General features: G+C 37.3%; 1 protein-coding gene across 1 annotated transcript; it reads right to left on the bottom strand.

The window, feature by feature from the left end:
- Window positions 1-1066: 1066 nt before the first annotated feature.
- LOC125241786 (glucose transporter type 1) lies at window positions 1067-85141 on the bottom strand. The gene is made up of 14 exons (XM_048150412.1): window positions 85076-85141; window positions 66487-66583; window positions 30596-30761; window positions 27060-27197; window positions 18517-18612; window positions 15578-15738; window positions 14511-14635; window positions 13478-13648; window positions 10867-11003; window positions 10121-10279; window positions 9122-9261; window positions 6216-6288; window positions 1578-1781; window positions 1067-1210 (listed from the first exon to the last, which is right to left on the bottom strand). Exons 1-14 carry the CDS (start codon window positions 85119-85121, stop codon window positions 1067-1069), a joined length of 1857 nt encoding a protein of 618 aa, XP_048006369.1. The 5' UTR covers window positions 85122-85141.
- Between the last annotated feature and the right edge of the window lie 59038 nt (window positions 85142-144179).

Raw genomic sequence — 144179 nt, forward strand, 5'->3', positions numbered from 1 at the left:
GACATGAATTGCTTTTTCGGAACCGTTTAATACTCACGCAAGTCGCAAAGTTACTATAGCAATAAATATTCTAACTGATTCATTGACTGATTGATCTCTATTGTTTTTTCGAAATCAATTAGCGGTTCATATTGTACTCACGCGAGTCATGTTTCTCGTCCACAGGCGCCGGCGGCGGGGGCGGTAGCTGCTGCTCCAGCGCGTTCACGCAGTTCATCATGCTGCCGTATAGCCGGCTATCGCGGAAACTGTCCCTGTCCGTCCCACATATTATAGTCCACCAGTAGGGAATTTAACTTCACAAAACAATTGTCTAAACATTTTTTTTTTAATTTGTGTCCGAGTGTCCCATGAATAGTCCAGAGAATCACATTTATTTACCCAAATAATCTGAAGAGATATTTTTTAAGAAATGTCATAGTCTTTGAAGTCGAACAAAAAAAACTATCTGTTTTGGGGAACAGGACTCTACTGTTCAAATGTTTCAAACTTCTGCGCACAGTAATTATGTATAGTGTGATATAGATAAAATATATTGCAGTTTCACAGAAGTCGTGTGAATAATCCTTAGTGCAACGCGTGCCTATGGAGTATGAGGTTTCAACTAATTTTTAATTTATATATGCATGATGGAGTTCATTATTAACAACCTTTAACTAACGTTTTGAAAGATTAAGGGCCAGTTGCATCAACCACATTTGACAGACACATCATCATCACATCAGCTGAATTCTATGGAACTTCCCATACAATAAAATTTAACAAACGCTTTAACAGTGACAGACGGTAAGAGAATTGAAAAACAGTGACAGGGATATGAACTTATGAAGTTCACTGTTAATACTTACAACAAAAAGTACCCCTAGAGAAACCAAAAGTGTAATATTATAAGGCCGTCTAACCATTATTGAGTCACCAAATCTGTGGTTTTTATCAATCACTATCATACATAGCAAAGTTTATATAACGACTGTAACGATGTAGTTAGTAATAGCTTCCATCATACAACAGTGCGGTGTAGTGTCCAGAAAAAACATTTTGAACTGAAATAAAAATTGTGCCAAACTCACCTCCCGTTGGAGTTTCTAAAGAGGGCCAAAATTTCTTCAAACGTCTTATTTTTCGTCTCAGGAACTTTTTTATACGTAAATATCCAAAAAATTGCAAGGAATACACTAAAAGGCAGGAATGTATAGTTTTCCAGTAGAGCCTGAAAAGGAAACAATTAACATGTTAATGCCACTTTTAGAACTATTAGAGATGCCAGATATGTTTATCGTTTAAAATCAGTATCATATTTAATTGCAATTCAATAATGACCTCACAATTTTCCGAAGAGTAAAATACATTTTCTGATTTGAGTAAGTCCTCTTCAGACTAACTTTACGAATAGGGGTGGTGTTGCATCACGTCTTTTAGAATTACTCACCGCCCCACGAAGGAATTACCCATACCCACCGCTACTCAACACATGAGATCATGACTCTTGGGTCTGTATTACGTGCAACAACTTAGCAACACACCTATCTCCACAGAATTCTTATAACACTCTAATGTTAAGTAAATAAGTGACTAACCTTCATGCTAGGGAACCCGATGCCGACAACAAAGTTGGCCATCCAATTGACCAACACAGCGATAGCCATAGCACTCGGCCGCGGTCCCTGAGAGAATAGCTCCGCGGTGATGAGCCACGGAATAGACCCTGGCCCCACCGCAAAGAACACCACGAAACTCAGCGTAGACACCACCGACAGGTAACTCATCCAGTCAATCATTTCCTGAACATAACCAAAGAACTCCTATCAGTGCGTAGAATCGAATTCTTTCCTGCACCGACCGGCTGATCAAGATATACATCACGCACGATGTTTATGTGCATTATCCAGGTTGTTACGGGGGATGGGAAGGGTGGTAGAATGTATTTGATTTTTCATTTTTTTCTACTAAGTTGATAATGCTGCTGATCCTTTAATAATTAGTATCCTTCTTTTGAGTCATTAATAGTGTAAAGATTGCCATATATGATAACGTGTACATAACTTGCTTTCTATGTATACATCTTCTACGCACTGATATATCAGTACGACCGAAAAACATGGAAAGTGAGTTACTTAGATGTTAGCGTATACATCAGTGCAGACACGTCTACTGTCTCTTGGTAAAGGTACTTATCTCAACAAAACAAATCCGTTCCCCTTAAACTTTAAAATATAGTCTGGCCTAATCTAACTTTGCATCGACTTTGACGTAATGATGTGTCGTAGGACCATTATAGCCGCAATAATTTCATGTTAAAATCACGATTATAGTGGCACTTCCTCACTCGGTCTGTGCATGGTTAGGTTAGACTGCATTCATACCTACAAAAGTCACGACAATCATGACGTACCTTGATTGTTTGATTTGAAGGACTTTCTACAAAAATGTTACAGAGAAGACAATCTAACTATCGTAAATTGGGATTGGATTTAGGATGGCACTGTGTTCGGAGCATTATTCAGTGTCGAAAATAATACTTTAGCCGTCGAGGAAGTAAAGTATCTTCGGCCACTGAATAAAATTTGTCAAAAACTATCAAATGGTAGTCCTAATTATGTAGGAAAAGACTTTTTAAACCAGAAAATTTGAAAAAGTATCACATTTATTTCGGAAGTCTACACAAACTATTCTGATCGGAATACTCGTACGTACAGGAAAGTATTTTTATAGACCTTCCCTATTATTTACTGTTGTGGACACAGTGACCTGATTGCTATGTTTCGAATAAATTGTCTTTTTAACCGATTTCAACATTGAATAAAGATTCCAAATGTTGTAGACAAGTTTAGTATAGGTATTCATTACTTTTATACCAAACCAATTCTCATTTAAATTCCGTAAGAATTGAGGATTATATTTAAATCTAATAAGAATCCTCTTCAATTTATGTCTTCTTCATTAATCAAATTCCAATGAGAAAAAAACAGTATTTTTAAATGTATTCCCAGTGAATAAAAAAATTCAAAAATCAAGATTACCATTAGACAGCAAACGACAATAAAGGCCAGGGACACCATAACAACCCTTGTTGTATTACAGTGAAGTAACTCGCCATCGCTAGCTTGTGAAGGTGGTATCTGCTTGTAAGCAGTGTTGTGTATTTAAGTATCTGCCGGCCATCTTGAATGCTGAGCTGTGGGGTGCAACAAGCGCGTAGTGTGTTTTTGTTGAAGTATTTTTTAGGACAAGATCGAAATGTGATGAATCAGAGAATATTCAAGAGAGAATAATGAAGCCCCCACCCGAGGAAATATATTGAACCAAAAATTAACTAAGTAACTCGGAACTCGTTATTGAACTTGACCTAAAATTGCCCCGTTAAATGAGAGTGTTCATTTAAATAGAAGCTTAGTCTCAGTAAAGTGTCACCTGACACTGTTAGCTTAATTTGGAAAAACAATCTAAATCATCACAGCGATAATAAACGATCTTCAGAGTCAAAAGTATCGTTCTGGTTGAGAAAACCTATATTTTGATTCTGACGAATCGGTATTGTTCCTCTATGATGTCTTAGAAGCATTGTTTAATACAGGGTGTAAACCTAATACGGGCGAACCTCTTAACGGTGGTGAGTATAGGACATAAAAAATTGAATTAGATAACTTTTACTTAAAATTGAAATAATTTTTTTTATCCATACAAATTAATTCGGCCCTCAATGTAATGCAAACACACTCGCGTTAAGCGCTCGTTGACAGTTGTCATTGATTGTCATCGCAACCACGTTTACAGTACATTGCTGCTGGGATTTTTTTTCAAAAATTAATTATGGGCTGAAAATTAAGAGTAACTCAAAAACACCTCTTAATTAGTGATAACAATATTGAATTATATGCCTGGTTTCATTTATCGCCCTTATTACTATCTCGAATTCTGCTGCTGCTGTCGAACAAAGCTTTGATTTGACACTAACAATATAAGAATGCGTATGGTTTCTTCATTCCGATCTTGTCCAACAAAACCTACACGCTTGTCCTCAGCATTCACGATCAGTTACGCGTGCTAGAGCGTCCAATTCTTTCTCAATCCTTGTGGCGTGTGGAGTGCAGTGTGTGATGTTTATTTGATCAATTTTCCTTTCCTACCGAGACGCCTGCTCCGGTGCTAGGAAAGTCGCAGATTGGGGGGACTGGCGAAGCAGAAGCAAATAAAGGTGAGAAAAGAGGGGCGTGCATGCGGTGAATGATCAAAAGCGTGTACTCCTTTGTACGGTTATCGCCATTTTTAATGCGGCTACCTTGATTATAACTCTTCAATATATAAAATCTGATGAAGTATTAGGGCAGTCGTAAAAATAATGGAAGTGGAACAGAAAAACCGATAAAATATTGATGATCTTTTCCTATAAAGTTCATTTCCATGATTATTTTATTCTTAGCTAAACAGATATAGGTAGGTACACACTTTTGATGCGCTTATTCTCAGATCAATATGAATAATCAAATAAGCTCTTTCCATTACATTTTCGTGAGTTGGTGCAATTTTTTACTAATTATTTTTAGTTACATCTTTTAACAGGTTATTTCCGGTTTGGGTTTATTATGTAAGATCTTATTTGATTATTTATATCAGAATTTAAAAAATGCGTGTTTCTAGTTATGAAGATTAATCTGATAAGAAAACAATTGCAGAATAACCTTAAATAACCACAAGTATTCTCTATTCCATCAACACATTAAAAGTACGTAAATAAATCAAAAGACGTGACTAAGTAAATCCGTCAATGAAATAAATAAATATAGCATCTGTAGAATTCTATCATTGGCTGAGTAAAAGTACGATATACCTACTATGTAAAGGGATACAAGTTGAGTGCAGTTTAAAAGAAGATTGGAAAGAAGTAAAAGTCTTGAATGGAAACTTAAGCATTTCGTGTACCTACGTTCTTGTAAGATCTTAATGAAATAGAGTATAGACATAATAATGATGAAGGAAATGGTATTGAAGCCACATAAAAGCGTGCTAAAGCACTTTATATTATACTAAGTAATACTAAGTAATGCATTCAGGGGTCAAGCGTTCCGCAAAGTCCAGAATTATCAATTACCTAATAGTTATTTGCGCTATAGAGCAACGTTTTATTTTGACTGCACAGGTTATTTTAACTGCACAAATAATTATTAGGCATAACAGACAACGGATTCAACGGAACGCTATTAAAACAATATGGTGATTTTTTAATCCAGTGCTTTCAGTTGAGGTAGTCAGTCGCTAATGAGTTTAAGCACTGCTATATATAAATATAATAGAAAGGGATCAAAATAAAGTTGTAACATTACTTTGTTAAAAAGCTACTGCTGAGAGACTGACTATAGTTATTTATGTCCATTGACTAAACAATAAGAATTTGATGAATATAATTATGTTCAAAGCACCGGACTATGTCTTACATAATATACTTAATTACTTAATCTAACTTAAATTACGTAAACAGAAGAATGATAATTATATTGTCATGTAAATAATTCGCAAATGCACGAGACTGAGCAAATGAATTCACGGCGTTTAAAATTACTATCCAAAAAACATTAACTTTTTAAGTACCTACGTAAAATGACTAGTGTATAATTAATTCTTCCACGTACATATACTTAATTAAATGCAACGAATGCAAGATCTTATATTAAAATACAGTTTAAATACTCCAGTGAATTGGGTACCTAGAATCCAACTAGGTAACCTAGTTAAGATCTAAAACTTTTCTCATTCCGTTGACTCAAAAGAGTGGTATTCATCTTATTAAAAACTTTTCTGCAAGTTAGTCCTACTTGTAGCTCTCATATCTACTTTATCGGTTACGGTTTTAAAGGAACTAACTTCAGTCATTGGAGAAGATTATGGTCGGTTGCTATATTTTTAACGAAAAGTGATTTTCTTGGTTAAAATTGTATATTTATACTATTTATATTGTATATTTAACCCGGTTTAAACAGTTAACTTCAAGGCTAACCCTACACTAGAAAACCGTATACACGCCAGTTTCATTAATTCACCCGATTACCCGTTAGATAATGGATCGTTTTTTTAATTCACGTTTTATCAAGTAACCGGTTTTTTAGCGCGAATAACTTTATTTCAATACCGGATCGAGCCCGAACACTCAATGCATTTCGTAGGGAAGACGTTTGAAGAATTTCCCCACCGAGTCGAAACCTTAATATTATAGAACACACCTTTATTAAAAATGAAATTGTAATGAAGATTGAAAAGATGAACATGCCGCCGAGCCCGTACAAGTGGAGGGTCCTGGAAGCAAAACAATTGTATGATCAGTATGGTAAGTAGTTGACTTTATTCATTTTTGGTAGTAATCTACTGGCCACTTGCACCGCCCGCTTAACTCAAGGTTAGTGGGCTGCCAACTATCAAATTCCATATAGCAGGTAGTTCAAGTTTAGTGGCCCTAAGACAAGTTGTGAAGATAAAGAGTCATAAATGTCAAATCTGGCAATCGAAATTTTTTGTCGAAAAGCTAATGAATGTAGAAAATCTAATTGGAAAATCAAGGAGATTTATTCGCAATGGATCGACTGAGTTTTTGATTTTTAAGGAACAATAACATAAAATTCACACCGCGTCATAAATTCTTTGCCGATGGTTTACCTTCTTCCAGTGAAATAGTATATTGTGCAACAAGGGAGGTAAGCATTGAGGTATAATGTACTAGAGAGGACACGGCGAACAAAAAGTTTGCGCCACAAACATAAGTCCAGTGGACTTATGTTGCCTCAGTCAGTCTAATGCCTTCCTGTGCTATAAGATACTGTTGAAGCCATACGAGAAAATCTAACAAAAGTGACGGTGTCACAATTCATCGGTTAGTAGACAAGCTATTTTGATCTAACTTAATTTAAGTAATTATTATAATGAAGGGACGGTCTCCTTAAACGCGATGCTATGGCCGCCATTTTGACAACTGGAATCATAGATGAATCGCGCAGACATGGGTAATAAGGTATAATAATTGTGATCATATTCTGTTTTCAATATATAATATAAAAATATTTATTTCAATTTATAGTTTTGAATATTACACGGTTCTAATACGAATTTTAGTCGATAATATTATACAATAAGCATGATTTTGAATTATTTCTGAATTATAATTCTCATTATTGACGAAAAATAGTGACACCAAAACTGAAATAGTATTAAAGTATTTAATGCAACCGGTGTTTAAGGGAGGTAAAACAAGGTGAATGGCGCGATTATTATTCTGAGCGACAGAAACTTACAAAACTAATTTTATTCAAAGGAAATTAAAATTTATGAAAAAAACAATTACTTATTTTTATTTCACTGAGTAGAAATTAAATATAACACAATGTACAATAGTGCTAAAAATAAACTACTTAGTATTTCACACACAAAGTATAAAACAAAGGTCTACACTAAAAGTGTCGCGTCTAGGTGGTCAAGTCTTACTCTATCACACGGTTCGCTTGACGCGCATGCGCCTCGCGCTGCCGCCGCTGCCGATCGGCGCACAGAATATGTTCGAGTTGTCATTTCTAGTACGTAGTACATAGTAGTTCAATGGAGGTAAGGGGGATTTTGTCGACAAGTGTTTTAACTCGCGACAGCCGCAGGCTGGAGAGAGTTATAGACACGAGTTTACAAAATCCTTACCTCCTGAGTTACACACAATATTTTTCATCACATTTGAGAGGAAAACACAGAGAAAAAAAAATCATAAGGCAAAATCTTCAATGAATGGCGGTGTTGTACTGCTCGTTGCTATGGCAACGCGGTCAAGCGCAATCAAGATGGCCGTCACAATTTCCTGCCAGATTGCAAATTATAACGATTTATCTACGTGAAATTTACAAAATAAATGTAAAACACACTGAAATAATAGTAAAACATAAATAAAATGCATTTTTCATACCGTATAATATTTATTTATAGCTTAATAGTCAAATTTCAGTTGTGCAAAAAAATCCTTGGCTGATTGAAACATCCTTTGCCTGAAGTATTGTACGGATTGTATTAATTTTTAAAACTAAATCCATTATTCCCTTGGGAATAAAACGGTACATTACTCTTCAGTACACGTAGACGCAATGAGACATTTAAACAGCAAATGTGATGAAAAATATTTATCGATGCTTTACCTTCTTCCAGTGCGATCCATAAGTGGCAGTGATACAATACAATACTCATGCGGAACACGAGGACGCCAATGTTTGGTGTCATAACAAAAAATAAAACCGCCTTCAAAAATAAGCGCGTTACAAAACACGGAGAAACTAAAAAGCCAAAAATAATAAACCTTTCAATTCAGATTTCTTATCGTATTGCAATAAGCTAAACATCCAAATTATAAACAAATCAATTATTTTTGTAGTCGGTACCAGACCTGTTCGTCGCCTTCCTATTGCCTGTTTGCCCCACCCAACCATACACAGGCTGGTACCGACTCCAAAAATAATTGATTTGTTTATAATTTGGATGTTTAGCTTATTGCAATACGATAAGAAATCTGAATTGAAAGGTTTATTATTTTTGGCTTTTTAGTTTCTCCGTGTTTTGTAACGCGCTTATTTTTGAAGGCGGTTTTATTTTTTGTTAAAAAGTTAATTTATTTGTTGATTTTTAGTGGTTCCTAGTGATATTATATGTATCAGTCCGAATACATGTACAGTAGTGAAAGAATTATCCTTTAACTCCTAACCATTGAGGAGTTGACCTTCCATCAGCAGCTCAGCCACATAAAATTATTACCATCAGACGTAAATACTGGTGTACCTTTGAAAAATAGACTAAAAACATTACATGTGCCTATAACATTTGAAGAGTTCCCTCGATTTCTCCAGGATCCCATCATCAGACCCTGACTTGGTGCCAATGGGACCATCTCGGGGTTATACCGGTTCGATCAAAAAAAAAATTTTGAAAATCGGTCCACGATTCTCGGAGATATCGAGTAACATACATACAAAAAAAAAATAAAAAAAAAAATAAAAAAAAAAACATTCAGTCGAATTGAGAACCTCCTCCTTTTTTGAAGTCGGTTAAAAATTGGCCACTTCTTGTGTGGTTTTCAGATCATCTCAAAAATAATTTATCAATGGTTTACCTTCTTCCAGTGCGATCCATAAGTGGCAGTGATACAAGGGTCATGCCGACCATAATAGCGCCGATGCCCATGGTGGCGAATTTGGCCGCCTCTTCCGTGAGTCCCGAGGAGGTGAACAGCGACGTTGAGTAGTAGAACACCTGGGAAAGACATTTATTTAAGCTTCGTCTAAAAACAGAACAATTGTAAATCCACAACATGCAGTGAATAAACTATTTAAACAAGTACCTACAAAAAAATCCTACAGCTCAAAAACACGCTGCAAGTCGCCACCAACACGCAGCGTATCCAAAAGGCTGGCCGCATTGCGTCGCTGAATGAAACACTGGCCAGCCCTTTTGCCACCCGTTTATTTAAGTACTATGTCCTAAATAGTGCTGCCCTAAATAGTGTAAATAGCAGCTTGTACGCGCTTCTCGTAAGCTTCAGTAGCTTAGATAGGATGGATTAGACAGGTATTTTGAAAGGTATCTGTATTGTAAGGTATGTTTCGGTCAGTAACTACGACGTGAAGTTCGGGAGCCCTATTGTCCTCTTTCCTTTGATTTCTTCTGTTACTTAATACATATTGCATGAAAATGATCGTCAATTTTGTTTGGTGCAATACAGTAATATAGTCTCTTACCGCGTTGATATTCCACATTCACTCTTCTTTTCTTCACTGTCTAGTGCTATCTGAATGTACATAAGATTGTCCAGCATATTACCCCTGGAAAGTACTCTGTCTCTTACCGCGTTGATACCACTCAGCTGCTGCGACAGTTGCATCGCCACACCAAAGAACAGAGGCTCCAAAGAATTGGAGAACACGACTCATGAATATGGAACCCTCACTCACTCTCCTTTCCTTCGCTGTCTACTGCCATCTGAATGTACTATCAGCTTCAAAATTGCATGGCAAATTTATCAATAAATTCATAATTTCTCCATGCACTTTTGCAACTGATAGTACATAAGATTGTCCAGCATATTCCCCCGGGAAAGTAATCTATCTCTTACCGCGTTGATACCACTCAGCTGCTGAGACAGCTGCATCACCACGCCAATGAGCAAGGGCGCCCGAAGAGTTGGAGAGCACAGTAGCTCCCGCATCGAAATGGAAGCCTCCGCCTGCTGCGCTCGCTCTTCGGCCCTCATTTCTTCGATGTCTTCTTCTACCTGAATACGTAAAAAGGTCGAAACTTAAAGACACAGTGTAGTAGTACTATGATACACTAATTTTCTAGTCTTAACCCAAAAACTTTGACAGAATTTGAATTAAATAGGTAAACCTTATTTGGTACAAATGACATTTTTTTATTATATTCTAATAAAGACCTTGGAGGTTTTGGTGCCGTGACCAGGATTTTAGTGGTTTTCAACTGTTAGATGTTCATCGGCTTTGAAATATAGGTAGTCTTTGCTACCAGTAAAACTTGAATCATTATTTTGTAATTATTGGACACGAAGTTTATTTTAAGTGCACCTGGTGGAAACTCGCAACCACCAGGAATGGCGGTCTTCCTCCCATTTTCTCCTGATGAACACATATTTCAGTTAGGCATGCATGGCCAGTTGGAAAATGGTGGGGCATATTGCCAGACATGTTGGGTATAGAGTGTAACCTAGAGAGCCTCTTCTTCCTATTGTCTCGTGATGAGCAGGTATCTCGGTGACTCAGAGCACGCCTACAAAATCAGCAGTTGAAATATGGCAGGGCATATTGCCTGACTTGTAGGCAGTGACAGTTTAAGCTCCATGCGTACCTGGTTGCTAGCCCGCAACCGCCTCAAGGCGCGACGGGCCTCCTCTTCCCATTGTCTCGTGATGAGCAGGTATCTCGGTGACTCAGGGCAGGCCGGCAGAAGCAGTAGTTGGAGTATGGCAGGGCATATTGCGAGACCTGTAGGACCATAAAAATAATAAATAAAATATTATTTATGTCAGGGCATATTCGCGAGAACAAACTCCAAAAATATTTTTTCTAAGGTAGGTAAATTTTATGTTTTTCCTACTCAGAATCACGAGACTGACGAGACCTTTCGATCTAGGACAAACAATAAGGGACAAAAAATGGTTCCAAAATGTTCTATTATTTTGCATAATACGATTTGCCTTCGTATTGTTACGGAAACGTACGAACGTGTTGTGCTCATTGTTTGGAGAATCATCTTCTTAACTATATAATAACATTTAATAACTAATAAAAAAATAGACTAATAATAAATAGGGGTGCAAATTAAAGGGCAGCCTTTTACAGTGGCAATTGTAAAGAATGAGTATTACAACCGGTGAAAGCAATGTAACTGTAAGCAGAAACTTAAAAAATCCATCGCCTATAAAAATATCCAGCGATGTAAACGAAATCCAATACGTCTATTCCAAACCGTACAAAAATAAGAGTCGCGTCACGATTAATTAAAATTCAATAACCTGAAATAAATCGGCTTGTTCCGAAGGTTGACAAGACGTTTAACTACGAGACCGCTATATTTTAAAAGTTATACTTCTGCAAACTTAACTTTGCAGTCATATAATAAGAGACTCGTTGGAGTTGGTATGCAATGGGGATTTGTCGAGTGGTAAGCGTAAGTTGGCGGAGTCCAGAATAGGGTATTCGATTAAACAACACACTGGCATCGATGTGGGTCGGATTGGTCGGATTGAAAGCCTCGAGGCGTATTAGCGATTTTTAAATTTAAATACTGCTTTTATTATACTTGCTGCTTCTTGCTTGGTCCGACTACCAATCAAGCTATAAACAGTCAACCAAATCTTGACTTTTAAGGAGATAAATTTGAAAAATGTACGGCCAATTGTATTCATAAAACGTGTGCCTTCCTAAACCTTGACGTTGGCGGAATCATCGACAAGCCATAACATAACACTTAATAATTTATTGAAAATGTAGAGGCGAAGGATACATTTTTATATTGTTAGCTTCAAGGACTCGCTACTCATTCACATAATCAAAGACTCATTCACATAGTCAATACCAAATTGCAATGTGGTGTTTAACATCTGAATGTGCTTCCCGCGGTTTTAATGGAAGGGTACGTGACTCGGTGTTCCGAAGTGGAAGTCGTGACTAGCTATTTCTAGAACTTAAAAGTAGTTTTAACTTTACCTGCACTGGTTTTAAATTTTCCTTATTCGTTCACTAGAGAAGACTATGCCGTTTTGAATAAGATGTTAAATTATAAAATGGCTGAGATAAAAGCGTGATAAATCTCTTTTTCTCAAACATGCAATGAAATATTGTCTTTACGTTCCTTAAAATGGGCTGGGAAGTATCGCTTTTTGGGCGCAACAACTCGAGAGGACTGTAAAGGGATTTCATATTATTTTTTAGGCCTAGGCCTGCAAAGTAACTTTTTTTTTAATTTCGACAACATTTTTTATTTCATTGTATGTTTGAGAAAAGCCCTATACATGCCTCGGCTTGAAAACGGATTTCCGGCCTCGTATCCCTATCCGGCCTCGCTCGCACGCTCGCTCGGCCGTATATACCCACTTGGCCGGAAATCCTCATTTTCCCGGCCTCTGATGTAATGTACTATACTAATGCTGAAATTACCTGACTGCCGTTCCGAAGTTCTTCTAAGATGTAAGTGAGATGTTACTACGATATCATATCATACAGATCTATCAGACAGTATCTAAATCGGTAGTGACATTTCTTCGAAAGAAATCATCGTTTTTGACACTAACATGTAGACTTATCCAGATATAGGCCACAGGAAGAAATATAAGTCTGCTCAACTGAACCACCATCGCCATCGTCCGTGCCAAGGATTTGCTCGGTGCCAAGCACTTAGGAGAACATTAGACCGACGGTTTTTTCCAGCTGGTTCACGGTAAAGAGACAGCAATAGACATCACGGATTAGGACAACTTATCAAGGTGGATAGGCCCCTTGTCGTTCGCACTACTCACCCAAACATGTAGAGGACAATAGACTGATCAAAGAGGCTCATTATTAGCACTTACTAAGGATAGGCCAGCCATCGTCCGTGCCAAGGATCTGCTCGATGCCCAGCACCTGGAAGAGCAGCAGGCTGACGGTCACGGCGAGCTGGTTCCCGGTGCCGAAACCACCTCGTAGATTCAGGGCAGCGATCTCGAATAGCCATCGACAACTGTATGCCTAGGTGAGGATACGGCAATATTAGATAAACTCACCAAGGAGAATAGGCCAGCCATCGTCCGTGCCAAGGATCTGCTCGATGCCCAGCACCTGGGAGAGCAGCAGGCCGACGGTCACGGCAAGCTGGTTCACGGTGCCGAGGCCACCTCGCAGATTCAGGGGAGCGATCTCGAATAGCCATCGACAACTGTATGCCTAGGTGAGGATACGGCAATATTAGATAAACTCACCAAGGAGAATAGGCCAGCCATCGTCCGTGCCAAGGATCTGCTCGATGCCCAGCACCTGGGAGAGCAGCAGGCCGACGGTCACGGCGAGCTGGTTCACGGTGCCGAGGCCACCTCGCAGATTCAGGGGAGCGATCTCGGATATGTACATTGGCACAAGGGAAGTGTTTAGTCCTGTTGAGAGATTAGAGTTTTGAATGAATTCTTGGTTAGGTTAGAAAAAAAATTACTGACGGTGATGTCAAAAAAGTGATTATGAACTTAAATCCCGGTAAACATAAGTCAGCAGTTCTTCAGACGTTCTTCAATCAACACGTAATTTACCGATCCATCTGTTCTTGAGCAAGTAACTTGTAAATTTATTAGACTACAGGCACAGTATAATAAAGAGTACTATCGTACTGCCACAGGTCAGCATGACTTGGGATCTCATTAGTAAATCCATACCTGAAGTCACGTTAGATGCATGGAGTCAAACTAGACTGAAACTTGTCAGTAGAAAAGGGTGGAAATTCAAAGTTTCCGTAGGCAGTCCACTCTTCGCGTCTTTATATTTTATATATGTCGCACTTCATGACTGACGAAATATGTGCTAAAATAAGGCTGGTTTTAGTATCACGCGGACTGACCGCGCGGAGCTATCCACAACTACTACTACACTGACTAACATGTATTAAGTTCAGGAAGCGTTTTAGAATAAAGCGGACGGGTCCGCGCGGACGACAATTTCAACTTAATATAAATTGGTCGCGCGGTTCGGTCCACGTGACACAAAAACCAGCTAAAGGGACACTAGCGATCAAATATGTGTATGAAAGAGGCGCGTCCTAGCATACAGTCTAATCTCGTGTAGGTGAACGCGTACCATGCTTGTATTGAGTGAAATATAACAGGTCGACTCTTCGCGTTTTTGACAGGCGGTAACTGTGAGGTAACACACCCTCTTGTGTGGGCAGCACTTTCAGCGGGGAGCGGGAGTGGCCATACTGTACGATAGTACTCTTTATTATACTGTGCTAAAGGGCAGAGAACTGACCACAGTTGACTCCGATGATGAACCTTCCGAAGAAAAGCATCTCGTAGCAGTGTGAGATCTTGGTGAAGCCCATGAGACTGGCGCCGCTGATGCCTAGGATGTTGTTGAGGAGCAGGCCGCCCTTCCTGTGAAAATATATTTTATGTCAGAACTTAATAGCGATGATGCTGCAGTAAATACCTTGAGCGTCACTGAAATGTCTTAAGCCACAACTGGATGAGATTAGCCCGGGGCCGGGAGAAGTGGCGTAATAGAAGAGAGCCTTATGTTCAGCAGTGGGCGATATAGGGCTGATATGATGATTATGATGATGAAATGTCTTAGAGGATCAACATATGGCTTGGCAAAAAAAGAGTAGAATTGAAACTTTTTTTTTTATCATAGCAACACTTACGATGTGTCAAAATAGTAGCCACATGCAAAGCGGTTTACATAGACAGTGATGCCCATATTATTGTCTAGTCTTTTTTGCCAGGATGTCATGATAATGACCACACCGATAAAAATTGCAACTCTCCATAAGTCCATACAAACTTCCACCCCCCATTTTAGAGAAGTGGGGGTTAGAAAGACACAAAAAGTAGCCTATGTCACTCTCCAACTTTTCAACTATCTCCACTTAAATCAAATCACGTCAATTCGTCGCTCCGTTTTCCCGTGAAAAACGGACAAACAAACAGACACACACACTTTCCAATTTATAATATTAGTATGGATATGCTGACAGCGATGTGGGTTTTGACCATTTTTCTAAAAGTGTGTGTACTGAACAATCTACCTTCCACAGCGATTCACAAACCATGCCGGCCGAAAATCCACCTTAAAACGCTGACCGCGAAGTAGTATTCATAACCGCCTGTCAGTCACTGACTATTGCTTAACCCTATGTCGATATTTACAAGAATGTGCCAAAAGACCGACGTACCTTCTATAGCGTTTAGCGTCCATGCTGGGCGATAAACCCCCTAGCATGCCGTTGCTGACATTGCTGACCGCCATATAGTAGACCAGAGATTTGACCGACTCGTGCAATATCTGTAAGAAACATTCTAAATTGAACAACATACCGTCCAAAGCGATTCGCAATCATGCCACCAGAGAACCCGCCTAGCATGCCGCCGATGGCGAAAATGCTGACCGCTATAGAGTAGAGCCGCTTGACCGTCTCCTCGGTGATGTCTCGCCCGTAGCGATCTTTGTAAACGTCTTTCATGAAGTTTTCGATATTCTGGAACAAAATAAACGCTGATATAAATTATATTTAAAACATAGAGAGAAAGATCAAGTTGTATTTTAACGCCGAATGTGGAATTGAAAAATTTCGAGCAAGTGAAAGGATGATATAGTTGAACTACGAGTAAGCGAGTGGTTCGGTAAGTACGAATTGAACTTGCGACTTTTTTAGCACTTGTAAATTGAAATAGATTTTACAAGAGTGTAACACAAAACTTTTCCGGCACTTTATCGACAAAACAGGCAAAAAATGCGTTTATCACTGCTTCTTCAGTAGTTCCAACAGGTGGTAAATCATTTTTTTACTGATTCACCTATCAATTTATCAATTTTAAAACATTAATGTGTCTTTATTCAAGGTCAAAATAAATTATTCACTAGTGGATAAAATGCGAACCGCTGGTATTAAAGGACAAAACACGTGTTTCCGAGCTAGTGAGGGGAAAACTATATTTTAAACATAGAGAGAAAGAGTCAGATACATAGGAGCAAGTTTCTCCTGGTCAGTCATGAAGACATTAATGAAAAAAACTTTGATAATGATGATATCCTGTCCACCGATTTCAGTCACAGACACTGTGTTAAGGATATCACAGACAATTTTAACGAAGGCGGATAGAGTATCCTGCTGTGTACTTTTATGTAAGCACTAGCTTTTGCCCGCGGCTTCGTTCGCGTTAGAAAGAGACAAAAGTAGTCTATATCACTCTCCATTCCTTCAACTACCTCCACTTAAAAAATCACGTCAATTCGTCGCTCCGTTTTGCCGTGAAAGACGGACAAACAGACACACGCACTTTCCCATTTATAAAATTAGTATGGATTTAAAAAACGTTAGCAAATAATTTGTACATTTTCGGGTAGTTACAACATTTTTCGGTTAACCAAGCAAACACAAAAACTAAGGGGGTCTGTCACTGACTTACCTGTCTTCAACCTTCTTATTTGGTCGTGTAATGTTTTTATTTATACTCAACTAGCATAAGAAAATTTTAGAGGGTAGATTTTCTTAACATTGATTTAAATATGTGGCTCATAACTTCAAACTCGGGTAAATCCATTCTGCTTTATGGTTAATTCTTTTTCAGATTATTTATATTTTTAATATTTTTATACATCAATAAAAATAAAGCAAAATGGATTTACCCGAGTTTTAAGTTAAGCGCATAGATTTATATATTATTAAGCTAGATTAAGTTGTTAGGCCAAAAAGTGTGTCCACATGAGAGGGTAAAGTTGGGGCTGGTGTCCCTCTCGCACTTATTGGTCATGACTTTTAGAAAATAAATTATAATTTTCTCATTCAATATCCACGCTGGTGTCCCTCTCGCACTTATTGCCACTGTCAAAATTATTTGAATGACGTCATCACTGTCATTCTTTGGGGATACCAGTCAATATTCAAAGTTACTACCAAATCTACTAATACCGAATTAAAAGTTTTTTTTTAATTGCGCAAATATTTGGTTTCATGGCTTCATAATAATGACTTACCAATTCGTTATAAGGTATTAATATCCTTGCCTCGATATAATACAAAAATAATTTAAGAAGTTTATAAACTTAGTTATCATACAGGTAAAAATACTACTACTATAGTAATCTCTTTAACACTGGTCACACTTGCGAGAGGGACACCAGCCCCAACTTTGACCCTTTCATGTGGACACACTTTTACTAGTTAAGTCTGATAAGAACGCCTTTCTGCACCGGTGATAAAGTTCAATTTAGTGTGGCAAAAAAGTGTGAGCTCAGTCCCTATTGAAAGTCCATGGTTAAGCGACACATATCTAAAGATACAGATTATAGCTTGGCTGTTTCACTCTTTGACGTGCCTTTATTGTTCAGGGGCCCATTTCTCAAAACTGAAAGTTACAAGTTACAAGCGGAAGTCTCTTTCCAACTTGTCATATTAGACATTGACAACCACTTGAGGAATGTCCCCTCGTCTGCCTGCTCATTATACGCGATTTAATCCGTTTCCATAGTTTTATTTCATGAGTAACTATCGCGGTAACCGAAGACATAGACATAGACATAGAAAATTTTTATTCAACATCACATGAAAATGTTACAAACAATGAAGTGTTTTACATTTGGATTTGATAAAGTAAAAAAAACTTAAATCTAGATTAAGCATCTAAGAAAATGAGTTATACAGGTGAGATTAAAATATTCATGTGCGTTAAATAGGAGCTTGCCTCAGCATAATGTTGCAGCATGCTAACTACAACGCTGGTTTTCAGGCAGACCCTTGATATATTGTCACCTTACAGCTGTTAGTCGAAAACCGATTGGCTTGAAAATTGTGCTGAATGTGGAGTTGTGTGTAAATAAAGAAATAGTAGAATGGCATTTTGGAGTAGTGTTCGCAATAATATAATATATATAGTCACAAGATCGGAGTACGTGTAGGAAATAAATATAAAAGACAATATAACCTCTGTTGACTTAGAAATAAGTCCTTTTGAAAAGACACTCCTCACTTGTAAATTGTAGCTTGTAGCTTCGAGAAATGGGCCCCAGTGGAAATGGGACAGTTCGCGCACTTGTAATACAAGGCTTGTACCTTTCGAGAAACGGGCCCCTGGAGCCCCTTCTCGAAAGGTACAATTATAGTACAATCCTTGTATTACAAGTGCGCGAAGTGTCAAATCGTATGGGTTGTCATGGAAACACACTTGTAATACAAGGCTTGTACCTTTCGAGAAACGGGCCACAGGTCGCCGTCATTGACATCGAAAATGAGGATAATATTTTCAACGTGACTTACCCGGCCAGGAGCGTTGATGACGCCAGTGTTGTATCCGAACTGGAGCATGCCGAGCACGGCGGCCAAGATGGCGTAGGAAAGGAAGAAAGTCAAACCCTGCAACAAAAGTATCAAATCAAATCAAGAGTGAACTGGGTGCGTAGCCGAATGGCACAAACGCTCACGAAACGAAACGCTTGTAGATATCTATCCCTATCGCTCTTGCGTATTGGTACGACAGAGCCGGACTACGTTTCGTTTTCGTTTGGCGTCGGAGAAATGCCATTCGGCTACGGGGCCAGGCATCTTCTGGGCGAGTTCACTCCATCGTGCCGCATCGCATCGTAAGGAAAGTAATATTTAAAAAAAAAACTTATAGAAAAAAAATGGCAGACGGCCCGAACTAGGTAATATGCAGACATTAAACGTCGATACGAACTTATCCCAAAGTTTCATCTTTGAAAATTTGAGGAAGGTCGGGCGGCTCTGGGTTAGTCCATATTGTGTATGATTTAACAATCACATAATATGTAAATAATGTTAGAACGTGCACGTGTTTATATGTATAACATGTTTGACGATGAAAACGCAACTGGGCCATTTTTTCAAAGTTGTCCCCACCACTTTTTTTGGATTTGGAAATTTTTATGCGGTTTCCACTCAGAATCGCGAGCTCTTTCAATCCTTATAGGAGAAAAAAAGTGTCCCGAGGTTTTTTCCCATTCCGTTACCATTTTTGAAAACATTTTGTATGGCGGTAACGGAAGGGGAGGTTTTAAAAATGTATGAAAATCTATGGACATTTTTTTTCTCCTATCAGGATCGAAAGACCTCGCGATTCTGAGTATGAATCGTGTTAAAAATACTCATGTTATGAAAAAAGTGGGGTGGACAACTTTGAAAAAAAAATGGCCCAACTAAGTTATTAAAATAGTTGTAGATATATTGTGAGTTATAAATTCGCACTTAAAAGTTTTTGTAAAAAACTCGTACACTAAACTAGTCAATATACTTAGGAAAGCTCGTAAATGCCAATTTTGCTGACAAAGAAATAAGGAAAACGGTAAACAATTACAGTCACAGACACCTACAAAAGGAGATGCGTTATTGGCTTTATATCGAGATGCTCAAGATAAGAAAGAAAATTTGGAAGTCGTATCGCGGTATTCTCGAGCGATCGTTTATGCGACAGAGTTTAGCTATGAGACTAAAATAGGCTACTTGACCCTTTTTTAAAGTCTGTCTTATACGATTAAGTACTGTCCAATCAACCGAAATAAAATATGACCATATTTTATTATGTCTTAAAAACAGCAAAAAATTTTTTTAAAGTATACTTTTACGTAATCAGGCGAAAACAACACAGTCATGTTAATTTATAGATTATGTAATTCTATTCGAAAACAACATTTTCTGACTTTTTAAGTATGAAGGCATAAAGTTCAATATGTCAGTGATTGTTTTGACATGCAGTAAGGTTCGAATTCGATAACGTCACTACATCGCTGACAGCGTTTTCAATGGCCAAAATAAATAAAAAATTACACACATTTTTAATCGAAAATACGTAGTCATCATACACTTTTAATACTTAATATCTATAAATATTGTTTTTTTATGTCAAATACTACAGAAGACAATCATTTATTGGGCCAAATTCGATATGAGTCTAGTAGCTTATATGAACCTAAAAAACGCGCAGTCAAATACGAGTACTCTCAACCATATTAAGTGGTGGATAAAACTAATGGTTGAAACACAGGTCGTTCTTTAAAGCCTTGGTTACGTACACAAACATTTACTGTGCGTACCGTGGTGACCATGTGCAGATGACCATAGAGTTATTACATACTTTTTGACGATTCTTTTTCTCCTTTTGAACAGACCCGGTCGAAGGCTAGAAAATAAGGAAAAACTAATAAGTCTAAATAGGGATAACGACTACATAAAAAATGGCATTCTGTTTAGTCCGTCAGTTAGATCGTCCAAAAATACTGAACAACATATTTATCGCTTTTTCTAATTGATGAAAAAATACAAAGATATAGAACATCAAAGTTCCGGAGTGGGGGCTTGTGACGTCACTTCTAAGTAAAAATTGTACCTAGGCGTGACGTCGCGCGAAACTTCAACGCACTGTACCGTCGTAATTTTTCGTTTACGAGAAAAAAGAAAAAATACGTGTCTAAAATTCTTTGATAATCTAACTGACGGACTAATTAGCTTTTTTTAGTCGTCTCGCCTATTGTGGCTGAAAAGCTGGCGATTTTCTCGCACAACGTTGCATTGCGATACAGCGAGGAAATATCACTAGGATTCTTGGAGGCTCAAGGGCCAATTTTAGATTTAAGAAAGTTATTTGAATAAATAAATAAATATTATAGGACATTCTTAGGTCGTTAGTCCACTATCATATGTTTATCATAGAAATATGATCAGGCAAAACCTAAAAGGATTTTTCAAAATTCACCTAAGGGGGTGAAATGGGGGTCAAAAGTTTGTATGGGGAAACAAGATTAGATTAGCACGCGGGCGAAGCCGCGGGAAAAGCTAGCCTTAATATAAATAATAAGAAAGAGGACATTGTAACGTTCCAGAACGAAATATTAACATTACGTCTTATTGGGAAAGTGCATTTTAATCTTGTCTATAAAAGCATCTTAGATATTCAAATTGAATTTCTTTTAGCAAAACCACGAGGAATAAATATTATTTAAAAGAACGGCTTTAAAGGAAATGATATTAAATAGTTGTGCTTGCTCTAAACTAAATATGCTTTAATGTCAAATACTGAGATCTCTGAAGTATCTTCCCGGCATCTCAAAGAAGAGATATTTGCCTATGTTTATGAAAATATTTACTTATCAAATTATTATTATTATATGTATAGGTATAGCAAAACTATGAAGCAATCATCATTCCCTTGCCCTTTTCCCATTATTTGGGGTCGGCGCAGCAGATCATCTTCCTCCATTTCTCTCTATCAGCCGTCATTTCCATACTAATACCTTTCACTCTCATATCGTTGTTCACACATTCCATCCATCTTTTCTTAGGCCTTCCACTACCATTGTATCCATCCACTTTCATATTTACTACTCGTTTTATAACATTGCTTTCATCCCTCCGCATTACATGCCCATACCATGCTAATTTACTTCCTCTCAATTTCTCTGTCACTGGCGCTACTTTCAGGCTTCCTCTTATATACTCATTCCGAATCCTATCCAGTCTTGTCACACCACACATCCATCGCAACATTCTCATTTCATTCACATGCAGTCTTCTCTCATCATTCGTCTTGGTGGCCCAGCACTCACTACCATACAGGACGACAGGTCGGATAACTGATTTATAAATTTTCCCCTTCAGCCTGAGAGGCATTCGGGGATCGCAGGTTGTGCCTGTAACCTGTCGCCATTTCATCCATCCTGCGTTAATCCTGTGCTGAACTGCTCTGTCGATCTCGCCATCTCCCTGAATGAGGAAACTATGAAGCAAGAGATAAATATTTTATCTACATCCACATCATAAGTCCTATACACTTACTTGTGTATACAAAATATGCATTTAATTATTTTAGTGGTTGTACATTTTTCAATTTGTCATTCATCGTTAATTCGCTTCTACTCATTTCCTCAAAGGTTGACTGGAAGAGATCCCATTAAGGGATAAGTCCGCCTACATTGTATATTACTGACTCTGTAACTGTGTCTCTTTTGTTTCCTTTGTGTACAATAAAGCTTATACTTACCAGCAGCGGCTGGTCCATACAAGCCGATTCCCGCCGGCTTGCCTAAAATTGATTACTATTAAAGTCTAGCAGAAATTTTCACCAGCCGCCACTGATACTTACATACATGCATACATACACTTAATAGGAGCGTTAAGCAAATAGCCTATATGCCTCTTAACACTTTCGAAACCGGGCTCTACGCGGCGCTACGACATTTTCACTACATACTGGGAAACCCATATAATCGGCTACGCTTCTACGAGCGGTGTGCCCGACAGTCGGGTTCTTGGTAGCGAAAGTGTTAACATCATCGTAATTTTCATTACTCTAAAAATGAAAATAAGGTACAGCGGGGAAAATCTCGACTGGGGAGCAAATGCAACTGATTCATTTTCTAAATGTTTTACAATGTTTGCATTATCAAATTGAGTGTCCGATGGTTATATGGCACGCGAGCTCAGTAGATACATGTGGAACTCAACTTAATAGTGTAATAATGGAAAAAATGGATCAGTTATAATTGTCCGTCAGTCGATATTTGCCCCGCTGTACCTTAATTTATATAGGTAAAAGTAGCTGAACTACTGTTGATCATTTTGATGAGTACAAGCTACAGTTTAATTTTTTTATTTTTTTTTTTTGTTTTACACCCGGGTAGAACCAAATAGAACGCTATCCGAGCTTTAATATTAAAGGATTATAAGAGCTTTGGAATACCTAACATCATGTTAGGCTACAGCAAATCCATATACAGTGTGCACGCTTAGGCCTGATTTACGCCGTGTCTTGCGTGGGCGACGGTCGCGCGATGGTCGCGCGACGGCGATGCGACGCATACGAAATCAAACCTTATCGATATGGAAGTATGAGACGCGACGGCGACGGTCGCGCGACGATCGCCCACGCAAGAGTCGCAAGACACGGCGTTAGACGGGATGCGAACTCGCATGCAATTTTAGTTACATTGCGGGCTGTTGAGGTTGCATACAATTTTGCACAGCCATCAAATACCGTAATGTAATAAAACTCGTATGCGAGTTCTTGTACCGTCTAAATGGGCCATAAGCCACTGGTCCCGCCGAGAGCTAGTAGACTATGAACTATCGGCTACAAAAACGAACAAAAAATAGTCGCTCCCGTATAAATAAAATAAATTCCATTACATAGTTAGTTACATACACGACGACCTAATAAAAGCGTGTTAAAAAGAGACGCGATGATAGCGCGGGCGAGTTATAGTTCGTAGCCGAGCTATGAGGTACAAATCGCTCGCTCATAATTTACTCGCTTTTGGTGCTAAGACCAAGGTTTTAGTGCTAAGAACCCATACTGTACAATGTCAGTCTGACTCCTTTTGAGTCCAGCCAGGCAAATATGGTCGCGCGATAAATGATAAAACATCAGGCCGTCACTGTCGAACTTACAAATAGTGCGACCAAACGACCATGCTTGCCTGCCTGGTTTTGTGCGATTTGGATCTCTGAGCCAAAATAGTATTAGTAAAAGTTATTAATTTTTTTTATGTCCTATTACCAATGGTGGATAAAGCACATCCCTCGGGCCATGTCTAGTCCGCGAAAGGATTGTTTCCGGCCCGCCGCTGGTCCTTGAAAATTGTGTGTGATATGGCCAGCACGGTAGTTAACATGCATTTTTGGTGTAAATCTGGTCCGCCTCTAAAATTCCTTTATATATTGGCTCCCAATGAAAAAGTTTGCCCACCAATGTCCTGTACTAACCACCTTTAACACCGTGTGAAACGTGTGATAAGTATACATGCACTAAGGTCGAGTAAGCGATAAACTATCTGGGGACACGTCGAGCAAAAAAGGGCACGGCCGTACCATCCTTTTCTCGAAGCATTTCAGGTCGACTATTTTCTACCTCACATACAAACAGAAATGTCGAAACATCGTCAGTAAAGTATCAGATATTTCGAGCCTTTCCCAGCAAAAATCCCCAATAAATTGTGAGGACGCTTTGACAGGTGATTCGTATATTCAAAACTCGTTTACATGGTATGCGACAAAGGGACACCTTTTGACTAAACTTCGGCACATTTTATAGTTACGGTTCCCCCAAACATATCGACGTGGAATCAGCTGTCAGCGACAAAACTCGCTCGGTAGTATCTATGAACATGCGTACGGATGCGTTCAGTAAAATAAACAAGACAGAACGGAATATTAAATAAATATAATAATTGATTAATGGGCCAAGGTAGCGACCGAATGGGCGCCACAAATTACCAGAGGCCGAGGTAGACCAAAGATGAGATGGCGGAAAGACCTGGGCTCATTTTGTGGCGGCTGGCGAGAGCATGCACAGAGCCGTGACGAGTGGCGGAAAACAGGGGAGGCCTTTGCCCAGCAGTGGATGTTAGTGGATCAGAATTGGATTTAGATACAAGAAATAAGTTCATCTATTTGTATGTCAGCCGAGCGTGTCAGATTTTGTACTGATTGTTACTTACCTGTGATTTTAAATATGTCTCAGGCACTTGAGTGTTCATAATTTTTGTGTTGTTGCAATTAAATATCACGTAACGATACATATTTAATGTTTTTGTTGACTTCAACTTACAAAAATTGACGCCCGAGAACTGCAACCTGTGATTACAGACGGACAACTCAGTGGATTTACCACGGATTTACTTGAGTTCATTTGACACGCTAAGTAGCTACTTTGCTTGATCTATGGTATACAGGTATATGAATATGACATCTGTGGCCAGAACCTATCTGCACTAGTATTGACGAGCATTGCGCCCGGAAATGAATGAGAAATTCCAAAATCCCTACATCAAAGGTTTCAATTTCGTTGTACGCTTCCTTTGGACCTGCATATGGACTTGAATTTCGAAATGAAACTTGGAACAGAACCGCATCCCTTTGATGGATGGAATACGAAACGTTGTATTTTGTACGAGTTCCGCTGAGTGAAGACCAGTGGCTGCGATGATTTTAATACGTTGGAGCCGCCTGGTGGAGGAAATTGAAAGTAATTTTTGATTCTATGAAATGTTTTATAAATAAATAAAATAAATATTTATAAAGAAATATTATAGGACATTCTTACACAGATTGACTGAGTCCCACGGTAAGCTCAAGAAGGCTTGTGTTGTGGGTACTCAGACAACGATATACATAATATACAAATATTATATACATAGAAAACATCCATGACTCAGGAACAAATATCTGTGCTCATCACACAAATAAATGCCCTTAGCGGGATTCGAACCCGGGACCGCGGCTTAGCAGGCAGGGTCACTACGCGCTAGGCCAGACCGGTCGTCAAATGATGTTTGGGCACTGCTGACTTTTTTCATACAGCATACCTATTTGTACGTACATGTTATAGTCTACTAAAGTCTACGTAAGGCTTGCTTGAGTGAAGACATGTTGCCTGATGGAGTAAACGGAAAATGCATGTAATTTTTGATGCTAGGAAATGTTTAGGGACACTGTTGGCTTTTTTCATGCAACATACATAAGTGTGTGCAATTATAAGATCTACTATAATTAAAAAATTGGACATTCTTACACAGATTGACTGGGTCTCACGGTAAACTCAAGTAGGCCTGTGTTTCGGGTACTTGGACAACGATATACATTCATCTCCAACATTATTTTGCCTATATGACATTCATCCCTCCTCATTACATGACCGAACCACGCCAACCTGCCACTCCTCATCTTTTCCGTTATAGGCGCAACTTTCAAACTTCCCCTAATATACTCATTCCTGATCCGATCCATTCTGGTCACTCCACACATCCATCTCAACATTCTCATTTCCGATACGTGCACTCTCCTTTCATCCTCCACCTTTGTCGCCCAGCATTCAGATCCATACAATACAACAGGCCTACAGACAGGACAACGACATACATAATTATATGTATACTTAGGTACATATAAACTGAGAGGTTCACTTTATTAGCGAAAGGTTGCCTATAGGCTACTTGACCTTTTTTTAAAGTCTGTCTTATAGGATTAAGTACTGTCCAATTAACCGAAATAAAATATCATCATATTTTATTATGACATTTATGACTTAAAAACAGCAAAAAATATTTTTAAAGTATATACTTTTACGTAATCAGGCGAAAACAACACAGTCATGTTAATCTATAGATGATCTGTGTATCAGGTCATTCTATTCGAAAACAACATTTTCTGACTTTTTAAGTATGAAGGCATAAAGTTCAATAATGTCAGTGATTGTTTTGACATGCATTAAGGTTCGAATTCGATGACGTCACTACATTGCTGACAGCGTTTTCGGTGACCAAAATAAATAAAAAATTACACTTTTTTTAATCGAAAATACTTACGTAGTCATCATACACGTTTAATACGCAAAATCTATAAATATTGTTATTTTATGTCAAATACTACAGAAGACAATCATTTATTGGGCCAAATTCGATATGAGTCCAGTAGCCTATTCTGGGATACACTGGGACCGGATGCGCTTTGATTATCCTAGTAAAGGAATAACGAAACAAAGAATTTCAGACTATAGCCTTTGGAAAGAAAGCATTTCTAACGGAAAAAGTAAGTGCCTGTTGCAATGCAATCTTAATACGACAAAAAGAAATAACGAAAATAAAACGCTCACGAAACGAAGCGCTAGTAGATATCTATCTCTATCGCGCTTGCGTATTGGCGTATTGGCGCGACAGAGCCAGCGGCGTATCGCTTTCGTTTGGCGTCGGAGAAATGCCATTCGGCTACGGGGCCTGTTCCGCTTCAAAAAATACCGGTTCCAAAAATAAAGTACCTGTTCCATACATCAAGTACCTGTTCCAAGGTCCACGTACCTGTTCCAGCAGCCGCAGCTTCCGCCTCTGCGAGTGTTCCTCCAGCCGGTCCACGTACTCGCGCAACTCCTCGATCTCCTCCTTCACCTGCTGCACTGTGTCCAGCTCTTGCTTTATGGCGACCATGTCACGTTTCACCTGGGAGAGGAGACTGGTTAATACCACAATAGTATTTTATACAATCGTGATATATGTAATACAAAGCTTTTCAGTCGAGTACCATGTTTAGGCCACGAAGCTTGCTGAGTGGCCTAATAGTACGGTACGAGAGTGAAAAGCTTAATTATATCACTATTGTATACAATACTTTTTCTACGAGTCATCATCTTCATCATCAATGGACGGATTCATGCAAGTTAAAATTAATGTTAATAGCGTCGTTCACCGTTGTATCAACATCGAATTACCTAGCAACCAATTGTTTGTAATAACCGTCTCTGATTGGCCGATAACGCGACAGATAAAAAAAAATGTGTTTCAGATGCAGGAAAATTTACCAGGTATCGCAAATTAGTATAGAAATTGTATGAAGTTCTATTTTTGAAATTATTACAGTTAACTAAAGTCAAATATAATGAGCTTATTATAATTGAGTCGGAACTGCCATAGAGTATCCAACACTGAAAAGTTAGCACTTATAGTTTAGTCTGTGGTGTCCTAATTGACAGATTACAGTCGACAAGTAGAAAAATGTCTTTTATGTCAGTTTGTACTTTTTTTATATTATGTGTAGTTTTAGTTGTAATTCGACTTGAAGAGTATTACCTTATACATCTCTAATAAATTGTAGTAGCTTTATACATTAGGTAAAATTAATATTGTATCAATTGTGTAATTTAAATTTAAATATAAAAATTATGTTAAAATGTATATGTGACGTGTAAAAGTGCCCCTGTGGCCTATTTGCTGAATAAATAGTTTGATTTTGATTTTGATTTTGAAATTAAATTTAAGAAGATCATACCATCCCATACATTAAAATGCGACCGCCCTTAGAGCATACACTACACCACACATAGATGGCGCCACAAAAAAAATGTCTTGTAGCTTTCGATTATACTTGTAGGTGGCGTTGTACTGTCACTTTTGACATAGATTTATGGCTCTAAAGTGACAATCTACAAATAATCGATGGCAACAAGGCATTTTTTGTGGCGCCATCTATGAGTGGTGTAGTGTATGCGCATTCTTAGGCGGTCGCATTTTAATGTATGGGATGGATCCATCTACTATATCGATTATCTTTGTACCAGGATAAGTGTGTGTATTTGTTTATTTATCTTATCTTTAATACGGACAGAAGGTAACTTACAAAAAAAACCGGTCAAGAGCGTGTCGGGCCACGCTCAGTGAAGGGTTCTGTAGTTTTCCGTATTTTTCTCAAAAACTACTGAATTTTCCTAGAAAGTCTTTACAAAGTTCTCTTTTTGTAATTTTTTTCATTTATTTTTTATTAAACATATGGTTCAAAAGTTAGAGGGGGGGACACACTTTTTTTTTCCTTTAGCAGCGATTATTTCCGAAAATATGAATATTATCAAAAAACGATTTTAGTAAACCCTTATTCATTTTTAAATACCTATCCAACAGTATATCACACGTTGGGGTTAGAATAAAAAAAAATCAGTCCCCACTTTACATGTAGGGGACCCCCTAACAAAACATTTTTTTCCACTTTTTATTTTTGCACTTTGTCGGCGTGATTGATATACATATTGGTTCCAAATTTCAGCTTTCTAATGGTAACGATCACTGAGATTATCCGCGAACGGACGTACGGACGGACAGACATGGCGAAACTATAAGGATTCCTAGTTGACTACGGAACCCTAAAAACGTAAATAAATAATTTTTAAATTTTCGGCTAGTTACAACAGAGTAATATAATTATGCTGTAAATATTGTACATATATTGTATACCTTAGTTTAATGATAAGTTAAGTAATTAAGTTAATTTTTAATGTAGTTTTAGTTATTGTATAATTTGCATGCTGCCAAAACACAGCTAAAAAGTTGGTACACACAATTTATGTAAGACAATTTATGATAATGTTAACACTTTTTTAATGCGAATAAAGAATTATGAATTATTATGAATTAGCCTACCAAAAATCGCTCGTAATCTATTGCGTGCACTATTTGAAAGTTAAACCCCCTTATAACGTAAACTAAAGTTATCAAGCCGATAAAGTTCGTTTGTCCCTTTCTATCACACTAATACGTCGGAAAGGGGCAAACGAACTTTATCGGCTTGATAACTTTAGTGTAAGTACAAGTACCTACGTTTATGATTAAGGGGGAAAGGCTATGAGAACTTTGAGTTACTAACGTCTGAAAGTCAGTTTCCATTTCATAGTATACTTAGTTACTTTAGAGTATAAGTAATTACTTGTACAAGCATAATCCTCTTAACTGTGCACAAGCGACTTTGTGAGCGGAAAACCTTACGTTTCCCAACCAAGCATTTCTAAAGTCAAATGGAAAGGATAAATCGACAAAAAATCCTAGTTGATTATTTTTCACAAATCTGCTCGCAAAAATTCACATGAATAATTTCGGATATTCGACCTAGCTTTACCATCCTCTAGTTTGATTCTGACAATATTTGGTAACTCGTGTAACTTTTTTTTTATTACTTTCTATTCGCAGCTTTATGCGGAACCACTATACGATACGACTATACGATGGTAAGTATAGTCGTAGGTAGAATAGTTAGTTTTATTTATGTAATAACTTTCTTTAATTATTTATTTTAACATATGTACCTATACATGTAGGCGCTCACTACATTTGTAAAATATCTTTACTCATTAAGTGAAATGTAATTATTTCTTTTGAGTTAATAAATGTCTTTAACCAGAAGTATTCTGGTATAAAGGAAACAACAATGGTCTCCAGCTCTCGAAGGCCCATTTCTTGAAGCTACAGGTTACAATTTACAAGCGGTTGTCAATGACTAATATGACAAGTTGGAAAGAGACCTTTGCTTGTAACTTGTAACATTCAGTTTTGAGAAATGGGCCCCGTCTCGAAAGGTACAAGCCTTGTATTACAAGAAAAGAACTGTCAAATCGGGGTTGTCATGGAAACACACTTGTAATTGTACCTTTCGAGAAATGGGCCACTGGTCTGTAGAAAAGAGACGGGACTATTACCTCGGAAACCTCGCTCTGACATGACTCCACCTCCTTGTAAGCTCCTCTGATGAGGATCAGAGGGTCGTTTTGTCAGCTGCGTATGACATTAGAAAGAGATGGAGCTTATTACCTCCGCCTTGTAAGCTCCTCTGATGAGTCTCTGATCTCACAGAGGGCCAAAGTCATCTCCAGTTGGTCTGATCATCACATCATCATTTCAGCCGTTAATCGCCCACTGCTGAGCATAGGCATAGCTTCGTACACGCCACTTATCCCGGTCCTAGGCTGGTCTCATCCAGAGGTGCCCCGCAGTTTTTCGAATGTCGGATGTCTGTTGAATGTCGGGTGTCTGTCGAATGTCGTCAGCTTGTCTACACTAGATAAAAATGTGGCTATTACCTCGGAGACCTCGCTCTGGCATGACTCCACGCTCTTGGTGAGCTCCTGCAGCTGAGTTCTGATCTCGCAGAGGGCCACCGTGGTCTCCAGCTGCCGGTCGCCTCGCTGCAGGTCGTCCAGCTTTTGTGAGAGGTTCATGCTCATCACGCTGACCTGACGTTGCAGGCTGTGAACAAAATGGCGGTCAAAAACGCGTAGTAACATCGCCTAGATTGTAACGATCTCGGAAAAAAATCAAAGATTAAATAATATAATATTAAGTAGCGTATTCTTAAGTGAACTAATTTGAACATACATACAATTATACTCGTGCATGTATTCCCATAAAGGGTAGACAGAGCATATGAAACTGCTCAAGTTTCAGTGCCACTCTTAGCAATGAAGGGGTTGAAAGAAAAAGAAATTGTGTCATTGCAGTGAGCGGTTACCAGCATCTCGTCTACGTCCGTTTGAGCCCATATCCCACAGTCGACTTCTACGGCATCCACGAGAGGAAAGTGGGTGGTGAAATTTTAACCCATCACATCACCACATAGACAAATATTTTGGACGTGTTCAATGAATATGTAGACTTTTATGAAAATATTCTTAAAGTCAAAAGCAATTTATAATGGTTATTTGTAAAGTACAGGATTCTTATATATCACAGAAACCTAAATAAACTGTAAGACGGTTTTTAATAAACGTGCAGAAAAATACTGAGAATAATTTAATGAAGTCTTTGCTATTCGTAAACAATGTCTTTGGCGCAGTATTAACTTACTCTTAAGTAGAACCGGACATCGTGAATGTTCTAGCATTCACTACAGCATTTTCGCGTTCAAGGCATATTTATGTCCAATTCTAGCTAATTATGATTAATAAAATAAAATAAACCTTAGAGAGGTGCGTTGTACCAGAAATGAGTTGTGATTTCGTCGATTTTTAGGGTTCCGTAGTCAACTAGGAACAGTAGGAACCCTTATAGTTTCGCTATGTCTGTCTGTCCGTCCGTCCGCGGATAATCTCAGTAACCGTTAGCACTATAAAGCTGAAATTTGGTACAAATGTGTATATCAATCACGCCAACAAAGTGCAAAAATAAAAAATGGAAAAAAATGTTTTATGAGGGTATCCCCCCTACATGTAAAGTGGGGACTGATTTTATTTTTCTTTCCAACCCCAATGTGTGATATATTATTGGATAGATATTTAAAAATGAATAAGGGTTTACTTATATCGTTTTTTGATAATATTAAAATTTTCGGAAATAATCGCTCTTAAAGGAAAAAAAAGTGTGTTCCCCCCCCCTCTAACTTTTGAACCATATTTTAAAAAAATATGAAAAAAATCACAAAAGTAGAACTTTATAAAGACTTTCTAGGAAAATTGTTTTAAACTTGATAGGTTTAGTAGTTTTTGAGAAAACTACGGAACCCTACACTGAGCGTGGCCCGACACGCTCTTGGCCGGTTTTTAGGTACTTAATTAAACTTTAACTGACAGCAAGTTCGCAATAGTGAGCTTGCTAATCGGTAAATAGTTCCCAAAAATCGACGCTGTCACAACTTTCATTTGTCTCCCCTACTTAGTCATCTATCATTGTAGGTACATATAATCTATTTTGTACGTTGTCGAATGCTTGTCGAATTGCGTGGTTGAATGTCTCACCCAAGGCGGAGACGGAATTCGTTGGTGGTCTCAGACGGTAGTCCTAGACTGGTTAGTCCGCCATCGCCCCTGGTTCCCCCGGACTGAGTGGTATGCGTAAAAGCATTTTCCCAGCGTTAAAAAAAGGTATAATCTCTTTTACTTCTCCCATGCAGCATCAAAACTGCTAGAAATTTAACGAAACAGGCATCAGAGTGAACAGGCATCTTCTTCGCGAGCTCACTCCATCGTAAGCCACGTTTTTGCCTTTGGCTAGTCTGTGGCCAAGCCCCTTTATAATAAAAAAAACACTCAACACACGGGTATGTGTAGGAAGTACTCGTCTAAAGAGAAAAATCATTATATAGAATAAACATTTGGTTAGAAACGTGAAAGTAATAAATGGAAGCTCGCAACTGCATATCGTGAAAGCCAATCAAATTCGTTTTTTCGAAGAATTATTTACCATAGCTTGGAAATCGTTTTAGTTTTTTGTGCACCCCCAGTTTTTGCAGAGGTAAAAATACATTTTAAGAGCGTTGCGGGATGGTTTACCTCGAATTCCCTTTTTCATTTGATATAGAAAGAGGTCCATATCAATAATTACAATTTGCACTATTTGCAGAAAAGTAAGTTTATAGTAAACCTAGAAATACTTTTTGCGGATGTAATTGAATTGATGTATTTTAATTAAAGTATATCGGAAGCTTAAGGTTTTGTTTACAATAAACGTGATAGTGATCTTGACCGAAGTTTTAATAAGAGTTTTGAATCATTCACGGTTATTTTTGTTAGACTTATATTGACCGGGATGTACATAATTACGTATGTAGAGATGATATGGATATAGAGTGGCGTTCCGTCGAAATTACCTTAGGACTATGCAACTCGATCCAATGATTTGCAGCCGACTCAACGCGCGAAGGCTAGCAGATCGCGCGCTGTCTACACAACCTTGACATCCACCCGCCTTCTTCAGTTTTCCGTGATCATGATGCATGCAACTGCGTCGAAAATGTCGAAATATCGGGAGCTCGACAAAAATCAAAAATATAATCACGGTCTATATCGAAGTTTTAGTACCTATCATACAGATTTTAATGATTATTCTGCTCTAAAGGTACAGTGCCTATACATAGATCGTGACGACTGTCGCCGAGCGTTTAAGACGAGTGTTTGTATTATAATTTTGGCCGAATTATTTTCTATGGTTAAAATTTTAATTTCAATTCTAACCGATACCAACCAAAATTAAGAGATTTGTCCGTATTAGATTTACACTCTGTATATTTAGGTGCCTTGAAATGAAAGTCGTAGCTAACTGGGTTATTTTGATTTATTTTATTTGATGTTAAAAACTGTGTGTTTTATAGAGGTAATACATGTACACAAAGCTAGTAACACCTTTTATATCGCAAAAAATATCCGCATAAAATTTACTAAATAAATACGATTCAAAATACGAATACACCAGAACTGTAACATTTTCATTGTAATCTCAGCGTACTTCAAATGGAAAATACAAAACAAAACACGGAAAAGAGAGAATATATACCGAACTTCTGTCTAGTGTTTTTAATAAAAACGAATAATGTAACGTCCAATACCCGTCATGTGTATTTGTTGAAAACGACGGATTTTTTTTGTTTACCTATGTTGTACTGGGTTTTCGGAATCGTTTAGAAAGTAAAGGCCACAGACAAACTATTCAAAATGGGCCGGTTTTTTTTTCAAAGTTATCCATCCCACGTTTTTTGGATTTGGAATTTTTTATAACCACATAAAAAATTCCAAATCCAAAAACTCACTCGGAATCGCGAGCTCCTTCAATTCTAATACGAGAAAAAAAGCGTTCCAAGGTTTTTTCCCATTCCGTTTCCATTTTTAACCGTCGCCTCATATCTCTCAAGAAGGACGGTTATCAAGTCGTCTGTATGTTTTTTAACCGTCGCCTCATATCTCAAGAAGGACGGTTATCAAGTCGTCTGTATATTTTTTTTTTTTTTTTTTTTTTTTTTTTTTTTTTTTATGTTTGTTCCTCGATATCTCCGTCGTTCCTGGACCGATTTTGAAAATTTTTTTTTTGATTGAATGTATATGCATACAGATTGGTCCCATTTTTCTCAGAACCCAGTTCTGATGATGGGATCCTGGAGAAATCGAGGGAACTCCTCAAATCTGAAAGGCATACATATGGTGATTTTTGTGTTTTTAAAGGAACAGCATGCATTTAGGTACGGAACAGTGACATTTGGTGCAGTGGAACTGCTGATGATGGCCAGAACGGAACTCTTCAAATCTGAACGGCACGCTTATAGTGACTTTGGTATTTTTATACGAACAGCATGCACTTTCGTCCAGAACAGTGACATTTGGTGCAGTGGAATTTCTGATGATGGTCAGAACCGAACTCCTCAAATCTGAACGGCACGCTTATAGTGACTTTGGTATTTTTATAAGAACAGCATGCACTTTCGTCCAGAACAGTGACATTTGGTGCAGTGGAACTGCTGATGATGGCCAGAACCAAACTCCTCAAATCTGAACGGCACGCTTATAGTGACTTTGCCATTTTTATAAGAACAGCATGCACTTTCGTCCAGAACAGTGACATTTGGTGCAGTGGAATTTCTGATGATGGTCAGAACCGAACTCCTCAAATCTGAACGGCACGCTTATAGTGACTTTGGTATTTTTATAAGAACAGTATGCACTTTCGTCCAGAACAGTGACATTTGGTGCAGTGGAACTGCTGATGATGGCCAGAACCAAACTCCTCAAACCTGAACGGCACACTCATAGTGACTTTGGTATTTTTGTAAGAAAAGCATGCATTTAAGTTCAGAACAGTGACATTTATTTAGTTATGTTTGTTAAGCATAAGTTTTGAAGTCAAAGTTTGTCAAGCTTCGATTTCTTATAATATAATCGGATTCATGAGGAATTGAGGAAACTCCTCAAACCTTAACGTTATACGTATATTCATTTGTGTTGCCATCTAATAATTAAAGCATTAAAAGCAGTTTTAAAAAATACTTACACATTTCTACATAATCCAACATTCGCAAGTAGCTTTCACCAGAACCCGAAAGGCGACGGTTTTTTTTTCTTAAAAATTATTTTTTTTTTGTTTTTGTTTTTTATTTTTATTTTTTATGTTTGTTCCTCGATATCTCCGTCGTTACTGGACCGATTTTGAAAATTTTTTTTTTGATTGAATGTATATGCATACAGATTGGTCCCATTTTTCTCAGAACCCAGTTCTGATGATGGGATCCTGGAGAAATCGAGGGAACTCCTCGAATCTGAAAGGCATACATATGGTGATTTTTGTGTTTTTAAAGGAACAGCATGCATTTAGGTACTGAACAGTGACATTTGGTGCAGTGGAACTGCTGATGATGGCCAGAACGGAACTCTTCAAATCTGAACGGCACGCTTATAGTGACTTTGGTATTTTTATAAGAACAGCATGCACTTTCGTCCAGAACAGTGACATTTGGTGCAGTGAAATTGCTGATGATGGTCAGCAGGACCGAACTCCTCAAATCTGAACGGCACGCTTATAGTGACTTTGGTATTTTTATAAGAACAGCATGCACTTTCGTCCAGAACAGTGACATTTGGTGCAGTGGAACTGCTGATGATGGCCAGAACCAAACTCATCAAATCTGAACGGCACGCTTATAGTGACTTTTCCATTTTTATAAGAACTGCATGCGCTTACGTCTAGAACAGTGACATTTGGTACAGTGGAACTGCTGATGATGGTCAGAACCGAACTCCTCAAATCTGAACGGCACACTCATAGTGACTTTGGTATTTTTGTAAGAACAGCATGCAAGAACAGTGACATTTGGTGCAAAGCATGCATTTAAGTTCAGAACAGTGATATTTATTTAGTTATGTTTGTTAAGCATATTGAGTTTTCATGTTTTATTTGCTTATTTATTCAATAAAAACGGCAAATTAAAAGTTTTCATGTCAAAGTTTGTCAAGCTTCTATTTCTTATAATATAATCGGATTCATGAGGAATTGAGGAAACTCCTCAAACCTTAACGTTATACGTACTCGTATATTCATTTGTGTTGTCATCTAATAATTAAAGCATTAAAAGCAGTTTTAAAAATTACTTACACATTTCTACATAATCCAACATTCGCAAGTAGCTTTCACCAGAACCCGAAAGGCGACGGTTTTTTTTTCTTAAAAATTATTTCATACATTTTGTATGGCGGTAATGGAATGGAACGTTCGAAAAAATGTATGGAAATCTTGGGACATTCGTTTTCTCCTATCAGCATCGAAAGACCTTGCGATACTGAGTAATAAACGCGTAAAAAAATACACATGTACCAAAAAGTGGGGGGACAACTTTGAACGTTACACATTTCCACAGATTCTCAATTTGACGGACGATATTTATTTTGTCTGTGCAAGGCCTGAGTGTGCGATCATATTGGGCGTTGAGCGGGGCGGGGCGTGCGGCGTGCATGTCAAACAATTGAAGCTCATACAAGTGTCCTGAGTCGACGCTGCATAGGGTGGCCGCACGTTCGCCCGCCCCGCTGCACGCTCCGCCAAACGCTCCGCTCCGAGCGTCCACTTACACCAACAAAAGAGAGCAAAAAGGACCACAGATAAGGGCATTTTCAGAAATTGGGACCCAAAATTAGTGACAGTTGTTAACAAAAATTAACTCGATGTTAGTTTTGTGACTACAATTAAGAATAAAATTTGTCTAAAAACCAACTTTTTTCATGTTATAAATGTAGATTGTTGCTTAATAGTTTATGTAATTAACACAAAAGTAATATTTTTACTGAAATTTCATGCTTAATTGTCGTCACAAAACTGACATCGAGTTAATTTTTGTTAACAACTTTCACTAATTTTGGGTCCCAATTTTTGAAAATGCCCATAAATACTTCTAGATCCAAAATTGGTACACATTTTCACAGATTCCCAATTCGACGAACAATATCCTCTCTGTTAGATACGAATATGGTGTTACCTTTGCGAGTAACTGGCGAATATTACTGGCCGACTGCTATTCCAGCGATTTCGGCCCTAGTGTGAATTTCATTTCAACACCTTTTACACCGAAAATTAAACCGTGTTTCCAAAATCTCCTGCACAATAAAGCTTAAGGAAACGTTTATGTTACATGGGCGGATTTTTATTTTGAGTGTTTTACTTTTTTTTTCAAATATGGGATTTTTGCACTTTTTCTGCTCAGAATCATGAGCTCTATGGACATAAATGTTGCTGCTTCGTGCTGTTGAATTTAAGATTTTATCATTAGTAAGTCAGTGACTGGCAAGAGGCTGCGCAGGATCGGGCCAAGATTCACTTTGGATCACTGAGCCAAAATAGTTAGTTAGTTAGAGTACCTAACCGTTTGGCGCCCTATTCATTTTCTCCACAAAATGAATGTCAATTTCCATAACGTTTACGCTATTAAACAACTTATTTAAACGTCAAAAACTCACAGTTACCTGTGAACGTGTATTTAACGTTATCAGCATGGTAATGGGTCCACGAAATATCAATTTCAGCCCGATCACCAATTTCGCGACACGGCGCCGTTACCGCGGCTCGTTTGACAATTTTAAAGTTATTAATATGAATATTGCTAAATATCGATCAAACATTTAAGGGCATTTTCAGAAATTGGGACCCAAAATTAGTGACAGTTGTTAACAAAAATTAACTCGATGCCAGTTTTGCGACGACAATTAAGAATAAAATTTGTCTAAAAACCAACTTTTTTCATGTTGTAAATGTAGATTATTGCTTACAGTTTATGTAATTAACACAAAAGCAATATTTTTATTGAAATTTCATGCTTAATTGCCATCACAAAACTGACATCGAGTTCATTTTTGTTAACAACTTTCACTATTCTTGGGTCCCAATTTTCGAAAATGCCCTTAAGTAACATAACGGGAAATTAATTTATTTTCAGGGTTTTTAAATATCTCAAGCTCCTTGTATATCAAGCCAGTGTGCGTAGCCGAATTCACAAACACTCACGATAATCTCTTTCGTAACTATCTATCTCTATCGCTCTTGCGACTACGCGCCATGTTTCGGCAAACAGACACACACAATTTCCCATTTATTTATTTATTTATTTTTTTTTTTTTTTTTATTATGGACTGATCGGCGATTGACCCTAGTCACACCTGATGGGAAGTGAAGACAGAGTCTAAGATGGAGCTCACCGATTCAGTAATAGCCTATTCACTCTACGTTTAAAGAGACCGAGGTCGTATTTCTCTGGGAACACCGATGCTGGGAGCGCATTCCACTCCTTTGCAGTCCGCATTACAAAGGATGAGGCAAATCGCTTTGTGCGGATAAATGGAACACTAACCACATACGGGTGCATTCGTTCCCCTCGCCTGGACGTCCGAAGATGGAAAGGAGAAGGAGGAATTAGGTCGTGCAGTTCTTGAGCGCACTCCCCAGAATGTATCCGGTAGAATATCGACAGACAAGCGACTCGACGGCGATGTTCTAGGGTCTGCAATTTTGCCTTAATAGTAGGGTCATCGCCGAAGAGCCTATGTGCCCGACGCTCTATCGCATCCAGGGCCGCCAGCTGATACTTGGCGGAACCATCCCAAAGGTGACAGCAGTATTCCACGCACGATCGGACCTGTGCTTGGTACAGGGAGATAAGCTGATTTATAATATTAATATATAATATAAGTAATAAGTACGGATAATAATAGGCCTTTACATCTGTGACAGATGATTTAAGCAGCACCCGAACTATATCGAACGACACTTGCGTTCGTGGACTATTCGAGAGAGAATCCCGCGTCCACATACGCGGCAAGTTTATGAATCAAGTGGGCGGGGGTTGGAGGCCTGCTCGTGACGCCTCATGCGTTTATCTTTCATATAGGAAAACCAAGCATTGTCGTGCTTGGATTGACCGTCATGGACAACACGACCGGCCATTTGCTGCCACTGGTTGCATGGGATATCAAAGGCAACCATGTCACGCTTCACGCAATATTTAAATAATAATAATAATGGCATAGGCATTATATTGAGCGGCTCTACTCTAACGCGATATATGATAATACACATTATCCATACTAATATTATAAATGGGAAAGTGTGTGTGTCTGTTTGTTTGTCCGTCTTTCACGGCAAAACGGAGCAACGAATTGACGTGATTTGTTAAGTGGAGATAGTTCAAGGGATGAAGAGTGACATAGGCTACTTTTTGTCTCTTTCTAACGCGAGCGAAGCCGCGGGCAAAAGCTAGTAATATATAAATTACGCTAAGTATTATATACACTTTAAAAAACGAAAACAAGCATATACTCTCATTGAACACTAAAAATCGAATAAAAAGTGTTTTTAACACTAATCGGTGACTATCGTGCGAAACACTTAATGACGAATTATTTTAGCTAAAAACTTGCCACAAGTAACATATCACTAGGGGAAGCAATGAAATGGAAATTAATAAATTTAAAAGTGCAAAATGTATGCCTTGGGTGTCACTAAGTTCTACGAGTACAAAGGATCTTATTTCCACGGATTCGAATTTTGATTGGACCTACTGCAAAACTGCTATTACTCAGGAGTAAACCAGGTACAATCAAAATGATTTTAGCCCAAATGGGCCATTTTTTTCAAAGTTGTCCACTCCATTTTTTTTGGACTTGGATTTTTTTATGGGGTTTCCACTCAGAATCGCGAGCTCTTTCAATCCTTATAGGAGAAAACAAGTGTCCCAAGGTTTCTTCCCATTCCGTTACCATTTTTTCATACTTACCTATATTTTGTATAGCCGTAACGGAATTGAAGGTTTGAAATATTTATGGAAATCTTGGAACATTTTTTTTCTCCTATCAGGATCGAAAGACCTCGCGATTCTGGGTATGAATCGCGTAAAAAATAACCATGTTACAAAAAAAGTGGGGTGGACAACTTTTGAAAAAAATGACCCAAATATAACAAAACAAAAAAAAAGGTTTTTTACGAATAGTAAACGCACGATAGTTGCCAATTCAAATTTGAAATAAAAAGCGTCTAACCTGAGAAACTGAGAGTAAGGGCAGTTAATGTTTTCGGTACTGTGCGAGAGCTGATGGTACTCCATCGCTCCCGGGGTCCCGGCGCGGGCGCGACGCAGCGGGCTCTGGCGAACGATATGGGTAACTTTAGCCATCCGTCAAACTAGCGCCTCTGAGCGTCGGCGTATGTTTGTGTACAGTGAATTCACCTTAGCTTGTCTAATCATGTAAACAAAGGAAATGTCAAATAGGGTCAAAGACAACTAGAGGTTCTAGTGTTATTTTCAATTTTAACGTCACACAATATCTATGTACAAAGCAAAATTTGGGACCATCTTGGATATGACTTCATTCTAACAAAAAAAATATGATCAGGATCACGGATCTCGGAGTCATCGGTGAACATACTAAAAAAACACAAACCTGCCAGCCAAGTATGTCACTATTTGTAAGTGGGATTTCGACTGCCAGTTTATCATTTATCGCGCGACCATGCTCGCCTGTCGAATACAGAACCTACCTACGTAAAGTAGTCGGTTAAAAAATCTGATAAATTATTGGAGTATGATGCTCAAATGTTAATATCGATCGTTAAGGTGAATTCACTGTATGGTACCATAAGTTTTTAGAGAGTCAAACCAAGATATTATGTTGGTAAAGATTATGGCAGCCTCACCTGCGCTATAATTATTTTATTTTTTTATTATTAAGAGGCCCGCCGCGCGGGACGGTCTGTGAAGACTGTGAGTGATGTGCTGTTCTCAGTAATTTTCCCGATTTGTATAGGGAAACCGGGAAACGTATTATCCAGGAAATATTCGGCAAATAACCGTAAGTTGACGAGAACTGCACATCACTAACTGTCAGTCAGAAGCAAAAAGTAACAGCGCCGAAAAACTCATCATAATCAAGTCTATTGCTGCCACGCAGTGGAGGGCAAACTTCTTTTCATCACAGAATTTTAGAGAAGGGCCAGATTTACACCAAAAATGCATTTCAACTACAGTGATGGCCATATCATATCACATACTATTTTGAAGGACCGGTGAGGAGGGGGGGGAGGCGATGAAAGCCTTTGAAGTGCGCACTTTGCCCACCACTGCACTAACTAGATATTAACGCTCAAAAGATGCTTGGCATGGCTTGTAGGGCCGGATTCGTTAAAAGAAAAAATTTACATACGAAGCGATATTTTATTTGTTAAAAATTTCAGTCACGAAAAGTATCGGAAATAATGCCGTAATTCGTAAATGTTTATAAGAAATTCCAAGTACTGTATTTCATATAGACGATATGATGATTACTCGTATAACACTGAAACTGAGATTGAAACTGAACAGCGTGCGTAGCCGAATGGCATTTCTCCGACGCCAAACGAAAACGAAACGCCGCGCCAGTTCGTCCGGCTCTGTCGCGCCAATACGCACGAGCGATAAAGATAGATATCTACTAGCGTTTCGTTTCGTGAGCGTTTCGTGAGCGTTAGTGCCATTCGGCTACGCACCCTGAACTGTTACTGAGACTGAACTGTTATTCGTCATTTACAGGGTCGTTTATAGATCTTTAAAACCCTACATAAAAGTCAATACCCCAAAGCCAGTCCGGCTTTCCGCGCATGCGCGCAGTATCGAAAAAACTGAAAACGCATTGTTTGGTTCTATAACCATGGCAACGCATTGTTATAACGATACTGCGCGCGTGCGCGGGAAGTCTTTGGGCAGCTAAGCTGACAGTGCAAACCTTTGCGACAAAATACAGGAACCATTGTGAATTTCACGAAAGTTATTCAAGTAAACTATTAAAAACTAAGTGCATGGTCGTAGAAAAAGTATTGTATGCAACAGTGTTTAACTGAGTCAAAAAATACTCGTAGCGTCTTATTAATTATTTATTATATTTTATTATATTGTTACCCACGCCACTCGTCTTTTTTGACCTCCTTTAAACGCCTCTTGCATAAAATACTATTTTAATTGATCATTTTAAATCATAACATATTATTATCCATTTGCATCTGGCTTGCAAAATAAATCTAGATGCAACATTTGAATAAAAAGTAAAATCCAAACTAAGGGCGGATCTACATTTCAACAACAATTGAAAAACATACAGGAACTGGAACATAGTATCTACACTTCGAACTTTTAATTATGACGGACAACGGCGGGGAAACTAAAACAAAAAAAAACGAGAGGAAAAACTTGTTTCAATTTCGCTCAGCAAAAAACATAGTAAAAAAGAGATGCACTGAAAGTAAGCAACTCACAAGTTAGAATATGTGCTAGGTATAAAACACCTGCGGGCGTAGCACACTAGTTGGATAAACTTTATCACTATCGCACTTACAAATAGTGCGAAAAGGACGGCCTGGCCCCGTAGCCGAATGGCATTTCTGCGACGCCAATACGCTACGAATGAGATATTATTGTTAGCGTTTGTGCATTCGGCTACGCACACTGACGTTAAGTATATCGTTTATCATGCGACCATGCTTGCCTGCCTGGTAAGGTTATACCTGTTTGCCACCGACGTGGTATAAAAAATATATATACATATATAATAGTAGAAAGCGAACATGTCGCAGTTGTTAGCTCATTGAGCATACAGTTGTTGTTGTGTGCGTGCGTGATGACACGACTCGCTGGCCGTTCGCATGTACACAGACATGGAAATGATGCGCGTGTATTGCGCAATACACTGAGAGAAATTTGCATTGTGAATTTAACAAGTTCGACTTGTTGCGGTTTATCCGTTTGAATCAGCCAAACGTATGTTTAAAACAATATGTGTCAGGTTGTTTTTATAAAATCGACTTGTTGATTCAAATATATTGCCGATTCAAATGACAAGTAGCTTGTTGTTTGAACCAAAGAGCACGTAGGCGCTATTTTAACCAAAAAACTTGTTGAACGAACATGAAAACTGGTTGTATTTTCTCTCAGTGTAGGAGCGTTCCTCTACAAGTGTGTGTGCTTTGTGTGGGTTCAAGAACTTGCGATAGGCGAGTAGATATTAAAGGGCATTTTCAAAAATTGGGACCCAAAATGAGTAAAAGTTGTTAGCAAAAATTAACTCGATGTCAGTTTTGTGACGACAACTAAGCATGAAATTTCAGTAAAAATATTACTTTTATGTTTAATTACATAAACTATAAGCATTAATCTACATTTTCCCCTCACTAGCTCGGAAACACGTGTTTTGTCCTTTAATACCAGCGGGTAAAACGCATTTTATCCACTAGTGGGTAAAGTAATTTAACCTTGAATAAAGTCAAATTAACTGCTCTAAAATTGATAAAAGTAGGTGAAGATAGTAATAAAGATGATTTACCACCTGTGGAACCACTGGAAGCAGTGATAAACGCATTTTTTGCGTTGTAGTTTTCTCGCTATAGTGAGAAAAGTTTTGTGTTACACTCGGGTGCAAATGTATTTTACTTCTCGTGTGTTAAAAAACTCGCAAGTTCAGGATTCTATTCTCGAACCACTCGCTTCGCTCGTGGTTCAACTATAGAATCCTTTCACTTCCTCGTTTTTCAATTCCACACTCGGCGTTAAAATACAACTTTGCCCCCTTGTATAACAAATAACTATTACAACATGAAAAAAGTTGGTTTATAGACACATTTTATTCTTAGTTGTCGTCACAAAACTGACATCGAGTTAATTTTTATGAACAACTGTCACTAATTTTGGGTCCCGATTTCTAAAATGCCCTAAAAATCGCCCGACTTCATGTCACCTTCTTTCCTTTAACTGTGGTCTGTGGTGCAGTGCCAATGCCAAATATCTTCGAGTACATTTCTCCTAGATTTTCCGATATCAGTTTTTGTATATTTTGCTGTTACAGATGACGCGGACCATGCTCTTGTTCTAACTGGCCTAGATTTAGAAAATAAGGATAAAGCTCCTCTTGCAAAAGGTTAACTTTTAACCGGCCGTGTTAGTTTCTATCTCCACTGCTTACAAAAGCCCAGGTATGAAAGTTGGAGCTCATTATCAAGAGATTACAAAGATGAAGTTGAGTTAGATGTAAAATTAAATAGTCCTCATATTTTAGTTTCAAAGCCAGGATTTTCAGAGGATAAATTGGCATTGACCGATATATTTTTTAACCAATGTGGTGATGGAGAATTTCGCCTCTTCTTTTCCCGTGAGCGTCCTAGTAGTTGACTGTGTGATATAGATTCAATTGTGATGATGTGGTTCAAAAAAATGTATTTCCAAACATGTGGAAGGCTTTTCAAAATTTTATACAAAATGGGACTCTCATACTTGATACGTAATTTGACTACACGTTTTAAACCTATAGTTTGCTAAAATATCTGGGTCTACAAAAAGTCGGGGATGGTATTTATATGTATCTTTTACAGATAACTTACTACCTATCACCATTTTTAGGGTTCCGTCACAGTCGTACAGTAGGCCACTCCGCTCACCCCCTCTCGGTTACCTCACAGTTACCACCTAGCGAACAGTCGACCTGTCATATCTCACTCATACAAGCAGAGTACGCGTTGCTAGGAACGCGCCTTTCATATATTTGATCGCCAGTGTCTGTCCGTGTCAACGTCCCATGTCCTGTCGTCCGTCCGCGGATAATCTCAGTAACCGTTAGCACTAGAAAGCTGAAATTTGGTACCAATATGTATATCAATCACAATAAAAAGTGGAAAAAAATGTTTTGTTAGGGTAGGGTATTCCCCCTACATATAAAGTGGGGACTGATTTTTTTTTCATTCCAACGTGTGATATATTGTTGGATAGGTATTTAAAAATGAATAAGGGTTTACTAAAATCGTTTTTTGATAATATAAATATTTTTGGAAATAATCGCTCCTACAGGAAAAAAAAGTGTCTCCCCCCCCCTCTAACTTTTAACCATATGTTTAAAAAATATGAAAAAAATCACAAAAGTAGAACTTTATAAAGACTTTCTAGGAAAACTGTTTTGAACTTGATAAGTTCAGAAGTTTTGAGAAAAATACGGAAAACTACGGAACCCTACACTGAGCGTGGCCCGACACGCTCTTGGCCGGTTTTATGATTTAATCTCCCTGTGAAGCCGGGCGGGTGTTACTCTCCAATATGAACCTGGCCTCGTAGCCGAATTTCATTTCTGCGACGCCAAACAGCAGCAGCGCCGCAGAAATGCAATCTAGCTCTGTCGCGTCAATCCGCAAGAGCGATAGAGATAGATTGTATTTCTGCGGCGTTTGGCGCTGGCCACCGTCGCTTTTTACGCTATAACGATATTATCGTATCGTAAGCGTTTGTGCATTTGATGGCACAAACGCTCACGAACCGAAACGCTCGTAGATATCTATCTGTATCGCTCTTGCGTATTGGCGCGACAGAGCCAGACTACCTTTTGCGGCGTTTCGTTTTCGTTTCGCGTTGGAGAAATGCCATTCGGCTACGGCACCTGGGTGGCTAGCCGAATGGCACAATCGCTCACGAAACGCTCACGAAACGAAGCGCTAGTAGATATCTATCTCTATCGCGCTTGCGTATTGGCGCGACAGAGCCAGCGGCGTATCGCTTTCGTTTGGCGTCGGAGAAATGCCATTCGGCTACGGGGCCTGGCTAGACGCGGCTACACGTTACATAAGGGTGGGCGCACACTACCGAATTAGGTCAGCTTTTTGCACGTGTTATTATTGCCTCCGTGTAGAGAACGAGAATCGATAACCGTCTTTAGATAGAAAACAGATGTCTGGTGCTCTACAATGACGTTTTAACACGTATAGGGTAGATTTTACGAAATAGCACATTATCACAGTATAATACCTACACTGAGAGAAAAAACAACCAGTTTGGTAAACGCAATTATATACATTGGTGAAAGAATAACAATATAAAACTTAAAAAAATACTTAGAAATAACTAAACAAAACTAAATTACAACTAAATATAACTATTTCAAAATAAACCCAATTATAAAAAGAAAATTCCATCCAAAAGTTTTTTGGTTAAAATATCACCTACTACGTGCTGTTTGGTTCAAACAACAAAAGTTGCATTTTGTTATGTGTAACTAGTACATTCTACAAGTTACTCGTCATTTGAATCAAAAATATATTTGAATCAACAAGTTGATTTTATAAAAGCAACATGTCACGTATTGTTTTAAACATATGTGAGTGTTAAGGTTAAGGGTAAGTTAAGGCGAGATTTACTTGCATCTTTATATGAATAAACTGATAAAGCGGCTTTAAAGCAATAGACAAAGTGGGACGTTTTCTCGTGCACACTCACATATGTTTGGCTGATTCAATCAAATATTTTTTAACAAGTTTGACCTTGTTATTCGGACAAATTCGACTTGTATCATCAATATTGCGATTAAGTAATTCCGTTTACTAAAATACTTTTGTTTCAAACGGTTAAACTCGCAACAAGTCGAAATCGTTAAATTCACAATGCAAATTTCTCTCATAGTAGGGCCATTTTTTTTTTCAATGTTGTACACCACACTTTTTTTATAACATGAGTATTTTTACGCGATTCATACTCAGAATCGAGAGCTCTTTCGATCCTGATAGGAGAAAAAAAATGTCCCAAGATTTCCATACATTTTTTCGCACGTTCCATTCCGTTACCGCCATACAAAATGTATGAAAAAGTGGTAACGGAATGGGAAAAAAACCTTGGGACACTTTTTTTCTCCTATTAGGATTGAAAGAACTCGCGATTCTGAGTGGAAAACACATAAAAATTTCCAAATCCAAAAAAAAAGTGGGGTGGACAACTTTGAAAAAAATGGCCCAGTACTATCTTAACAGTATGGCCATTCTCGCTCCCCGCTGAAAGTGCCGCTCACCCGCTCTCCGCTACCTCACAGTTACCGCCTGTCAATGAGAACGCCGCCAGTCGACCTGTCTTATCTCACTCATACAAACATGGTACGTTCACCTACACAAGCTTAGACACGGTATTTTCAGTCAAGGGGAATAGTAAATCCGATGTACTAAGGATATGTTTAGAGAAGTTAAATTAATTTAACGCAAACTGACGCGTACAAATATAGTAGTGCAAGTTGTCCCTAGATGTCACTATTACCACTGCAAACTGGCTAACGACTTGGCGTCGTAAAATGTATAAGTATTTTTTGATGACCAAATTTTTCGCTAGATGTCGCTGTACTACCTGCAAACTGGCGAACGACATTATATGATTAATTATATGTAATCAAATTGTAAATGGTGTTAATTATGGAATTTGGAAAATAAGTTCCTTTTTTGCTCAGATTCATGATGAAAAATATCATACCTATTTAGAAATCCCGCCATAAATATGTGGCGTTCCATGTCTAAAGGGTCCAAATGTTTTATGTGCTATAAGGAACCTTTAGGCATGGAAAGTCACATGAAAAGTCGAAAATCTTGATTGATAACTCTATACCATTTACTCTATGCGCGCCTCTTTCATATATTCGATCGCCATGTATGATATTAGTGAGCTCCGCCTGCAGGTTTAGGCACCTTTAAACTCTATTGTGAGCCAAACTAGTTTTGTCTAGTCCAAACTGGATTTCCGAGCGCGTTGGGATTTGCTTTGGCAAAATCTAGTTTAGCCTAGGACAGTCCAAATACCTACCCCACAGAACTATACCACATCTCGGACACGCGATCAAATATATTAAAAGAGGCGCGTTCCTAGCACACATTCTAAGTTCGTGTAGGTGAACGCGTACCATGCTTGTATGAGTGAGATATGACAGGTTGACTATTCGCGTTTTTGACAGGCGGTAACCGAGAGGGGATGAGCGGCGCTTTCAGCGGGCAGCGGGAGTGGCCATACTGTACGATAGTACTCTTTATTATACTGTGACTATACACCGTGTTTATTTTGTTTTCCGTTAAATTCGACACGTAGTTAGGTTCTTAGGTTGATTGTCAGGAACCACACGGTACCACACTGTAACACTTTTGTTATTTTCGAAAAAAAAAATATTTATCGTTTTCATACACAGTCATAATCTTCCTTGCCTTATGTATAAAACTAGCTTTTTCCCGCGACTTCGCACGCGTTAAATCCTAAACTGTGCTCCATACAAACGTCCACCCCCCATTTTAGGGAAATGGGGATTAGAAAGAGACAAAAAGTAGCCTAACTGTCACTCGCTTCAATTATCTCCACAAAATCACGTCAATTCATAGCTCCATTTTGCCATGAAAGACGGACAAACAGACACACACACTTTCCCATTTCAAATCCATACTAATATTATAAATGGGAAAGTGTGTGAGTCGGTTTGTTTGTCCGTCTTTCACGGCAAGACGGAGCGACGAATTGTCGTAATTTTTTAAGTGGAGATAGTTGAAGGGATGGAGAGTGACATAGGCTACTTTTTGTCTCTTTCTAACGCGAGCGAAGCCGCGGGCAAAAGCTAGTACACACATATATGTCAGACAAAGAGGATCGAGTATTATAGAGAGTTACTGTCAAAGTAAAATGTGTAATCACAATAAACACACTGCCATCTCTCAATACAAGCTTAAAACTTTTGAACCTCAGTTTTGACAATTTGGCTCATATTCTTATCTTGATATGTGTTAAAATGTCAAATATTAATATTAGCGCCATCTAGCCGAGCGTTCCCCAAAGGCGTAACGCCATCTAGGCCACCGTACCTTTTTCTCTATGGCTTTGAGGTACGTTTTTTCTTAGACTTTATCCGTCTATACGGAGTTACATACACCGTGTTTTTTTTGTTTTCCGTTAAATTCGACAAATCGTTAAGTTCGTTATCAGGAACCACCCTTTCCATCAGGTGCGACTAAGGTCAATCACTGGCCAGTTTATAATAATAATAAAAAAAAAACACTTTTAGTTAAATTCGCCACAAAATTTTTTTCATAGTTTTCATACATAATAAATTAATGACTTAGTGTGAGAGACTCTTAAGAATAATATTCAAGTTAGCGTCAAGTGATTGACGGCACATGTCAAAACAAATAACATTAGGAAGTGGTAAAGGCCGTCACACACGTGTTCATTAATTATTTTATTTTTTTAATAACTCAATAACCGTAAGAGTTAAGACGCTAGTTTCTTAGGGCCACTTGCACCAATGAAAATGGAAGGTTAACCCACCATTTTATATGGAATTTGACATATGACAGCCCACTAACCCTGAGTTAAGTGGTTGGTGCAAGTAGGCCTTAGAGAAATTAATTGTATTTGATCTGAAGAACCTTTCCTTAAAGTTAACGGAATTCAATAAAAACAGGGTGTATGTCTTTGATGTCAGTGGACACAGTCAGTTACACATGAACACACACGAATATGTATCCTACATCGTCACTACTTTGAAAAAATCTCGTATCCCACGCTGCTCCTCAAAGTTAAAACGCAGTAAGTCTATATGCGTTCCATACATACTTACTACAATTTTCTTTTCATTGACAGACGAAGATACAAGTTTTTTTTTAAGTAGTGACGACATATCTGTACATGGAAATGAGTCGTATCCCACAAAGGGACTTATAAATAATAATAATAATTATTTAAAAAAAAACTAACTAAAGGACGTGAAAGCGAAATTGGGGCAACTCTGGCTCATAAGAGTCATAAGTGCATATGTGTCGCTTGACGATCGGTCTGGCTCAGTCGGTAGTGACCCTGCCTGCTAAGCCGCGGTCCTGGGTTCGAATCCCGGTAAGGGCATTTATTTGTGTGATAAGCACAGATATTTGTTCCTGAGTCATGGATGTTTTCTATGTATATAAGTATGTATTCATCTATTTAAGTATGTATACCGTCGCTTAGCACCCATAGTACAAGCCATGCTTAGTTTGGGGCTATGTTGATCTGTAGTGTGTAAGGTGTCCCCAATATTTATTTATTTATTTAGTTTCAAATTTGGAGAAATCCATTCTGGGTCACAAGGCACAAGTAACACGAGTCACGATTTTATGGCATGTTCCATTTATTCACGACTCAAGTTCAAGTGATAATCTATCCATACTAATATTATAAATGGGAAAGTGTGTGTCTGTTTGTTTGTCCGCCTTTCACGGCAAAACGGAGCGACGTATTGACGTGATTTTTTAAGTGGATATAGTTGAAGGCACAGATGTCATATATACCATAGATCAAGCAAACGTATCTACTTAGTGTGTCAAATGAACTCAGTGAAATCCACTGTCAGTCTTTACTCGCAGCTTGCAGCTTTCGGGCGTCAATTTTTGTAAGTTGAAGTCAATCAAAACATAATAAATTAATAGTTTAAAAAACACTATAAAACACGCTTTTATAAATGCACGTAAAAGTCAAAAATAAATTATGGATCGTTCAAGTTGTCTCTATTTGTGAGCTGAAGTTTAAAAACTATGTGCTTTTAATTATAATATTTGATTGTAAAAGCGTGGGGCGCTGGAACAGGAAAGACTTTTTGTATAACTTGCTGATAAATCAAATTATGCTATGTTACGGGAAGGAGGTTACACAGATTGACGCGCTAACTGGAGTTGCAGCATGACTAGTAGGTTCTACATTAAACAGTCAAATCAATTAAAAGTCAGTGTTCAAAGTAGGTACCAGTTTGTCGAACTCAGACAAAATATGCGCTAGTAGCGAGGAGAGTCGACAGTCACCGACACTTAGAACGCCGCTTTTTTTCGGTAATCAAAGTACAAAAGGGGAAAGTGTCTACAGTGACAGGATGCAGAGTTCTTGTTCGTGGACGAGATATCTTTGGTTCTCTTTGGTAACCCTTAGGCGGCATATGTAAACGTTATGTTCTTATGCAACTTCATTCGTCAGGAAGTTCGGATTAGTATTTGTTTACAAGAAAGTCTTTCCTGTTCCAGCGCCCCACGCTTTTACAATCAAATATTATAATTAAAAGCACATAGTTTTTAAACTTCAGCTCACAAATAGAGACAACTTGAACGATCCATAATTTATTTTTGACTTTTACGTGCATTTATAAAAGCGTGTTTTATAGTGTTTTTTAAACTATTAATTTATTTTATACTTTTTAGTCATTAATTTTGTACGTGCTTTACATTTTTTTTATATAACCTACGTTTCCTTTGTGTCGTTGTCTCGGTTTTTGTACCTTTTGCCATTTTATGAGTAGTGAACAATTACATGCAATGTTTACATTATGTTTACATGGGCAATGGGAGCTGTAAGTTCCTATTTTTGACACATTTATATTGAAGTAAATAGCGATGTAGTTAAAACGTATCGGTTGCCAAATCTAGCGATTATTTACGAATTGGTTGAATAGATTAGGCCATATGAACAAGGAGCTAAATGCTGTGTAAAACGGTAAATATACGTTCATGGTTTGTTCGTTAGTATCATTTATAAACCTGTTTATCATCTTATTTGATTCTATTGTAATTTTTACTTAGTTGAAAAGTATTGTATACTATTCGATTTTATCAACTAACGGAAATGTCATTTGAATCGAAGTGCTAGACTCTGCCACAGCACTAGTTTTTAATTATGACATAACAAGTAAATCCTTCAAGATAAATTGATATCGTAAAATACTTCTACTCACTGAGACTATTTACAAGTCAATATAACTAATTGCTCTGGGAGCTGTGCTGTAGACCTTCGCGACATGCTTAAACAACGCAAAACTGAAAAATCCCTAACCTATAATTTATTTGACATAGGTACTGCGTTGGTCTATCTTTGTAGGTGCTTAGCCCCCCGTCCCCCATTTTAATTTTGTTATCAATTTTTGTTTTGTAAGCATATCAACGCTAGCCCGCGAAGTGGGCTGCCTATATTCACTTTTAAGGGTCACAAGAAAACCCTAATATAACTTATTGTAGATACTTAATTAAGTATTTCTTTTTGCCGAGCCCCCCTTTATTTGCTCTTAAGGGTCACAGGAAAACCATTACCCAACTTATTTTAAATACAAGGTTGATCTTTCTTTCATGCGGGGGGCTTCGCCCCCCGAGCCCCCCTTTGTTTGCTCTTAAAAGTCACAAGAAAACGCTAACCCAACTTATCTTAAATACTACGTTGATCTTTCTTTCATGCGGGGGGCTTCGCCCCCCGAGCCCCCTTTTGTTTGCTCTTAAAGGTCACAAGAAAACGCTAACCCAACTTATTCTAAATACTACGTTGATCTTTCTTTCATGCGGGGGGCTTCGCCCCCCGAGCCCCCCTTTTCTTTACTCTTAAGGATCACAAGAAAACCTTAACCCAACTTATTTTAAATACAACGTTGATCTTTCTTTCATGCGGGGGCTTCGCCCCCCGAGCCCCCCTTTTCGTTACTCTTAAGAGTAACAAGAACACCCTAACCCAACTTATTTTAAATACAACGTTTGTCTTCCTTTTATGCGGGGGGCTTCGCCCCCCGAGCCCCCCTGTGTTTGCTCTTAAAGGTCACAAGAAAACGCTAACCCAACTTATTCTAAATACTACGTTGCTCTTTCTTTCATGCCAGCTTCACCCCCCGAGCCCCCCTTTTCTTTACTCTTAAGGATCACAAGAAAACCTTAACCCAACTTATTTTATACACAACGTTGATCTTTCTTTCATGCGGGGGGCTTCGCCCTCCGAGCCCCCCTTTGTTTGCTCTTAAAGGTCACAAGAAAACGCTAACCGAACTTATTTTAAATACAACGTTGATCTTTCTTTTATGCGGGGGGCTTTGCCCCCCGTGCCCCCCTTTGTTTGCTCTTAAAGGTCACAAGAAAACGCTAACCCAACTAATTTTAAATACTACGTTAATCTTTCTTTTATGCGGGGGCTTCGCCCCCGAGCCCCCTTTCGTTACTCTTAAGGGTAACAAGAAAACCCTAACCCGACTTATTTTAAATACAACGTTTATCTTTCTTTTATGCGGGGGCTTCGCCCACCGAGCCCCCTTTGTTTGCTCTTAAAGGTCACAAGAAAACCCTAACCCAACTTATCTTAAATACTACGTTAATCTTTCTTTTATGCGGGGGCTTCGCCCCCGAGCCCCCTTTTCGTTACTCTTAAGGGTAACAAGAAAACTCTAACCCAACTTATTTTAAATACTACGTTTATCTTTCTTTCATGCGGGGGGCTTCGCCCCCGAGCCCCCTTTGTTTGCTCTTAAAGGTCACAAGAAAACGCTAACCCAACTTATTTTAAATACTACGTTCATCTTTCTTTTATGTGGGGGGCTTCGCCCCCCGAGCCCCCCTTTTCGTTACTCTTAAGGGTCACAAGAAAACCCTAACCCAACTTATTTTAAATACTACGTTGATCTTTATTTTATGCGGGGGGCTTAGCCCCCCGAGCCCCCCTTTTCGTTGCTCTTAAGGGTCACAAGAAAACCCTAAACCAACTTATTATAAATACAACGTTGATCTTTCTTTCATGCGGGGGGCTCTGCCCCCGAGCCCCCTTTGTTTGCTCTTAAAGGTCACAAGAAAACGCTAACCCAACTTATTTTAAATACAACGTTGATCTTTCTTTTATGCGGGGGCTTCGCCCCCGAGCCCCCTTTGTTTGCTCTTAAAGGTCACAAGAAAACGCTAACCCAACTAATTTTAAATACTACGTTAATCTTTCTTTTATGCGGGGGCTTCGCCCCCGAGCCCCCTTTTCGTTACTCTTAAGGGTAACAAGAAAACCCTAACCCAACTTATTTTAAATACAACGTTTATCTTTCTTTTATGCGGGGGCTTCGCCCCCGAGCCCCCTTTGTTTGCTCTTAAAGGTCACAAGAAAACGCTAACCCAACTAATCTAAATACTACGCTGATCTTTCTTTTATGCGGGGGCTTCGCCCCCGAGCCCCCTTTTCGTTACTCTTAAGGGTAACAAGAAAACTCTAACCCAACTTATTTTAAATACTACGTTTATCTTTATTTTATGCGGGGGGCTTAGCCCCCCGAGCCCCCCTTTTCGTTGCTCTTAAGGGTCACAAGAAAACCCTAAACCAACTTATTATAAATACAACGTTGATCTTTCTTTCATGCGGGGGCTTTGCCCCCGAGCCCCCTTTGTTTGCTCTTAAAGGTCACAAGAAAACGCTAACCCAACTAATTTTAAATACTACGTTAATCTTTCTTTTATGCGGGGGCTTGGCCCCCGAGCCCCCTTTTCGTTACTCTTAAGGGTAACAAGAAAACCCTAACCCAACTTATTTTAAATACAACGTTTATCTTTCTTTTATGCGGGGGCTTCGCCCCCGAGCCCCCTTTGTTTGCTCTTAAAGGTCACAAGAAAACGCTAACCCAACTAATCTAAATACTACGCTGATCTTTCTTTTATGCGGGGGGCTTCGCCCCCCGAGCCCCCCTTTTCGTTACTCTTAAGGGTCACAAGAAAACCCTAACCCAACTTATTTTAAATACTACGTTGATCTTTATTTTATGCGGGGGGCTTAGCCCCCGAGCCCCCTTTTCGTTGCTCTTAAGGGTCACAAGAAAACCCTAAACCAACTTATTATAAATACAACGTTGATCTTTCTTTCATGCGGGGGGCTTTGCCCCCCGAGCCCCCCTTTGTTTGCTCTTAAAGGTCACAAGAAAACGCTAACCCAACTTATTTTAAATACAACGTTGATCTTTCTTTTATGCGGGGCTTCGCCCCCCGAGCCCCCCTTTGTTTGCTCTTAAAGGTCACAAGAAAACGCTAACCCAACTAATTTTAAATACTACGTTAATCTTTCTTTTATGCGGGGGCTTCGCCCCCCGAGCCCCCCTTTTCGTTACTCTTAAGGGTAACAAGAAAACCCTAACCCAACTTATTTTAAATACAACGTTTATCTTTCTTTTATGCGGGGGGCTTCGCCCCCCGAGCCCCCCTTTGTTTGCTCTTAAAGGTCACAAGAAAACGCTAACCCAACTAATTTTAAATACTACGTTAATCTTTCTTTTATGCGGGGGGCTTCGCCCCCGAGCCCCCCTTTTCGTTACTCTTAAGGGTAACAAGAAAACCCTAACCCAACTTATTTTAAATACAACGTTTATCTTTCTTTTATGCGGGGGCTTCGCCCCCGAGCCCCCTTTGTTTGCTCTTAAAGGTCACAAGAAAACGCTAACCCAACTAATCTAAATACTACGCTGATCTTTCTTTTATGCGGGGGGCTTCGCCCCCCGAGCCCCCCTTTTCGTTACTCTTAAGGGTAACAAGAAAACTCTAACCCAACTTATTTTAAATACTACGTTTATCTTTCTTTCATGCGGGGGGCTTCGCCCCCGAGCCCCCTTTGTTTGCTCTTAAAGGTCACAAGAAAACGCTAACCCAACTTATTTTAAATACTACGTTGATCTTTCTTTTATGTGGGGGGCTTCGCCCCCCGAGCCCCCCTTTTCGTTACTCTTAAGGGTCACAAGAAAACCCTAACCCAACTTATTTTAAATACTACGTTGATCTTTATTTTATGCGGGGGGCTTAGCCCCCCGAGCCCCCCTTTTCGTTGCTCTTAAGGGTCACAAGAAAACCCTAAACCAACTTATTATAAATACAACGTTGATCTTTCTTTCATGCGGGGGCCTTGCCCCCGAGCCCCCCTTTGTTTGCTCTTAAAGGTCACAAGAAAACGCTAACCCAACTTATTTTAAATACAACGTTGATCTTTCTTTTATGCGGGGGCTTCGCCCCCCGAGCCCCCCTTTGTTTGCTCTTAAAGGTCACAAGAAAACGCTAACCCAACTAATTTTAAATACTACGTTAATCTTTCTTTTATCGAGCCCCCCTTTTCGTTACTCTTAAGGGTAACAAGAAAACCCTAACCCAACTTATTTTAAATACAACGTTTATCTTTCTTTTATGCGGGGGCTTCGCCCCCCGAGCCCCCCTTTGTTTGCTCTTAAAGGTCACAAGAAAACGCTAACCCAACTAATCTAAATACTACGCTGATCTTTCTTTCATGCGGGGGGCTTCGCCCCCCGAGCCCCCCTTTTCGTTACTCTTAAGGGTAACAAGAAAACCCTAACCCGACTTATTTTAAATACAACGTTTATCTTTCTTTCATGCGGGGGGCTTCGCCCCCGAGCCCCCTTTGTTTGCTCTTAAAGGTCACAAGAAAACGCTAACCCAACTTATTTTAAATACAACGTTGATCTTTCTTTTATGCGGGGGCTTCGCCCCCGAGCCCCCCCTTTGTTTGCTCTTAAAGGTCACAAGAAAACGCTAACCCAACTAATTTTAAATACTACGTTAATCTTTCTTTTATGCGGGGGCTTCGCCCCCGAGCCCCCTTTTCGTTACTCTTAAGGGTAACAAGAAAACCCTAACCCAACTTATTTTAAATACAACGTTTATCTTTCTTTTATGCGGGGGCTTCGCCCCCGAGCCCCCCTTTGTTTGCTCTGAAAGGTCACAAGAAAGCGCTAACCCAACTTATTTTAAATACTACGTTGATCTTTCTTTCATTATTCCCCCCTCGAGCCCCCCCCCCCCCCTTTTTTTTCTGTTCTTATCTTCCGGCACCATCATCAGGCCTTGAAACCTAATCGTAGTCATAGTTCATTACAAGACTTTTCTAAGAAGCCCAAAAACAGCTATTCCAGTTCATATCTTCCGGCTCCATCATCAGACCTTGAAACCTAATCGTAGTCAAAGTTCATTACAAGACTTTTCTAAGAAGCCCAAAAACAGCTATGATACGATGTTCCATCATGTAGTTCCAGCTCATATCTTCCGGCTCCATCATCAGACCTTGAAACCTAATTGTAGTCAAAGTTCATTACAAGACTTTCCTAAGAAGCCCAAAAACAGCTATGATACGACGTTCCATCATGTAGTTCCAGTTCATATCTTCCGGCTCCATCATCAGACCTTGAAACCTAATCGTAGTCAAAGTTCATTACAAGACTTTTCTAAGAAACCCAAAAACAGCTATGATACGATGTTCCATCATGTAGTTCCAGTTCATATCTTTCGGCTTCATCATCAGACCTTGAAACCTAATTGTAGTCAAAGTTCATTACAAGACTTTTCTAAGAAACCCAAAAACGGCTATGATACGATGTTCCATCATGTAGTTCCAGTTCATATCTTCCGACTCCATCATCAGATCAGCTCAACAGTACCATATTATTGTATTGTCATCGGAACTACATATAGCTGCCAATTTTCATTACGCTACGACTCCTGGAAGATGGTTAAATTAGCTTCCTTAGATTCCATTACATACATAGTTACATACACGACGACCTAATAAAAGCGTGTTAATAAAAAATGCCTCGTTACGTGATATTCAATTGCAACAACACAAAAATTATGAACAATCAAGAGCCTGAGACATATTTAAAATTACAGGCAAGAATCAACTTCAGTACAAAATTTGACACGCTCGGCCTCTATACAAATATATGAATTTGTTTCTTCTATCTAAATTAAGTTCTGTGGTTGAAGGGATGGAGAGTGACTTAGGCTACTTTTTGTCTCTTTCTGAGCGAAGCCGCGGCAAAAGCTAGTCTCTAAATAAGTGCTACTTTGGTCGTGCTTCAATCTATCGCCACTCGTTTCGAATTTCCTCTTTTCCGCACGTGTGTCATAATGTTCTATTCCTGAATTAAAATTAGGTTACCACAACAAATGCAGTACCAAGGACATGACCCAATACTTTACATCATAACATAAGGGTACAACCTTGCCATACATTAAAAGTCCATTATAACTTGATCCCTACATACCATATTAATTGTATACGACGACAGATCTCACTAAACTAGATGGTGTGTGAGCAATTGCTTCGGACCTTGTCCGTGTAATCACCGGCTCGTTAAAGTCGTCAGCACTTGTAGGGTGTGGTTTTGTATAATTCCGTTAACCGGTTGCCTTTTTAGATGCCTCATTGAAAGCTAAAAACTCAAAGTATACACCGTGTTTCCGGTAACACTCAAAACCTCAGACACCCCAACTGATTTTTATTTTTTTAAACTCATCAATAGGCACTTATAAAATAACTAATAATACAAATTTTAATAAAAATATTACCCCCATCAAGATATAGCTCAATCGATTCTACTCTCGATTCTGAACAAACTGTTTTCAGGTTTTTAGTGTTAAGTGAAACACGGTGTAGATTAGAGCTAAACTTTTTTAAAACCAAATTATTCAAGGATATATTTTCATTGGATTCTAATAACCGGTTGCCTTTGTAGATGCCTCATTGAAAGGTGAAAGGGATCGTAGTCACTGTACATTAGAGTCAAACTTATTTAGAATCAAATTATTCAAGGACTAGCTTTTTCCCGCGGCTTCGCACGCGTTAGAAAGAGACAAAAAGTAGCCTATGTCACTCTCCATCCCTTCAACTATCTCCACTTAAAAAATCGCGTCAATTTGTCGCTCCGTTTGGCCGTGAAAGACGGACAAATAAACAGACACACACACTTTCTCGCTGATAATATTATATACAGTATGGATATAGGTACGCATTTTTACATGGATTCTTAATTTGTGTTTACGTTCTATTTTGTTACCATTGACGCATTCGCATTCAAAGGTTATTTGTATAAAATAAGGGACAATGTAACCTTTTCATTGAGAACGTCACAAATGAAGCATTGCATAAAAGTGTCTGGTATGAAAGCAATTATTTTTTGCGTTATTATTTTCCCTACTTTTGTGATCGCATGCTTTAAACGCTGCATACATCGCACAAAGTATCGTACAGATCATCCATAATTCCAAAATACATACTAATATTATAAATGGGAAAGTGTGTGTGTCTGTTTGTTTGTCCGTCTTTCACGGCAAAACGGAGCGACGAATTGACGTGATTTTTAAGTGGAGATAGTTGAAGGGATGGAGAGTGACATAGGCTACTTTTTGTCTCTTTCTAAGGCGAGCGAAGAAGCGGGAAAACGCTAGTCTAATATAAAAGTTGTGAGTAAAAACAGTTTAACATGTACATTATATGCAAATTGTACGCCTTTGTAAGACAGACACGAAAAAGTTATAACCTTTGTAATCCCTTAAATACCCATGCAAGGTTTATAATCATCCCATATTACGATATAATCCTAAAAAAAACTCGAAACGAGTAAATAATTGTATTGTTGATAAATTGTTATAAATTAACACAAGTTAAAAAATCTCGTTTGCACGGATATCGTATTGTACGACTTTTTTCAGTATACGTGACCCTTTGAAGTTTAGTCCTGATAAATAATGTTACTAGTACAATTCATTTGCGAGGAGGAATCTCTAAACGAGTTGCGATAAATAAATTTCGACCAAAGGGAGTTCAATCCACGATAGTTAGAATTTCCTCTCAGAATGTGTATTGTGCGACTTTTTTCCCACTTAAAACGTAGGTAATGTATTCGAATTGCTCCAACTAGTGGAGGCGATCTATCTAATAGTATAACTGCAAGGGAGGATACGGCTGTAGTGGATCGTTTCAGCCTTGCGTTTGTCAAGGAGAGTAATTAGAAAACATTTTACATCGTCCTTTTACATTACGCTATTCTAATTACCTACTTCTGGGTATTTTTATATTAAAGGAAAAAATGGAAATGTTTAGAATCGTTAGCAGACGTTTCTGCTTAATAAAAAAAAAAAATAATAATTTACTTCTGGGTATTGTTTGCTCCATTTCCATTTTCTTATGAGCTGAATATCTTGCAAAAATCCGTACTTAATATTATAAATGGGAAAGTGTGTGTGTCTGTTTGTTTCTCCGTCTTTCACGGCAAAACGGGGCGGCGAATTCACGTGATTTTTTAATTAAAGATAGTTAAAGGGATGGAGAGTGAAATAGGCTACTTTATGTACATATCTTAATTTCTAACGCGAGCGAAGCCGCGGGAAAGAGTAGTACTTACGTAAAAGTACAGAGTGGGTGTTTTTCAAAATAAATGTCGAATATCGAATTCCACCAGATCTGGACGTGTTTGGGCTCATTCTTCTCAGAATCACGAGCTAATTCGATCCAGATGTTTAAAAAATGTGTCCCAAATTTTCCATACAACTCACGCTCTTAACTTAGTAAGTTCATACTAAAATCGTGACGAAAAGGAAAAAAAATGAGGACATTTTTAGGGTTCCGTAGTCAACTAGGAACCCTTATAGTTTCGCCATGTCTGTCTGTCCGTCCGTCCGTCCGTCCGTCCGTCCGTCCGTCCGTCCGTCCGTCCGTCCGTCCGTCCGTCCGTCCGTCCGTCCATCCGTCCGTCCGATAATCTCAGTAACCGTTAGCACTAGAAAGCTGAAATTTGGTACCAATATGTATATTAATCACGCCAACAAAGTGCAAGAATAAAAAGTAAAAAAAAAGGTTTTATTAGGGTACCCCCCCTACATGTAAAGTGGGGGCTGATTTTTTTTTTCATTCCAACCCCAACGGGTGATATATTGTTGGATAGGTATTTAAAAATGAACAAGGGTTTACTAAGATCATTTTTTGATAATATTAATATTTTCGGAAATAATCGCTCCTAAATGGAAAAAAAGTGCGTCCCCCCCCCTCTAACTTTTGAACCATATGTTTAAAAATTATGAAAAAAATCACAAAAGTAGAACTTTATAAAGACTTTCTAGGAAAATTGTTTTGAACTTGATAGGTTTAGTAGTTTTTGAGAAAAATACGGAAAACTACGGAACCCTACACTGAGCGTGGCTCGACACGCTCTTGGCCGGTTTTTTTTGTCAGGATCGAATCAGCTCGAGATTCTGAGAAAAATGAGCCCAAACACGTCCAGATCTGGTGAAATTCGATATTCGAGATTTATTTTGAAAGGCACTCAGGTACAGTCACCGGCATAAATAAGTGATGATTTCTGTACCTTGTCGCTTTTAATCATCATCAAAATTGTCAAAAAATTTCGTATGACATTTCCAACAAGACGTTCATGTGACAAGGTATAGAAATCATCACATATTTTTGCCGGTGACTGTACAGCCGGCGTAGCAGAATGGCAATCGTCGACGCCAGACGACGACAGAAATGTAATCTGGCTCTGTCGCACCAATACGCAAGAGCGATACAGATAGCTACGAAACAGGCCCCGTAGCCGAATAGCATTTCTACGACGCGAAACGAAAACGAAACACCGCGAAAGGTTTAGTATGAATTTTCTGAGATGAACTTTTCGGTTTTGCCCTAATCTGTTAAACAAAGGCCTTTGTTTCTATTATTCGCGGTGGTTAGCTCCCGTTTCCACAGCAAGTGCTAAAGTCTCAGTGTAGTTAAAAAGCAACTATCATGATAGCAATAAGGTTCAAATCCAAAAAAAGCCTTTCGGAGATAACACGTTTTGTCATCTTCAAAAAAAGTTACCTGCACACTGCAAACTGTTTAATAAATTTGAACCTTATTGCTATCATGATAGTTGCTTTTTAACCACACTGAGACTTTAGCACGTGCTGTGGAAACGGGAGCTAACCACCGCGAATAATAGAAACAAAGGCCTTTGTTTAACAGATTAGGGCAAAACCGAAAAGTTCATCTCAGAAAATTCATACTATAATAGATTAGGGAAAAAGCGAAAAGTGCATCACAGAAATTTCATACTTTAGTCTGGGTCTCTCGCGCCAATACGCAAGAGCGATAGACATAGATACCGTTTGTGCATTCGGCTACGCAGGCAGATATTATCGAGAGCGTTTGTGCCTTTGGCTACGTACCCAGAGTTAGCTAGTTCCGATTCCATCGATGTTCCGCAGCGGCCCGCGGTTATAACCGAACACGAAGCCAATTATACCGAACGACCGCGAACGACGTTACGTTACATCGGGGGTTCGGTAACGCTAATCACGAACCCGTTTGCAAATTTTACTTGTCTAACATATTGGCTGTGTAATATTATAAAGAAAATACTTATCCGTGACAAAATAGTATTTTATGCAACCAGGCGTTTAAAGGAGGTCAAAAAAGACGAGTGGCGTGGGTAACAATTTGAGGCGAAGCCGAAAATTGTTATTAAGACGCCACGAGTATTTTTTGACTCAGTTAAACACCGTTGCATACAATACTTTTTCTACGACCATGCACTTACTTTTGAATAGTTTTCTAGAATAACTTTCGTGAAATTCGCACTGTTTTCTATAAGTATTTTGACTTGTCCTCTGCAATGTTTCTGCACTCACCCTGTCGCTCGCACTCCTCCGCGCCGCCGCCCGCCCCCGGCCGGCGCCACGCGGCCCGCTATATCCCTTAAAGGCAACCTACCAATGCTTACCTAACAATGCTTTAAGAGCTATATCGTATGCGCGGGTGCGCGGGGCGCCGGGCGGGGCGGGCATCTTTTATGTAGGTTTTAACGATCTATGCACGACACGGTAAATGACGAATAACAACACGGGAGTAGAAAAAAACTTTTAAAAAACGATTTTTTTACAAATCTCGACTGGGGGGGCAAATGTAACTGGTCCATGCTTTACAATGTTTGTATTATTAAATAGAGTGTCCACCGGTTATATATGGTAGGCGTGTTCCATGGATACATGTAGAACTCGACATCATAGTGTAATAATGGAAAAAATGGATTAATTACAATTGTCCCCCAGTCGAGATTTGCCCCGCCGCTGTACCTTACGGTCAATTTTAATCCCAAGAAGTATTCTTAGCCATCTTTGATGGAAATCGGTCCACAATGTCGGGGTTATTTATCAAAATGTAAATTTGATGGTTAGGTTATGTTATATTTCGCCACATTTGTGGGCGCTTACGAGCTTTCAAAAACGCGCATGCACCTAACTGTAAAATGAAAGTTTACTACCAAAACGGTATTTCTACTCGAACCGTTAATATTTAACACCGTTGTATATTTGTTTCACTGCCGTGTGGATGCCAAGTGTGTCAATTCAAGAGATTTACTAAAAAACGGCACAAATAGTTGTTTTTTTAATGCGTAATCCCAAAGTTGGCACGATGCAGAGCGGTTTTATATGATTTCTTTTTATAAGATTCGCTCCCGTGTAAATAAAAGAGACCCGATAGTGTGAGCGAGTTATAGTTCGTCGCCGAGCGATGGTCTATAAATCTTTTATTTACACGAGAGCGACTATCTTTTGTTCGTTTTTATAGCCGATAGCTCTATAGCTTAAGCTAAGGCACTGGTCCCACCGCGAGCTAGTAAGCTATGAGCTATCGGCTATAAAAACGAACAAAAATAATCACTCCCGTGTAAATAAAAGAGACACGGCGATGTTTATAGTAACTCGCCCAGCGGTGAGCTATTAAAATCGCCGTGTCTCTTTTATTTGCACGGGACTGCTTATCTTTTGCTCGTTTTTATAGCCGATAGCTCATAGCTTAATAGCTCGCGGTGGGACCAGTGCCTTAGCATAAGCTATAGAGCTATCGGCTATAAAACGAACAAAAGATAAGCACTCCCGTGCAAATAAAAGAGACACGGCGATGTTTATAGCTACTCGCCCAGCGGTGAGCAATTAAAGCTAAGACACTGGTCCCACCGCGAGCTATTAAGCTATGAGCTATCGGCTATAAAAACGAGCAAAAGATAAGCACTCCCGTGCAAATAAAAGAGTCACGGCGATTTTAATAGCTCACCGCTGGGCGAGTTACTATAAACATCGCCGTGTCTCTTTTATTTACACGGGAGTGATTATCTTTTGTTCGTTTTTATAGCCGATAGCTCATCGCTTACTCGCTGTTGGAGAAACCAGTGCCATGGCTCGTCAAATATTGAGATAGTTTTCGCGTAAGACATTGTTAGACGCTTAAGTATATTTTAAAAAATAATTTGGATAAAATCTTTTACCTAATGAATCACAAGCACAATGAGATTATTGTCTTCTAAAAATGTATTAATAAATTTCGAAACCCACTACGTGAAAGCGATTATAAAAACACACATAACTATAGATATAAAAACATGTATGAAAAGCCATGTTATATGCGATAGTCCTATGCTGTGAACTTTTTAACTCATAATGAAATTAACCTTAACTGTGATTGTTTGTCGTAAGGCAAATAACCAAAATTGAATGTTTAAAAGTATACCTATATATAACTTAAAATATAGATACCACATAACCCGGCAACTTTCAGCCTCAAACGTCTAGCGTCTCGCGAGCGTAGTGTCGGGCCAGCTGTATGGAAAAAGGCTTTGCCTTACAGTTCGCCCTACGCTACGCTCGCGAGACGCTGAAAATCAAGGGTGAACTCTGAACAGGCATCTTCTCGGCTAGCTCACTCACATCATAAGCCACGTGTTTGTCTTTGGCTAGTCTGTGGCTAAGAGTAAGCCCATTTATAATTAAAGAAAAAAAAAGATACCAATTTTCCGTCATAACTGTCCTTCGCAGAATATGATTGATATATACATTTTACAGTTTAAGAAAATCAAATCTCAATTCTGTTTGACTTATTTTGGAGTTGAAATTAGTTTTGAATTGATAATACTTATTCACTTTCTAGTAGACTCCAATGAAATATTGCAACAGACAAGTTTCGATGTGCGACTTCGCAAGGCGGTGGTAAAGTTGAAGCGAATGGATTTCTGGGCAAAGTTGCATTGCTTGCGTTTTTTTGCCCACTAATGAAAGAGTTAGCGTTGCGTGCTCAAAGAACAGATGAAGTATAAGTCCGGAAAATGCTCAATGATGATGTTTCAGCTAATGTAAAATCTCAAAACGTGATTTTAACCACAAAATTAGCCATTTTAGCATTTTTATTCACAAGTACCGGGTGTCCCTAAAACCAACGACAAAATGAAAAGGGGTATAGGACATTTCATTAGCGATCACATCAAGTAAATTTGACGTTATGAAAATGTCATGGTTATCGAGATATTGGACGTTTAATATAACTCGTGGTTGTTAAGTAAAAAAAAAAGAGTCAATATCTAACAAACTATGACATTTTCGGGCATTTTCGTGAGAACAATCACCAAAATTTTTTTTTTTTTACTTAAAATTTATGTTTTTCCTACTCAGAATCACGAGTCTCTTCGATCTAGAGCAGAAAACTGGTCCCAAAATGTTCTATTATTTTGCATACTTTCCACTTTGTAACCGTTGCCGTTGTTCAAAGTGTTTGAAAAATGGTAACAAAGTGGAAAAATTAAATTTGGGACGCTATTTTTTACCTATTAGGATCGAAAGGGCTCGTGATTCTGAGTAGGAAAAACATGAAATTTACCCAGGTATTTTAGAAAAAAGTTTTTGAATTATTTTTTCGCGAAAATGCCCTTTCATGATGTCTAATTCGCTTAATATGGTGGCTAATGAGATGTCCTATCACCTCTTTTCATTTTGGCATTAGTTTTAGTTACACCCTATATTATTTATTGCAAAATATCGTGTGAAATACTAAAATGGCCATATTGTTGAAGTGCACATAGCACCATGAATCTAAAACATTGACCATATTGCACTCAGTGATAAAAAACATATAAAGGTAACTTAAGAATTGCCTCAGAACTGAAACTGTGTTGAAACCAATATTTCTCATTGACATGATCAACCATAGTTTATCAAAAATACCAATCGGAAAATAAATATACGGAAAATAGGACAAAACGATTCGTCATCCTGAAACGCATTTTATTTTTCGATTGGCATTCTTCAATAAACAATAACATTATAATATATTACACTGTGAAATATCGCCATACTTACTTAGCATGAGATTTTTTTTTGTTTATGGCAAAATTAATTATTTTGTTAATCATCATCATCCTCCTTCGTTATCCCGGCATTCGCCACGGCTCATGGGTGCCTGGGGTCCGCTTTGACAACTAATACCAAGATTTGGCGTAGGAACTAGTTTTACGAAAGCGACTGCCATCTGACCTTCCCTTCCGAAGGGTAACTAGACCTTATTGGAATTAGTCCGGTTAGTATTTTGTTAATCACAATATAAATTATAATTTTTAGTTTAAGCAATAAAAAGTAATATAAGTAAACAAAAAATTCTCATGTCAAACCACAAATATGACGTGGTTGCAGTGTTACATTTTAGAGGCATTTCTTTAGTTTTCTAAGCTATTAATATCAAGGTCATTGCTTAAGCTTCATATAGCTGCTACGGTTTGTTGAAAAATTGAAAATCTCTACTGCAAATTTTATATTGATCTTTTTATTGACTGAATGGTCGAGTTTTAGTACGAATTTTGGTTTTAATTTGGACCAAGCAAAACTATACATGGCAAAAACTGTACAGCTCAGCACGCAGAAATTCAAATGAGAGAAGTATAATCTAAGCAGCTGAAGTTAAAAAGCAGTCTATTAAAAAAGATCAATATAAAACCAACTTAGCACAACCCTAGCTGCACTCGCACAAAAGGCTATAGCGGTTGGTCTCTCCTGAGTTCGTTCAGGGTTGCCGGTCACGTACCTAAGTAGTAGCTCCCTCAGAGTGGCCTCGTCCTCCTCCGTCGTCGCATATCTGGTCAGCTTGCTGTCAGCCTCCCGGCCCACATGGTCTGGTACCACTGTGTGCAAACCGTCCTTTTATTTCCTTACTACGTTTTTGGCAGCCCTAGCAATTAATGAAAAGTCTCCACAATGTTGTCATGGAATTTTCTCGGCATTTTTTATTGGAGAAACAACAGAAGTTTGTGACAGGGTACAGATTGCATCAGTAACAATCAATTGTACGTTTATTGACAATTTTTAGGGTAAATTTCTATTTAACAGTTGATAAGTTGATATTAAACGTCGGTGTGTAACTAAAATAATAATAATAAAAATACTTTATTGTGCACTAAAAAAAAGATGCAATATCAAATTAAGCGACCGTCAACTGTTGAGAATATTGCGTAACAAATCCTAACGAAGAGAATGTTGAAATGTTCTCAATCTAAAGCATGAGAATTTTTTCATGAAATTTCCAGTAATTTTGAGAATGTTAGACAGCCCTATTTTTAAACGATTTTGATTGAACACGCAATTTTCATTTCAGTTATTTGATAGTGTAAATTAATTAATCGCCAGTGTTTGAATTGGGACATTTTACTTTAGTGGCTTTGACGTTTTCCACGTACATTTATTGAGTTACTTTGCTGTTGAAATTTACCTGCCATTTCATTTAGTTCGCAACCCAAAACTAAATACACAGGCACATAATTTTATTAACAACTGAAGCATAATTCTAGGAGAACGGTATTTTGAATATGTGAGTACATTTCCATCGTAATAGGATTATTATAAGTTGACAATGGAAATTGATTTCAATAATTTACATTAGGTATATCCATACTATCCATACTAATATTATAATATAAATGGGAAAGTGTGTGCGTCTGTTTGTTTGTCCGTCTTTCACGGCAAAACGAAGCGATGAATTGACGTGATTTTTTAAGTGGAGATAGTTGAAGGAATGGAGAGTGACATAAGCTACTTTTTGTCTCTTTCTAACACCCTAGTTCCCTAAAATTGGGGGTGGAATTTTGTATGGAGCATGCCGAATATTTGGATTTAACGCGAGCGAAGCCGCGGGCTAAAAGCTAGTATTTCAATAGTTTTTAAATAGAGGAAAATTGGAAAAGTAAATGATCCAATCAATATTTAAAAAAAATGTAAATCGAAAACAAGTATTTAATAATATATAGAACCGCCGTCATTATTTTGTATTTTTAAGGACTTATCGACTTAGGTATTCCAAAAACAAAAATTAATAGTATTTTTAATGTGATTAAAACCTGGCAACTTTGCCCATAACTAGGTACCTAAATTAACTACAAAAAAAACCGAAACCGAATGCAAAAATGAGGGCATAACGCAGTTGGTGTAGGTACATATAATTGAATAAAAATATACATCTTCATACTTAACAGAGTAATATTAAACTAAGATGTCTTGAGAGCTATATTAATTGCAGTGTCACATAATTACTTTACAATGATGTTACGATTAACTTCAAACCATGGCAAATGAATTCTATTATTAGATTGATTCTTTTTCAGATATTTTTTTTATTAGAATGGATTTACTCGACTTTTAAGTTCAGAGACACAATTTAGTTTACCTAGCCAAAGTATTTTTTTAACGCAGACTACTTTCACATACCGAAAAATTCACTGGAATAGACAGAAATCACAAATACGAAAATTCATTAAAAAAGAACAAGGTAAAGTTGAGCGACTTTACTATTGATCCTTTAATAATGTAAATTTAAATAGGACTGGCGAATTCAGAATACGTATCTCAAAAAATTTCAATGGGGTTTGTTAAAGTCCGGTCCACCTTAAGCATTTTCTGGACTTACAATATAACCATATAATTATAATCATACTACCTTTTTTAGAACAAATAATATTTCACGATTTTATATCGTCACTACTTTGAAAAAAACTCGCTTCTTCTTCTGTCAATGAAAAGACGAAAGTAAGTAGTAATTATGTGTGGGATAAAGTTTCGTTTCAACTTTTATCAGCAAAGATACGAGATTATTTCAAAGTAGTGATTAAAAAGTAGTAGTATAACTTAAATCGTAGCGACAATACCTTCAGCAGTAACTTTACCGTAAGTAAAGTTGTCAGTCAAATGTTGCAATTTTACCTAACCTGCCTAAGACTGTCTGGCTCTAAAAATAGCGATTCTTTACCGAATAGCCATTTAAAATGGCAGTCACTATGCTATCTCTCGAGAATTCGATCTAGACGCCTATTTTGGGAAGCACTATTTTGTAGGCAGGCAATGTTAGGCAGGTTCGGAAAAATTGCATCATTTGACAGTGGTTAAAAGTATACTATATCTCAGCTACTGGTTAAAAGTATAGTACAACTGATAGAAAGCTGAAAAAGTATATAATAATTTAGAATACTTAGAGTTAATTATATTGGGTTTTACTTAAGTAATATGAGGCACTTCCATTAAATAATACCTAAAGATAATATAACAGGTAAAGTTGCCACGATCAATGGTAAATTAAATATCAAATCAGATCTGATTAAGGAAGCCGTTGCAGATCAAACTTATCAAGAAATATACCTTATTAATATACATTTACATATAGAATCAATTACACACTCTTCCACGAATTTTATTGGAAAAATAATCTTTGCCTATAAAGGCGGTGTCAGACGCAAAATGGCTAGAGGAAATAAGTTCGCAACTAAAATGGGACGAGAAAATAGTAAAGTAATGTGAAAAAGCTGCAAATAAAAAAAATGCTATAAAATATTTATGACAACGAGTAGATAAAGGAGAGTTGAGAGTCCATGTGTCGATTGTTATTGCCCTATCCCCTTTTGAAAAGCTGTTTTCTTCCCTGATTGGAGGAATCAAAGTAGTACTTTTCTCTTTTAGGCAATTATTATGTTGCTATTTTGCATACATACAAGTTTTATTGGTAAAATAATATTTTTTGGAAAATTAATTATCCCCGTAGAATAAAAAAACAGTAACTGGGCATTTTCGTGAGAACAATCACAAAAAAAAATTCTAAGGTAGGTAAATTTTACGTTTTTCCTACTAAGAATCACGAGCCCTTTCGATCTAGGCCAAAAAACAAGAGACAAAAAAATGGCCCCAAAATTTTCTATTATTTTGCATACCTATGTACTTTCCACTTTGTAACCGCTGTGCAAATTTTAATTCAATTTCAATTTATTTCTTCATAACGAAAGTTACATGTCAATACATATTTACAAAAATTACAATTACATCCATCTTAGTGTATAACAATTTTATAAAAGCAAAGTGTTTAAAAAATGGTAACGAAGTGGAAAAAATTTGGGACACTTTTTTTACCTAGTAGGATCGAAAGGGCTCGTGATTCTGAGTAGGAAAAACATAAAATGTACCTATTTTAGAAAAAAAAATTTTGAATATTTTTTCCCGAAAATGCCCAACGGTCACAGTTTGCATTAATATTGTATTTCCAGTATTTCCACCTTGGTCCTTAGCTTAACAATCCCTCTAGCTAGCTAGCTAGTTACTATTTAAAGTCACATACAGGTCGAACGCGATTAATTAACATTATTAATTGCTGGGACGTCAGTCTTCCGCGACCACGGCCAGTGCAACCTGACCGAAACGTTGGGAAAAAAGGTAAAATAATGTTAATTAATCGCGTTCGACTTTAAATATGTGTACAAAGCGCGAGAACTTAAAGTGTTATACTTGTTGCAAACCTCTGTAACTATTTTCAGAAAAAGTGCCTTCTTCATAAAATCACAGTACCTATAATAAAGAGATTAAAGAGTACTATCGTAAATATAACACACTATGGTAAAATATAACGTTTCTGACTTGTGAAACAACAAAATACCTTCATCCAATAAGCCGTTTAAATATATGATTCTTTGAAAAATTTACTTCTTAAAGAAACTTTTTAGCTTTTATTCTGTTAAATGTGTTTGAAGAGGAAATGAAGTATAAAACTAGCATATTTTACTCAAAGGAAAACGTTGCTGGCATTTTAAATAAAATAGAGGTACATATTCCAGGGCTAAAAGGTTTATCCATATTTTATTTTCTAATATTATAAATGGGACAGTGTGTGTGTCTGTTTGTCCGTCTTTCACGGCAAAGCGGAGCGATGAATTGACGTGATTTTTTAAATGGAGATAGTTGAAGGGATGGAGAGTGGCATAGGCTACTTTTTGTCTCTTTCTAACCCTCTACTTCCCTACATTGGGAGGAGGAAGTTTGTATGGAGCTGGAGCATTTCGCAATTTTAGAATTTAACATGAGCGAAGTCATCAATGGCTGGTCAAAGATATGCTTTTTTTTTTGCTTTATTCGCGTACTTAATTAAAACGGAGTTGAGGGATTATTTAAATTTCATTTCGACATGACCAAACGGAGTCGCGACTAATGAATCGGTTTGAATTGAAATTTCATTGAGCAGACGACAAACAGAGGCTCTACAGAATGTTTGATGTTTTAAAAAGACGTTACTGCACGAAACGGTTACTTAAGACGATACGGTAGGGGTCAATTCTCCATACAAACGCTCTCGACTATTTCCTCCCTGGTTTTTGAAGATAGAGCAATGATTTTTTCAACACAGATTGTTATTATTTTTATCTGTGTCGGACCGTTTTGATTTTTTGATATTCTGCTTTTTAAAGACTCTAGAGCCAATCAAAAATTTCCAAAAACGGCATTTTTCATTGTGGCGCAAAAAAAGGTGTGATACTCAAGATTGGTAACAATTAACCAAAAAAGCTAAACGGTCCGACATAGATTATTTCATTGTTATTCAGATTCTCAAATTTCGTTCCGTTTAAATAAGTTTTGAAGGAGGAAAGAGTCGAGAGCGGAACCTCGATTTTAAAATTATTATTTTTTGAAATATCTTTTGACTGAGTTGTTCTTAATGGACAATTTTTTTTTTTTAAAGAAATTTGGTAAATAAGACGCAGTCGTCGTCAACATATCTTCTTAGGACAAATATTAGATGTTAACAATTTTAACCAGAGCGAGAACGTAACAGGTCAATATTAGGTATTTTTAGACTTTTTTAAATTGCACTTGTAGGTATATCAACCGCATCATTTGATTATTAAATTTGCGAAGCAAAATTGGAGTGATTATTTATTTTTTCGAAAAACTAACATTCTGAGGACTACGTGACGGTGTTTTTGCAAGCCACTTGGGGCTGCCTCTGGCTAATCCATTGCAGTAATCACAGTTGAATGCCACCAAACACACCGCACAAAATAGAATATTAATAATAGAGTAATAAAATAAGTGCTCGTATCATCAAATTCTATACGTTAATACAAAAAATAACGTTCCTAATATGTATAAATAAATAAATACCATTGACAAATTTGACAGCCCATAAAATGAACCGATAGTTCTAAATGTCTGCTTCTTTAGGTTTTTTAATAAGCAACCTTTCCAGAACAATAATTTTATTAACATGTCTGTTTATGATACTGACAGTTGATGAATGACAGTTGTGGCAGAAATGCCTCTAAAAGACCTCGTGCTTCGTGCTTTTACGTTCTCTCTAATGCTAAAAAAACGGGGTATAGTAGTAGTAGTAGTAGTAAACTCTTTAATTTTACAATTAATAACAAGAAACACAGTACTAATTACAGTAAAGAACAGTACAAAGGCGAACTTATCTCTTTGAGGGATTTCTTCTAGTTAACCTTTGAGTGAATGACACGATAAAAAGAGATGAGGATGACAAATGCAACACGTACAACAAGCTACCAGAAAGACTCATAAAAAAATGTATTAAAAAACCCAATTACGAGTAATTAGGACTTAACCACATCTCGGACACTGGCGATCAAATATATGAAAGTGGCGCGTTCCTAGCACACAGTCTAAGCTCGTGTAGGTGAACGCGTACCATGCTTGTGTGAGTGAGATATGACAGGTCGACTGTTCGCGTTTTTGACAGGCGGTAACTGTGAGGTAACCGAGAGGGGGTGAGCGACACTTTCAGCGGGGAGCGGGAGTGGCCATACTGTACGATAGTACTCTTTATTATACTGTGACTTAACTCTTTACTACGCTAAAGATACTTTTGAAATTTGAACATTCACAATTTATATCAGTTAAATCTTTCCCATCACGGAACAATGGTATTCCGGACCTTTGGGAGGCGTGCGCGGGGCCGAAACCAACGCGTAGAGGCCCTTTCGACACTTTAATGAAATGTAAGGGGTACACCGAGCGGATGTTGCCCTTGCCCGTATCATGGGACACACGCAGCGGCAACACCCGCCAGGGTGTAAGGACTATTTGAGAGTTAATGAAATCTAAAATGAACTGGTCTATTTTGATGAAAGTGATGGACTAAATACTGGGCTATGGATAAAAAACCGGACGCCTGCCTAATAAAACGGTATCCAATTTTATTTCCGGCAGACGGTGACTCGTCCCCACAAGATGGGCCCCCACAAAAAGCGACATCCAAGATGGCTCAAGGGCAACACCGGTGTGAGAACTCAAGGGTGTCGAGAGGTGTACACCGCTTTCTGCCCAGTGGCTGTCAGTTAAATTATCATTAAGATAATCATTTAAATTGTATATCACATTGTTATTCTCGTACCACATTGTGTAATTAATAACTTTAAACCAATATTAGAAACTGCAAGTCTAAAATTAAGACAACATGTTGTGACCTTATTTGATTGGATGACTGTTTTTTTCATAATAAAATAAATAAATAGATAAATAAATAATTTAATCTTCTGCCACGGACTGCTCTGATCAAAGACTCTCCTAATTAATAATTCCATTGTAATCGAACATTTCAATATAGAAGCCAAAATGTACTTGAAACTCCGTTCACAAGCCAAAATGTACTTGAAACTATGTGTTTACAGTTCAGAACGGCTTGGTTCGGCTCGGTATTGACTGTTCTCATATTAATTCAGTATTGTTTAACCAAATTGGATTGGATTGCAGAATAACGTTTAATTTAAGCCGGGGGTACACTGGGCGACACGTGTCGTTTAATTTAAGCCGGGGATACACTAAGCGACACATGTCTCTGGACGCGTGGTGTCTGCTAACATCTCTCAACAATAGGTAAGTCACCGACTGTATACACCGTGGGCCTGTATAATTTGAATTTAACAGTCAAACCCCAAAGCTTTTACATGAAATAAGGTGGACCGTTCTCCCGCGATGAGCACGGAAAGACCGTCTAGTGCTTGTTGTCGCGTAATTTCATATGAGACTAGGTTCCAAAATCATGATCATTGTTATTTTACGTAACAACGGGGCAGAATGTGCTAGATAATTATTAAAATAACGTTGAAATTTTGAACATATAAGCATTTTTCTATTTATAAGGCAAGACCGGCATATGTCCCGTAGATGGGGTTCATAACCTTTTCTTTTCAGGTCCAGATATTGCATAATACTGTTTTTCCAACGAACACCAGCGAATACAATTTAGTCACGATATTACAGGCTCATATAAATCCAACTACTTATCTGTTTTTGAAACTATGTTATTAAGAAAACGTAATAGGATATTAAGATACGTGAATTAGTTTGGTAACATTTCTTAGCAATGCTTGGTTTTGCTTTAGTCACTACAGTTTATATGAATGAATGCGTTATTTTTTTTTTCATCATACTCGCACACTAAATGTGATTTTGCATGCAGGCGGAGCGTGAGTTATAGAAAAATCGTTCTCCCAAGGGAGTTATGAAATTTCTAGTACTGTATTCAAATTTTTTTTATCTTTTTACATATTTTTATATTGCAAGTGTGATGAAAAACATTGTGTGTAACTCGGGGAGTATGAATATTACAAACTCGAGTCTTTAAATCGCTCTGGCATGCCGTCGCGATTTAACTTACTCTCGTTAGTAATATTCAAGTTCCTTCCCTTGATGCACAATGTACTATTAAATGCTAAATAAAAAAATACTACCCACTATTTATCCATTACAGCCTTTGTTAAAATAAGTCAAATTGGCATTGTTGATACCAAGTCATTTTTTTTACAATGGGCATTTTAAAGTTATTTAATCGCAAGTAGGCTTAGTTCTGTTCACCACTTATAATTCTTCACAACTATGTCATTTTTATTTAATACTTTCGAATGATATTAGTAACACCATACGAATCATTACCAAAACTGTATTTCGAAGTTAAAATTAGACGGTCTTCCCCACACTGACCTTAGTCTCGCGGAAAAAGTCGCGGCGTCAGGCTTTGCCCTACAGTTGGTCCGACGCTACGCTCCCGAGACGCTAGATGTTGCTAAGTCCCGTCATCTGGGGTAATTTAGAGACTATAACGTCATTGCGAAATTATCTGGATTTGTCTTAGATTCAGAGATAATTACATCTTTCTCTTAAACTATTTGTCGTCACAACTTGGTCAAAAACATGTTTGATCGAAGATTAAACCACTATAGTACCATATCAATATCATACTAATTGACTAAAACCACTGAACACTTTGTAAAATGCCTCTTACTCAAAAATATTATTAAAAAATCTCCAAAACTTTATCTTTTGATTATGACTTATTAAAGGCCATGTCAAAACAAAAATGTAACAAAGGCAAACATTACATGTTATGACATTAGCTAATTATTGTTTGCTTGTTTTTACATTAGAAACGCGTGGTTAAAATCTTTGGGTTTATTCATTCACACGGTGTATACTAAGTAACCGTCACCGACAATAACATCGCACAAATAGAAGGCCGCAAAGTACAGCAGTCGGGTTACCATGACTTTTTGAAGTTAAAAAATACGTTACGTTTTCAGTGAAAGTTACGGAAAATGTATGGAAAAACTGAACAGCGATCCAAGCGGAAACGCACTAAAATTTTCATTGGTACCACAAGTTACTAACGTATTCACTCCGAGTTTTCAATACGTTCCTAATTTCACAGCTAAAGCGTTCTCTTTCTAACTGTATGAAGTCAATAGAACCAGAACTATTTGGCAATATGTAGTGAAATCTGAATCAATACTTTACGTGAGTAATCATGACGGTCACTAGCTTAAAGTAAACCATAGGCAAATTCATTCTGATATGTCATTAAACTCATTAATGTCAAATTATACAACAATCCCACAAAATTTTCACGATTATATTTGCAAGATTATATTTTTAAATTTCAAACTTTGTTAACATGGAAATAATAAATCAAACAATTCAGTAAATAATAAATGTACAACTTAAAATGAATCAACTTTAAATATATTTACAAATGGAAGATACCTCTCAAATAAAACAGACCACAAAAACCAAACCAATATTAAAACATGAGCTTTTAATAAACGCAATTCGATATTTCGGATAACATATAAAATAAAATTATTCCACGAATGCATGAGCAAATCGGAAATAATAATTAAATAATACTCGGACAACTATACACACATACAGGGTGAAGTGAAAAGGACCGTTCAAACTTTGCATAGTGACTTTTAAGGTCATAATGAACAACTTTTGGTGTTCTGCCTTTTCGCAGAAATATGTTTGGCCGAATTTCATTTGCCAAACAACGTTTGGCCGAATCTTCATTTTGACAACTAACGTTTAGCAACTTTTTGTATGCCAACTTTTCATTTGGCAGAATTATTGAACAGCAGATTATTATAATCCATCTCTTCTTCTTTGTCCTACCCTTATCCCAGTCTATCTGGGGTCGGGTCTTCCCGTACATTTGCGCCAAAGAATTCTATTTCGGGTTGTCTGTGGGTTAATGTTTTGTCTATGGATCTCTCTCTGCACGTTAGACCACCATGTAGAAGGCGGTCTACCACTTCCCTTCGGTTGTTCTGGGAGATTAAGGACCCTCTTTATGGGATGGGTTTGATCACGCCGCATTACGTGTCCGTACCAACGCAATAGTCCTTCTCTGATTATTATAATCCATCTAAACGTTTGGCAGACTAATCATGAAATGGTCAAACAACTTTTGAACGAATAACGTTCCGCAACGAAACATTAGCCAATTTACAAATAATTATTAACATCACCCATTCGGAAAGGGTACTTTTCTTCCCTGTTAGGCGGGAGCAAAATAGCACTTTTCTGTTCAAGGACTATGTTGCCAGCATAATGATATATGACAGAGTCCAGTTAGGTGCGACGACGAGCGAAGCGAGGAGGAGCGTGTTAGGTTGACCGTGAGAAAACCGGAAAAATCTTTTTAATACAATAAAAACAAAACTAAACAATATTATTGTAAAAAAAAACTTAGTAGGTAACTATTTTAAAAAATATTTATACGTAAGTAAAAATTGTATCCCTGTCAATAAATTAAGAACTTAATAGAAGACAGTATTGCATATTTTTCGAAATTAGCCATACATATTGTTGGTGTTCAATAAAACATTTGGTACCTGTACAATAAATACCTCGTTGTATATTACGCCAAGCAAAACATTCGACAACATGAAAGTTTGGTTTAAAAAAAAAGTTTGGTTTAAAAAAAAGGCCTTTAAAAAAACGGCCAAACGTTAAGTTGGCAAATAAAAAAAAAAACATTTTGATAATTTGGGAAATGAATATTCGGCGGAATGAAATTCGGCGAAACGCGAGTTGGGAGGTGATATTCGGCCATACAATTTTCGGCGATAAATAAGAGAACCACAACTTTTATTATGAGACCAATGCTGATTCGCGAAAAAAATGGCTGTTCCATAGAGCGGAGCGGCATCATGACAGTCGAAATGTATGAAATAGCCAAGTTTTAAGTATTTGCGATTTTCAACCAATGTTTAAGTGTTATGGCTCGTTCACCAACAAAAGGCTCATCTATTAATTACGACCAATTTCATGATTTTTTGAAAAAACGCGTTGCTTAAAATGATTTATAAAATTAACGAACAGAAAATCAGCGATATTGAAAAAAAAACTTGTTCTTCCTCCGTCCAATGATTTTGGACTTTTTTAACTTCGATTTTGAAAATATTTTGTATGTGACTCTCAAACATAGAACTCCTCCCTCCCCCTTGTCACAACATGTCACATTTTGTGTCAGATTCTCAAATTTCGTTACGATTGATTAAGTTTTGAAAGAGGAAACAGTCGAAAGCGGAACCTCGATTTTAAAGATTTTTCGCAATAATTAAGTAAGTATCTTTTAATTGAGTTGTTCTGAATGGACATTTTTTTTCGATGTTACCCTCATCTGGCAGAATAATTTTGGTCAGAAACATACTTTGCATAACATGTTTCGCAGATAAACTTTCGATCGAATGGTAATTTTGCAGAAATCTTAGTTGGCATTATTACTACCACGCATTTGACAGAATATTTTTTCACAGAACATTACTTTGGTCGACTTTGATTTAGCATAATTTTATGTACCGTACTCGTATAGCATACTATTACAAGAGCAGAAAATAATTATGACACGCTATCGAAAAGGAAATACCACGGAAATACTGTCCCAGAGCCCCCGTTAGGTACGACGACGAGCGAAGCGAGGAGGAGTGTTAGGCATCTTGCATCCCCAACACATCTGACTCGCTATCAAAAAGCAAATTGCAACTTTATGCCGCCTAAATATTATGCACAAATATTATCTGCGAAAGTACTATTCGACTAGAACCCCCTCATCTGGCAGAATAATCTTGGTCAGAAACACACTTCGCATAACATGTTTTACAGAAACACTTTTGGTCGAATGTTAATTTTGCAGAAAAATAGTTGGCATTATTACAACCACGCATACGACACACTTGACGGGATATTGTTCTGCAGAACATTACTTTGGTCGAATTTGATTTAGCATAATTTTATATACTATAATAATCATATAGCATACTATTACAAGAGCAAGGTTCTGACACGCTATCAAAAAGGAAATACTGTCCCAGAGCCACCGTTAGGTACGACGACGAGCGAAGCGAGGAGGAGTGTTAGGTATCTTGCATCCCTAATACGTCGGGCTCGCTATCAAAAACCAAATTGAAAGGAGAAGGAAAACTATGCCGCCTAAATATTATGCACAAATATTATCTGCGAAAGTACTATTCGACTAGAAGACTATTATGCTCATTAACATTATGCCAATAAATCATTCGGTATTATAAAAATCTGCGAAATGATTTATGCCAAAGCATAAATCATTTCGCGTAAGGTGTTTCTGCCGAACGTAACTTCTGCCAGAAGAAGAAGAACACAGAGAACCTCCTATAGAGTGCCAATATTGTAAATTTTGTGCGTGCTACAAATCACCAGTGCTTGGGGCGCGAGGAGCGGGAGGGGAATGTGTTTAGCGCGCAGCGATTGGTCGTTTCAAGGACGGCAGGCAGTCGCGTCAGATGAAAAGGGAGTTGCGTAAGTAGCTAGTGTAAGTTGACCTATGCCGGCTCTGAATACATTATAAATATGACTTATTTGTGGAATGTAATACCGTCCGTTTTTAAATTTGAACTTCTTGTTACCTTTCCACACCATTTCACACTGGAGGTCATAAAAGACGAGCGACGTGGGTAACAATTTGAGGCGAAGCCGAAAATTATTAATACAGACGCCACGAGTATTTTTTGACTCAGTTAAACACCGGTGCATACAATACTTTTTCTACGACCATGCACTTAATTTTTAATAGTTTTCTAGATAGATATACGTTTATTTGTTTTTCACAATACACACAGAATACACAAAAGAAATAATTTACAAAAAAGAATTAGAATACATAATAAGCAAATTGGAAAACAGGAAATTACACTGATTTTTACTATGATACTGTGCGCGTCGCAACAAGACAAAAGGGTTACGGCTCAGTATTACGCTACGCCCTGAGGCAGCAGCACTGATATTCTGCCGGAACCAGATCAGATCACGATAACACATAATTGATTGAATAAGATATATTGTAAAGAGATGAAAGTATATACCTAAAATATCTATAAATAATTGCCTATGAAACGAGTGAGATGAATGCTATGATGAATAGAAATGTGTGTTTGATCTGTTAGATCGATAGATAGTAATTGCTACAGCTAGAGCTAAAGCTAAAGCTAAATTCTAGAATAACTTTCGTGAAATTCACACTGTTTCCTGTAGTTTGCACTGCCAGCCGCAGCTGCCCAAAGCCATTCCCCGCAGGCTTACCGCGCACGCGCGCAGTATCGTTATAACAATGCGTTGCCATGGTTACAGTGCCAAATAATGCGTTTTAAACTTTTTCGTTACTACGCGGGTGCGCGGAAACCGGCGCGGATTTTTGCACGACCCTGTAAATGACGAATAACAATTCGGGAGTAGAAAAACGTGTATTAAAAGTCCGCAGAAAGCTGAAATGGCGTTTTGTTCTCATTTTAAACCTACATTTTAGATTGTAATGAAACTTTGTACGTATAATGAAATGAGCCATATCTATTTCTGTGTAAGTAAGTAGTTTATTTTGCTCCCGCTTAAAACACAAACGAATTAGGACAATAACAAGTTTTGTATGATCTTAAAAGCGCTTTATTTGTTAAGGTTAAGCTACATAAACCAATTAAATTGCAGCCAAAGATAAACTGTATCCTTTTGTAGCAAAGTTTCAACGAGACGGTGGTTTTAAAAATGAAAGGGCAACTACATTATTATATGCAGGAGAGGATACAAATGCACAAACATATTCAATGATATCGTTATCGTAACAACCTATCGCACTTCTGCCAGGCCCCGTAGCCGAATGGCATTTCTCCGACGCGAAACGAAAACGAAACGCTGCGAAAGGTAGTCAGGCCCCGTAGCCGAATGGCATTTCTCCGACGCCAAACGAAAGCGATACGCCGCTGGCTCTGTCGCGCCAATACGCAAACGCGATAGAGATAGATATCTACTAGCGCTTCGTTTCGTGAGCGTTTCGTGAGCGATTGTGCCATTCGGCTAGCCACCCTGGGTACGTATAGCCGAATGGCACAAACGCTCACGAAACGAAACGCTCGTAGATATCTATCTCTATCGCTCTTGCGTATTGGCGCGACAGAGCGTTTCGTTCTCGTTTCGCGTCGCAGAAATGCCATTCGGCTACGGCATCGGCACCTGGCTCTGTCGCGCCAATACGCAAGAGCGATAGAGATAGATTATTAGATATCTACTAGCGTGTCGTTTCGTGAGCGTTTTGTGAGCGTTTGTGCCATCGGCTACGCTCTGTAATGGCGCGACAGAGCCAGACTGCGATTCGATCGGCGTCTAGCGTCAACAATTGTCATTTCGGCTAAGCCGGCTTGCCCAAGAGCACAGTCGTTAACGCTTTTTGGCAATTGATACGCACCCCCAATGTGGAATACGGAAGAGTGAAAGAGAGAGAAAACTACAACACGTTACGGAACGTCAATGATAGCCATCTTGGACGTGCCGCCTAGCCGAAATGACAATGATTGACGCTACACGCCCATCGTAGCCTGACCAATCTTTAGTCTATCCTTGGGCATTCGAATTTTTAAATGTAAACAAAATCTATCCTCAAAACTCAAGGTCGCTCTGTATTCTGGTCGGTTAACCGACAAATGTTATAACTACCCGAAAATGTAGGTACAAATTATTTTTTTACTTTTTTTTTTACATTTAAAAGTACATCGTATTCATTCGTTTTAAAATAAGAGAGAACAGAGTTCGCTGCGGACTCTTAAGAGGCAGCAGGAGCGACAATTCTAAAATGGATAGGAAATCCTTTCAATTTGGGAATTTAATCATTGCTGTAGCTTAAAAAAAACAGGAAGGAAATAGTCGAGAGCGTTTGTATGGGTAATTGACCCGCTCCTGTTGCGTCTTAATACTATGATCCCAATCGCTTCAAGCAATAAGTATTTACATATTAATAAATTTCGCAATTCGCTTTATGAGTCAAATTCGCGTCAATAAGTAATACAATATTGTCTTCAGGCGTTAAAATATGTTCACATGTTTTTGCTTTGCTACAATTTGTACCTCAACAGTAGAGCCACGAGGACTAATTTCATTGAAAACTATAGCGTATTATTAATTTTTGGTATCCACGTAGGTAATATAATATGACGTGAAATATTTGGACATTTTATCAACAAACGTGGGGTAGTTCTTTGTTTTACAAGGGGGCAAAGTTTATGTTTATTGTTTAACCGCACGGGCAAATATTGGTAGGTACCCAAGCAAGCGAACAGAATGGTTCAGAATGTAGAATCTTGAGCTTTGCAAGGGTTTCGAGACACGTAGGCGCCCTGAAAATAAATCCCTAGAATATGGAAGCTAGCCGCTGTCTTTTAATAAACTACGACGTCATTATCGGAAAAATATGAGACCACCGGGAAAACATGAGACACATATTTTGAGTCATTAAGACGATACAAACGCTCTCGACTATTTCCTCTCTGGTTTTTGAAGATAGAGCAATGATATTTTCAACACAGATAATTATTATTTTTATCTGTGTCGGACCGTTTTGATTTTTTTGCTATTTTTATTTTAAAAGACGCTAGAGCCAAGCAAACATTTCTAAAAACGGACTTTTCCAATGTGGTTTAAAAAAAGGTGTGATAATCAAGATCGGTAACAATTACCCAAAAAATATAAACGGTCCGACACAGAATATTTCATTGTTATTCAGATTCTCAAATTTCGTTCCGTTTAAATAAGTTTTGAAGGAGGAAACAGTCGAGAGCGGAACCTCGATTTTAAAGATTTTTTCGCAATATCTTTTAACTGAGTTGTTCTTAATGGACATATTTTTCCGATAAATCTAGTTAATAACACTAGTATATTTAACTGAAATTTCCAAATTGAAAGGGAGACTCCTATCCATTTTAGAATTTTCGCTCCCGTAGCGACTTAAATAATAACTTAATAACTATGTTTAGGAAATAAAATCAAATCCTGTTTTTGAGAATATAGAAAATTATGGCGATTAATTGAATTTACTTATTAATTGCGTTATTTAAAATACTTTGGCTAAACTATTCATTTTACAAGAACTGCCACGAATGAAACGAATGAACTCTTAATAAAAATATGAACGTTATAATGGCTATTAAGTATTAACATAACTACCGGGTGAATCCACGTAAAAGTAACGTGAGTCACGACTCCATTGCGTGTTTATTTCAATTACAGCTGCAAATTGAAGGATCTATGCATATATCAGGAAATTAACACTTATTTAGAGATAGATTATCACTTGAAATTGCGTCGTGAATATAGATACTAGTATGTAACATGCCATAAAATCGTGACTCACGTTACTCTTGCCGCGGATTGACCCTACCGATACAGGTGACACTCACACAATCACAGAGTTGTGAATTAAAATATGAATTAATTAAATAATCGTTAAAGAAAAAACTTTACAAAATGGCTAATTGACTATTAACAGTATTGACCGTCTGCCGATACAGTGATCTATTTCACAATAGGCTAGTTTCTTATGTTTAAAATAAGATATTTTATGCAGTGCACGAAATAAAGCAAAACATAATTTAAAAAAATATGGACAGCAGTTATGTTTAAGTATAATTTATATTGGATAAATCAAAGAGAAAGATATAAAGTAAATGAATTGACCGTGACGTCACTCCTCAGTATTTCATAGTAATTCCATATTATTGTCCCGGATTTGTAAGTTCACATTTTTGACACATTTGTTTTGAAGTATGTTGCGATGTGGCTAAGACCAGTGTGGTTTGTGCTATTAACGTATCGTTTGCCAAATCTAACGATTAATTTCGAATTGGTGGAATCGATTAAGTAGGTCCTATGTACAAGGAGGCGCTTAAACAATTATATACGATTCCTATCAACTTACTGAAATGTCATTTGAATCGAAATGACAGACTGCCATAGCACTAGTTTAAAAATAAAAATTAATGATAAATGACATGATAAGTAAATCCTGCGTGATAAATTAATATCGTAAAATACTCGCTAACGAAGATCCGCAAAAATGTAACATGTGCTAGATTATGTTTAAAGTAAGCGAAATATTGTTTTTAAGTACTTGATTTTTTTAAATATGATTACAGGATTTTATTTAAAATTTCATTAGGTTGCGCGAGTTTACGTATTGTGGACGCTGTCATGTGTCAAAAAGAGGTTCTTACAAATCTGGGACAATAGCAAATTGTTTTGACAGTTGTTAAAAAGAAGCTGATCTGACTAGTAGGAAACTAGCCTATAGTCACAATAGGCTAGTTTCCTACTAGTCAAATCAGCTTCCTTTTAAGAACTGTCAAAACGATTTGCTCACATGGAATTACTATGAAATACTGAGGAGTGACGTCACGGTCAATTCATTTACTTTATATCTTTCTCTTTGATTTATCCAATAGAAATTATGCTTAAACATAACTACTGTCCCTATTTTTCTTCTAATTATGTATTTCGTGCAATGAATAAAAAATATTTTATTTTAAGTATAGGAAACTAACCTATTTGTCGCCCGACAGTGACATTTCGCCGTTCATTGCCCGTTCAACAAGGAAATCGTCACTACTTTTAAAAAAACTTGTATATTCGTCTGTCAATGAAAAGAAAATTGTAGTAAGTATGTATGGAATGCATGTAGACTTACTGCGTTTTAACTTTGAGGAACAGCGTGAGATACGAGGTTTTTTAAAAGTAGTGACGAAATATTGACGCCGAGAAACTTTGTTACTTATCAACCAAATAGGCACAGAAGAAGGTAGGTAAAGTTTTTTTAAAAATAGGCAAATAATATATTTTCTGATAGAATACTTTATAACGAACACGGAAAGGTGGCTTTTTTTTTATTTCGTTCTAGCTTTTGCCTGCGGCTTCGCTCGCATTAGAAAGAGACAAAAAGTAGCCTATGCCACTCTCCATCCGTTTAACTATCTTCACTTAAAAAAATCACGTCAATTCGTCGCTCCGTTTTGCCGTGAAAGACGGACAAACAAACAGACAACACACACTTTCCCATTTATAATGACCGAAATGACGTTTGTTAACCTATCTATAGTTGAACCACGAGCGAAGCGTTTCGTGGTTCGAGAATAAAATCCTGAGCTTGCGAGTTTTTTAACACACGAGAAGTAAAATACATTTGCACCCGAGTGTAACACAAAACTTTTCCCCTCACTATAGCGAGTGAACTACAACGCAAAAAATGCACTTGTCACTGCTTCCAGTAGTTCCAAAGGTGGTAAATCATCTTTATTACTAGATTCACTTACTTTTATCAATTTTAAAGCAGTTAATTTGACTTTATTCAAGGTCAAATTACTTTACCCACTAGTGGATAAAATGCGTTTTTACCCGCTGGTATTAAAGGACAAAACACGTGTTTCCGAGCTAGTGAGGGGAAAAGATTGTTAATAAATAATACGGAATAAAAATAAAAGAGTCACATTTCCGTTATCATTATAACGTATTCTAAATATCAGAAAAATATATTATTTGCCCATCTTCAAAAAACTTTACCTACCCAATTGTCAATCAAGTGTCAATGTCATTTTGGTGAAATAGCCCACTGTAGTCACTCACACAGAGTTGCATTCCTTTCGTACCAACATTATAATACCAACTCACAAAACAAAATACATCCCCATAATTTGAAAAAAGAATCACTGCCCAAGGGTGACAAGAACACTCACATTTCACACCTAGGCCCATTAAGGGCAGGCCCTCGCTTCGCCTCATAGTCTCAATTCCATCCCCTAACGAGGGTCAGAATTGATTTCGGTTTTCACACTTGTATTTTAATGAGTGCAGTGCAACGCGCGTTGCATCGCGCGGCCGAACACCCACTGCCACTGCTTGCATTAAGCCCCGCCCCTCTCCACCGCTCCCCTTCTCACCCCATCTAGGCCAACTCACCCCCCTCTCTAAATGAACTAACCGCCTATGACGCACGAAGGCACATACGACCTTTATATAATTCTGTATGACGCTATACTTTACACTACCTTGTTCGAGCCTGAAACTAAGTTGTGTAAATGGGACTATTCAAATTTTAATTTAAGACCTTTGTATCACAGTTACTGTAACTGGGAACGCGTATGTGTAATGCAATATGAGTTAATTAAAAAGAGAAAGAGAAAAAGATTAAATGTAAGAAGATCATACCATCCCATACATTAAAAATATTTTCCCCTCACTAGCTCGGAAACACGTGTTTTGTCCTTTAATACCAGCGGGTAAAAACGCATTTTATCCACTAGTGGGTAAAGTAATTTGACCTTGAATAAAGTCAAATTAACTGCTTTAAAGTTGATAAAAGTAGGTGAATCTAGTAATAAAGATGATTTACCACCTGTGGAACTACTGAAAGCAGTGATAAATGCATTTTTTGCGTTGTAGTTTCCTCGCTATAGTGAGGGGAAAAGTTTTGTTTTACACTCGGGTGCAAATGTATTTTACTTCTCGTGTGTTAAAAACCTCGCAAGTTCAGGATTCTATTCTCGAACCACTCGCTTCGCTCGTGGTTCAACTATAGAATCCTTTCACTTGCTTGTTTTTCAATTCCACACTCGGCGTTAAAATACAACTTTGCCCCCTTGTATAACAAATAACTATAAAATGCGACCGCCTAAGAACGCGCATACACTACTCCACACATTTAATCACAAATTTTTGTAATATTTAATCTACATTTTACTGGTCTCAGATCATCAGCAGGGCAATCATGGTCGCGCGATAAATGATAAAACATCGGGCCGTCCCTATCGCACTTACAAATAGTGCAATAGGGACGGCCCGATGTCTTATCATTTATCGCGCGACCATAATTGCCCGCCTGGATATCTTGTTGGGCGTGCACTTATATCCTTAGTACCTAAATTAAAAAATTAAAAATTGATTTTAAGAATTACTTTTATAAGTTTAGTTATGGCTACCGGCCCTTTTTAAGTAAACACCTGTGGTAAGGGGTACCGCTATTCCTTAAAACTAGTATAATATAGTAAATTATAGTAAACAAGAATAATAATTATGGATGAAACATTGAAATTTAAACAATTTGAAAACTTAACAGAAGTAACTTCTCTTATAAAGTTTATAAACTACATACAAATTCACTTTGGTTTATTCTCACATATAATAATACCTCATAGATATATATATCGATACGGATGTCAGAATTCCTAGATTCTTAAAGTGGTATACAACTATCTCTATACTTCCACGATATCTCCGCCGTTGGTGGACCGATTTTGAAAAAAATGTTTTGATTGAATGTATATGCAATTATGCATACAGATTGGTCCCATTTTTATCAGAACCCAGTTCTGATGATGGGATCCTGGAGAAATCGAGGGAACTCCTCAAATCTGAAAGGCACCTGGCACACGTATAGTGACTTTTGGTATATTTATAAGAACAGCATGCACTTACGTCCAGAACAGTGACATTTGGTGCAGTGGAACTGCTGATGAAGGTCAGAACGGAACTCCTCAAATCTGAACGGCACACTTGTAGTGACTTTGGTATTTTTACAAGAACAGCATGCACTTACGTCCAGAACAGTGACATTTGGTGCAGTGGAACTGCTGATGAAAATCAGAACGGAACTCCTTCAATCTTAACGGTACGCTTATAATGACTTTGGTATTTTTACAAGAACAGCATGCACTTACGTCCAGAACAGTGACATTTGGTGCAGTGGAACTGCTGATGAAAATCAGAACGGAACTCCTTCAATCTTAACGGTACGCTTATAATGACTTTGGTATTTTTACAAGAACAGCATGCACTTACGTCCAGAACAGTGACATTTGGTGCAGTGGAACTGCTGATGAAAATCAGAACGGAACTCCTTAAATCTGAATGGCACGCTTATAATGACTTTGATATTTTATATAAGAACAACTTGCGTTTACGTTCAGAACAGTGACATTTGGTGCAGTGGAACTTCTGATGATTATCAGAACGGAACTCCTCAAATCTGAACGGCACACTAGTGACTTTCGTATTTTTATAGGAACAGCATGTATTTAAGTTCAGAACAGTCACATTTATTTGTTAGGAGATTTGTTCTCTTTGTTATGCTTACAGAATGAGTTTTCAAATTTTGCCAAGCTCGATTTCTTACAATCGGATATCGGATTCATGAGGAATTGAGGAAACTCTTCAAACCTTAACGGTCTACGTATTCATTTCCAAAAATGTCAAAAACGATGTTAAAAACTAAACTTAAGTCATATCTATCAGAGGACAACCAGGAGTTATGATAATTTCGATAGTTAAAGTAAAAAAAAAAAGTTTAAATTAGTATTAAGTTACAAACATTAAATATTAATCTTAGAGTATTAAGTTACGTTTTTGTTTTATATCAAAACTGTATTTAAGTAACTAATGTCTAAAACAATGAGCGCCTCTCGCCATCAAACGTTACAGTTTGGCGAGGATTCCTGTAAACTGTTAATTATAAGTTTATTTTTGTGAATAATAAATTTAAAAAAAAATTGTGTTTCCATCAAATAATCAAAGATTTACATTAAAAGCAGTTTTAAAAAACCTACACATTTCTACCTACATTAGTATATAATCCAACATTCGCAAGTACCTTTCACCAGAACCCCAAAAGCGGCGGTTTTTTTTTTCCTAAAAATTATTGGCTCACCAGTTTGCGCCACTGTTGAGTAAGGTAAAGGGATATAGCTGTCAAAGTTAAAGGCGACTTATAAGATCGGCGCCGAAACAAAGTTTTGAATCTCATTAATTCATTATAAATAATATCTAGATTATTAATTATAAATAACTTAGCATCATATTTTTGCGCCTCTTTTTCTAAAAAAAAACATATTTTCGATAATTTCACGAAGGAGATCGCTTTTCAACAGGTAAGTTAAAGAAATTATAATTTATGTCACGAAGCCCGCCAAAACCTGTAGTAGACGCAGTTTTTTCACAGTGGCAAATTCATACGCGATAGCCTCCATTCTGTTTAACTGGAAATATTGACGTTGAGTAACAATGTTACTTATCAAACAAGAAATAGGCACATAATTGTCAGTGTCAAGTGTCAATGTCACTGGTGAAATAGACCATAGGAATCTTTTGTTTTCTTTAATCATATTTTTAACGCTTCATCATGAGTTTCATGACCATCTCAACTATTAAGCAAAAATTTTAAAAATTGAACCACGCAAAGAGTTAGGTACTTACTCCAGAAACTAGAATCTTGGCCGACGCGAGGGTTTCAAGACACGAGGCGAGGCTTTTTCCCCTAAGTTATATACATACATATACTTTCAATATTTAATAATTTCCCCGATATTTCGTGACAGGAAAGCTAAACAAATTCAAATAACAAGTTCGTAGGCGGTAAATAATAGTGTAGAAATCCGAGAAGAGCTATTTTTACATCACAACGTATTTCGTTTTATCAGGAACTTCTTGAAAGAGGTTATCTCGGCCTTCTTGGTAATCTTGGAATATGTAAATCAAATAAATATAAAAGAAAATAATATATCTTATTGCAATAAGTTATTTTCAGTTTTTGGAATCAGTATTGCTAGTACTTAGTTGGGATTATTTTATCCTTTTTGGGCATTTTCGCAAAAAAAGATTTAAAACTTTTTTTTTTTTTCTAAAATAGGTAAGTTGTTTTTCATACTCAGAATCACGAGCCCTTCCGATACTACTAGTTAAAAAAAGCGGCCCAAATTTAATTTTTCCACTTCGTTACCATTTTTCAAACACTTTGTACAGCGATTACAAAGTGGAACTGAGTCAAAATCAGTCAATCAAATCGTGTTGGTATGCACGCCTCTCACTTTTTTTGCCCAATGTCTTAAAAAACAGTTGCATAAAATACTATAAATAAGATTTTCGTTAATATTTAACCCCATAAAAGTGATATTTAAAAAGTTGAAAAAAAATCTCACGCCGCCGACGTTATGCCGCCGACGACGATTTTTTCGAGGCGCGCCACCGCCCGATTTTTGCCCATCGGCGCGCATGTCTAAACCTCCGTGAGACCATATGATACTGAGGTACGTTTTTTTCTTAGACTTTATCTGTCTATACGGAGTTATATATGTCTTTGCCATACTGAACTGTCACTGCATACATCAGAATAACAGCGCCCTCTTGACAATAGTCATGTATTTTTGGTCAGGTTTTATACAGAGTGGGGCCTGTAACAAAGGAGAAGAATTGAACTCTAGGCTATTCTCCTTATACTGATCAACATTTGTTCGGCGACTTTTAAAAATAACTTGTATTTTGATTTTTATCACCCTTGAAAGTTTTTTCTAAGAGGTAATGTATTGCGAATTCTGTTAAGTCTATAGTGTGACAGACGACGTCAATGACAACAATAATGGCGTACATTGAAGCTAATATTTATTTTGTATGAAAAATTAAAAATTTAAAGACTTCATAATTTTTAAAAGTCACTGAACAAATGTTGATCAGTATAAGGAGAATAGCCTACAGTTCAATTCTTCGCCTTTGTTACAGGCCCCACTCTGTATATTGATTCAAATATCATTCTAATTCTAGTGTTTCGAATTGGCTTGATAGTTTATTTTCGTAATTATGATACATGTTGTTGACCTCATTGTTATCTATAATGGGTTCACGTTGTTCATTATTGTGAAATATTATTTTGATACAAGTTACATGTTTTACGCATGGTGGCAAACAAGCATACGAGTCATACGACCCGCTTGATGGTAAGCTGTCACCGAAGCATATGAAAGCATGCAACTCTTAAGGTGTTACTTGCGCGGTGACCTCAATCCACCTTATAGCAACCATGTTGAGAAAAAAAATAGAAAATAATTATGGGGTAATAATTAAGACTACCCAACTTAAAACACATCTTAATGAATGCTGACACTTACTCATTCTTTAGCTTAATTAATCCCCCGTATAAATCTTACACACTGTATAAGCTCAAAGTGAACATTCGTTCAAACATTTGTCATATTAAAACCTGATTCATTCAATTTTTGAACATAAAATCCAAAAGTGAGTACTAAATCTGTGTATGGCACTATCTTAGTGCTGACGTCACGAACGTCAGAGACCTAACACGGATTATCCTATATCCTACTTGACTGCATACTAGAGTTGGGCCTGCTCGTTCATTGAAAAAACTCCCAACTAGTACAATCTCCGAAGTGTACTAGTTCGTTCTTATAGTACATTTAGTATAGTATGAATTTTTTGAAACGAACGTTTCTAAACAAAGGTATTGTTCCTTTTGTGTTGAGCGGGAGCTTCTGTATTTGCACGCGCTAAGACAACAAGAAGCAACTGTATCCTGATAATTGTAAGGTTCAAATCTGTACAGCAGCAAATTTGAGATAGATTATTTTGGAAATGCGAAGCGATAGACCACACCGCTATAGGTGCGAAAATACAGCGCTTCTAATACTTTGATACTTGATGGTGTAAGTATAGTACATATAGTTATAATAATCATCGGTAATATGTCAGTCTGTATAATAAAAATAACACGTTTAAACAGCGAAACTGCCAGATTAAAAGGTTGACAAGCACCTGGCACCTTAAGGTGTCATCGCAAAGTGACAATAAACTCTGATAAGGTTTTTCAATCTGACCGCCATTGTTATGTTTTGTTATAAATACGGTTTACGGTTTGTTTAGTTATTTATGTTATTTTATATATCAAGACTTGTACCTAATATTTATGTAATTACTATTTATATATTGCTATATACAATTGGTGATTGTTAACAAAATCATTAATAAAAAATAACAGTGATAATATACGTGTTTCATTACTTACAGCACCACCACCAAGTATCAAAGTATTAGAAGCGCTGTATTTTCGCACCTATAGCGGTGTGGTCTATCGCTTCACATTTCCAAAATAATCTATCTCAAATTTGCTGCTGTACAGATTTGAACCTTACAATTATGAGGATACAGTCGCTTCTTGTTGTCTTAGCGCGTGCAAATACAGAAGCTCCCGCTCAACACAAAAGGAACAATACCTTTGTTTAGAAACGTTCGTTTCAAAAAATTCATACTATACAATCACACCTCGGACAAAGGCGATCAAATATATGAAAGAGGCGCGTTCCTACGCACACAGTCTTAGCTCGTGTAGGTGAACGAGTACCATGCTTGTATGAGAAATATACTATGACAGGTCGACTGATCTCGCTCTTGACAGGCGGTAATTGTGAGGTAACTGAGAGCGGGTGGGCGGCACTTTCAGCAGAAAGCAGGGAGAGGCCATACTGTACGATAGTACTCTCTATTATTACACTTTGGTACAGTACAGTAGTACACCTAGAGAACGAGAGATATACTGAGAATATGGCGTACAGTAACGGAGTGACATCTGCTGTTTCTGTACTAGTCGAGAGCTGATCGGCCGTTTTCGCACGCTCTCGGTCCCATGCAGTCAGTCGGTTCTAGTTCTTTAGTCGGCCGGATCACACGGCCTCAATTTGTAAATCTAATAGTAAGCATGCCAATGTACCTGGCGTGTAAAATTTTATTTAATCAATAAAGGATTGTATTGCATTGATCGCTTAGCTGTCATTCTCACTCCTAGGCTCTTCGCTCTCATTCTGGTGTGTGAGAACATGATACTAACCCTCTTATTCATAAACGGACACTAAAGTTATCAAGCCGGTAAAGTTCGTTTGTCTCTTTCCGACGTATTGGTGTGATAGAAAGGGACAAACGAACTTTATCGGCTTGATAACTTTAGTGAACGTTTTGTGAATAAAGGGGTAGATGTACTTAAAGCAGAATCATTTGGGAGTAGTTCGGTCTAGTACAGTACAGCGAAGGGAATCGTCTTTTGTACTATTACTACACAAGCCTATTGCATACTCGACTGAGCATTATGAACAACGGGATATATCACTCTATTCCAATGGTGAGAGGTTGAAATTGGAATGAGACAGGAAGCTTAGCAAATGTATGTCACGGTGGGATATGGTGGTCGCGCTATTGTATTTTATCGTGTACCATAAATATACCATATACAGATGTAGCGCGAAAAGATATTCCTTCGTATTCTTACGGAAACGTACGAACGTGTCATGATTAGGCTTGGGACTTTTGGATGCTCGCTATGGTTCTGGCATCCGCAGAGTCGCCATTATGTTAAAAAAATTTTTTCGAAGTCAAAGTCAAAGCCTGGAAATAAAACATGTTAGATGTCATGATCTATACGTATACCTATAACAATATGCAATTAATTTTATCACAAATCTATTACACACACGTGTCGAAGTTCACAGTTGACGCGATATGCATAATATATACTATATACGTACCTACGATTTACTTTACTATGCATCCTCTTTGATACTTATGTTTTGTTTGACAGACTACTGACATCTATTTCAAATAATAATAAAAACACTTGAGTAATAAGTTGTCAGTTCAGATGAAATATCGTTTACGCAATTTGTAACAAAATTTTAAAATGAATAATTTTACGACTTGCGAAATTAAATCCTGGTTAGAGCCGTATCAGGAATTAAAATATGATGAAGAAAAGTCTAGTATATTTTGCTCTTTATGTGATGTTCATTTCAAAGCCGGAAAAAAAAGTATTTATTGCTAACCATATTAAAAGTGTATCCCATCAAAAAAACTGTGGTGAATATAGCTTGTTGTTAGATTGGATAGAGATATTGTTGTTAGATATTTTATTTCCAGGCTTTGACTTTGACTTCGAAAATTTTTTTTTAACATAGTGGCGACTCTGCGGATGCCAGAACCATAGCGAGCATCCAAAAGTCCCAAGCCTAGTCATGATATATCACTATCAGTCACCGTACAAGACGTACTGACACTTAAACTAAGTAGCATGACAAATACGAACGTTTCCGGGAAAATATGAAGGACAAGCGTTTCGCAGTACATCTGTATGAGGGTAAGGTAAAAAAATTCAATATCTGGTTCGCCCTTCTATGATTTCGATGAACATATAATTTTATTTTACACTACAATGATTTTAAAATTGTTAACAAAGTAAAAATGGGTTTTTGCTCCAGTTATTACTTTTACAGCCATTGGTTTTAAAACGAGCAAAACGTTGTGTAAAATAAAATTGAAGGCACTTTTCGGCTCATGTTCGTGGTTTTCATAATATTTGAAGTTTTGGATATTGTATTTTTAGTATTTTTACTTACCGAATTTTTGTACCAAAAGGTTGGTTAAAACCTGATAGGAGTTCGGAGGGCGATCTGTACTGAAACACATCGTACGATACACGTGCGAAAAGAGAATTCGTACGACCGAAGGTAGAGAATTTATCGCAACTCGTTTCGAACTTCCTCTTTTTCGCACTTGTACTGTTTTAATACATCCCATTACTCATGCCTTATCCATTATAGGGGTAAGGATGTCTACTGTCTACTATAGTTGGTTGGTGTTAAGGTATAGGCACACCTCGGACACTGGCGATCAAATATATGAAAGAGGCGCGTTCCTAGCACACAGTCTAAGCTCGTGTATGTGAACGCGTACTATGCTTGTATGAGTGAAATATGACAGGTCGACTGTTCGCGTTTTTGACAGGCGGTAACTGTGAGGTAACCGAGAGGAGGTGGGTGACACTTTCAGCGGGGAGCGAGAGTCGCCATACTGTACGATACATCCTACTTGCATCCTAGCGGAATCAGCTTCTTTTTAAGAACTGTCAAAACGAATTTGAACGACTTGCTAATATGGAATTTATATGAAAACGAATTGAGTGACGTCACGGTCAACTCAGTTACTTTATATATTTCTACTTGACTTATTAAATAGAGATTGGATTAAAAAATAACTTCTGTCCATGTTTTTCTTATATTTATCTGATGCTTTATTTCGTGCATGGTATAAAATATTTATTTTAACTACAGTCAAGTTCCCTATTATTATATATTACACACTACATACTTTTCACATACTTTAACATACCCTATTTTAATTGATTTCCGTTAACTTTAAGGGAATGTGCTTTAGCTCTAATGCAATTAATTTATCTGAGAAACAAGTGTCTCCCCCGTGTGGTGACGGGTTAAGAATTTCACCACCCCCTTTCTTCCCTTGGGTGTCGTAAAAGTCGATTGTGGGATATGCGTGGCGTAGGCGAGAGGCTGGCAACCTGACACTGCAATGTCACAATTTAAATTTCTTTCAACCCCTTTTTGCCAAGAGTTGTACGGAAACTTAATAGTTCATGTGTTCTGCGTACCCTTTATGGGATACAGGCGTGATTACATGTATGTATGTATCTTCGACATGTTATACAGCTTGTGTAATCCATTCGGGCGAACATCTTAATAACGATTAGTATCGAACCTAAGGCGCCTAACTACATGGTTTTTTTTAATACTTAGATGAGTTATTTTTTTTCATATATAATAATTCAGCACGCAATGTATTATGTCCATATCAATTAAAAAAAAAAAAAATTTATCGTCGCAAATAATTTTAAGGTACAATTACTTAAGTATTTATTTCTATCATGCAACTAAAGTAAAATCCATAATCCTACGGACCAAATTGACAAGTAAGTGTGAACGAATGTTGCCACAGTTTGGCCAGTGTCGTTCTTATCGATATTAAAATTATTATTACATCGTAGATTTAAGGTGCACCCAGACGGGACAATGAAATTGGCAATTTGATCGGCTAATTAATATACCAACTTTTTCTGTGATTTCGACTGATCAAAAGGTCTGTAGACCGCTAATTAGAGATATTTTTTTTTATTTCGAAGCAGCAATAATATTATTCGAAAATTATATAGATATTAGTAGTAGTAGTAGTAGTAAAACACTTTATTGTACCAGAAAATAATACAACACACAGGAAAAAGAGCTTATTATAAGTACAAAGGCGAACTTATCCCTTATCCTTTTAATATTTATGATATACTTGCCATAGCGTGACAGATAATTTATTATCGTCGGACATGGTATTTTATTTTTTTTCTACTCCCGAACTGTTATTCGTCTTTTACAGAGTCGTGCATAGGTCTTTAAAACCCTTCATAACAGTCTATTCCCCAAAGCCAGCGTCCGCCCGGCTTTCCGCGCAGGCGCGCAGTATCGAAAAAACTGAAAACGCATTGTTTGGCTCTGTAACCATGGCAACGCATTGTTATAACGATACTGCGCACTTTGGGTAGCTGAGTTGACAGTGCAAACCTTTGCGTCACAATACAGGAAACAGTGTGAATTTCACGAAATTTATTCAAAAAAACTTTTAAAAACTAAGTATATGGTCGTAGAAAAAGTATTGTATGCAACGGTGTTTAACTGAATCAAAAAATACTCGTGGCATCTTAATAACAATTTTCGGCTTCGCCTCAAATTGTTACCCACGCCACTCGTCTTTTTTGACCTCCTTTAAACGCCTGTTGCATAAAATACTATTACCTACAGGCTCGGAAACCTTTTTATGTTTTAAAACTAGTGGGTAAAAATGCATGGTATCCATCCACTACCTCGAAGATACATAGAACAAACCAAAATGTACCTCTTATTTGAAACTCATATACTTATTCTTGATTTAAACTTGTCTGTTGTATGTACTTTACAACTTGTCGATATATTGTTATCGACATATACCCTTCACTATTTTAATTTTGCTGTTCCTGGTATCATTTTACCTGTCAGTCATTTGTCAATTTAGTCCGTAGGATTATGAATTTTACTTTAAGAGTAAGCTACGCTATGATACAATAGAAAACAAACATACATTAGAATACCGACCTAAACGTCATGACGACATGACGTTTATGTCATGTCAAATTAAGTTGGACGGCGTCCATTTGTGCTTGGCCAAATTAAAAAAAATAATTACATACATACAGACATACAATCATGCCTGTATCCCATAAAGGGGTAGGCAGAGCACATGAAACTACTAAAGCTTCAGTGCCACTCTTGGCAAATAAGAGGTTGAAAGAAAACGAAACTGTGACATTGCAGTGACAGGTTGCCAGCCTCTCGCCTACGCCACAATTTAACCCAATCCCACAGTCGCCTTCTACGACACCCACGGGAAGAAAGGGGGTGGTGAAATTCTTAACCCGTCACCAAAAAAAAATAAAAAAAAAATAATTACCTACTTTTAATTAATAAACATTAAATAAATGTCATATACAAAGAAAAAGTGACCAAGGCCTCCAAGTATTCCGAGCTGGAATCGAACCAGCGTACTCCGGACGGATGCCTGAAAACCACTTTACACTTTCTCTTTGTATATGACATTTATTTAATGTTTATAGTGTAATAGTAGTGTATTACTACTTAAAAAATACAAATTAAAATATTTTCAAATGTAAATAATTTGATTTGATCTAAGATTCTTAATTAATAACACTTTTAACAAAATGATTATCCTATACGATTCGTATGATGAGATACTATAACTGGATACATTATTCGCCGGTATGGAATCCACACGCTGTATATGCGCACACACGTGGCCAGTAATCAGCTAAACTGATTGGTCCTGACGTCTGATCATGTACAGCTTAGGCCAGGACAGCATGTGTTAATCCATTGGTCGTTGCGGGTTATGTACATAGCTGGGATTTGAGGCACGTTCTAGGGATGGGGTATCGATAAAATAGGGGATACCCCCATTTGCCAGAATTTCATTTGCCATAATTTTATTTGCCATCCTATTCAACAATCATAATATTGTTTCTCATAACATCTTATGCCATAATCATTGTTTACTATATTAATCTAGTGCCAGAAACTTTGTTTCCCATAAAGTCAGTTTCCATAATGTCATTTGTCAGAATCGTCGAAATCCGTAATTACCACATTCTATACCATCATTTGTCATACAAATTAGCGTCCAGAAAAGTCAATTTCCATAATGTGCTTTGGCAGAATCGAAAACTACTATAATAGGTACTAGAAAGACTAGAGAATGAAACTGCTATCAGAAAGTAGGTTAGGTTAGGTTAGAAGTGTGACCCCCTGGAAAATGAAACTGCTATCAGAAAGTAGGTTAGGTTAAGTTAGAACTGTGAACCTGGAAAAGGAAACTGCTTGAAAAGTAGGTTAGGTTAGGTTAGAACTGTGACCCCCCGGAAAATGAAAATACTATCAGACAGTAGGTTAGGTTAGGTTAGAACTGCGACCCCTGAAAAATGAAACTGCTATCAGAAAGTAAGTTAGGTTAGGTTAGAACTGTGACCCCTGGAGAATGAAACTGCTGGAAAAGTAGGTTAGGTTAGGTTAGAACTGTGACCCCTGGAAAATGAAACTGCTATCAGAAAGTAGGTTAGGTTAGGTAATAATATGGGCAACAATTAATATGGCAATAATTGCTTATGGCGTTTGAATATTCTATGAAACCATATTATTGCACTTAATAATATGGCTAACAAATAGTATGGCATTGTATGATTATGGAAGGTAATATTCGGATAAACAACGAGTATGTCATATGATTTTAATGGTAAACAAAACATTCGGGCAAATGAAATTCAGGCAAGTTAGATTCGGGCAAATGAATATTATGTTAAATGACTGTCGGGCAAACAATAGACAACCAATTACTTTTCACATACGATAATACACCCTGTTTTTATTGATTTCTATTAACTTTAAGGAAAGGTGCTACAGGTCGAATTCAATAAATTTATATAAGAAACTAGTGATTTATCTTAGACGTCCATAATCCTATTTGATATATGTAAATCCGTTATACCTCTAATCAATGCCCGGACAAGTCATCGCAGAAACAGATATGGACACGGGACAAGACTATTATGGAGTCGCGACTTAACATTATTATTATCTAAAGCTGATATTATCGTAATTTATAATTTAACATAATATTGTCTTCGGTTACCGCGATAGTTACTCCTCGTTAACCACGAATGCTGTCAAGTGTTCGAAACGTCGGGATGAATAGTAAATTCATTATACGCCATATAATCCGTTTCCATAGTTTTATTTTATAATTTAACATTTCACCTTTTTATATCTGTCATGGATTTGTCAAAGTGGCATGCTTGAAAGAAGTACCTAGTTTTGTGGTGACAATTTAAATTAATACAATTATTTGCTTAATTATGGTTATTTCAAATTATTAATATTATTTCAAATTAATAAATTATTTCAAAAATATAAAGAAATAATATTGTACATAATGCGACTCTATTAATCTTGTTCTATTGCAGTCTTGCGATTGTTTTGCAATGACTTGTCCGAGCACTGGTTATAATCGACATGTTATACAGCCGCACACACGTGGGCAGTAATCACTAATCAGCTAAACTGATTGGTCCTGACGTCTCCCGGATCATGTTCAGCTTAGGCCAGGACAGCATGTGTTAATCCATTGGTCGTTACGGGTTATGTACATAGTTGGGATTTGATGCAAGTGCTAGGGATGGGGTGTCGATAAAATAGATGTCGATATCCAAAATAAACTGTGCTTTTTTTTGTTTTCCGTTAAATTCAACACGTCGTTAGGCTCATTGACGGGAATCACTCAATACATCAATTTTGTTAAGTTCGACTTTTTTTTTCGTTTTCAGACATAAGAAGACGAAGAATTGAATATGGGCAGAGAATGCCTGAAGGCATTAAGTCCGCTAATGGTACTTTTTTATGTGCAATAAAGTTTAGGTAAAATAAATACATAATAAATGACTAAATAAGTGTAACATAACAGTTAGTGTCAAAATAAATAGGATTAGGAAGTAATAAAGGTTGTGGTACATTTATTGACACAGTAAATTTATTTTTTTAATAGCTCGATAACAGTAAGAATTAAAATACTAGTTTCTTTGTGAAATTAATTGTAATTGACTTAAAGAATCTTCGGTTCAAATTAACGATAAGATGGTTCCTGTTAATGAGTATAACGACGTCGAATTTAACGGAAAACAAAAAAACGGTGTATAGACAATATAGACACTGACAATAATATCGATATATTTAATTATCGATAATAGTTACATCACTATAAGTTCACCAAGTTGTCTCAGGTATGGTTTGTACACGGCAACGTCACTCGGACATTGCATGTGCATGTACAATGCATATTAATCGACATGTCAAACGCACTCCAAAACGTGGGCGCTACATCAATATTAAGACTAAGGCCTGAGTGGACGCTCGGAGCGGAGCTTAAAGCGGGGCGGGCGAGCGTGCGTCCACCCTATGCAGCGTCGACTCAGGACACTTGTATGAGCTTCAATTGTTTGACATGCGCGCCGCACGCCCCGCCCCGCTGCACGCCCAATATGAGCGTCCACTCAGTCCTACCTAACGGCTCAGTCACGACATTGGTCTAAGCGCGACAGCGGTGAGCGGCGGCCATACATTGGAGCGAGACACAGCGATAGGACTTTTCATTCGCACGTATGGCTGCCGCTCACCGCTGTCGCGCTTAGACCAATGTCGTGGCTGGGCCGTAAGGGTCAATCCGCGGTAAGAGTAACATGAGTCACGATTTTACGGCATGTTCAACTTATTCACGATACAAGTTCAAGTGATAATCTATCTCTAAATAAGTGTTACTTTCCCGATATATGCATAGATCCTTTCATTTGCAGCTGTAGTTCAAATAAACAATCAATGAAGTCGTGACTCACGTTACTTTTACGTAGATTCACCCCTAAGATGGTTATAGGACTTACAGGGTTCCGCAGAACTCTAGCCAGGGGACGCTACTAGCACTAACAATAGTCTAATATCATTGATGAATCAATTTGTAATTCGTAACAAACAAACATACAACATGTTTTTTATTGATTTCCGTTAACTCCAAAGAAAGGTTCTTTAAGAAACTGGTATCTTTACTATTGTAATTGTTAATGACTGATTAAAAAAAATTTAAAGACTAAACAAGAGAATCGCAACTTTTACCACTTTTTAATGTTATTTATTTTGACCTGACACTAACTATTATATTATTCTGAAGGTTTTCTCCGACTTAAAATATGTATGAAAACGAAAACATTTTTTTTTCTCAAATTTAACAAAAAGTTATAAGATCAGGGTAATTCCGAAAGTCGTCTAATTACAAGATTCCCCTTTCGGAATTTCCAAAGCATTTCTGTCATTCGGAATTACCCTAATCTTATTAATATAGCATACCAGGTGGTTCCTGATAATGAGCCCAACGACATGTCAAACGGAAAACAAAAATAAACACTGTGTAGAACAAGATTAAAATTTAATAGTATTTTATGCAACCGGCGCTTAAAGGAGGTCAAAAAAGTGGCGTCAGTAACAATTCGAGGCGAAGCGGAAAATTGTGAATAAAGACGCCACGAGTATTTTTTGACTAAGTTAAACACCGTTGTACATACAATACTTTTTCTACGACCATGCACTTCGTTTTTAATAGTTTTCTAGAATAACTTTCGTGAAATTCACAGCTGCCCAAAGCCATGGGGTCTCATCCGGAACATCGTATAATTAATGTCAAACCAAAATCATAGATGGCGCTACGTGCCACGATTAGCCATTATGACCTATTTATTCAATAAATTTAAAGGTCTCAAAGGTATTATTTTAGTCTCATGCATTAAGAATATCATTAATTTAATACACAAATCCACAAAAACACGAATTCAATGCAATATTTTTCAAAATTCGAATCTAAAATTTATTACACGACTGAATACAACATCAGCAAACTCGCATTGAACGTTATTGAGTCGTCTAAGTATTATTACCTCTCGTCACTAGATGGAGTGACTGTGCATAACGTACGTGATATAATTAGAATAGCCACTTGAGTGCGGGCTAGTCATACGCTCAAAAAACCAGTGTAAGGGCGCTCTCCGGAACCATGACGTCTGGACGGCACATTTTAGACTGGTTACGTAGCCGTATTCAACTCGTGTGCACTCCGTAACCACATGGTATCGTTAATGAAACTTATGAATGAATGGCGTTGTTGGTAAAACGAAAAGCAATATGTGAAGCCTGACGTCCACTAAGCGATTCGTCACTAATGCACGCACTTTCATAACAAATTCAGAAGGCGAATTAACCCTTAAGAGGATACGATACCGAAGCACGAATTCAAATTTGAGATTTTTAGGTCTTTATCGCCGTCGCGCTGACGGGGGTGGAACCCACAGAGAGGCCCTGTGTGCGTGCGCGTGGCGCACGCACACAACCGCGTCCGCCGCCGCCGGCGCAAGTAGCTACTCGCGATCGAGCGCTCTCTATATATTATTTTCTCTAACTTCGGACTTCTGATGCGACCGAGCGGCACCGCCCCCGACTGCGCGATGGCAATAAACACAAAAATCACAAATTTGAATTCGTGCTTGCCTACCTTATCGTGTTAGTTCTTCATTATTAATAAATCATTTTAATTGTAGAATGTTGGTTAGAATAGAACTGTTATCTGGGACATTTTTATTTTTGTCAAAGTTGTACGTCCACCCGACTTTTTTTGAATTTGGAAATTTTTATGTGGTTTCCACTCAGAATCGTGAGCTCTTTCACTCCTAACCTAATAGGAAAAAAGTCTCCCTAGTTTTTTCCCATTCCGTTACCATTTTTAGGGTTCCGTAGTCGACTAGGAACCCTTATAGTTTCGTCATGTCTGTCTGCCCGTCCGTACGTCCGTCCGTCCGTCCGTCCGTCCGTCCGCGGATAATCTCAAGTAACCGTAAACACTAGAAAACTGAAATTTGGTACTAATATGTATATCAATCACGCCAACAAAGTGCAAAAATAAAAAATGGAAAAAAATGTTTTATTAGGGTACCCCCCTACATGTAAAGTATGGGCTGATATTTTTTTTCATTCCAACCTCAACGTGTGATATATTGTTGGATAGATATTTAAAAATGAATAAGGGTTTACTAAGATCGTTTTCTGATAATGTTAATATTTTCGGAAATAATCGCTCCTAAAGGAAAAAAAGTGCGTCCCCCCTCTAACTTTTGAACCATATGTTTAAAAATTATGAAAAAAATTACAAAAGTAGAACTTTATAAAGACTTTCTAGGAAAATCGTTTTGAACTTGATAGGTTCAGTAGTTTTTGAGAAAAATACGGAAAACTACGGAACCCTACACTGAGCGTGGCCCGACACGCTCTTGGCCGGTTTTTTTTTTCATACATTTTGTATGGCAGTAACGGAATGGAAGTTTTGAAAAATGTATGGATATCTTAACCCATTCAGGGCCAACAACTCAGCTTATGAGTCATGGTGAAACAGTTCCGCAGGGCCGATGACTCGCATGTGAGTCCTGAATAAATTCTGATTTAAACATAAACAAAACGTAATATAACGTAATAATGTAAGTATAATTTGAGCTAACAACCATTTTCATAAGGTATAATGAAAAAAAAATTTAAACATGATTTTTTTTTAGTGAAATGGGGTCGAGAATATTAAAGTTTGGTTTACAAGTGTAATACAGTAAATATTCTGAAATTCGAGATCCATACGTGTTCCAAGCAAATGGATGAATCCACATTTCAAAAATATAAATAATATATACATGCCTGAAGTTATAGACACGACTCAAGGTATGGGTCACCGTGGCCTGGCGCTACTTGTAAAAACTACACATATTTTCATAGCACGCAAAAATAAACTTTATTGCATTGTTTTAAAGCTTATTTCATGACGAAATTCGTTGCAAATTGTACCATTTTACAACGGATTACTGTTTGGATGGCAGCAAGCAACATTTCTAAGAACCAAACTTATTACCATGCTATATTTTTTGTTTCATTACAAAACCGGAGCGGCTTAAACAGTCACAAACTATTATCATAAAAGTGTGTGACAAATATTTACAAGACAAGTTTTTTTTCTAAACATTTGCGTGGTGTTTATAACAGTTTTTAAGCGCTCTATTGTTTCTATTATAATGACGTTTACCAAAACAAAGATCATGACAGGCCACATGTAAGATTATCGGTGACACTTGGCCAATAAACAATGAATGCACCTGAGCGGCGGCGGATTAAGCGATCGTCTCATCTTTCACGTGGTATTTTTGACAAAAACTCAAGAAATTATTTTTCCCATCCCCTCTATTAGGATGTATTTAAGAGTAATATGGGAAATTCTATTTAGTCACCATTTATTCGTTGGCGACTTTATACCCCTCCCAGTGCTCTTCCAGTGATTTCGTATTTTGTGATTTTTGTGACCTTGGCTATGGATGACTAGAAATATACATAATCACGCGCTAAGTTGCGGAATTTCATTATAAATACTTTTCTGAACCGTATAATTAATTAATTATATGAGAATACCAGCATCCTCTTGACAATCATATATTTCTGGTCAGACTATAAAATGTTCATTCTTACAAATAGCAACAAATTAGTAAATACATTTATTTTTAATATGAACAGAAAACAGTTGGTCAGTAAAAATGTTGCATAAGATTTGTTCAACTGGCCGAATTCATAAGCGGCAATTTATTTTGCGTTCGCGCCAGGCCAGAGACCCATGAGCTGAGTCACGCGTTTTAGCTAAAAACGGTTTGTATGGTGGCCCGGCGTGATGTGTACGCTCGACAGTCCTTGGCCATGAATGGGTTAAGACATTTTTTTACTTCCTATCAGGCAGGATCGAAAGACCTTGAGATTCTGAGTATGAATCGCGTAAAAAACACCCATGTTACAAGAAAACAGGGGTGAACAACTTTAAAAAAAAATGGCTCATCTGGCCGGCAGCCATAAGGCCATAACAGATAATAGTAATTATGTGTTGAAATGAAATGAAAATGAAATATTTATTTTTCAAGTAGGCATATTACAATGAACATGTGAACGTCAAGTTTCAGTAAATAACTAATTTCGGTGTTTTTCTCAATTTCATGAGTAAAAATTTCTCTAGACAATGAAATAAAACTATGGAAACGTTAATTAATCCGTTTCCATAATTTTATTTCATGAGTAACTATCGCGGTAACCGTTACATTACCTTTTATTTTTTATATTAAGTACATGTATTTGTTTACTTAATAATATACATTTCCATATTTATACATTGAAATAGATATCATACACGAAATGAAAAACGACACCGACGACGGTTTTTTTCCCACATTTCTAATTAACTACGCGCCTGCTTTCGAGTGCTTTAAATTTTAATAAACCAACGCATTCTTTGATTGGGGGCTCGGGCCTCTCAAGGTCAGTGCAAATGTGATGCGTAGAATAGGTACTAGTATGGTAGGGGCGCGGGGCGCAGGGCCGCGACTAAATCTTGTTCATTCACATCCGCTTGCATGTGTCGCGGATAGAGCGAGTACGTAAGCGGCGAGCACACATACTAACCGCGCGGAGGCCGTTTGCCACCCTGATGTAATGTATACCTCTATGTACCTAAATGAATTTATTAGTGTGAGAGACCCTTACGAATAACATTCAAGTTAGTGTCAAGTGATTGACTGCACATGTCAAAACAAAAAACATTAGGAATTGGTCACACACGTGTTCAGTAATTATCTTTGGTAAAGGCAGTCACACACATGTTCAGTAATTATCTTTATTTTTTTAATAACTCGATAACCGTAAGAGTTAAGTTTCTTAGAGACATTAAATTCATTTGATCTTCCCTTCAAGTTGACGGAGTTCAATAAAAACAGTGTGTATAACAAATAACAATTTTATTTACATGATTTATTTTAACTTGCATTAATATGCTGTTCTCGAACATATTGTATCGATAAACTACCTCTCTAGTCGATCTGTGTCGATACTAACCCAACGAAGTAACTTTTCTAAGACGTCACCAGGTCACCACGCGTCCTTTTCATTAGGGTGCTATAGAAAAGGATACCTACAGTTTTCTATGTTCTTATTTACTGACAGACTTGTTTGACAGATTATATCAATTTATAGAGCAATCAATTTGATTAGTGAAACTAAATAATTTGTTATTCATGTTACCTACTTAAAACTGGAGTTTTAACATTTGGTTTAACAAGACGTCCTTACGAGGTTATATAAGGTCCTAATTTATTAGTTGCAGATATTTTAACACATGATACTTTTCATTAAAATAATTAACTTTAAATATAAATTAAGAAATCTTTTCATGTAACTTCTTTGATTTCATTTTCCTAACAAAAAAATTAATTATAATTTCGTCTAAAAAAAATCATCATGTGCATTATCACATGTCACAATAACACTGTCTGTCATGTCAACAATTGTTTGTTGTAAATGTCGTAAAGGTTCGGCGGGAAAACTGCACATGTCATTGAAGTGGCCAGTTACAGTTATGTGGTACGTAAAAGCGGTACTAGAATCTGTTCAATGAGTTTTCATTTAATAATCACATAAACAGGATGTTTTTACGTAGAAAATTTGTTTTTCCGTTTTCTCCAAAAAAACATCGTAAAAGCTATAATGTTTCACGGTTTAATATACTCCAGAGACCGAGTACTATAGCTGTAAAAATATCTGCATCTAATAAATTAGGACCTTATATAAACAACAATGTGCCACAGGACTCATAATAAAACGGCTCAACATAATTTTTAAGAAAAAAAAACCGTCGCCTTTCGGGTTCTGGTGAAAGCTACTTGCGAATGTTGGATTATGTAGAAATGTGTAAGTATTTTTAAAACTGCTTTTAATGCTTTAATTATTAGATGGCAACACAAATGAATATACGTATAACGTTAAGGTTTGAGGAGTTTCCTCAATTCCTCATGAATCCGATTACATTATAAGAAATCGAAGCTTGACAAACTTTGACTTGAAAACTCAATATGCTTAAGGCTGCTTTCAAAAAAAACGTCAAAAGAATGTAAAATTGATAGTTTTAGTCGGTGAAATACTACACTTTCCGTTATCCAATAGATTTATTTAATTCAAGTTTCAGTTAGAGCATCTTATTATCTCGATTTTTATAAGACTGGATTTTTGAAAACTAACTCACTAAATTAATTATGAATTTTTCTCTAATGTACGTTTAGAAAAACGCACGTATAGAGCTGAATCAGTCGATCTTATTTGTAAAATTTGGACAATTTTGAATATTAAAACAGGTAAATTTATAATTCGTATATCCTGTACCACAATCATTTCAGACTAGATTTTTATTTTAAGTTTTCGAAAAAGAGTAAACTAGCCTAAGGCGAATTCAATTTTTTTCAGAAATTACCTAAAATTAAGTGACAATTTCTTTGAAAATCTACATCACATAGAAGTAAGTTTTGTACTAAATTAATCTGCAAAGTTTACTTAAATTGCTGTTATGCCTTAGTGATTATAAATTGCTATTATTGATTTTTGCCAATTTTTTGAAAACGAGCCTTCGCCGGTACAATTATTACCACTTTTGGACATTTTCTCATATTTTGTTAGACCAAGTAGAAAAAGTCCTATAATGTGATATATATTTATAAACTACTCGCAAAGCCCTTTAATTTGATACCACACACGGTATGATCGCGCGCTCGGTTGCGATTTCACTATTTTTAACACGAAAGCCCTCTTAACAAACATAACTAAATAAATGTCACTGTTTTGGACTTAAATGCAAGCTTTTCTTCCAAAAATACCAAAGTCACTATGAGTGTGCCGTCCAAATTTGAGGAGTTCGGTTCTGACTATCATCAGCAGTTCCACTGCACCAAATGTTACTGTTCTGGACGTAAGTGCATGCTGTTCTTATAAAAATACCAAAGTCACTATAAGCGTGCCGTTCAGATTTGAGGAGTTCGGTTCTGACCATCATCAGCAGTTCCACTGTACCAAATGTCACTGTTCTAGACGTAAGCGCATGCTAAGAGTTTTGAATGATTCACGGTTATTTTCATTAGACTTATATTGACCGGGATATAGACCGTGATTACCTTTTTGATTTTTGTCGAGCTCCCGATATTTCGACGCAGTTGCATGCATCATGATCACGGAAAATATCGGGAGCTCGACAAAAATCAAAAAGGTAATCACGGTCTATATCCCGGTCAGTATAAGTCTAAGCGCATGCTGTTCTTATAAAAAATCGGCCAAGAGCGTGTCGGGCCACGCTCAGTGTAGGGTTCCGTAGTTTTCCGTATTTTTCTCAAAAACTACTGAACCTATCAAAATCAGAATAATTTTCCTAGAAAGTCTTTATAAAGTTCTACTTTTGTGATTTTTTCATATTTTTTAAACATATGGTTCAAAAGTTAGAGGGGGGGGGGACGCACTTTTTTTTTCCTTTAGGAGCGATTATTTCCGAAAATATTAATATTATCAAAAAACGATCTTAGTGTACCCTTATTCATTTTTAAATACCTATCCAACAATATATCACACGTTGGGGTTGGAATAAAAAATATCAGCCCCCACTTTACATGTAGGGGGGGGGGTACCCTAATAAAACATTTTTTTTCCATTTTTCATTTTTGCACTTTGTTGGCGTGATTGATATACATATTGGTACCAAATTTCAGCTTTCTAGTGCTAACGGTTACTGAGATTATCCGCGGACGGACGGACGGACGGACGGACGGACGGACAGACAGACAGACATGGCGAAACTATAAGGGTTCCTAGTTGACTACGGAACCCTAAAAATGGCAAAGTCACTATAAGCGTGCCGTTCAGATTTGAGGAGTTTAGGTTCTGGCCATCATCAGCAGTTCCACTGCACCAAATGTCACTGTTCTGGACGAAAGTGCATGCTGTTCTTATTAAAATACCAAAGTCACTATAAGCGTGCCGTTCAGATTTGAGGAGTTCGGTTCTGACCATCATCAGCAATTCCACTGCACCAAATGTCACTGTTCTGGACGAAAGTGCATGCTGTTTTTATAAAAATACCAAAGTCACTATAACCGTGCCGTTCAGATTTGAAGAGTTCCGTTCTAGCCATCATCAGCCGTTCCACTGCACCAAATGTCACTTTTCCGTACCCAAATGCATGCTGTTCCTTTAAAAACACAAAAATCAGCATATGTATGCCTTTCAGATTCGAGGAGTTCCCTCGATTTCTCCAGGATCCCATCTTCAGAACTGGGATCTGAGAAAAATGGGACCAATCTGTATGCATATACATTCAATCAAAAAAATTTTTCAAAATCGGTCCAGAAGCGACGGAGATATCGAGGAACAAACATTAAAAAAAATAAAAAAAAAACATACAGACGACTTGATAACCGTCCTTCTTGAGAGATGAGGCGACGGTTAAAAAAATTACCAATACTAATAGGTGCGTGCTATATTTTACTCAGCAGCCGGCGTAGCCGAATGGCAATTGTCGACACCATATGCCGACAGAAATGTAGTCTAGCTTTGTCGCGCAAGTAAGCAACAGCTATAATTAGAGGTAGATAGATACAACGAAACAAATATAAGTGAGCACGTGTGCATTCGACTACGCACACTGATGAGCGGACCCAGCGCGTACGTACGTTGCGCACCACCTGCACGCACACATACAAACCGCGCGGCATACAATCCACTGGTAGGCTATGTCTACAACGCCATCTAGTAATGTCTGACTTTAAACGTGCACATGACGTTGTATGTTTAGTGCGTGAAAGCTAAAACAGATGTCGCAAGATGTTGCAGTTTAATGACTATTTCGACGTAGGATACTGATAAGAGTTTTGTTGGCCACGCGTGGCTACTGGCGCCATCTAGCTCTTTGAGTGTGGATTAAATTTAGTACACAGGTCTAGAATACTTAGGACGGCGCCCATTTTTAGTATGGGGTTAGGTATCTGTACTAGTATTATTTGATCTGTGCCAAAGCCATCCCTCGCCGGTTTCCCGCGCATGCGCTCAGTAACGTAATAACAATGCGTTGCCATGGATAACCAAACAATGCGTTTTCAATTTATTCGTTACTGCGCGCATGCGCGGGAAGGCGGCGGACGCTGGCTTTGGGGAATAGACTTTTATGTAGGGGTTTCAAAGATCTATGCACGACCCTGTAAATGACGAATAAGTTTGGGAGTAGTTAAAATAAGAAAACGAACTATGTTGGTACGAGGCACAGGGTGGCTAGCCGAATGGCACAATCGCTCACGAAACGCTCACGAAACGAAGCGCTAGTAGATATCTATCTCTATCGCGCTTGCGTATTGGCGCGACAGAGTCAGCGGCGTATCGCTTTCGTTTGGCGTCGGAGAAATGCCATTCGGCTACGGGGCCAGATGTCATATATACCATAGATCAAGCAAACGTATCTACTTAGCGTGTCAAATGAACTCAGTGAAATCCACTGAGTTGTCCGTCTTTACTCGCAGCTTGCAGCTTTCGGGCGTCAATTTTTGTAAGTTGAAGTCAACCAAAACATAAAAATGCCTCGTTACGTGATATTCAATTGCAACAACACAAAAATTATGAACAATCAAGAGCCTGAGACATATTTAAAATTACAGGCAAGAATCAACTTCAGTACAAAATTTGACACGCTCGGCCCCTATACAAATATATGAATTTGTTTCTTCTATCTAAATTAAGTTCTGTGGTACGAGGCTATACAAAAATTCACAAATGTGATATCGTCACTACTTTAAAAAAAACTTGTATCTTCGTCTGTCAATGAAAAGAAAATTGTAGTAAGTATGTATGGAGTGCATATAGACTTACTGCGTTTTAACTTTGAGGAACAGCGTGAGATACGAGATTTTTTTAAAGTAGTGACGATATCTTTTTAGCCGATACAGCCAACAAGACGCACAGCTGTGTATACAGACAAAGTGCAAGAAATATGTATACAGACCATAATGTACCGGCAATAAAATTCTTACATATATTTGGCACTTTGTATTCACAGCTGTGTTGTTGACTGTACTGTAGAGATACAGAAAAATAGTGATATTTAACTGGAAAAAATACACGCTCCTCTTTTCGGCAGTGGTGTAAATATTAAATAGAAATCCGACAACGAAAGAGTGATTTTTATGACTGTTACAAAAAATGTTTTTGTTAGTTTTTCAATAAATCTGGTTCCATTAATGCATCAGATTTCTGATTGATTCTGGCAGCGGTGAAAACTAGTGGAAAATATTTTGAAATTCAATGTTTTCGAATTCCGTCCGATTTCAAGCATTACTTATAAAAACTTAGAACTTAGCTGTGGCATCACAGTGACATTGACACTTGACACTGACAATTATGTGCCTATTTCTGGGTTGATAACTAGCATTGTTACTCAACGTCAATATTTCCTAGTTGAACAGGCAATGGAAGGCGAAATGTCACTGTCAGGCGACATTTGTTACTGTTGTAAAACAGGCCACTGCTGTTTTTTAATGACATTTATTTTAATGGAATTTATTTATTTTTTATTTATTTATTTATTTTATGCCGTGGAAATGAGAGCGTTAAGAAGCATGGCTGGTGTGAAGTTGAGTGATAGGATCAGAAATAGCGTGATAAGAGAGAAGTGTGGAGTGGATGTAGATGTGGTGACAAAGATTGAGATGGGTATGTTAAGGTGGTTCGGGCATGTAGAGAGGATGGATGAGAGGAGAGTAACGAAGAAAGTATATGAAAAAAGAGTGGAAGGGTCAGTTGGAAGTGGAAGAGCTAGGCGAACTTTTCTTGTTCAAATCGGCGAAATATTGCAAAAAGGCCAGGTCAGAAGTACTCGAAACCGACAAGCGTGTATGAGAAACGTTATGTTATGAAAGTGTGTGAAGCGAAAGTGATTTGTCAGGATCGTAGTAAATGGAAATCCGTGATCTCTGATCGTGAAACAGGCGTGATTGTATGTATCTATGTATGTATGTATGTATTTATGGTATGCGCCTGTATACATATTTATTCTGTATATTATTTATTGATCTATTTTTTTAAACAAAAAAAGACAATGTACACAAGCATATCATTAAAGTTTCGCCAAACTGTAAAACAGTTTGTTGTTAGATACACTACCTACAGACAGTACATCTGTTTCCAATAATGAACCCTATTTCGACGCCACACGAGTAACTATGCCGGTAGATACAATTGATTAATTTAGTCTGATTAATAATGTAATAAATATCAACTAATAAATATAAATTCTTGGTTATAAGTGTTTGTAATAACTTAATACGCTTGACAATCACATAACATTTAAAGTGGCATCTACTAGTACACCATCTAACACTGGTACATTTATCGTAAGTATGCCTACATGTATTTTTAAAGTATATTTTTAAATTAATATATTTTGAATATTTTCATATTTATCTTTGATGTCACCATTATATTTGTCTCTGTCAAAATAATTATGAGAGATTTTTGCTCGGCGAAAGCCGATTCGACGTCGATAAGTTTGAGGAGACCCTAAAAAGCAATCTTCCACTCTACCCTTAAGTGAAAACTCTTATTTGCCAAAGGAAAAAAATCCCAGCACTTTTCTTTGTCATATTAAACTTGAAACAGAATTTATAATGACAGCGTAATGTAATGGAAATAGCGCCATTTTTAAGTTTTTACGAAGTTCAAAAAAATACTTTGTCCTATCCGAGTGCCGTGAATATCGAAGTTTAAAAAGAGTATTTTTCTTGCTTATAAAATATTGATATTTTTTTCTCTTTGACTATATTTAACCCATAATATATAATGCATAAAACTTATTTTTACTTCTGTATCTACTCCTTGAGGTACCAGGATCAATCTCCTACCTAAAATCTGTAGTTTTTGGTTTAAAAAAACGTAAACTAATAACATGTACATTTTTGGGTAGTTACATTTGTTCGTTAACCACCTAAATACAAAATCAAGCGGATCTGTCACTGAGCGACCTTTTGGTCGTGTAATCTTTTCATTTACCCTCAATTGGTTTTGAGGAGCCTTTTGAGGTTAGATTTTGTATAAGTACTTTTTATTTAAACACCTAAAGATTCAGACTATAGGCAAAAGTACAGTCAACATAGCCGTGAATATAGACGAAGTGCCAAAATATCTGTACAGAACATTAAGGTGTGTATACAAGGTGCTCGCGGGGAACTCGCATAACTTGAACCACGCGTTTCTGAGGCAAAAAGAAAGAAAAAATGTTTGAATTTTAAAATTTTTCGCCAAAAAAAAAATTTTTTTTGTTTTTTTTTTACTTTTTTGGACGTATTTTCACATAAAAAAAATTTTTTATCCATAAAGTTGGCAATTAAAATGAGTTCCTTCATTTATTTTTCTAAAAAAAAAATTATTTGGAAGTTTTTCTTGTCACATTTTGATATCTATCAATGACTACTGTGAGACTATGCTGCACAATTGCGCATCAGCGCCGTTAAGAAACCTTTTCTACTGAGTAACAATACGGAAATGTTTTTTTTAAATTGGCAATAACTCTGAAACTAGACGAAATCTAGAAAAGTTTATATGACATTTTAGTCTTAAAATGTGACCAAGAATATGCCGTTAAAGTTATATGGGTTCCTCGCGAGCACCTTGTATATATTTTTGCCACTGTGTATTCACAGTGGTGTTGTACAAAAAATAATTGTACTTTTTTCATTCATTAAAATGGTTTCAATACTTTCAATGCGTATAATGAATGCTGTAGAGGCTACGAGGTAGGAGAAGGCTACGAAATAGTACATTACGATACAAGAGCGGAAAAAATGCAGACCGAAACGAGTGGCGATAAATTAAAACACGTCCGAAGGGAGTGTTTTAAATCGACACGAGTTACGAATTTCTTTTGCACGTGTATTTTACGACGTTTTTCAGTACACATGGTCGTCCAAAGTTTCGATCTGACAAGAAATGACCCACTTCTCGCACTAGTGTGTAAAAAAGACCATCTGTACTGAAATAGTACATTACGATACCAGTGCGTAAAAAAGGAAGTGTTTTAAATCGACACGAGTTACGAATTTTCTTTTCGCACGTGTATCGTACGACGTTTTTCAGTACAGATAGCACTCCGAAGTTTCGACCTGGCATATAATGAACCACTTCTCGCACTAGTGCGTAAAAAGCACTAGTTTCAGTACACCATCTGTACTGAAATAGTACATTTCGTTATAAGTGCGAGAAGTATGTCATTACTTCACGAGTCCCGAGACATTTTGCCACGAGCGGCACGCGAGTGGCAAATTTCGGGACGAGTGAAGAATGACATTCTCGCACGTGTGACGAACGACGTTTTTTAATACAGTTGCGAAAAAACACTACTACGAAATAAAACAATCCGCACCATCAATTTTCCCATGGACATTGACGATGACGGATTATTTGACAATTCAAAGGCGTATTTTTGAAGCTTTTAAACTTGCGTGCATATTTTCGAGTTTGCTATTCATCTAACATAATTTATTTCATTGGGTGCCATAAAAACATAAACATTTACGATTTGGGACGATTCTTTAATGTACAACTACATTTTAATTTAATCGATCCATTTATGCCCCGACATATTGAAAATAACGTAAAATAATAATGACAAATCGCGTAACATATTGAAGTTTTTGAACGTGCATTAAGTTAAAACATGGTAGACGTCTCTACTTTGACAGTAGAAGACGCGTTTCGTTCCAATCATGTTCTGTTTACACGACTCATTATGACCTATTTTTCAAAGTATAAACCATTTTATAAATTATCTTTAGCATGATTTAAAAGTAAACAATTACATATGAAAATTAACGTTTTAAATATTAGGAACTTTAATAGTATGTTTATAGTTTTATTTTGTGTTAGTAAACTAGACTAATATGAAAACAGCTCGGTAAGTAGTCGTAAAATGGAACGTATACTTCTTTTTACGCACTAGTTCGTAAAATACAACTTCTCGCACGCTAAACAGCCAAAAAACGGGCACTTTTTGAGCAACTGTATTAAAAAGTACAGGGTGTAAACCTAATACGGGCGAACCTCTTAACGGTGGTGAGTATAGGACATAAAAAATGGAATTAGATAACTTTTACTTAAAATTGAAATATTTTTTTTATCCATACAAAATAATTCAGCCCGCAACGTAATGCAAACACACTCGCGTTAACCGCTCGTTGACAGTTGTCATTGATTGTCATCGCAACCAAGTTTACAGTACATTGCTGCTGGGAAATTTTTCAAAAATTAATTATGGGCTGAAAATTAAGAGTAACTCAAAAACACCTCTTAATTAATGATAACAATATTGATTTATATGCCTGGTTTCATTTATCGCCCTTATTACGTTTACGCACTGTATATTATTTGCCTATCTTCAAAAAACTTTACCTACCCTATTGGTTTATAAAATATTGGGTTATTATGATTATAACATAAAATTAACTGCAGATGTGGTGCCGTGGTGCGTAATGTTTCTCCAATGAGTACGGGCGAAGAGTATGGAAATGCACATTACCGCGGATACTAATAATAAATCCGTTTATTGCAGACAACATATGGTCCAATTAAAATAACAGTACAATTAAAATAAATAAATCACTGTTCAAAATAAAAATACATAATTTACCAGTAATTTCAAAAATTAAAATTATATTTGCGACAATACTGACATTTTTTTTTCTGTTTATATTATAGCATTTTAAAAGATAAAATCATAAAAACTCACAGATTAAATTAGAATTACATATAGTCCTAGGCTATTTAAAATTCAAATAAATATATTATAATTATAAGTCAATGTATAAAAATGTCAGAAATGTCAGCAATAAATAAAATAAAATTAAAATTATAAAATTACATTTGATACTGAATAGATTTCCAAATGAATTGATAGACTCATTAGAAAATCGAACCTGTAGCCAAGTTCGTTATATACTGAAAAAACACTTATTAAAAACGAAAAAACTTAATTATGTATAAATAAAATAAATAACAATTCATATGTACCTAGACTCCTTAACTCAAATAATCTTTTCAATTTAAGATTAGCAGTTAAGTTCATAAATGCATGTACGTTTCTTAGAAATAAACAGATTCTTTTTTTCCTTCGTATTTTCACGAAAACTTACGAACGCATCATTCTATTTCTGTCGTCAGTCTCAGTACTCTCAGTGCAAGAAGTTGACCGAACTAACACGATGAGTAACGAACGTTTCCGAAAAACTACGATGGATAACTATTATGCTCTACATATGTTAGATTTAAATCTCGGAATAAGGTCAGATAGTAAAACATTGATAAATAAAATACAACTTAAGTTCAAGAAATTTATAGGTAATATTTTCTTTGTAAATGCAAATTTGTGACGTTTTCAAGTAAAAGGTACCACATTGTCGCTTATCATTAGGACGAAATTTGCTCGTATCTTTATACGAATTACCTGTTATTACCTTGTGCTTAAGCGACAATGTGGTACCTTTTACTTGAAAACGTCACATTTTGTGAGTCTACCTCATTGATTATCTACATAATGTAAAAGTACCAGTGTTCGACACACTAATGCCCGATAGATGACACCCTTCTGTCACATTTATTGACAATGACTTAAAATTGAAAGTGGCATCCACTGGGACAATGTCCAGCACTGGTGCATCTACCTTATAAGTATATAAAAATTGAAAATCTTGTTATTAGGATTAGGTAACTATTAAAATATATTGTACCCTTAATTTATTTACGTTCTGTTAATTTAATTTCAAAATAAATATGTTTACGAATTAAAATCGTATTTTATATTCAGAGTAAAGGCGTTTCTTATATCTAGATAATTAGTTACGTACTACAGGTAAGTACTATACTACTAACTACTAAGAATAATATGAGAGAGAGGCTTCGAAAAACAAAGGTAGTAATATAAAGGCCAAGGCACACCAAGTGCGATCGCGTAGCGTGCACAGTGGTTGGTGGTCCAACTATGTATAGACAAAAAAAGAGAATTCATTTTATCTCATCGAACATTTAATAGTAACTGAATTAGAAGGTAAAGTAAAAAAAATATTTGATAAAATAAACCACTGGTCCCACCGCGAGCTAGTAAGCTACATATAAGCTATCGGCTATATAAACGCACAAAAGATAAGGACTCCGGTGCAAATAAAAGAGACACGGCGATTTCAAAGATGATAGCTCATCGCTGGGTGAGTAACTATAAACATCGCCGTGTCTCTTTTATATACACGAGAGTGATTATCTTTTGTTCGTTTTTATAGCCAATAGCTCATAGTTTACTAGCTCGCGGTGGGTCCAGTGTCTACAGTTGTCATAATATTGTGATTTGCAATCTTAAAGAAAGTAATTCAAAAGATAAACGTGAATTCTTTTTCACCCCTGTGTTTCGTTGCTCTAAAACTTGTATGTAATTTAGGAACGAAACCTTGTGTGCACTAAACCAAGTTTTTCGAAGCGACTCTAATATTGTAATAACGGAATAAAGTGGACCTTAATGTGTGCCAAAGTACTTTTAAAGACAAAGAAAGGAGACATTAAATATACACAAAGCATGCTTAAATACATCTCCATATTGTTCATACTAACGACCGTCGGTAAGTTTAGGGAGACCCTGCGACGGCTGCGACGAAACATAGCGTCTACCCTGACACACCTCGGACACTGGCGATCAATTATAGGAAAGATGCGCGTTCCTAGCACACAGTCTAAGCTCGTGTAGGTGAACGCGTACCATGATTGTATGAGTGAGATGACAGGTCGACTGATCGCGTTCTTAACAGGTGGTAACTGTTAGACGAGAGCGGGTGGGCGGCACTTTCAGAGGGGAGCGGGAGTGGCCTTATTGTACGATAGTACACTAAGAGAAAATTTGCATTGTGAATTTAACAAGGTCGACTTGTTACAGGTTTAATCCGTTTGAAATAAAAAGTATTTTAGTAAATGGAATAAATCACTAAATTGATGATACAAGTCAAGTCGAATTTGTTCGAACAACAAAGTCAAACTTGTTAAAATATATTTGATTGAATCAGCCAAATATCTGTCATGTTGCTTTTAAAAAATCGACTTGTTGATTCAAATGACGAGTAACTTGTGAAATGTACTAGTTACACTTTTAACAAAATCTAACTTGTTGTTTGAACCAACGCACGTAGGCGCTATTCTAACCAAAAAACTTGTTGAACAAACATGTTTGTTTTATTTTGAAACTGGTTGTTTATCTCTCAGTGTACTCTTTATTATACTGTGACTCTGAACAGAAATCGAAGGCTACATTAAGGTCCACTTCACACAGTGGAGTATTTACCTGAAATTCGGTCAATGGGCGAATAAAGCGGCGGCTCCTCCTCGCCTGCCTGCTGGTGTTCGAGCAGACGGTGGCACGACTGTCTCATGAGCGCTCCCCGCACTGTGGGCAAAAAAACGTCTTAAAAAATTTACACGAAAAAATAATATTTTTTTTGTCTTAAAATACTCATAACATTACATTACACGCGTGACAGAGTTGAGTGGCAGAAGCGAGGGGAGGGTGGGACACTACACCAGGCTAGTAAAAAAAAGTAAGTAGTCGCTGAAAATCTCGAGCAGCTGCTAAAGACTAAAATATGAAATCATAATAATCATCAGTCATAAGAAAAGTTCCTATTGCCCTATATTTAAGGACTCATGACTGCCTGCTGGTGTTCGAGCAGATGGTGGCACGACTGTCTCATGAGCGCTAACCGCACTGTGGGCAAAAAAAATGGCTTAAAAAAATGTTTTTTTTTTTTTTCCTTAATTTCCTATACGAGTATCTACCTAAAATTGGATAGGAATATGGCAACAGTAAAGTAAGTAGTCGCTGAAAATCTCGAGGAGCTGTTAAAAACTAAAATAACGATCCAATTGCCCTATATCTAAGGACTCATGTGGGCATTTTCGAGAGAACAATTATCAAAAATGTTTTTAAGGTACGAGCCCTTTCGATCTAGGGTAAAAAATAAGAGACAAAGAAAATGGTCCCAATTTTGTAACCGTTGTACAAAGTGTTTGTTGAATAATGTCCGAATAATGTCGCTTGCTCTGGTATCAATATTGACACGTGCGATTAAACAACTACTTTTCCCCCTTGTAAAACAAATAACTATTGTCTTAGATAAACCTTAGTGTGACATAAAAGCTTTTAGCTTTGAAAACCAAAATATGAGGACGAAAATGCTGGTTACATAAATGTATGCTAGTGGCGGCGCGCGGTGCAGCAAAAGGCAAACCAAGTCCATTCAAAACATATTAATCGTTCTACCAAATAAGAACTCCGCATTTGATTTGCCTAGTCATTCCCAAAAGGGTTTAAGTGCTTTAGCAATAGCCCCCCCCCCCCCTACATGTAAAGTGGGGGCTGATATTTTTTTTCATTCCAACCCCAACGTGTGATATATTGTTGGATAGGTATTTAATAATTAATAAGGGTTTACTAAGATCGTTTTTTGATAATATTAATATTTTCGGAAATAATCGCTCCTAAAGGAAAAAAAAGTGCGTCCCCCCGCCCTCTAACTTTTGAACCATATGTTCAAAAAATATGAAAAAAATCACAAAAGTAGAACTTTATAAAGACTTTCTAGGAAAATTATTTTGAACTTGATAGGTTTAGTAGTTTTTGAGAAAAATACGGAAAACTACGGAACCCTACACTGAGCGTGGCCCGACACGCTTTTGGCCGGTTTTTTCCAGATTCATAAGCTCGATACGTTTCAGCCTACTAACGTAAATTCACCTAACTTAAAACTATAAATTATAGTTTGTAATCAATCTTAAAACCCTAAATTATATTTTACATTTTTACATTACATTAGTGGCATACCTATCGTAAATTTTTTGTTCTAATATTTGCGAGTGTGCACGGGAAAACGTCCCACTTTGTCGACTGCTACAAAGCGTTGTCAGTTTATTTATTCATATAAAGATACAAGTAAATCTCGCCTTAGTAGTAACCGACAAAGTGGGACGTTTTATTAAACACACTCACATTTGCGTTTGTACTTCAAAGGAGGATATTTTGAAGATGATTCGGTTTATTTGGTCAAAAAAATTAAGGTTTCACATTTTAATTTGTAGGACAATCATTCGTGTAAGGACAGAAAAATAATTGTACAAACGTTTGTCAACGTATTTTTGAGCCACTCTGTATAATGAAAGTTCTTGACAGTTACGACTTATACAATCAAAGTCACTTATACAATCAAAGTTTCTTTCATTCCATACGTGCCAGTGCCTTTGTGAAGTACTTCACTCTTTTAGTTCACTAAGTAAATAAGTAGTTCAGTTTAGTTCAGTAACTCAATATTTTTGCTTGTTTTTACTTTTTATAAGAACAAATGACATATTTCTTTATTTGAAAGTCACTGTCAATACACATTTTGAAAAAAAAAATTAGTAGGCATCATCAGTGTAGTTATGATAGTATTTAATAGGTGGCGCTAAAAATTCGAGGTACGATTCTTCGTATGATTAAGTATGTAAATCCTATATAAATAATCCTTGGTATGAATCGAATTTTGAACCGTGACATCCTTGTCACTCTCTGAGTGAAAGAGCAGTCAACATAGATAAATACCTAGTTTAACTGAACTGCCGAAGTAAATAAATGAAATTGAGCTGAACTAGTGAATAAGTATGTCTGGCTGGATGATCTCCTCTTTTTTAACGGATTCTCATGATTTTTATGAGCACGTTGATAATTAAAACGTTAATAAATTAATAACTTTAAGCGAAATATGTAACTAATAGGTAGTAGTAGCTATAAACACTTTAGTTCAAAATATTGTCCTAACATAGTTGCATGCTTTATCTCTACTAACAATAGTATTCACATAAGACACAACATGTAAACAGTTACCTATCAACCAGTAAGGATTAAAGTTAGAACTGAGCGCAGCGCCAACAAACTGGTTATTCCCGTTTGGCGCATTAATTGTACGGCATAAGTGTAATTGTTTATTATGAATAAATAATATGAATAAAGGATTGAGTATTACACGGGATATCATGAGGAACACGAAACATTTTATCCGCGCGTTTTTGAGACCAAAAGAAGGAAAAACTCATATGATCTTAAGTAAAAAAAAGGAAAAAATTGTTTTTTGACTAAAATAATAATTAAATGCTCATTTTTTATGGAAATTTACTCCGAAACTAGGCGAGATTCAGAAAAGTTTTTATGACATTGTCTTGAAGTGTGATCTATTACATTATACACATACTTTTGATGTCAAAACACTCACCTTTATTATATGTATTGTCATTTCACTATGGCCGTTGGCTGTCTAATCTGGACAACATTTTGCCTGAAACAAAACATGGATTTTAGTTGATTTGATAAGTATATGCATAAGATTTGACGACCGGTCTGGCGCAGTCGGTAGTGACCCTGCCTGCTACGCCGCGGTCCCGGGTTCGAATCCCGGTAAGGGCATTTATTTGTGTGATGAGCACAGATATTTTGTTCCCGAGTCATGGATGTTTTCCATATATATAAGTATTTATATATTATATATATCGTTGTCTGAGTACCCACAACACAAGCCTTCTTGAGCATACCGTGGGCCTCAGTCAATCTGTGTAAGAATGTCCTATAATATTTATTTATTTTATTTTATATGCAACTTTTATGAGCTCGAGCTTTAATGCCTAGTTATGTAGGCAGGCACTGTTGCATACATACTTCTTCATCCACTATATATAAATGTGAAAGTGTTTGTATCCGTTTGTTTGTCCGCCTTACACGGCAAAACGGAGCGACGAATTGACGGGATTTTTTAAGTGGAGATAGTTGAAGGGATGGAAAGTGACACGTCAAATCACGTCAATTCGTCGCTTCGTTTTGCCGTGAAAGACGGACAAACAAACAGACACACACACTTTCCCATTTATAATATTAAGTAGTATGGATGTTCATGTAAAGAAAAATTTAATTAAATGACCGACACAATATGCACATATTCTATTCAGTACAGTCTATTCCTGTTAAAAACAGGCCCAGTTTCACACGACATAATACAGTCTTATTAGTCATGTGGTAAATCCCATTGACCGCGGGAATACATTTATTGTAAGACAGAATACATCTTGGTAATTATGGAGTAGGTATGCCTAGCTCATATTCCGTAGATCTGTCCAATAGATGGCACATGCATGAGTTTGAGTAGTGGCGAATACTTACCTTGCAGTGGCGGCTGGTGAAAACGTCTGCTAGGCAATATTGTGCAAAAAGAAACCTACCTAACATTAGCTACTTTACTAGTAATCAATTTTAGGCAAGCCGGTGGGAATCGGCTTGTTATGGACGACGGCTTGTATGCTGCTACCTTGTACCGGTCTGGCTCAGTATGTAGTGACCCTACCTGCTAAACCGCGGTCCCGGGTTCGAATCCCGGAAAGGGCATTTATTTGTGTGATGATCACATTTATTCCTGAGTCATGGATGTTTTCTATGTATATAAGTATGTATTTATCTATTTAAGTATGTAACTATATAGTCGTTTAGCACCCGTAGTATGTATTTATCTATTTAAAGCAATAAAAACTCTCTTCAAACAAAATAAAAATATTTTAAAATAATATTTATAAACCAAAAATAAAAGTATGTTTTAACTTTTATATAGTCGTTTAGCACCAATCAGTAACTAAGTACAAGCTTTTGTTTAGTTTGTGGGCTTGTTTTGTTGATCTACACGCAATGTTAGGTGTCTCATAACAATATTTATTTATTTATTTTATTTATTTAGCTATACTACACTGGTGCCACAAAAGGGTCACCGCGTCCTATAAGAAGAAATCAATGGTGAATAAAGTACGGCCCGCGGGCGAAATCGGGCCAAGAATTATATCCGGTTCTTCAAAATAGTGTGTGATACGGTCAGTACTGTAGTAAAAATGCATTTTTGGTGTATTTCTGGCCTTCCTCTAAAATTGCTTCATATTTGCATAGTAGACTAGCTATAGTGCAATACCAATGTTAAATGAACACTTCAAAGTAGTGAAGGGGTCTTACAAATGTAGTGCGAAAAGGGTTCCCTTCGTATTTTTCCGGAAACATTCATATTTGTCATGCCAGTTTAGTCAATGTCTGTAACATCTTGTACTGAGACTGACTGAAATAGCATGACACGTTCGTACGTTTCCGTAACAAGACGTAGGCAAAACTTTTCGCACTACATCTGTAACGGAATTTTGGTCCTAAGACAAAAAAAATTGGAAACGACTACACTAGGATATATATGGGTAGATTGCCCTAGAACATGTTAGCTTGTTCAAACTTAGACGAGTTCTCAATAACTCTAAAGGCTCAAATAATTGCATATACGTTACCTATACGACAGTTACATGATAACCTAACCGAAAATTAAAATATTGAAAAACCCCCGACCGCGACATGGTGGACCGATTTTCATGAAACATGGCTAAGAACACCCCCGACTAACTCAGCTTTCAGAAAAAAAAACTAAATCTAAATTGGTTCATCCGTTCGGGAGCTACGATGCCACAGACACACACACACACACACACACACAGACAGACACGTCAAACTTATAACACCCCGTCGTTTTTGCGTCGGGGGTTAAAAATACAATTACTAAAAATTCGCGAAGTCAGCCTATAAGAAATAACGCTATTTACTGACACAGAAACTTGGCTTCATTCACTGAAATGAAAACGAAATGACATGCAACAGAAATACGACATCTATCGGGAGTAATCTACGCGGTGCATAAGGAAACGCGGACAGCCGATCTTATAAATAAATAAACCAGTATTGGTATTGATTTTATAACGATACATGTTCTATTTTCGTTTTTAATACAAGCGTTTATTTATTAACTGCTTTTGTAGCCAACTCACTAGCCTAGATTTAGAATAGAAGATATGACGTGACAGTAGTTCGCGAATATAACATTCAAATGAACTACTTCACTCAAGTCTAGTTCAGCTCGAATTCATTTAGTTCTTTACGTTCAGGGTAACGTACGTAGCCAAATGCAGAATCTGAACATGACTTTAAAAAAGCGCCTTCAGACATTTTTGTTCCTATGAATGTGTAGATGTACCTATCCAAACAATTTTGACCCCCCTGACTACACAGACACGCACACATACGCACGCACGCACAGTTTGAAAAACGCTACCCCAACTGAAAGTGACTGACGCCTGTATTCATCACACAAATAAATACTAGAGATGTACCGACTAGTCGGAAAGCCGACTATCCGGCTATATTTGTAGTCGGCGATTAGTCGGCGACTAGTCGGCAAAAAAGGCGGATTAGTCAGCACTTGATAAGTCATAGTCATAGTCGCCCACAAGATCTCTGTTTGCCTAAAGGTTGACTGGTAGAGAATGCTGTTTGGCATTAAGTCCGCCTTTTGTACTATAAGTTCTTTTCTTTGTGTACAACAAAGATTAAATAAATAAATAAATAAATAGGACATAGAGTACAAAAATAAATTAAGGGATGATTTATGGTTGTAATATTATGTACGTACTTGTTATTTATGCCTTTGTTAGTCAAAAGAACAAATATCTGTAGTCATCACAGAAATAAATGTCCTATCTAAGACTATCGGTTTCATAGGCAGAATCACTATCCATTTTAAGCTAAAAATGGAAAATGTGTATAAATATTTTCTTTGAACTTGAAAAAATATGAAAAGAACCAAAAATGTCATTCAAAAATTCTGGTGAATTTAGTCGAAAATTATGTAGGCCACCCAAGCGCCGACTAGTTGGTAGTCGGCCTAGTCGGCCAAATCACTAGTCGGTACATCCCTAATAAATACCCTTACCGGTATTTGAACCCAATGCCGCGGCTTAGCAGGCACGATCACTATCCGCTAGGCCCGGGCCCCATTTCTCAAAGCTTCAAGTTACAATTTACAAGCGGTTGTCAATGTCTAATATGACAAGTTGGAAAGAGACTTCCGCTTGTAACTTGTAAATTTTGAGAAATGGGCCCCAGACCGTCGTAAAGTACCCAAAGGCGCCTCACTATTTCAATTTTCAATGCCATACTCTCACTCTCATACGTGGTTCGGCTCCTCGTTTCTCTGAGGACTCTGAGTGACATAATTTGAAATTCGAATACACATTCGAAATTCCGACTCCAACTTGAACATCGTGCACCCAAATTACATTCACCCATTCGTTCATTCACGTGCAATTGGCCGCTGAGTAGTTAACAGTAGCGTAATCATTCACCATTTCACTCACCAATTCATTCATCAATTCTCTGTACAAATGAAAGTGCTTTCACTGGTCCAACTTTAAACCGCAACTAATTTAATTACTAAAACTAACAAATAGGTCCGTGTGTCGTTGCATCAAAGTTTTAATTGTCGATGAATGAAGCGAAAATTGGTACCTTATTTGTCTAAATGAACTGGGTTTTGAGATGATTTTGGAAACCGCAATGTTACCGCGAAATTTGAACTAGCACTAACGCAACATTTTAGTTCATTTTGTTTATTTTTCCTCGTCGATAATTGTAAACGATGAACAAATTCACGTATAAATTATTAAACTTCAGGTGATGTGAACTCGTGTGCCTCTCTTTCCTCCTCAATTAATTGTGAGCGAGATAGAAATGCGTGCCATTATTGTACTTAATTAAAAACCCTAAAAAGGAATCGTTTAGTTCCTTCCGATAATTTCTATATTTTTCCGCGCTTGAATGTAATTTTAAGTTGACGTGGTTTTTTTTTCTTTTTAGTTTTATCTTAATAATAAAGATTTGAATCGACAAAATCTGTTTTTTTGACGCAAAAAAGCACTACGAATTTGTATGCTGCCCGACAGTCCGTCAGTGGAATATTTTTCACGTGGCAGCTTCTTTTTAAGAACTGTCAAAACGATTTGCTAATATGGAATTACTATGAAATGCTGAGGAGTGACGTCACGGTCAATTAATTTACTTTACCTCTATATTCATTATCTTTGACTTATTAAATATAAATTATGTTTAAACTTAAACATAACTAGTATAACTACTACCTATATTTTTCTTCTATATGGTGCTTTATTTCGTGCACTGCATAAAATAATATTGTATTTTAAGTATAGGAAACTGGCCTATTGTACATCAAATATATTTTACACATTTTTTATGGTATCACAAAATAAGGGAAAAGTAAATATGTACTTGGAAAATTGGAGTTGGGACTTAAGCTGAGGGAAAGGACCTCCGATGCTCGTGCGGGCTCGTACCTGGTACAAAGATCCAACGTGGCAATGCGGCAAGTTTGATGGGCACCTTTGCACCCGGTACAGCGTGCGGAGGTCTTTTTTATTAGTTTATATATTTTAATTTAGTTTTATTTAAATTTTTAAGGTACTTTAGTTTAAATTTTTATATTTTAATTGTTTAAGATTGTACATCAAATCGGGGAAATATTGCAAAAAGGCCAGGTCAGAAGTACTCGAAACCGACGAGCGTGTATGAGAAACGTTATGAAAGTGTGTGAAGCGAAAGTGGTTTGTCAGGATCGTAGTAAATGGAAATCCGTGATTTCTGCCTACCCCTCTGGGAAACAGGTGTGATTGTATGTATGTATGTAAGATTGTACATACTATACTAGTCACTTTTTATTTATTGAATAATTTTTTTATCTTGGAAAATATAATGTTAGTGTGTATCTAGGTTGTATTTAAATAAATAAAAATAAAATCTACCCTCAAAAGACTTTTTAAACCGAATAAGAAAGGTTAAAGACAGGGAACCGATTTTTTTTTAATTTCAGCCATTCGATTTCGTGAAATTCGTTCAATAAAATATCCACTACTAGCGATTTAAATTCTACTAACAGAATCGAAAACGAGTGATCATTACCACTAGTTTTAAAATTACTAGCCGTCCTTTTTCAAAAATAGCATTAAGTACGTCGTTTTCCACAGACTTTTGAACGGCGAATTCGTGCGTTCGAAATTTAAAAATCGATCCGCAGCTCAGTGACGGATATACTTGATTTTTAACCGCCTTCAAAAAAAGGAGGAGGTTCTCAATTCGACTGATTTTTTTTGTATATTTAATTGGTTAACTGACCAAAGCGATCACTGCCGCCCATGGACACCCGAATCAAAAACGCGAAGTGTTGGAGGTGCGTTGCCGGCCTTTAAGGGTTCTTTTCTTGAAAGCTTGAAGGTCGTATCGGTCCGGAAATACCGCGTTTACGTTTTTTTAAGTACCTAAAAGTAGAGAATAGCATCATTCTCTAGCCTCCTGCCTACGCGTATTTTTAATTGGAACTGTATAAAATTTGTTTTTTATCATGCAGAAACGTCTGCGAGCGATATTACATATTTTTAAATCGTAAACTAGAACATTATTTTGCTAATCCGCGAATTGATAACGTGCAAGCGTCAATCAGTGTTAACCCGTCATACTTACTTGCGTATTTTTACATGCAATTAATTTTCCCACCCTCTCACCGCAAAAATAAAAGTATTTGCATGTAAAAATACGCAATTAAGTATAATAACGGGTTAACACTGATTGACTTGCACGTTATCAATTCGCGGATTAGCAAAGGAATGTTCTAGTTTACGATTAACATGGATTTCCGCAAAGTAACGCCTGATTCCATCGATTATATTTTTAAATTAAAGGAAAGGATTTAGTATGGGTTAGCACATTGTTACTGGCGAATACTCAATGTAAATTGAGACTCCAGTGCCTGTTAAGATTTATTCTTACGGGTAGATGTTTTCTATAACGCCACCCTAAGGCGGTTGATAATTGAGGGAAGGCTTGGATAAATTCGCACACATCCAGCAGGCCTCCGTGGCGCAGTTGGAAGCGCGATGGCCCCGGCAAGGCCAAAGGTCGCAGGTAGTCCTGCCGGAGGTGTGAATTTTTTCATTTTTCCTTTAATTTAAAAATATGGAACTATATATCCCACACATAACGGTGGTCTATGTCCCATAGGTAGGACAAAAATAGGCACAAGGCTAGAGATCTATTTTCAGAGAACAAATGAAAAATTTTGATTGCTCAGGGGCTTTAGTATCGTTTCTCCCGGTATATTTTTGGATTGCGGCTCGACATATTAAGGCTAAGTCTGCGGCAAACAGAGATACTTCGATAGGCCCCGTCAATATTTGACGACATGATTGAAAATACAGCCGGCGGTCGTTTCGACGTTAAGACGTACTATATACTACTGTATAATTATGTATATTTTGGCAAGTTCAAAATAGTACATTACGATACAAGTGCGTAAAAAAGGAAGTTCGAAACGAGTGGCGATCAATTTGACACAAGTTACGAATTTCCTTTTCGCACGTATATCGTACGACGTTTTTCAGTACAGATGAACCTTCAAAGTTTCAACCTGGCATATAATGAACCACTTCTCGCACTAGTGCGTAAAAAAACAACATCTGTACTGAAAAAAAAATTTCAAACCTGTATGTATGTATAATGTTGACACAGTATAATAAAGAGTAGGTACAGTATGGCCATTCCCGCTCCCCACTGAAAGTGCCGCCCACCCACTCTGTTTCCTCACAGTTACTGCCTGTCAAAATCGCGAACAGTCGACCTGTCATATCTCACTAATACAAGCATAGTACGCGTTCACCTACACGAGCTTAGACTGTGCTAGGAACGCGCCTCTTCCATATATTTGCTCGCCAGGGTCCGAGGCAAGTCCGAGGTGTGGTGTTGATTAGTGTACAGTCAACCAATTTGAATCCTAGGCATGCGCGGATCCAGGGGGGGGTCATGACCCCCCCCCCCATGTCATGGAGCCTAAGTTGGCCATACAAATAGACCACGTGACCCCCCCCAAGTGGTAAAGGCCCGGGACCCCAGGGGGGGGGGGGGGGGGCACGTGGTCTATTTGTATGGCCAATATGCCTGGGCACGAAGCTGGATCCGCGCTTGATCCTAGGCCACTCTAAAACCCTGTCTCATTTAAGCCGTGTTCTATTGGCCATAGGAAGTCACATTGACGTTTACTATGGAAAGGTTACACTGGCCTATGATTCAAATTGGTTGACTGTACGTGTGTAAGCCTCATACGGACGATACATTAAATCAGACATCGAATGCATTAACTACATAGTGTTATCATTATTTAAGAGGTGTTTTTGAGTTACTCTTAATTTTCATCCCATAATATATTTTTTTTGCAGATATGTACCAACTGTAAACATGGTTGCAATGACAGACATAGAGTCTACTCTATTGTACAGAAGGTAAGTATAAGCAAATAGGATCAAGTATTATATATGTCTTTGACTCTTTGTCTATGGAGTTATATATGTTGATATAATATATGTCTTTGGTATAAGTGATAAATTGATAATGTGCTCTCGTTTTTGCCAAGATCCTCTTTGGGTCGCAGAGCCATATTAGCTTAACTTGTCCGTATTTCATGAGGTTATGCTTGTTTTTTTCAATAATTTGAGCAATTAGCAATGTAAAATATTTAAAACATTAGATGGAAACGTGACACATGACGTGACAGTCGTATCACTTGACAGAATGCGTTTGAAGGTTATGTTCCGAAGTCTCACTTCCGCGCGGAGGGATAAAAAAATAGTGCGTGGAGCCCCTTTTTAGGGTTCCGTACCTTCAAAATGAAAAACGAAACCCTTATAGGATCACTCGTGTGTCTGTCTGTCCGTATGTCACAGCCAATTTTCTCCGAAACAACCGAACCAATTAACTTGAAATTTGGCACACACATATTTGGTGACCCAGACGGATATGTAATTTAAATTAATAAAATTCAATTATAGGGGCCACTTTTGGAGGGTAAAAGTGAAAATTAAAAATCAAACTTTCTAGAACTGTATTATTGTGTTACATATCAAATGAAAGAGCTTTTTATAAGTATTTCAAAAAAAAAATTTTTCATAATTTTTAGTAGAGTAATTTTCAAGTAATTTAAGAAAATAGGCAAAAAATGCCCCCCCTTCACTCACTGCCGTTGCAAGGAGTTACCAAATCTCTTGAAATTGTGTGAGCGCGTTTGAATATTACATATAAACTCATTTCTATTTCGTTTTGTTCAAAATATCGATTATTCCCAAAAATCACTTAAGTTCCTACTAAAAAGGAGGCGCTTAAGCCCTTCTTGTAGTGTAAGGAACCCTTGCAACGCGAGTACAACTCGCACTTGGCCGGTTTTCTATTTATCTATCTATTGACCAGTTTACATTCCAAAAAAAATATCAATCAATCCAACGAATTTACTTTACAATAAAATCCCAATGAATTCCAGAGATACCGGGGTTTTTAACGAGCAAAATACCGTCCATATTCGAGGCCCAAAGCATTCTCCGACCAAAAGTACCCATTCATTCGCTCCCGAGAACGGCCAACATGAAAATATTCACCAAACAGAATGAGAATTTATCGTGGAAATCTATTTGAGGCCAGTGTAGTTTTTGCAGGTCTTATTCGGATTAGGGAATGCAAATCGGTTATAACGTTACAACCTACTAGCTTTCGCCCGCGGCAACGCTCCCTTTAAATTTTAAAATTGCGGAATGCTCCATATTTTCTTCCACCCCTCATTTAAGGGGTTAGAAGGAGACAAAACCGGCCAAGAGCGTGTCGGGCCACGCTCAGTGTAGGGTTCCGTAGTTTTCCGTATTTTTCTCAAAAACTACTGAACCTATCAAGTTCAAAACAATTTTCCTAGAAAATCTTTATAAAGTTCTACTTTTGTGATTTTTTTCATATTTTTTAAACATATGGTTCAAAAGTTAGAGGGGGGGGACGCACTTTTTTTTCCTTTAGGAGCGATTATTTCCGAAAATATTAATATTATCAAAAAACGATCTTAGTAAACCCTTATTCATTTTTAAATACCTATCCAACAATATATCACACGTTGGGGTTGGAATGAAAAAAAAATCAGCCCCCACTTTACAGGTACCCTAATAAAACATTTTTTTCCATTTTTTATTTTTGCACTTTGTTGGCGTGATTGATATACATATTGGTACCAAATTTCAGCTTTGTAGTGCTTACGGTTACTGAGATTATCCGCGGACGGACGGACGGACGGACGGACGGACGGACGGACGGACGGACAGACAGACATGGCGAAACTACAAGGGTTCCTAGTTGACTACGGAACCCTAAAAAGTAGCCTATGTCAGTCTCCATCCCTTCAATTTTTATATATATAAGTATTTGTATATTATATATATTGTTGTCTGAGTACCTGCAACACAAGCCTTCTTGAGCTTACAGTGGGACAGTTAATCTGTGTTAGAATGTCCCATAATAACTATTTCCACTTAAAAAATCCCGCCAATTACATCTCTCCGCTTTTGAATGACGGAAAAACAAACAGACACACACACTTTCCCGTTTAATAATGTTTTTCCTATGGAGTAACGTATTGGAAAACATCAAAAAACATGGCTCAGCGAACGCTTGCATGTCGAAAATATCCAAAACAAACGCGAGAAGGATTCATCATTGAAATCCTTTTGATTCTACTGTGGTTTTAGAGACGGGTTTTTTCTCTTTAGTCACAGATGTCATATATACCATAGATCAAGCAAACGTATCTACTTAGCGTGTCAAATGAACTCAGTGAAATCCACTGAGTTGTCCATCTTTACTCGCAGCTTGCAGCTTTCGGGCGTCAATTTTTGTAAGTTGAAGTCAACCAAAACATAAAAAATGCCTCGTTACGTGATATTCAATTGCAACAACACAAAAATTATGAACAATCAAGAGCCTCTGAGACATATTTAAAATTACAGACAAGAATCAACTTCAGTACAAAATTTGACACGCTCGGCCCCTATACAAATATATGAATTTGTTTCTTCTATCTAAATTAAGTTCTGTGTCTTTAGTATTGGAGAGTTGATTGCCTAGAAAAAGCGCTGGTAGCCTAGCGGTAAGAGCGTGCGACTTTCAATCCGGAGGTCGCGGGTTCGAACCCCGGCTCGTACCAATGAGTTTTTCAGAACTTATGTACGAAATGTCATTTGATATTTGCCAGTCGCTTTTCGGTGAAGGAAAACATCGTGAGGAAACCGGACTAATTCGGGTAAGTAATACGAGATATAAGAACGTATCGTATATTACTTATAAAATATACGCTCACTTTGTATAAGCTTGTTCAGCATAACGTTCACTGGTTATAATGCTCAAAATCGATAATAGCAAATAATCTAATTTCGAAGTGGATAATGTTTATTCTCTATAATATCAGTGTATATAAAGATTAACGTATATAACGTTAGGGAGACCTAATGTTTATAAGATATATTAATCAATTATTCTAACATCAAAAGGTGTAATGTTCATAATATCTAAGATCTATGTTTATAAAGTTTGGGATACCCAATATTAATAACATATATTTTTCAATTAATCTAACATCAAAAGGCGTAATGTTCATTCTGTGTGTAAGATTTTAAATGCATAATAACCTAACTTAACCCACTTTCTTAGCAACAGTTTTGTGTGCGGGTCGCAGTTCTAACCTAACCTAAACCTACTTTCTTAGCAACAGTTTTGTATGGGGGTCGCAGTTCTAACCTAACCTAAACCTACTCTCTTAGCAACAGTTTTGTATGGGGGTCGCAGTTCTAACCTAACCTAAACCTACTTTCTTAGCAACAGTTTTGTGTGGGGGTCGCAGTTCTAACCTAACCTAAACCTACTTTCTTAGCAACAGTTTTGTGTGGGGTCGCAGTTCTAACCTAACCTACTTTCTTAGCAACAGTTTTGTGTGGGGTCGCAGTTCTAACCTAACCTAAACCTACTTTCTTAGCAACAGTTTTGTGTGGGGTCGCAGTTCTAACCTAACCTAAACCTACTCTCTTAGCAACAATTTTGTATGGGGGTCGCAGTTCTAACCTAACCTAAACCTACTTTCTTAGCAACAGTTTTGTGTGGGGTCGCAGTTCTAACCTAACCTAAACCTACTTTCTTAGCAACAGTTTTGTGTGGGGGTCGCAGTTCTAACCTAACCTAAACCTACTTTCTTAGCACAGAACTAAATCAAGATAGAAGGAAAAAGTGTATCTACTTCGCGTGCGGAAAAGTTAAATAGCGAGCGACATTGTTCGCCGCGCAAGTCAGTCTGCTCCCGACCGCTGCCCGCGAGTGACATACAGTGAAAAATACAAAATGGGTCGGTATTCGATAATTAACTGTTCAAACACCACCAATAAAAGCAAGAGTGTTAAACAAAGTGTTTCCTATCATCGGTAAGTACCATTTGTCCTAAAATATTTTTTATTAAATAAAAAACACGATTTTCCTATTTTTATCATCAAAACATTAGCTGACGTATGGCCGTCAAACTAGTTTTCCATTGCGGCTTTAATTTGACGAGTCCGACTTGGCGTGCGTTTAAAAACAAGCGATATAAAAATAGGCTATTCAAACTGTCGAGACAAAGTGAAGGTAGATTTGTTATTTTGTCCGTCGAACTCACGTCGAACTTAAGAATAGTGGTGCACCACGGAACTATATCGTCATGTATGCCGCGATTTCCTTATTCGATTTAAATCGATTTTGCGAAGCAGTGGAAATTATAATTATGTTTTTATATTGTTATGAAACTATACATTTATAAAGTACGAGTGAAAAGTAAATTTAACTTTAAAATAGGTTACAGTTACGGTATTAACGTTGAATTTGTGGTCGGCAGAAAAACAAATACAAACATAATACGCTCTATATTTATTATGAATAAAAATAACTCTAAAAATGTGTTAATGGTTAATTATATTTATATACATATTACTAAAAGTTGTAACAAATAACATGAGGATAATGAAGTGAGTACATGGTCGATTTTCTTAAAAATATTACGAAATATTAACTAGTATTAATATCTACCTACTAAAATCTTTGTTCCTGGCCTTAGGCAAATTATATACCTACTAGTGAATTGTTTGTCATCACACGAATACAGGTATATACTTACTTCATTTCACAACGAAGATGAACATCCGATATTTTTAACTTCGGCGGGCATCCCGCAAGCAACCTCCACAATCGATCGAATAGGTTACGCGGCGACAACGTTCCCATCACTAAAGTACACTCGTGACGTCATAGGCTCGACACAAAACGTTACACGCTCGGTTTCGCTGTTAATCGCCGAGCATTTTCCTTCTATCTTGATTTAGTTCTGTGTTTCTTAGCAACAGTTTTGTGTGGGGGTCGCAGTTCTAACCTAACCTAAACCTACTTTCTTAGCAACAGTTTTGTGTGGGGGTAGCAGTTCTAACCTAACCTAAACCTACTTTCTTAACAACTGTTTTGTATGGGGTCGCAGTTCTAACCTAACCTAAACCTACTTTCTTAGCAACAGTTTTGTATGGGGGTCGCAGTTCTAACCTAACCTAAACCTACTTTCTTAGCAACAGTTTTGTTTGGGGGTCGCAGTTCTAACCTAACCTAAACCTACTTTCTTAGTAACAGTTTTGTGTGGGGGTCGCAGTTCTAACCTAACCTAAACCTACTTTCTTAGCAACAGTTAAATGTTATATATGGAGAACGGTATGGTGTATAAACTGATATTAAGCTAATATTATAATCGTTATATTAAGTAATGTTATTTATGGTGGACGGTATACTTAGTGTATGGTATCTAAACTGAAATTAGCTAATTTAAATATTATATTAAGAAATGTTATGCATGGTGAACGGTATCCGTTGTGTATGGTATATAAACTGAAATTTAAGTAACGTAAACGTTATACTAAAAAACGTTATGTGAAACTAATATTATGGCAATTCAGCGTTATTTCTTACAAAAGTATTGATGTTGGTGTTATATCTAACGTTATTTATTGCTGCTGAACGTTAGTAACATGAAATTATATATATTAACGTTATATCTCGTGGGACGTACCCGACTAATTCCAATAAGACCTAGATACCCTTTGGGTTGGAAGGTCAGATGGCAGTCGCTTTCGTAAAACTAGTGCCTACGCCAAATCTTGGGATTAGTTGTCACAGCGGACCCCAGGCTTCCATGAGCCGCGGCAAATGCCGGGATAACGCAAGGAGGATGATGATGATGATGGTATTGGAGAGTTCATTATTGCGCCAGCCAAGTTATTTGACAAAACCTAGGTAAATTCTGCAGAAGGCGTCTAAAATGTATAAGGTTACATATAGTATTCAAACATAATTAAGTATACATGCAATTATGTACTTCGCATCGCATAGCAACTATCCATGACTCGAGAACAATAGTTATTTGTTATACAAGGGGGCAAAGTTGTATTTTAACGCCGAGTGTGGAATTGAAAAACGAGCAAGTGAAAAGATTTTATAGTTGAACCACGAGCGAAGCGAGTGGTTCGAGAATAGAATCCTGAACTTGCGAGTTTTTTAACACACGAGAAGTAAAATACATTTGCACCCGAGTGTAACACAAAACTTTTCGCCTCACTATAGCGAGGAAACTACAACGCAAAAAATGCGTTTATCACTGCTTCCAGTAGTTTCACAGGTGGTAAATCATCTTTATTAGTAGATTCACCTACTTTTATCAATTTTAAAGCAGTTAATTTGACTTTATACAAGGTCAAATTACTTTACCCACTAGTGGATAAAATGCGTTTTTACCCGCTGGTATTAAAGGACAAAACACGTGTTTCCGAGCTAGTGAGGGGAAAATATCTTTACTCATCACACAAATAAACGCCCTTAAGTACCGGGATTCGAACCAAGGACCGCGGCTTAGCAGGCAGTGTCACTACGCGCTAGGCCAGACCGGTTGCCCGTACGTCCGATCGGATGTATACTGCATACGGTCCGCTTGATGGAAAGCGATCACCGTAACCTATGGACGCCTGCAACTCAAGAAGTGTCACATGTGCGTTGCCAACCCATTAGAAACTTGCCCACTCCCTTTTGCTAAGTACACAGCAAAAAGGAGTGTACTCGTACAAGTTCCAAGGAGGGTTTGGGTTGCCGACGACTCAAAGGACAATAGACGGAACAAATTTAGTTCCGTAGTTCCTTCCATCACCAGCACACCGCACCCTCGTTGAGCTCTGACAGCCTTACTCACCAGCAGGAACACAACAATATGAGTAGTCGTGAGGGATATCTACACTACATAGCAGAGATCTATTATTTTATAACTTTTTTAATAATATTGAGGACACCTTACACAGATCAACTTAGCCCCAAACTAAGCAAAGCTTGTACTATGGGTGCTGAGCAACGATATACATACTTAAATAGATAAATACATACTTATATACATAGAAAACATCCATGACTCAGGAACAAATATGTGCTCATCACACAAATAAATTCGAAACCAGGACCGCGGCTTAGCAGGCAGGGTCACAACGGACTGAGATAGTAATATATGTACAGTCAACCAATTAGAACTTTAGGCCACTGTAGAACCACAGTATACTAATAAAGAGTACTATCGTACAGTATGGCCACTTCTGCTCCCCGCTGAAAGCGCCGCCCACCCCCTCTCGGTTACCTCACAGTTACCGCCTGTCAAAAACGCGAACAGTCGACCTGTCATATCTCACTCATACAAGCATGGTACGCGTTCACCTACACGAGCTTAGAATGTGTGCTAGGAACGCGCCTCTTTCATATATTTGATCGATAGTGTCCGAGATGTGGTAGAACTATGTCATAGTGACGTATTAAATCAGATTGTAAGAAATTGTGAAGTGACCTAGGGTTCCAATTGGTTGACTGTACAAGGAAAACTAGGAATTTATTCAATGTTTACATGAGAACTGATTATAACCGACTGAAGTCAACCAATTGGAAAGGAAACCTAGGCGACCACAACCATGTCAAAATGACAAGCAGTAAGAGATTTCTCACAATCTGATTTCTAACGTCACTATGACATAGTTCTACAGTGGCCTAGGGTTTCAATTGGTTGACTGTACATAACGGTAAGCAAACATATCAAGAATCGGTTGCTATACCAAATACAATAAAGTATGACAGTATTCCTTCTACAACCAGTACTGTGGCCTCTTATTCACAACTCGATTCTATCGAATATTATCGTTATATTCAATACTTTAGTAGTTTCATGTGCTCTGCCTACCCCTTTATGGGATACAGGCGTGATTGTATGTATGTATGTTGTATGTATGTATTATACATACAAGTCAATACTTAGTACTATAATTGTAAGGTACAGCGGGGCAATTACGACTAGGGGGTGGACTAGAGGGACTCCACTGGTTATCCATACTAATATTATAAATGGGAATGTGTGTGTGTATGTGTGTGTCTGTTTGTCCGTCTTTCACGGCAAAACGGAGCGACGAATTAACGTGATATTGTAAGTGGAGATAGTTGAAGGGATGGAGAGTGACATAGGCTAATTTTTGTCTCTTTCTAACGCGAGCGAAGCCGCCGGCAAAAGCTATTATTATTATATGGCACGTGTGTTCACTGGATACATGCGGAACTCAATTTAATAGTATAATAATGGAAAAAATGAATCAGTTACAATTGCCCCCCAGTCGGGATTTGCTCCGCTGTACCTTATCTAGAAAATGGCAACGGACCACCGAAACAACTTGCCATTTCTACTCGGACTCTGCTGGCCGTGCAAAGCACAGTGTGGGATCAGACCTCATTTTTGACCATGGTCTTTTTATTGTAAAAACCGGTAGCCTAGACCAAAACAATGCTACGACTAAAACTCCCGAATGTCAAATATGACTAGTTAACGAGAAATTATTTTTTGAAATTTAGGGCAAATGTACCCGAAAATTGACTAAAACTCAAAATATCCTGAGAACGGTATCGATTATCAAAAAACACTTTTAAGCACAGATCAAATAATACTAGTACAGATACCTAACCCCATACTAAAAATGGGCGCCGTCCTAAGTATTCTAGACCTGTGTACTAAATTTAATCCACACTCAAAGAGCTAGATGGCGCCAGTAGCCACGCGTGGCCAACAAAACTCTTATCAGTATCCTACGTCGAAATAGTCATTAAACTGCAACATCTTGCGACATCTGTTTTAGCTTTCACGCACTAAACATACAACGTCATGTGCACGTTTAAAGTCAGACATTACTAGATGGCGTTGTAGACATAGCCTACCAGTGGATTGTATGCCGCGCGGTTTGTATGTGTGCGTGCAGGTGGTGCGCAACGTACGTACGCGCTGGGTCCGCTCATCAGTGTGCGTAGTCGAATGCACACGTGCTCACTTATATTTGTTTCGTTGTATCTATCTACCTCTAATTATAGCTGTTGCTTACTTGCGCGACAAAGCTAGACTACATTTCTGTCGGCATATGGTGTCGACAATTGCCATTCGGCTACGCCGGCTGCTGAGTAAAATATAGCACGCACCTATTAGTATTGGTAATTTTTTTAACCGTCGCCTCATCTCTCAAGAAGGACGGTTATCAAGTCGTCTGTATGTTTTTTTTTTATTTTTTTTAATGTTTGTTCCTCGATATCTCCGTCGCTTCTGGACCGATTTTGAAAAATTTTTTTTTGATTGAATGTATATGCATACAGATTGGTCCCATTTTTCTCAGATCCCAGTTCTGAAGATGGGATCCTGGAGAAATCGAGGGAACTCCTCGAATCTGAAAGGCATACATATGCTGATTTTTGTGTTTTTAAAGGAACAGCATGCATTTGGGTACGGAAAAGTGACATTTGGTGCAGTGGAACGGCTGATGATGGCTAGAACGGAACTCTTCAAATCTGAACGGCACGGTTATAGTGACTTTGGTATTTTTATAAAAACAGCATGCACTTTCGTCCAGAACAGTGACATTTGGTGCAGTGGAATTGCTGATGATGGTCAGAACCGAACTCCTCAAATCTGAACGGCACGCTTATAGTGACTTTGGTATTTTAATAAGAACAGCATGCACTTTCGTCCAGAACAGTGACATTTGGTGCAGTGGAACTGCTGATGATGGCCAGAACCTAAACTCCTCAAATCTGAACGGCACGCTTATAGTGACTTTGCCATTTTTAGGGTTCCGTAGTCAACTAGGAACCCTTATAGTTTCGCCATGTCTGTCTGTCTGTCCGTCCGTCCGTCCGTCCGTCCGTCCGTCCGCGGATAATCTCAGTAACCGTTAGCACTAGAAAGCTGAAATTTGGTACCAATATGTATATCAATCACGCCAACAAAGTGCAAAAATGAAAAATGGAAAAAAATGTTTTATTAGGGTACCCCCCCCCCCTACATGTAAAGTGGGGGCTGATATTTTTTTTATTCCAACCCCAACGTGTGATATATTGTTGGATAGGTATTTAAAAATGAATAAGGGTACACTAAGATCGTTTTTTGATAATATTAATATTTTCGGAAATAATCGCTCCTAAAGGAAAAAAAAAGTGCGTCCCCCCCCCCTCTAACTTTTGAACCATATGTTTAAAAAATATGAAAAAATCACAAAAGTAGAACTTTATAAAGACTTTCTAGGAAAATTATTCTGATTTTGATAGGTTCAGTAGTTTTTGAGAAAAATACGGAAAACTACGGAACCCTACACTGAGCGTGGCCCGACACGCTCTTGGCCGATTTTTTATAAGAACAGCATGCGCTTAGACTTATACTGACCGGGATATAGACCGTGATTACCTTTTTGATTTTTGTCGAGCTCCCGATATTTTCCGTGATCATGATGCATGCAACTGCGTCGAAATATCGGGAGCTCGACAAAAATCAAAAAGGTAATCACGGTCTATATCCCGGTCAATATAAGTCTAATGAAAATAACCGTGAATCATTCAAAACTCTTAGCATGCGCTTACGTCTAGAACAGTGACATTTGGTACAGTGGAACTGCTGATGATGGTCAGAACCGAACTCCTCAAATCTGAACGGCACGCTTATAGTGACTTTGGTATTTTTATAAGAACAGCATGCACTTACGTCCAGAACAGTAACATTTGGTGCAGTGGAACTGCTGATGATAGTCAGAACCGAACTCCTCAAATTTGGACGGCACACTCATAGTGACTTTGGTATTTTTGGAAGAAAAGCTTGCATTTAAGTCCAAAACAGTGACATTTATTTAGTTATGTTTGTTAAGAGGGCTTTCGTGTTAAAAATAGTGAAATCGCAACCGAGCGCGCGATCATACCGTGTGTGGTATCAAATTAAAGGGCTTTGCGAGTAGTTTATAAATATATATCACATTATAGGACTTTTTCTACTTGGTCTAACAAAATATGAGAAAATGTCCAAAAGTGGTAATAATTGTACCGGCGAAGGCTCGTTTTCAAAAAATTGGCAAAAATCAATAATAGCAATTTATAATCACTAAGGCATAACAGCAATTTAAGTAAACTTTGCAGATTAATTTAGTACAAAACTTACTTCTATGTGATGTAGATTTTCAAAGAAATTGTCACTTAATTTTAGGTAATTTCTGAAAAAAATTGAATTCGCCTTAGGCTAGTTTACTCTTTTTCGAAAACTTAAAATAAAAATCTAGTCTGAAATGATTGTGGTACAGGATATACGAATTATAAATTTACCTGTTTTAATATTCAAAATTGTCCAAATTTTACAAATAAGATCGACTGATTCAGCTCTATACGTGCGTTTTTCTAAACGTACATTAGAGAAAAATTCATAATTAATTTAGTGAGTTAGTTTTCAAAAATCCAGTCTTATAAAAATCGAGATAATAAGATGCTCTAACTGAAACTTGAATTAAATAAATCTATTGGATAACGGAAAGTGTAGTATTTCACCGACTAAAACTATCAATTTTACATTCTTTTGACGTTTTTTTTGAAAGCAGCCTTAAGCATATTGAGTTTTCAAGTCAAAGTTTGTCAAGCTTCGATTTCTTATAATGTAATCGGATTCATGAGGAATTGAGGAAACTCCTCAAACCTTAACGTTATACGTATATTCATTTGTGTTGCCATCTAATAATTAAAGCATTAAAAGCAGTTTTAAAAATACTTACACATTTCTACATAATCCAACATTCGCAAGTAGCTTTCACCAGAACCCGAAAGGCGACGGTTTTTTTTTCTTAAAAATTATGTTGAGCCGTTTTATTATGAGTCCTGTGGCACATTGTTGTTTATATAAGGTCCTAATTTATTAGATGCAGATATTTTTACAGCTATAGTACTCGGTCTCTGGAGTATATTAAACCGTGAAACATTATAGCTTTTACGATGTTTTTTTGGAGAAAACGGAAAAACAAATTTTCTACGTAAAAACATCCTGTTTATGTGATTATTAAATGAAAACTCATTGAACAGATTCTAGTACCGCTTTTACGTACCACATAACTGTAACTGGCCACTTCAATGACATGTGCAGTTTTCCCGCCGAACCTTTACGACATTTACAACAAACAATTGTTGACATGACAGACAGTGTTATTGTGACATGTGATAATGCACATGATGATTTTTTTTAGACGAAATTATAATTAATTTTTTTGTTAGGAAAATGAAATCAAAGAAGTTACATGAAAAGATTTCTTAATTTATATTTAAAGTTAATTATTTTAATGAAAAGTATCATGTGTTAAAATATCTGCAACTAATAAATTAGGACCTTATATAACCTCGTAAGGACGTCTTGTTAAACCAAATGTTAAAACTCCAGTTTTAAGTAGGTAACATGAATAACAAATTATTTAGTTTCACTAATCAAATTGATTGCTCTATAAATTGATATAATCTGTCAAACAAGTCTGTCAGTAAATAAGAACATAGAAAACTGTAGGTATCCTTTTCTATAGCACCCTAATGAAAAGGACGCGTGGTGACCTGGTGACGTCTTAGAAAAGTTACTTCGTTGGGTTAGTATCGACACAGATCGACTAGAGAGGTAGTTTATCGATACAATATGTTCGAGAACAGCATATTAATGCAAGTTAAAATAAATCATGTAAATAAAATTGTTATTTGTTATACACACTGTTTTTATTGAACTCCGTCAACTTGAAGGGAAGATCAAATGAATTTAATGTCTCTAAGAAACTTAACTCTTACGGTTATCGAGTTATTAAAAAAATAAAGATAATTACTGAACATGTGTGTGACTGCCTTTACCAAAGATAATTACTGAACACGTGTGTGACCAATTCCTAATGTTTTTTGTTTTGACATGTGCAGTCAATCACTTGACACTAACTTGAATGTTATTCGTAAGGGTCTCTCACACTAATAAATTCATTTAGGTACATAGAGGTATACATTACATCAGGGTGGCAAACGGCCTCCGCGCGGTTAGTATGTGTGCTCGCCGCTTACGTACTCGCTCTATCCGCGACACATGCAAGCGGATGTGAATGAACAAGATTTAGTCGCGGCCCTGCGCCCCGCGCCCCTACCATACTAGTACCTATTCTACGCATCACATTTGCACTGACCTTGAGAGGCCCGAGCCCCCAATCAAAGAATGCGTTGGTTTATTAAAATTTAAAGCACTCGAAAGCAGGCGCGTAGTTAATTAGAAATGTGGGAAAAAAACCGTCGTCGGTGTCGTTTTTCATTTCGTGTATGATATCTATTTCAATGTATAAATATGGAAATGTATATTATTAAGTAAACAAATACATGTACTTAATATAAAAAATAAAAGGTAATGTAACGGTTACCGCGATAGTTACTCATGAAATAAAATTATGGAAACGGATTAATTAACGTTTCCATAGTTTTATTTCATTGTCTAGAGAAATTTTTACTCATGAAATTGAGAAAAACACCGAAATTAGTTATTTACTGAAACTTGACGTTCACATGTTCATTGTAATATGCCTACTTGAAAAATAAATATTTCATTTTCATTTCATTTCAACACATAATTACTATTATCTGTTATGGCCTTATGGCTGCCGGCCAGATGAGCCATTTTTTTTTAAAGTTGTTCACCCCTGTTTTCTTGTAACATGGGTGTTTTTTACGCGATTCATACTCAGAATCTCAAGGTCTTTCGATCCTGCCTGATAGGAAGTAAAAAAATGTCTTAACCCATTCATGGCCAAGGACTGTCGAGCGTACACATCACGCCGGGCCACCATACAAACCGTTTTTAGCTAAAACGCGTGACTCAGCTCATGGGTCTCTGGCCTGGCGCGAACGCAAAATAAATTGCCGCTTATGAATTCGGCCAGTTGAACAAATCTTATGCAACATTTTTACTGACCAACTGTTTTCTGTTCATATTAAAAATAAATGTATTTACTAATTTGTTGCTATTTGTAAGAATGAACATTTTATAGTCTGACCAGAAATATATGATTGTCAAGAGGATGCTGGTATTCTCATATAATTAATTAATTATACGGTTCAGAAAAGTATTTATAATGAAATTCCGCAACTTAGCGCGTGATTATGTATATTTCTAGTCATCCATAGCCAAGGTCACAAAAATCACAAAATACGAAATCACTGGAAGAGCACTGGGAGGGGTATAAAGTCGCCAACGAATAAATGGTGACTAAATAGAATTTCCCATATTACTCTTAAATACATCCTAATAGAGGGGATGGGAAAAATAATTTCTTGAGTTTTTGTCAAAAATACCACGTGAAAGATGAGACGATCGCTTAATCCGCCGCCGCTCAGGTGCATTCATTGTTTATTGGCCAAGTGTCACCGATAATCTTACATGTGGCCTGTCATGATCTTTGTTTTGGTAAACGTCATTATAATAGAAACAATAGAGCGCTTAAAAACTGTTATAAACACCACGCAAATGTTTAGAAAAAAACTTGTCTTGTAAATATTTGTCACACACTTTTATGATAATAGTTTGTGACTGTTTAAGCCGCTCCGGTTTTGTAATGAAACAAAAAAATATAGCATGGTAATAAGTTTGGTTCTTAGAAATGTTGCTTGCTGCCATCCAAACAGTAATCCGTTGTAAAATGGTACAATTTGCAACGAATTTCGTCATGAAATAAGCTTTAAAACAATGCAATAAAGTTTATTTTTGCGTGCTATGAAAATATGTGTAGTTTTTACAAGTAGCGCCAGGCCACGGTGACCCATACCTTGAGTCGTGTCTATAACTTCAGGCATGTATATATTATTTATATTTTTGAAATGTGGATTCATCCATTTGCTTGGAACACGTATGGATCTCGAATTTCAGAATATTTACTGTATTACACTTGTAAACCAAACTTTAATATTCTCGACCCCATTTCACTAAAAAAAAATCATGTTTAAATTTTTTTTTCATTATACCTTATGAAAATGGTTGTTAGCTCAAATTATACTTACATTATTACGTTATATTACGTTTTGTTTATGTTTAAATCAGAATTTATTCAGGACTCACATGCGAGTCATCGGCCCTGCGGAACTGTTTCACCATGACTCATAAGCTGAGTTGTTGGCCCTGAATGGGTTAAGATATCCATACATTTTTCAAAACTTCCATTCCGTTACTGCCATACAAAATGTATGAAAAAAAAAACCGGCCAAGAGCGTGTCGGGCCACGCTCAGTGTAGGGTTCCGTAGTTTTCCGTATTTTTCTCAAAAACTACTGAACCTATCAAGTTCAAAACGATTTTCCTAGAAAGTCTTTATAAAGTTCTACTTTTGTAATTTTTTTCATAATTTTTAAACATATGGTTCAAAAGTTAGAGGGGGGGGGACGCACTTTTTTTTCCTTTAGGAGCGATTATTTCCGAAAATATTAACATTATCAGAAAACGATCTTAGTAAACCCTTATTCATTTTTAAATATCTATCCAACAATATATCACACGTTGAGGTTGGAATGAAAAAAATATCAGCCCATACTTTACATGTAGGGGGTACCCTAATAAAACATTTTTTTCCATTTTTTATTTTTGCACTTTGTTGGCGTGATTGATATACATATTAGTACCAAATTTCAGTTTTCTAGTGTTTACGGTTACTTGAGATTATCCGCGGACGGACGGACGGACGGACGGACGGACGTACGGACGGGCAGACAGACATGACGAAACTATAAGGGTTCCTAGTCGACTACGGAACCCTAAAAATGGTAACGGAATGGGAAAAAACTAGGGAGACTTTTTTTCCTATTAGGTTAGGAGTGAAAGAGCTCACGATTCTGAGTGGAAACC

Source organism: Leguminivora glycinivorella, chromosome Z (genome assembly GCF_023078275.1).
Source record: "Leguminivora glycinivorella isolate SPB_JAAS2020 chromosome Z, LegGlyc_1.1, whole genome shotgun sequence".
Lineage (NCBI taxonomy): Eukaryota > Metazoa > Arthropoda > Insecta > Lepidoptera > Tortricidae > Leguminivora > Leguminivora glycinivorella.

Bases quoted from the DNA above. Each gene is read 5' to 3' on its own strand.
- LOC125241786 (XM_048150412.1), bottom strand. From the start codon at position 85,121: ATGAGGCGAAGCGAGGGCCTGCCCTTAATGGGCCTAGGTGTGAAAT. The intron at 10,280-10,866 runs GTACGCATGGAG...TTACGTATTCAG, and splicing joins GGTTGCGGGCTAGCAACCAG to GTAGAAGAAGACATCGAAGA. The intron at 1,782-6,215 runs GTGTGTTCTATA...GGTTATGTTCAG, and splicing joins CAATTTCATTTTTAATAAAG to GAAATGATTGACTGGATGAG.